The 142,294-nt window shown below is 45.0% G+C and overlaps 10 protein-coding genes and 2 pseudogenes across 15 annotated transcripts in view; 6 read left to right on the top strand and 6 right to left on the bottom strand.

The window, feature by feature from the left end:
* LOC133929575 (cleavage stimulation factor subunit 77) overlaps positions 1-1,008 on the top strand; it is an 11,627-nt gene extending 10,619 nt beyond the window's left edge. Inside the window, exons 20-22 of the mRNA XM_062376384.1 lie at positions 35-145; positions 314-493; positions 573-1,008. Of these exons, the coding sequence (XP_062232368.1) occupies positions 35-145; positions 314-493; positions 573-772 (491 nt within the window). The 3' untranslated portion in view covers positions 773-1,008. The remainder of the gene's footprint in view (positions 1-34; positions 146-313; positions 494-572) is intronic.
* A 33,972-nt stretch (positions 1,009-34,980) lies between these two features.
* Positions 34,981-36,841, top strand: LOC133928211 (large ribosomal subunit protein uL18-like; annotated as a pseudogene).
* Positions 36,842-39,428: 2,587 nt separating this feature from the next.
* LOC133929574 (histone deacetylase HDT2-like) lies at positions 39,429-42,033 on the bottom strand. 2 transcript variants are annotated; one of them, XM_062376381.1, is made up of 10 exons: positions 41,874-42,033; positions 41,285-41,355; positions 40,958-41,175; positions 40,819-40,850; positions 40,685-40,739; positions 40,385-40,568; positions 40,197-40,295; positions 40,029-40,125; positions 39,811-39,943; positions 39,429-39,716 (listed from the first exon to the last, which is right to left on the bottom strand). In XM_062376381.1, exons 1-10 carry the CDS (start codon positions 41,884-41,886, stop codon positions 39,665-39,667), a joined length of 954 nt encoding a protein of 317 aa, XP_062232365.1. In that variant the 5' UTR covers positions 41,887-42,033; the 3' UTR covers positions 39,429-39,664. The 2 variants fall into 2 exon arrangements, with proteins under 2 accessions (XP_062232365.1, XP_062232366.1); XM_062376382.1 differs by having other exon boundaries at positions 40,385-40,572; positions 40,695-40,739.
* Positions 42,034-44,423: 2,390 nt separating this feature from the next.
* LOC133929571 (rho GDP-dissociation inhibitor 1-like) lies at positions 44,424-47,150 on the bottom strand. 2 transcript variants are annotated; one of them, XM_062376380.1, is made up of 7 exons: positions 46,905-47,150; positions 46,692-46,824; positions 46,416-46,607; positions 46,210-46,276; positions 45,681-45,899; positions 44,927-45,051; positions 44,424-44,771 (listed from the first exon to the last, which is right to left on the bottom strand). In XM_062376380.1, exons 3-7 carry the CDS (start codon positions 46,569-46,571, stop codon positions 44,691-44,693), a joined length of 648 nt encoding a protein of 215 aa, XP_062232364.1. In that variant the 5' UTR covers positions 46,572-46,607; positions 46,692-46,824; positions 46,905-47,150; the 3' UTR covers positions 44,424-44,690. The 2 variants fall into 2 exon arrangements, with proteins under 2 accessions (XP_062232364.1, XP_062232363.1); XM_062376379.1 differs by lacking the exon at positions 46,692-46,824.
* A 21,871-nt stretch (positions 47,151-69,021) lies between these two features.
* Positions 69,022-69,901, bottom strand: LOC133929933 (transcription factor MUTE-like). Its single transcript, XM_062376691.1, has 2 exons — positions 69,305-69,901; positions 69,022-69,194 (listed from the first exon to the last, which is right to left on the bottom strand). Exons 1-2 carry the CDS (start codon positions 69,803-69,805, stop codon positions 69,075-69,077), a joined length of 621 nt encoding a protein of 206 aa, XP_062232675.1. The 5' UTR covers positions 69,806-69,901; the 3' UTR covers positions 69,022-69,074.
* Positions 69,902-84,817: 14,916 nt separating this feature from the next.
* LOC133929570 (reticulon-like protein B12) lies at positions 84,818-86,749 on the top strand. 2 transcript variants are annotated; one of them, XM_062376377.1, is made up of 4 exons: positions 84,818-85,077; positions 85,157-85,389; positions 85,857-86,068; positions 86,148-86,749. In XM_062376377.1, exons 1-4 carry the CDS (start codon positions 85,027-85,029, stop codon positions 86,324-86,326), a joined length of 675 nt encoding a protein of 224 aa, XP_062232361.1. In that variant the 5' UTR covers positions 84,818-85,026; the 3' UTR covers positions 86,327-86,749. The 2 variants fall into 2 exon arrangements, with proteins under 2 accessions (XP_062232361.1, XP_062232362.1); XM_062376378.1 differs by having other exon boundaries at positions 84,825-85,077; positions 85,203-85,389.
* Positions 86,750-88,688: 1,939 nt separating this feature from the next.
* Positions 88,689-97,990, bottom strand: LOC133928210 (protein argonaute 4B-like; annotated as a pseudogene).
* Positions 97,991-104,177: 6,187 nt separating this feature from the next.
* On the bottom strand, positions 104,178-105,863 carry LOC133929569 (putative RING-H2 finger protein ATL12). The gene has a single exon (XM_062376376.1). The coding sequence runs from the start codon at positions 105,577-105,579 to the stop codon at positions 104,359-104,361; it is 1,221 nt and encodes a 406-aa protein (XP_062232360.1). The 5' UTR covers positions 105,580-105,863; the 3' UTR covers positions 104,178-104,358.
* Positions 105,864-112,802: 6,939 nt separating this feature from the next.
* On the top strand, positions 112,803-115,481 carry LOC133929568 (uncharacterized). The gene is made up of 4 exons (XM_062376375.1): positions 112,803-112,979; positions 113,361-113,492; positions 113,608-113,678; positions 114,903-115,481. The coding sequence occupies exons 1-4, from the start codon at positions 112,929-112,931 to the stop codon at positions 115,138-115,140; spliced, it is 492 nt and encodes a 163-aa protein (XP_062232359.1). The 5' UTR covers positions 112,803-112,928; the 3' UTR covers positions 115,141-115,481.
* Positions 115,482-118,768: 3,287 nt separating this feature from the next.
* LOC133928209 (aspartic proteinase NANA, chloroplast-like) lies at positions 118,769-120,697 on the bottom strand. The gene is made up of 2 exons (XM_062374439.1): positions 119,772-120,697; positions 118,769-119,654 (listed from the first exon to the last, which is right to left on the bottom strand). Exons 1-2 carry the CDS (start codon positions 120,584-120,586, stop codon positions 118,769-118,771), a joined length of 1,701 nt encoding a protein of 566 aa, XP_062230423.1. The 5' UTR covers positions 120,587-120,697.
* An 838-nt stretch (positions 120,698-121,535) lies between these two features.
* Positions 121,536-126,451, top strand: LOC133929567 (leucine-rich repeat receptor-like serine/threonine-protein kinase BAM3). Of its 2 annotated transcripts, XR_009911628.1 has the most exons (3): positions 121,536-124,395; positions 125,623-126,066; positions 126,156-126,451. XR_009911628.1 is itself a non-coding variant. In XM_062376374.1 (2 exons), the coding sequence occupies exons 1-2, from the start codon at positions 121,689-121,691 to the stop codon at positions 126,006-126,008; spliced, it is 3,093 nt and encodes a 1,030-aa protein (XP_062232358.1). In that variant the 5' UTR covers positions 121,536-121,688; the 3' UTR covers positions 126,009-126,451. The 2 variants fall into 2 exon arrangements, 1 of the variants encoding a protein (XP_062232358.1); XM_062376374.1 differs by having other exon boundaries at positions 125,623-126,451.
* A 4,781-nt stretch (positions 126,452-131,232) lies between these two features.
* On the top strand, positions 131,233-134,420 carry LOC133929565 (uncharacterized). 2 transcript variants are annotated; one of them, XM_062376373.1, is made up of 8 exons: positions 131,233-131,451; positions 132,740-132,873; positions 132,963-133,074; positions 133,142-133,224; positions 133,320-133,383; positions 133,474-133,591; positions 133,792-133,946; positions 134,102-134,420. In XM_062376373.1, exons 2-8 carry the CDS (start codon positions 132,755-132,757, stop codon positions 134,198-134,200), a joined length of 750 nt encoding a protein of 249 aa, XP_062232357.1. In that variant the 5' UTR covers positions 131,233-131,451; positions 132,740-132,754; the 3' UTR covers positions 134,201-134,420. The 2 variants fall into 2 exon arrangements, with proteins under 2 accessions (XP_062232357.1, XP_062232356.1); XM_062376372.1 differs by having other exon boundaries at positions 131,235-131,451; positions 132,725-132,873; positions 134,102-134,419.
* Positions 134,421-142,294: the final 7,874 nt, after the last annotated feature.

The raw sequence follows: 142,294 nt of genomic DNA, 5'->3' as shown, positions 1-142,294 counted from the left end.
TCTCACTCACAAGACAGCATTGTTGATTTGTCAGGCCCAGAGTTTTCAGCCAGTACCAGTGGGTACACCAAGGATGTTGAAGAAACACTCAAAATGCTTTCTTCATCGACAATGTCTTTCATCAAGAATTTGCCTGCTATTGAAGGTACTCACTCCTGTCAACATTATTGCCTAAGCATATGATTGAGGGCCTCCCATTTGCATGACATGAACAGCCAAAGGTTTACCTATGGTCTGTTTTGAGTTGATGATGAAAATGAAAAATACGAGGCGCTGTAATATGGCTGTGAATGTGTCCATTTCGTCTTGTCAGGACCATCGCCAGATATTGATGTGGTGCTTAGCGTGCTGCTGCAGAGCACATTGCCGGTTGCGCAGAATGTTGGGAAAGCAGCTGGCACGAGTGACCTCGGCAAATCAGGACTGAACCAGAATGGATCTGTTCATAGACCTCCAAGAGATGGCCAATCCACGAGAAGGAAGGATATCGAGAGTAATCTCTCTGTCTACCTGCCTCGTTTTCTTGTCTGTGATGAAGTCTGAGGTGCTCAATTAAGTACTATTGAATGCAGGGAAAGGGGGGCAGGAGGAAGAGGATGCGGCAACGGCGCAGAGCCGAGCAGCAGTGCCACGAGACATATTCAGGCTTCGGCAGATTCAGAGGAGCCGTGGCCTGGGTGCTGCTGCTGCTTCGCAGTCTGGGTCATCGGCGTTCTCGTTCTCTGGCGGTGGAAGCGCCTTTTCCGGGGACCAGTCTGCCAGCACAGACTAGGACCACCATTGTTCTTTTTTTTGTTTTGTTGGCTACTAGACTAGGCTAGTATCACTCACTAGTTCATCAGTATTACTGCTGATATGTAAGTACTACCATGTTAATAACATGAATGGGGTTGAAATTATTTAACTGTTCGAGTGAGGCTCCTCCGAAATGGAGCTCTATAATTGTAAGACTAGTACCACAAAGAAAACAAAATAAAAGAATTTTTTGTATGCTGCCAAGCTTGATAATATGTGAAGGCATTGAAGCCTCAAGTTTGTTGTGGTGTTTCTCACAGATTTTCTTTTAACGTTCTTATTTCTGCTCACTGCTGTCCTGTCCTACCGGCGATGATGGATATGTTTGGTTTTCCTACTTACTCTTGCCTAGCACGGTTAGAGTACGAATGCAAAAATGTCACGGAGAAAAATGGCAGCAACACAGGCATATTATCTTAACATGCTTGTGTTATTGCCATTTTTTGCTTGGCTTCATTTTTGCCCACCGGATGGTCTACATCCCCTGCCATGTGAACTGCACTTGTGGCGGCCCATATGGCACACTCAAACCGTATGTGTAATCAAGGCCACATTATCTTAAAAGATGGTGCAAAGTGATAATTCTTAGGCTAAAACTTGGTTCATCGTGCAACCAATACTTAAATCTGATGCAATTACTTCAAAACATGGTTTTCTGTGCGATTCACTCTTTTTTTTTTATATAGGCAATGCACTTTCATGTCAAGAAAATATTGCACTTGTTGGGCATCGAGGTAAGGTAAATATGCCTTGATTAGTGACTGAAGTGATATTGGCCTAGCTCCTTTATTTCTCTTCTTTCAAGAGTAGGTTGGTCGGTCCACTTTCCAATCCCTTTCGAGGTAGAAAACTTATCGGCAATCCATTTCGCTCGGATCACAATCTATCTTGATCCTGATCGTCCACCTGGTGCCCGCTAGGGATCTATTTGGCAGAGCTTCTAAACCAACTCTCGGAGTATAATCAGCGGGAACTCTGTCAAATGACAGCTTGCAGTTTTCAGTTTTCAGAGTGATTATGTGGGAGTGATTGTAGTATGTAGGATACCGATTAGAGAGGGGTGAATAGGTGGTTTTAAAACTAATTTCTAAGCGATAAAAAAATTTACAGAAACAAACTAAAGATCACTAGAGCAATATAAAAATAATTAAGAGCTATGTCAAGATTTGCAATACTAGGGTGATATGCAACAATTTATATTCTAAGAAGATAAATTGTATAAAATAAATTGTTTAAAAGATGACACACAAAATTTATCCTGTGGTATCGGTGATTTGCCGATCACACTAATCCACGTTGAGGTGAGTTCAAACTTCTAACCATTTCTCTATCAAGTATCTAATTCTCACACGAGAAATGCCTCGCACCGAGCAACTTAATCTTAAGCCAGAATAGAATAAGAACTACTCAATATCGATTCCACTAGAGTAACACTTTGCCTCTCCAGCAATGCGTGCTCAAAGCCTCTCACAATCACCGTCGTGGTTCCTTCACAATCTTCTTTGAAGGGCTTAACAACACAACAACCTCTAAGCCATCTAGGATGCGGCAACCTCCAAGAGCATCACTAGTGTCTCAATGCTCACACTCTTCAAAGTTATGCGCTAGATGCTCTCACACTCTTAAAAATACAACCACTAAGCCAAGAGAGAGAGAGAGAGAAAGGAGGAAAGTAACAGCTCAAATGTATTGTAGTGAAGTGCTACAGAGCTCACTTGAACCAGCCAAGCGACTATATACAGGCCACACTAAAAAATGTGACTGTTTCTGTTGATTTGACACCTCTACGGCACTGGCGGTCAGACCGCAGGTCAACTGGCAGTCAGACCACCAGCCATTCAATGGCTATAAAGTCGTGATGATGACTTCTGACATAAGTTAGCAGTCATACAGCCAACCCTCTTGGTCAGACCACAAGCAGAGAATAGAGTGCCAAAACTCTCTGTTCCTAGACAGTCAGACCGCCAGCTAGAGTAGAGGGTCTGAACCCCTCTGTTCCTTGGCAGTTAGACCAGGCTGCACCACGGTCAGACCTTGACTGAGATCCGAACATATCTCAAATATGGTTATACAGCGGCCAGACCAACAAAGCCCTTTAGTCAGACCATGACACTTGAAACTTGAACAGAACAGCCTTTGCTATACATCAGTTAGACCAGCCGTTTCGGCGGTCAGACCGCCACAACTCGGGAACACCCCAAAGACAGTCTTTCTTTGGTTTCTCTCAAACTAAATTTCACACTCTATATGAAATGCAAGTTTGAGTAATTGTGGCACTATAGATGTCTCAAGTAAACGCACATTAACCCCTATTAATAGTACAACACTTATCCTATCAATCTGGTCAATTTTCTTCTCTAATCTTCTTTGACCGGCAAAAGACAATGCCCTACAATTATACCTTTACCTTGAGCCATTTTCATATTTTTCACATATGCTTCTTCTAGCTTCGCAACACCTTTGTGACTAATCTTTTCATAACTCAAATAAACATGTTAGTCTGCAAATTTCTTATTGTCATTAATTACCAAAATACGAATTAAGGGCCTAGATGCTTCAATCCCTCCCCTTTTTGGTAATTGATGACAATAACACTAAGAAGTAATGTGAATTAAGTTTTGAGCCCACTTTTAGCACATGACATAAAGAAGACACGATGGTGAGTTTCCATAGCAAGAATTTCAAGAATATAAAATTAAAGCATATAAATGCCATCAAAAACTCATGTTAAGGTAAACTCCCCTACATATGTGCCCATAAGATTAAAGAGAAGATAAATAACACAAGTTATAGATATTAAAAAAAATTGGCAGAGTTTACCTTGATTTTTTGGATCCGAGGAAAAGGATATTGTCGGTGTATTTAGAACCAGGGGTCCCTAAGTCCCGAGGCCAGACCGGCCGTCCACCACATATCACCACCCTGCAAGATAGGTAGAAACAGAGTGCTCGGGAGAGAGTGCTCGGGGCTGCACGTGGCAGCCCCCGAGGACTCGGTGCCCCGAAGGTCCCGCTGAAGTGCTCGGGAGAGAGTGCTCGGGGCTGCACGTGGCAGCCCCCGAGGACTCGGTGCCCCGAAGGTCCCGCTGAAGTGCTCGGGAGAGAGTGCTCGGGGCTGCACGTGGCAGCCCCCGAGGACTCGGTGCCCCGAAGGTCCCGCTGAAGTGCTCGGGAGAGAGTGCTCGGGGCTGCACGTGGCAGCCCCCGAGGACTCGGTGCCCCGAAGGTCCCGCTGAAGTGCTCGGGAGAGAGTGCTCGGGGCTGCACGTGGCAGCCCCCGAGGACTCGGTGCCCCGAAGGTCCCGCTGAAGTGCTCGGGAGAGAGTGCTCGGGGCTGCACGTGGCAGCCCCCGAGGACTCGGTGCCCCGAAGGTCCCGCTGAAGTGCTCGGGAGAGAGTGCTCGGGGCTGCACGTGGCAGCCCCCGAGGACTCGGTGCCCCGAAGGTCCCGCTGAAGTGCTCGGGAGAGAGTGCTCGGGGCTGCACGTGGCAGCCCCCGAGGACTCGGTGCCCCGAGGGTCCCGCTGAAGTGCTCGGGAGAGAGTGCTCGGGGCTGCACGTGGCAGCCCCCGAGGACTCGGTCCCCCGAAGGTTCGCGCAAGCTCGTTCAAAGACTCGAAGGGCCCCGTCGTCAGGGTGTCATCCAGTCAAGGGCCCGATGCCGCATTTAATAGGCGCGCGTGGCCTGACATTCTGACATCCTGACATTCTCGGCTGCCCACGCCCCAGTGTCAGACCCTGCCATGCAATGGCAGGGGGGCGTGGGTCCATTAAATGCACGGGTCCCGTCCCGTTTTCGCCTGCGCGCCTCGGGATAACGTCGCCAGAATCGAAGCGCTCGGCCTGCCACCCTGCCCTGGCAGGAGAACAAGACAGGGTGGGCGCACCGGGCACCTCTGAGGCTGTCCGGTGGGCCCTTTTCAGAGCACCCCGAAGCTTCCGCAGCGGCTGGTGGTCGAATGCACGCCGCCTTCCTCCACCGCCCCTGTCACTTCGCCAAAATGAAATGATTACGCCTTTCTCCGTGGCACCTGGGCATTCGCGTCCCCTCTTTCCCATTCAGGATATGTCGAGGTCGGCGCATCTATAAAAGGAAAGGATGGAGGACACCGAACCAAAAGAAAAAGAGAAGAAGAGAGTCAGTCGAAGAACAAGAAAACAACAGCCCCCGATCACAAGACGATCAAGAGACCAGCTAGCTAGAACATAAGAGCCTCCAGCTCTTTGTAAACAGCTCTCCTTGGAGAACCAGATATATCCTTGAAGGATCCCCTTCAAGGATAGATATAACACTCATACAGGAGTAGGGTGTTACGCCCCCGCGCGGCCCGAACCTGTTCAAAAACCCGGTGTACCCGCAAGCCAGCGCATTTACTTCCGTTCCCGCTTTTTTCCCGTACAAGCTTTTCTAGGATCATCCCCCCGGCCGAATCTCTAAAGAGGGGTCTCTCGGGATCCCTGCGACAGGAGTTCACTCTCCGACAGCTGGCGCGCCAGGTAGGGGGGAATATCCCTAGATTGTTTGTTTCCCTTTTTTCTCCACAGGAAAAGATGGCCGGTGGGCACCGTCTCCAGCGTTCCGGCTCCACTTCCAGTAACGGAACGCCGCCCCACGACCAAGAGGTTTTTCCCGCCCAAGGGGATCAGGGCGCTGGGCCCATCAGCGCCGCCGCTGCCGGCGTACTCTCCGACCCCCAGCAGATGGTCGGGGCCCCGGCCGCTAGGTCCGCCTTTGGATCACGTCGAGCGCCGCCCCGGCGCAGGCTAGCTTTTAGTGAGGCCAGCCCAGGGAGCGCCTTGCTTGCAGCGCAAGCCCTCCTCAGGCACCCTCCCATTCGGGCCACGCCAAACACTCCGGAAGGCCGGTGGATGCAAGATATCGCCGCTTTGGTCGGCACCGCTCGTCGCCAGGTGCAGGTCGAGAGCCCTCGCGCCACTTTTCAGCGCGGCGCCGCCAGAGTCGGCTCCTCAGCGGGCAACACCCGCACGGGCCGAGGGGCCTCCAGGCGGAGCGCCATCCCCCAGGACGTATCCGAGGCCCGGGACCTCCGTTTGCGTCTCGACGAGCGAAGGGGCCACGAGGATGCCCGGGTCACTCTCGAGCGCCAGCGGGAGACCCGGCAGGGGGTTGGGGCAGAGGACCAAGCTTCCTCTCTCCCGGTCCACGACCACCGGGGATCCCCGGCTCGCCGTTCCTCTCCACCAAGAACCCCCGCTCGTGCTGCGGGGTACGGCACCGGTTGCCGTGCCTTCACCACCGAGCTCCGTCGGGTGAGGTGGCCTTCCAAGTTCCGCCCCGAGCTGCCGGAGAAGTACGACGGGTCCATCGACCCCGTCGAGTTCCTCCAGATCTACACGACGGCCGTCCAAGCGGCCGGAGGCAGCGAAAAGGTGATGGTAAATTATTTTCATGTTGCCTTGAGGGGTTCCGCCCGCTCCTGGCTTATGAACTTACCCCCGGGATCTATCAGCTCCTGGGACGACTTGTGCCACCAATTTGTGGCCAACTTTCAGGGTACGTTCGCACGTCCCGGGCTGGAGTGCGACCTCCACGCCGTCCAACAGCAGGAAGGGGAGACGCTGCGTCGATTCATACAGCGTTTCAGCCAGGTTCGCAACACTATTCCGCGAGTGGCCCCCCATGCTGTTATTGTTGCTTTTCGGCAGGGCGTACGTGATGAGCGGATGCTCGAGAAGCTAGGTACGCACGAGATCGAGACCCCTGCGGAACTTTTCGCACTGGCCGATAAGTGCGCCAAAGCTGCGGAGGCCAGGGCATGGCATGCTCCTCGCCCCGCTTCCGATCGACCAAGTTCTTCCCGCTCTGATAAGCGGGAAAAGAAAAAGAGGAGGAAGCGCGAGGCTGCTCCCGTTGAGCTAGCTCAAACCCCCGCTCACGGGGAGCCGCAAGAGCCCGATCGCCGGCAAGAGCGTCGGCCGGGTGCCGATCGGCGCCCCGTCAAGGCCCCTGCTCGGGCTCCTCTCCGGGCCTCTGCGCCCGTCAGGGCCCCAGCGCCGGCTAGGGCGTCAGCTCCAGCAAGAACCCCGGCCCCTGGCCGGGCTCCTATTCCAGCAAGGGTCCCCGCTCCCACGGGGCCCGAGCCAGGTAAATGGTGTCCCATACACCTGACCAGATGGCACGACCTCACAGAGTGTCGTACGGTCAAGGGACTCGTGGAGCAGCGCCAGAGGGAGCGCGACGAGTCTCGCGGGGGAGGCAATACCGAGGTCATTCCCAACAATGCCGAGCTCGGTTTCCAGGAGCCCGAGCATACGGTTGCCTTCATCGACGGAGGCGCCTACACACCCTGCTCGCGCCGTGGCATCAAGGTCATGCGGCGCGAAGTATGCTCGGCAACCCCGAGCGAGGAGGCCGCAAGACCCCTGAGGTGGTCGGATGCTCCGATCACGTTCAGCATGGCCGACCACCCCGTCAGTACTGCAGCTGTGGGGCGGCTACCTCTGGTCGTATCTCCCACTGTCTGCAATGTCAAAGTCGGCAGAGTGCTGATCGACGATGGTGCCGGCCTCAACCTCCTTTCCAAAGAGGTTTTTGAGAAGCTGCAAGTACCTTCCCGACGCCTAAAGCCGTCGCTCCCCTTCTGTGGAGTAACGCCCGGGCACTCCCTGCCCCTCGGGCAGGTTGAGTTGCCTGTCACGTTCGGGAGCCGGGACAACTTTCGTACGGAGTGCGTCCTCTTCGATGTCGCGGAGCTCCCTCTCCCCTACAACGCCATCCTCGGGCGTCCGGCACTCGCCAAGTTCATGATGGCCGTGCATTATGCATACCTTACGGTTAAGATGCCCGGCCCCGCAGGCTCTATCTCCGTGATCGCTGACTCCGGTGGCGCTGTCTCCTGCGCCGAACAAACCTACATGGCCCTAGTCTCAGCGCAAGCCGAGGCTGATGGCTCTTCAGGGGGCCCGGGACCCTCTTCATCCAGACCCCGACTCGCCGCCGACACGACTGTTCCAACGAAGGAGGTCAAGGTGGGCGAAGACGCTACCCAGGTTGTCCGTATCGGCAGCGACCTGGGCAGCAAATAGGAAAGCGCGCTCGTCGCCTTCCTCCGGGCTAACATAGACGTGTTTGCCTGGCAACCGTCCGTTATGCCCGGGATCCCTAGGGAGGTGATCGAGCATCACTTGGCCGTGCGTCCGGACGCCCGCCCAGTGAAGCAGAAGGTCCGGCGGCAGGCGCCAGAACGCCAGGAGTTTATCCGCGAACAAGTCCGCAAGCTCCTCGACGCCGGATTTATCCGAGAAGTTCTCCACCCCGACTGGCTAGCAAATCCAGTCATCGTCCCGAAGGCCAACGGCAAGCTTCGCATGTGCGTGGACTACACCGACCTTAACAAGGCTTGTCCTAAAGATCCTTTCCCCTTACCTCGCATTGATCAAATCATAGATTCAACTGCGGGATGTGATCTTTTATGCTTCCTAGATGCAAATTCTGGGTATCACCAGATTCGCATGGCCGTAGGGGACGAGGAAAAAACTGCTTTTACTACCCCGGTGGGGACTTATTGCTACATGTCAATGCCTTTCGGCCTGCGCAACGCTGGATCATCCTTCCAGCGCGCCATTCGTATCACACTTAACTCGCAGGTTGGCCGCAACGTCGAGGCTTACATCGACGATCTCGTGGTCAAAACCCGAGACCGCGCCACCCTGCTCGAGGACCTTGCCGAGACTTTCAACAGTCTCCGCTCTACCCGCCTCAGGCTCAACCCGGAGAAATGTGTCTTCGGGGTCCCGGCGGGCAAGCTCCTTGGTTTCTTGGTCTCTGGCCGAGGAATCGAGGTCAATCCGGAGAAGATCCGGGCCATCGAGCAAATGCGACCCCCGGTTCGACTCAAGGAGGTCCAGCGCCTCGCCGGCTGCATGGCCGCCCTCGGGCGCTTCATCTCTAAGCTCGGGGAGCGGGGGCTCCCCCTCTTCAAGCTTCTGAAGAAATCCGGTCGTTTCGACTGGACGCCGGAGGCCGAGCAGGCCTTCCGCGACTTAAAGAAATACCTTACCTCGCCACCCGTTTTGGTGGCTCCTTCTCAAGGTGAGCCCCTGCTGCTTTACGTTTCGGCCACTCCTCAGGTTGTGAGCGTAGTATTGGTGGTGGAGCGAGACGAGTGTTCAGGGCCGGGTGCTGGGTCCCAGCTCCCAGAGGCCCCCGATCACTCACCTGTCCTCGTGGCTCCCCCGGAGCGAGGGGTCGAGCCCGAGCACACTGCTCTTCCTACCCAAGGAATCGAGCTCGAATGCCCGGCCAACCCCGACCATACCGCCGACCCTGGGAGCTGTAGCAGCCCCCCGGGTGGGGCCACCGTCCGGGCCCGCCGGGCACAGCGACCGGTGTACTTCGTCAGCGAGGTCCTCCGGGAAGCCAAGACAAGGTATCCTCAGGCTCAGAAGCTGCTCTATGCCGTGCTCGTCGCCTCCCGGAAGCTGCGCCACTACTTCCAGGCGCACAAAATCTCAGTGGTTACCACTTATCCACTGGGACCCATTCTCCGAAACCGGGAGGGCACCGGGCGCGTTGTCAAATGGGCAGTAGAGCTGGCGGAGTTCGATCTACACTTCGTTAGTCGCCAGGCAATTAAAAGCCAGGCGCTCTCCGACTTCTTGGCAGAGTGGACGCCCATCCCCTGCGTCGACCCAGAAGAGGTTTCTGCCTATCCCGGGCGCGACGCGCCCGGGTACTGGGTCATGCACTTCGACGGCTCCCTCTCGCTGAAAGGCGCAGGGGCCGGAGTGGTTCTCACCTCCCCAACGGGTGAAGAGCTCCGGTACGTCGTACAGTTGCATTTCCGCGCATCCAACAACATGGCGGAGTATGAAGGTCTCATCGCCGGCCTCCGGGCTGCGGTGGGGCTCGGGATTCGTCGCCTCCTGGTCAAGGGGGACTCCCAGCTGGTCGTCAACCAGGTCTCCAAGGAGTACCAGTGCACGGATCCTCAAATGGCGGCGTACGTGGCCGCAGTCAGGAAGCTCGAGAAACGCTTCGATGGCCTCGAATTACGGCATATCCCTCGCCGCGACAACTCTCCGGCCGACGAGCTCTCTCGCCTGGCCTCATCACGTGCGCACGTCCCTGCCGAAGTCTTTGAAGAAAGACTCGCACGGCCTTCCGTCCTGCCTGCCGAACAGGATGAAGGGGAAACCTCGAACTCAATTCAGGGGACCCCGGCGGTGCCCTCAGTGGGAAACCCCGTCAGGGCGCCGCCGTCCGGCGAGTGCGCTGTGCTCACCGAATGTACTCAAGATGCCTCGTGGATGTCTGACATCCGAGGGTACTTGAAAGAAAGGTTCCTACCCGAGGATGAGGCGACTGCCGAAAGGGTTGCTCGGCAGTCCAAACGCTATGCCATAGTAGACGGGGATCTCTACCGACGTAGCGCAGGAGGTGTCCTCCTAAAATGCATCTCTCGGGCAGAAGGCGGCGATCTTCTCGCTGAGATCCACGAGGGCGAGTGCGGTGGCCATTCATCGTTCCGCGCGCTGGTCGGGAAAGCCTTCCGGCAAGGTTTCTACTGGCCCACAGCTCTCCAGGATGCTTCCGAGCTGGTTCGGCGCTGCAGGGCATGCCAGTTCCATGCAAAGCAGATTCACCAGCCAGCTCAGGCTCTCCATACCATTCCCCTGTCATGGCCTTTCGCGGTCTGGGGTTTGGACATTTTGGGTCCATTCCCCCGAGCAGTCGGGGGCTATGCATACCTATATGTCGCTATCGACAAATTCACCAAGTGGCCGGAGGCAGTCCCAGTCATCAAGATAACCAAAAGCACGGCGCTCCAGTTTGTCCGCGGTATCACTAGCCGTTTTGGTGTCCCCAATCGGATCATCACCGACAACGGCACCCAGTTCACTAGTGCCTTGTTCGGGGACTATTGCGAGGATCTTGGCATCAAACTTTGCTTCGCTTCCGTCGCTCATCCTCGGAGTAACGGGCAGGTCGAGCGTGCCAACGCAGAGATACTAAAGGGCCTCAAGACCCGGACCTATGACGTGCTCGCTAAGCACGGGAAGGGATGGGTGGATGAGCTGCCAGCCGTGCTATGGGCCAACCGGACTACGCCAAGCCGCGCTACCGGGGAAACTCCTTTCTTCCTCGTCTACGGCGCCGAGGCGGTCCTCCCCTCCGAGCTTACTCTAGGCTCCCCTCGAGTGCACGCATACTCTGAGGGCGAGCAGGAGCATCAAAGGCGCGACGACGTAGACTACCTGGAAGAGCGCCGGCGGCGTTCTGCTGTCCGGGCGGCTCGGTACCAGCAGAGTCTGCGCCGTTATCATCTGCGTCACGTCCGGGCCCGGTCTCTCGAGGTGGGGGACCTAGTTCTCCGGCGCATCCAGTCGCGCGAAGGAGTGAATAAGTTGTCCCCTGTGTGGGAAGGTCCTTTCACCGTAATTGCAGTCCCCCGGGCAGGTTCTTTCAGGTTGGCGACGGAGGAAGGGCAGCCACTCCCGAATCCGTGGAACATCGAGCATCTTCGACGCTTCTACCCGTAGACGGTCAAGCTCGCGGTTCAGGTTGATAAGGCCGGGGGCTTCTCCCCGCCCGAGCAGTCTGGAGGCTTCGCCCCGTGTGGTAAATCGCTGTCACCCAACCTTGTAAATATCATACATTCAGTATTTTAATAAGCAATCACTATGGCAAATTATTCCTCTGGATCCCCTATGTTTAATCTGTCTGGTGAGGTGCTCGGTTGTGCGAGAAAAAGTTCGCTCTCTCATTTTTTCCCGTTGATAAAAGAATCCCAATCGGTATACATACGAGCAGTCGCCGCTGACTTACGTCCGACATGGTAGGCTGTGGTATTCGGTGTCGTAACGGGCTCCCGGGCACTAACCGAGTTTCGGGGCGCTCTGGGTAATCCCATCACTCGAGCTGCTCGAGTAGGCCGGAGCTCAGGCCCCCGGAGCGGGCTGTTGGTGCTCGGTCTGGCCTGTCATACCCGGGCGCCACCGAACCATAGGACCTCTAGGTTATGCCTCTGTCCACCCTTGTCTGCCGGTTCGGGTATTCGAGAGGTCTCGGGTCGAAAAAACGAGAGCAGTCTATGACAAGTACCGCACTAACAGAGCGCACCAGACAAAGAAATTCTATATTCTCTCTTTCAAGTCACAGGTCGGCAATCACAAGCAGTTCGGCCGCAAGGGCTTCAATGCCCCGGTCTCTGGTCGGCCCCAAGGGTCTTCGGGTGGTCCTACCGCCTAGGCTTGGGTGGTCGAGATCACCCGACCCTAGGAGCCTCGTATGCCTCTGAGCGCTCGGGCGCTCCGTTGAAAGAATCAAGTCCCCGGGCCCCCGAGCTCGGAATCAACCCCTTCTGGATCGGCTGGCCGGAAGGCCGATGGCTGTCCGGTGAGTGGTTATGACCAGACAAGTCTGTTTTCAGTGAATTTATGTTCCCGAGTCCTTCTCGGGGGCTCTTGCGCTTTAATCTGCTCGGTGAGGTGGTCTCCTGGCACGCAAAAACCCTGCCACGTGTCGGCTTTTTTCCAGAACGACAGAGCGGTTCGTAGAAAGGAGTACCGTGCGTGCGGTAACGTCCTGACCGAAGCCCTTCGTGGTGGTCGTGGTGTTCGGTCCGCTCTTAAGGACCCCGAGCACTACCGGGTCCTCAGGTGCCCTGGGTAATCCTATCACTCGAGCTGCTCGAGTAGTCCGGAGCTCAGGCCTTGGGGGCAGGCTGTCAGTGCTCGGTCCGGCCCTTTTCGAGCCCGGGCACCACCGGACCGCGAGGACTCTTGGTCACATTCTCGCTCACACGCGTCTCCCTTCTACCGGCTGAGTGGTCGCAAAGTGAAAAGGTGTCCGCTGGGCACGGCGTGTTCCGGGCAGGGCCGTTCCACCTCCCGAGCAGGGGAGTCTGTGTCTTTGTTTCTTAAACTAGGCAGTACGGACTCGCGAGAGCTTGAAGGCTGGCTGCGCCAACGCCAGCAACCAGAACAACTTCATTTCTCGGGGATGGGAAGGTCGGGAGCGGCCCGACTGAGTACTCCTCGGGACTTCCAGGCGGAGCGCCAGAGGAAACATCAAGCATACAGAGAAATTGGAGTTGCGAGCCCAAGGAAAAGCTGCCATTATATTCGCAAGACATAGACAAAGCATTTTTCTAAGGGTTCACTCCTAATATTCACTCCTGCATCTACAACAAAAGAAAAAAGTCCACGACCACCATGACAGAGGTCAGCCCGGACTCGCGCAGCTCCAAGATGCGCTCCAGCACCGGCTTTAGCCTCGCATCTTCTGGCGGCGGCGCCTCCCACGTCGATCGCCGAGGTTCCGCCGCCTTCTCTGGCAGTTCGAGCCGCTCGTGGGGGTCGATGTCGACGAAGAACCAGTCCCGTCGCCATTCCTCCCATTTGCTGCGCACCACCTGGGGAATATAATGGTCCCCCAGGCCTTCCCGGAGCCGAAGGTTGCAGCACCCCGCGACGTCCGCCGTGGAGTGCCCCCTCTTCTTCCCCACCGGCCGAAGGACGAAGAAGTGGCGAAGCAGCGTCGCCGACGGCATCACCCCCACGAACATTTCGCAGAGATGTGCGAAGACCGCCAACGCCACGACGGAATTGGGGCTTAAGTGCGCCATTTGGATGCCGTACGTCTCCAGCACTTGCAGGAAGAAGGCGGAGAACGGCGGCACTAGCCCCGCCGCCACGAAGGAGGTGAAGAGGATGGTTCGTCCAGGAACGGTCGTCGTCGGCGTCAGAGTCGCCGGCCTCACCACCACAGCACCCTCCTGACCTTCCGGCACCAGCAGCTTCTTGATTTTATCCGCCGCCTCCTCATTCCTCAGGCGTGATTCCGGCAAGATGCTGTCCGGAGTCCTATCCCGGCGTCCTCCTCCAACCCTCGTCATCTCAGCGGAGTGGAAGGCGTTTTTTGGTGGTGAAGAGAGAGAGAAGGAAGAACGCTCCGGTCGCCTGGGAATTTCCTAGGGGCTTCGAAGCGCAAAGGAAGCAGGAGCACGGGTGCGAGAGAGCGTGAAAAAGGGGAACGGACCGATCCATTCCCCCTTTTATATCTCAAAATTCAAAAACTGCCGCCCCGGACGGTTCGCTCGGCGAAACGTCGCCTCGGTCGACGCAACTGTCAGGCGAATCTCCCGCCGATCGCGCGATGTCAGCGGTTGCCAGGCGTATTTTCCTCGATCTGCGCGGCGACCGCGCGGGCCGCCCGTATGATTATCGTGCCCTTCGGAAGTTGAGTGGACACGCGTCCACTCATTTTCCCGTTGGGGCATACTTGATGTCTAAAATCCGCAGGGGCCACCTCTCGAAAGCTTGCCACATGGCGTCCGACCAGCCTTGGCCTCGGTCGCGACGAAGGGCCCATTCGCAGTCTCCGTCCCATCGACTGCCAGCGGGCCCGGGGGCTACTGTCGGTGTATTTAGAACCAGGGGTCCCTAAGTCCCGAGGCCAGACCGGCCGTCCACCACATATCACCACCCTGCAAGATAGGTAGAAACAGAGTGCTCGGGAGAGAGTGCTCGGGGCTGCACGTGGCAGCCCCCGAGGACTCGGTGCCCCGAAGGTCCCGCTGAAGTGCTCGGGAGAGAGTGCTCGGGGCTGCACGTGGCAGCCCCCGAGGACTCGGTGCCCCGAAGGTCCCGCTGAAGTGCTCGGGAGAGAGTGCTCGGGGCTGCACGTGGCAGCCCCCGAGGACTCGGTGCCCCGAAGGTCCCGCTGAAGTGCTCGGGAGAGAGTGCTCGGGGCTGCACGTGGCAGCCCCCGAGGACTCGGTGCCCCGAAGGTCCCGCTGAAGTGCTCGGGAGAGAGTGCTCGGGGCTGCACGTGGCAGCCCCCGAGGACTCGGTGCCCCGAAGGTCCCGCTGAAGTGCTCGGGAGAGAGTGCTCGGGGCTGCACGTGGCAGCCCCCGAGGACTCGGTGCCCCGAAGGTCCCGCTGAAGTGCTCGGGAGAGAGTGCTCGGGGCTGCACGTGGCAGCCCCCGAGGACTCGGTGCCCCGAAGGTCCCGCTGAAGTGCTCGGGAGAGAGTGCTCGGGGCTGCACGTGGCAGCCCCCGAGGACTCGGTGCCCCGAGGGTCCCGCTGAAGTGCTCGGGAGAGAGTGCTCGGGGCTGCACGTGGCAGCCCCCGAGGACTCGGTCCCCCGAAGGTTCGCGCAAGCTCGTTCAAAGACTCGAAGGGCCCCGTCGTCAGGGTGTCATCCAGTCAAGGGCCCGATGCCGCATTTAATAGGCGCGCGTGGCCTGACATTCTGACATCCTGACATTCTCGGCTGCCCACGCCCCAGTGTCAGACCCTGCCATGCAATGGCAGGGGGGCGTGGGTCCATTAAATGCACGGGTCCCGTCCCGTTTTCGCCTGCGCGCCTCGGGATAACGTCGCCAGAATCGAAGCGCTCGGCCTGCCACCCTGCCCTGGCAGGAGAACAAGACAGGGTGGGCGCACCGGGCACCTCTGAGGCTGTCCGGTGGGCCCTTTTCAGAGCACCCCGAAGCTTCCGCAGCGGCTGGTGGTCGAATGCACGCCGCCTTCCTCCACCGCCCCTGTCACTTCGCCAAAATGAAATGATTACGCCTTTCTCCGTGGCACCTGGGCATTCGCGTCCCCTCTTTCCCATTCAGGATATGTCGAGGTCGGCGCATCTATAAAAGGAAAGGATGGAGGACACCGAACCAAAAGAAAAAGAGAAGAAGAGAGTCAGTCGAAGAACAAGAAAACAACAGCCCCCGATCACAAGACGATCAAGAGACCAGCTAGCTAGAACATAAGAGCCTCCAGCTCTTTGTAAACAGCTCTCCTTGGAGAACCAGATATATCCTTGAAGGATCCCCTTCAAGGATAGATATAACACTCATACAGGAGTAGGGTGTTACGCCCCCGCGCGGCCCGAACCTGTTCAAAAACCCGGTGTACCCGCAAGCCAGCGCATTTACTTCCGTTCCCGCTTTTTTCCCGTACAAGCTTTTCTAGGATCATCCCCCCGGCCGAATCTCTAAAGAGGGGTCTCTCGGGATCCCTGCGACAGGAGTTCACTCTCCGACAGATATAATCAATGAGATTTTCAATACAACTATATCATTCAAACCATTTTCCTCAATACATCCAACAAAGTTAGAACATATAGATAAAGAATAATATGGAGATAAGCAAATAAACATAATTCATCATATTATAATACTTAAACATAGTCCATCACATAGTTCTCATGCAACCAAAATAAATAAAGATGCAATATAGTTCATCACATTACATGCAGGATAGAGTCTTATGCATAGAAAAGATAGATTATCTCTCGCAAAAGATGAAAAGACAGATTAATAGATTGTCTCTCGTAAAAGATGAAAAGATAGATTATCTCTCGCTCTCCCTCTTCCTCACTTCTTTCAACTTCTCCCCCTTTGGTACCAAGTACCAAAAAAGATCTAGTCATCTTGAGATGGAGGTGGAGGAGGCCTCGGATAGATACTTTAGAAGTAATTAGAGAATGTGTTGAACTGTTGCTGAAGACTTTGCTGTCCAAGAGACAAAGTATTAAACATTTCATTCAAATCTTAGTTTTGAACATTCAAAGTTGCAATGTCTTCACAAGCAAGAGCTATGGCCTGCTAAGTAGGCTGATAGTAGGTATGCTGAAAGTTTGCCTGGAAAGCATCCAAGCTCTGCTGAATACCCTGCTGAATAGATGTCATATATGGATAAAAAAAAACCAACTGGAGGTGCCACTGAGGAGGAATTGGCTCTAGAGCTGGCTGAGTCTGAGGAGGAACATAATACTAAGGTTCCTCTTCCTGACCTCCCTGAGATGCAGGAATACCCTGACTCCCTTGACCTCTATGAAGAATGCGGGGATTCACTTTGAAAGGTTTGTATCTTATATGTTTTATATCACAAGATGTTTGGCAAAAAAATTTGACTTCAAAAGAATGAGAGACATGATATATGGAGCAAAGTATAGATTCAGAGTTATGCTCACTGTGGTATTATCAATAGCCTCAATATATACTTGATCATATTAATTTTTCTCCTGTTCATGACATGATTGATGATATTCTAATAATGATCCCAAATAGCATCATTGTTTCCACTTTTTGGAGCAAAAGTGGCTCTCACTATTTTATTGATAGTTGCAGGTAGCACATTTAACCCAGTCACTGTCCCAAGGATGACTTTCAAGACAACACCAAAGGCTCATAAAAAGTGCTCCAAACATCCTCTGACAAGCAATCTTCATCATTTATATCAATAGTCATAAACAACATCATAAGGGATTCTCGCAGCACTTGCAAAATCCCTAAAAGAAGCTTCATATTTTCTGGACCCTATCATTCATTCAATTTTCTGAGACTCATGAGAAATCTCAATCGTTATATAGAATTGTCTGATGATAGTTGCATTCCAATCACATTTGAAACTCACAAACTCATGAAGATCTAACTCTTGAAAGATATCAGCTATACCATCCATGCTAAGCTGACTTCTCACATAAGCCCAATCAATCCACTTTTGTTCATAGATTTTCTTATTCAGAAGATGACCATAGAAAACATCTTGTTGAACCATAGTGTAAAAATGTGCTTGAGTAGCATTATTATCTAGAACATACTGATAAATGTTTCTAGCTCTAGTATATTCAGTTGAAGTCTAAAATTTTCTATACCCAAATTAAGCTTGATGATTAATTTCAAGATCCTCATCACTAGTATCTTCCATATTATGATCAACATTACCAACAAAAGGCGAGGTTTTCTCACCAATATCCTGAGAAGGCATCCAATCGAAGTCCTGACGATCATCCTTAGAATTAGATTCCGCTAATCTTTTCTTAGCCTTACCCCAATCGACCACAATCTTTTTCAACCTCCCCCTAAGGACACTTCCACTTCAACTGATCATAAGAGATTTCACAAGGAATTAGATAAAAAAAATGAATGACAAATGATGAAACAACGAAAGAAACAATTTCTGCCACTGCTGGTGGTCAGACCGGCATAGGTTGCGGTTTGACCGCAAGTGCGCAGACAGATCCAAATGGTGGATTATGATGAAAATTGAAGTTTTAACCGATTAAGCTTTAAGAATAACTCAATATAGATGCTAGCAACGTATTTCAACAAGTTTTTTTTTTTATCTCAAATCCATACCTCATGTGATATATCATACCCTTCAAACCATAAGCTTCAAAAGCTTTGAAATCCAAGGTAAAAAGGGAAGGAATCAAGGAAATACCGAGAAGACATGTTGGAGGAGTCTGCGGTTGGACCGGGGATGAAGGATTTGAGTTTTCTTGAGTTGACACTGAGAGCACGTGTTTGTGTGAGAGAAAACAAAAGCTCGTTTTGGTGAGATGGGGACCGAAGGAGAAGATAAATAAAGAAAACGATTCAGCCATATCAGGTGCTGGCGGTTAGACCGCGACTTAGGGCGGTCAGATTGTTGGAGTCCAGAGGCTATAAAACTCTATGTATAGATCTGGCAGTCAGACCGGGCTTTTGGCGGTCGGACTGCTGGAACCAGAAACTTAGAACTTCTTGGAATTTACCTAGGAAGCGAGATATTGAGATAACCTATGATCTTTAGAGATGAGATATGAGATAGAACCATATACAACATAATTCAACCATAAACTTAGATGAAAAAACTTGAATTGAAATATTGCAACAATTTAGCATGTTCAAGAAGTAAATAACCATAAGCAATATGAGCATGCAAAGGATTATATGATAACTAGAACATGTAAATGCACAAACATTATGTTCTCATTGTTTCAAGCAACATTTGAGAAGTCAATGACGTTGAGATCATTTCTCAATTTGCAAAAACGACTCTCATCTAAAGGTTTGGTGAAGATATCCGCCAATTGGTCTTCGGTCCTCACACTATCTACTACTATATTGCATTTGCTTACATGATACCTAAGAAAATGATGGTGAATATCTATATGCTTAGTTCTAGAGTGTTGAACCGGATTTGTGACTATTTTCACAACACTTCCATTGTCACACAAAAGAGACACTATTTTGAACTCAACTTCATAATCAAACAAAGTTTGTCTCATCCATAGCAATTGAGCACAACAACTACCCGCGAAAACATATTTCGCTTCGGCCATAGATAGTGCCATGTAGGAACGAGATTGACGATTAGAGATAGGTGAATAGGCGTCTCAACAAATTTCTTGCGAAATTGGTGGCCTTCTCCTATTTGGATCACTCAACGCATCTCAAAACTCAACCGGAAGCAAAAATAGAGAGGTTTTAATAAGAGAAAATCGAGGTAACATGACTCCACGGATGGTATATGAATCATAGGTCTATTTAAGATCAATTATGTGTCTTAGCACTCGAAAGATCACAACTTGCAAAGAAACAAAAAAGATGAACACTGAGCAACGAAACTCTCCAAGTTGGTTGTCTAGAGGAAAAGAGAATTCAAGACCCCATCACACAAGCGTGTGTATATGAATTTTATGCCTTTAGCAACAAGAACAATAACCTCACAAGGTGCTAAAATTTCAGCCCAAAAACCAAAACGAAAATCAAAACCGAAAACCGAAAAACTTACAAACTTTCAAGGGAACCAATAGAGAAAAACTAGAACGAGTGAAATTCAAGCATATGCAAAAATATAAACTTCATTACTCAAAGAGGTCAGCCCTATTTTAGGTGGATTACAAAGATTTATCTCTCAAAACTCTCACCTATTATATAGGCTTATCACTAATCCTTCTCTCCTTTAAAACCCTAGCTCTAAGCTCTCAAATGGGTGGCACAATGTCACGTCCCAAATTCTTAATCACGCATTTATGCAAAATCATGATTTTTAAGTATTATGCTTAATTTTGTGTAATGGTAATTCGGAGCGCTAATGCACTTCATTAAAAATCATTTGGGTAAGAGAAAGAAAATTGGGGGAGAAAATAATTAAAGTTGCATTGGAAATATCTATTTTCTCTAACATGTGGGCCCCACATGTGGCCCCACCATTCACCCATTCCTCTCTCAAGTGGGCAGCACCCCACCTGCCCTCTCTCTCTCCTCTCCTCACTCCACACGCCCACCCAAGCTGCTGCAGCAGCAGCTCTCCTCCCTCTCTCCCTCTCCCACTCAAGCATTCTCTCTTTTCTTCCAAAATTCGAGCTCAAGTGGAGGATTCAAAGTATGTATGTGGTACCATTGCATTCTATAGCTCATGAGCTACTCATCTATCCAATCCATTTTTGTTTTCATGGAGGAATTGAGTAGTTCTTGAAGTTCTTGGCATTCTTGAGCTTTTTGAGTAAAAATGGAGTTTTATTTGAATCTGAGCTCTAGAGTCGTGTTGGTAGTTGATGAGATAGTTCTATTACCCTTAGACTATCTCTAACATATCCGCTTTAGTCTTGGAAAAGATCGCAACTCGAATAATCCAAAAATCCACTCGAAAATAGCTTTTCTGGGCTGGCTCGGATACTCCAGACTCACCTGGATATTTCAGGTTTAGCAGAAATAGTCTGTAGAATTGTGTTCAAAATTGGTTAGGGTTTAGGGTGTGAGATTGGTTTAGAACCTTTTGGTTAGGGCATATGCACGTTTGTGTGCACATATTTGTAAAATGTGTCAAATCACCCGAGGGAAAAATCGTGAAGAACCCAAGTCTGTATCACTCGGATTATCCGGAAAAACCCGGAGACTCTGGGTAGTTATGTGATCGTGTAGCCGAGAGCTTCGTTCGAAACCTCACTCGGAGTGTGCGGTATATCCCGGATAGTCCGGACCAACCCGGAGGTTCCGAGTCAAATTAGAATAGTGCTAACCGAGAGCCTTCACCGGAGGATGGCCCGGATACTCCGGAACTTGGACATTTCGGATTCACCCGGATACTCCGGGCCAGTCAAATAAAAAGGTAGCAACCGAGCGCCTCTTCCAGAGAGTCACCCGGAGGGTCTGAGCCCGGATACTCCGAACTATTCCGGATACCCTGGATGGCTGTTAATTTCCAGATTTCATTTAGATTGTTTAGTATTGCATTGATTCGCATATCTTATACTTCTAGTATGTTGTTAAGCTTTGTGGCATACCTTTTTACATTTCATTCATACTCATTGCATTGCACACGTTGATCCTTTTTAGAGATCACTGATCCGTCGATCCTGGAGGCCGAGGGTGATCCTGAGGCACCCCACCTGTTTGAGCCAGTGCATCCAGGCAAGCAACTAAGCATATTGATCCCTCTTGTGTAATTGGATAAGTTTAAAATTGATGAAGTATGCTTATGTATGTATGCATATTTAGTGAGTCAGTGTTGGGTACCAATGGGTAGAACCTATGCTGATTGCATTCTTCTACTTTGAATACTTGTGTATTTACATTCCTTGTAGCCTTGAGACGTTGTCAATGTCTAGGTATGAGTTCGACTTATATGCATAACCATGCTTAGGTCATTCGGTAGAAGTCGAACAACGGCGCATCCTGTTGTTCGCGAGCATAAGACCTTCTTACGATTACATACACTTGTTGAGGTTGAGATGGTTGTATGAGTGGTGAGTATGAGACGAGGTGTGGGTGATACTAGGATGGTGTTTTGTCCTGCCCAGATGTGGAGTTCCCCTAGGTAGGCCGGTAGAGAAAAAACAGACACCGTAGACCGCTTTGCACCGGTTAAGCACCAATCGTCGGTGTTGTTGGATTTAGAACTTATCTTACTCACCACATGTCGATCTAATGGTAAGGCGAGCCAAATACCTTCACAGCTGTGGCTTTTTGGGCTTAGACATCGACGGTGTGAGTGGGCAGGCTTGTAGCGGTACTAGTTTGCTTCGGGAGTAGTTCTAATACCGCCGCGCCGAGCGATGCATGATCCAAACGATTAGGGTTGGTTGGGAAAGGTTGTCACTAGTACCTCCTTATGTGCACTTTGGTCGGTGGCAAAAGCCATATGGTCCTCGTGTTGTGTGGATCCAGGAGTATCACCCTGCAAGGTGTATAAACAATTCGAACTACCGCGCTTTCGATCATGAGCATGCTTCTGTCCATCTGCACCGGTCGTAGAGTTTCGAGTATGGTTTGTGGTTCAATATGTGGGAGTTGGTGATGTTGGAACTTGTTACTTATTGATATACATGTTGCTTACAGTTACTGTTATTCAGTTGTTAGTTGTAGGATAGTCTTCATATGTTTTGGTTAAGTTTTAGTCGCTCACACATATATATAGGATGCTTAGTGCTTATATTTTACTTAACCGGTGGTTCATCCTTGCTAATGATCAATGCATAATACTTGAAGTCGAGCTATATATATGCGCTATATATGGTTTAAATCTTGCGAGTACCTTCGTACTCATGCATGCTCTTTGAGGTACTCTGGTTGCTGGAGAAGAGGTTGTTTTTGGCTACTTCGTGCCTACCGATCAGGGTGGCGGGCAAGAGTAGTGCATCCTACTCTGAAGATGGCATTTTGAGACAGTGCCTTAGGGCATGTGGCACCATCCTCTTTTGTGTTCTTAAGTATTTATCTTTCCGCTGCGTAGTTCTTTTGTGGCTAGGAGTTGAGGGGTTCGGTCTCCTCCTAGCTCGCTTTTGTTGTAAATTGTTGAATTCAGTTGCATATTTACTACTTGTAATATAAATATTTATTACTCGCTCTTTATTAAGCTATGTTGTGATATACATGTTGAAAGGCATGTGTTCCGATCCTTGGGCACAAAATATGTGTCGGGACTACCGAGATGATATTCTGGTTAATTATCGAGGATGTGATTATGGATAATGATCCTCCTGGTGATTAATTAGAATATTATTTGGGCGGTTCCTCACACACAAGGGGACTCAAGCTGCTGGTTCAAACTCTCTCATAGCCCTACCCCTCTATTTGTAGGCCTAAGAAACTTGACCCTTAAGTTTTCTAGCTTTTTCCCAAAATACCTCTATCTTATAGTACACTCCTACCTACCACTAATGGTATTTTAGTCCATTTTCTTCTCCATTAATCGGACGGTCGTGGATCCTTCATGACTTAGCTTCACCTTGATGTAAGCTTCACGATGGTGCAACTTACTCCTTCAGTCCTTCCACGGTTTTGAGGCCAAACCGCGAAATCACTTGCACGCTTCTCAAAGCATGATTCGCCGCCTTGCTTACACCTTAAGCAAGTGCTTCGATGTCGACGCGTGTACTCCGTCATGCAATCCTGACCGCCGGCAAGTCTCTCCCACTGCCGATCCCTCGAGCCGCCTGTCACTTGCACCGGCATCCCCTTTGCTTGGCTTTATTAACATGTCGTCTCTATCTGCTTTCCATGCTTTGCTTGACCCCCATGTGTTCAGCTAGAATCACCATTGACTCTGCTCGGCCTCCTTGATCGTCCATCACCAAGCTCCGCTTGGCCCCGGTCATCCCGCCATCGATGACCAAGTTGCATCCATCACATGCACACCAAAAGACAAGCAAACACATATCTCCAACTTTAATTCCAGCTAGTCCATAATCAATATGCTCAAAGGAAATCCCAAATCAATTTAAATCACATCAAAGCTCATACAAAACTGAAGATCATCAAGCCAACTAAATACCAATGTCAATCACTCATCACAAGTAAACTAAGGCATATTTCAACTTGGTTTCTCATGCTACGGAGTTTTGTTTCTTGGAAGATCATAAAACTAGCGATCTACCTAAATTGGCAACTTCCGAATGTGCTCTTTCTATCCACTTACAACCTCTATAATCAAAATCTGAATATCCAATTAGCCCAAACTTAGCACCTTTTGGATACCAAAGTCCTATACTAGGAGAGTATTTCAAATATCTCAAAATACGCTTAATAGCCATCAAACAATATTCTTTAGATGATGCTTGAAACCTTAAACACATATACACATTAAACATGATATCAGGCCTAGATACGGTAAGATAAAAAAAAACTAACTATCATTGATCTATAAAGCTTTAAATCTACCGGTTTACCTCACTCATCAAGATCAAGATGACCATCTATCGCCAAAGGAGTCTTGATAGTCTTCGCCTCTTTCATACCAATTTTTTTAATAGATCATTCAAATATTTTAATTGGCTAATAAAAGTCCCATTTTTGAGTTGCTTTATTTGAAGTCCAAGAAATAAACTCAATTCTCCGATCATAGACATTTCAAATTCACTAGACATATTTTTCAAATTCCTCACAAAATTCTTTGTTAGTAGATTCAAAAATGATATCATCGACATAAATTTGATATACAAAGAAATCATTTGTAATAGATTTAGTGAACAAAGTAGTATCAACTTTCCCAACTTTGAAGCATTTTAAAACAAGAAAATCTCTAAGTCTCTCATACCATGCACGTGGGACTTGTTTAAGGCTATAGAGAGCTTTAAAGAGTTTATATACATGATTTGACTTTTTAGGATCTTTAAAACCAAGAGGTTATTCAACAAAGATAAATTCACTAATTTTACCATTCAAAAGGCATTTTCATATCTATTTGATATAACTTAGAATTATGAGATGAAGCAAAACCAAGTAAGATTCTAATAGCCTTAAGTCTAGCTACAAGAGCAAAAGTTTCACCGAAATCCAAACCTTCGACTTGAGTATATCCTTGTGCAACCAATCTTGTTTTGTTTCTCAAAACAATTCCTTCTTCATCTTGCTTATTATGAAAAACCTATTTTGTGCTAATCACATTATGATCTTTTGGTCTTTCTACCAATTTTCATACATCATTGCGGGTGAAGTTGTTTAACTCTTCATGTATTGCATTCACCTAATCCAAATTATTTAGAGATTCTTCTATATGGTTAGGCTCAATAGAAGATACAAAAAGAATAGTATTCATAAAATGAAGCAATATAAGAATGAGTTTGAACATACTTATCATGGTCACCAACAATTTGATCAATGGGATGATCCTTAGCAATGACATGGTGAACTTTTGGGTGAGCTACCGGTACTTGTGATGGAGTTGATGAAGTGATAGCTTATTGTGATTGATCGTTCATATCTTCCACATTATAAGCTTGAACTTGATCATTTGTAGTGGAAGTAGATATAATAGCCTGAATTGAAGTAGATGGATCATCCTCTTGTTCATCTTCCTCTTTTAGCTTAATGTCATCTATTAACATATTCTTGATAGCACTTTTCAAACTATCATTACCTACATCATCCAAATTTTCTTGCTCTTCTTAAGAGCCATTAGTTTTATCAAATTTAACACCATGTGTTTCTTCAACCAAACTGGAATTTTTTAGACACGATAAGCTTTACTATGAGACTAATAACCAAGTAAGAAACATTCATCATATTTTCTTTAGAATTTTGATAAACCAATACATTTCTTTAGAATATAGTATTTGCATCTAAGTACCTGAAAATATGAGATGTTTGGTTTTCTTCCAATAAAGATCTTATATGGAGTCTTCTTCAACAACCGGTGATAATATAACCTATTTGATGAATAGCATGCGGTATTGATAGCTTCAGCCCAAAAATTATCTGAAATATCATATTTCGAAAGCATTGATCTTGTAATATCAATAAGAGTCTGATTCTTAGTTTCATCTACTCCATTTTGCTCCGGAATGTATTTGGTCGAGAATTCATATTTGATACCCTTTTCTTCACAAAAATCCTCAACCTTTGTGTTCTTGAATTCGGAGCTGTTGTCACCTCTCACTTTCTTGACCTTGAACTCAAATTCATTTTCGACCCTTTTAGCAAAGCTTTTGAAGGTGTTAAATATAATAGTCTTATCATCTAAAAAGAAAACACAAGTATATCTACATAAATAATCAACGATGAGAAGATAATAGCTATTACCTCTAATACTTACATATGTGGTTAGAACGAATAAGTCCATGTGTAATAATTCTAAAGGTCTTGAGGTTGACATAGAGCTTTTGTATGGATGTGAGTTTTCCACTTGATTTCTGGCTTGACAAGCTCTACATAGCTTGTCCTTCTCAAATTTCACATCTTTCAACCCTACAACTAGATCATGATTTAACAGACGATTTAGTTGATTCATACTAACATGACCAAGCCTTCTATGCCAAAACCAACCTTTTGATGACTTTGTATACAAACATATGCTTAGGCTTGCATCATTAGAAGAGAAATTAACTAGATAAAGATTATCATATCTAAAACCTTTGAAAATTACACTATTATCCTTCATTTGGAGAAAAAGTGCATGAAAGACAAGCATCAAGATCACATAATTGAGCAACGGATAACAAATTGAAATTTAGATATTCAACTAGTAAGATATATGAGATAAATAAATCATTTGAGATAGCAATTTTATATAATCCTTTTACCTTTCCTTTGATATTATTTCCAAATGTGATTTTGTCATATTCTGATCCATCATTGCTCGTAGAAGTGAACAACCTTTGATTTCTGGTCACATATTGATTGCATTCAATATCTAGTAGCTAATGTCTTCCACCGGACTTGTAGTTCACCTACAAAACAAAGTTAAACTCTTTAGATACCCAAACTTGTTTGGTTCCTTAGATGTTAGTCACCAAGGCTTTAGGCACTCAAATGGCATTTTTTTTAGCACGAATTATAGCAGTGCCAACAAATCTAGCTTTAACACTATTATTATGATATCTCTTAAGAACATAGCATGAATCAAAAGATGCATATGAACTATCCTTGACAGTTTTGCAATCTTTTTCAACATGGCTAGTTTTCTTGCATTTCATGCAATAACCACTAACTTTCACAAAAGTGATTTTGTGATGAATAAATGCTTTCTTACCCTTCTTGGGAACATACCCAAGGCATTACTTCTTCATGGAGAACTTTTGACTATCCAAAACTTATCTAAGTTTGGATTCTCCAACATAGCATCTTGCAACATTATCGGTTAGTTTTTCAACCCTTTTCTTTTAACATGATATTTTCATCAATAATCAAGAAATCATTGCAAAATATAGCTTTAGGCAAAGTAAGAAAATCAATCATACGAGGTAGATGTACACATAAGAGATGAAGTAGATATATCATCAAGAATATTGCAAGATATGCTCATATCTACTTTGTTTTGTTGGTTTCATGAACAATAAGAGAGTCATGAGCGTCCTTAAGCATCTCATGAGTCCTTAAGCATCTTGTGAGTTTCTTTTAGACTCTCATGAGATGTATTTAGCTCCACATAGGATTCTTGAAGAGAGGTGTGTCTTCTCTTTAATTCCTTAAACTTTGCTCTTTCCTTGCTCATGAAGTTATCAAAACCATCTATTAAATCAACTAGATCATTATATGAATATTCATCTTCATCACATAATACCTTAGAGTCTCCTTTTACCATGAGACAAAAGGTGTGGAGAAGATTTAAGGGTTTAGGGTTTGAGCAATTGTAACATCCTGAGTTAGCATGTTTATTTAGTAGCAAGTTTAGCTCCAAATTAAAACTTTTTAGGGTTTATTAATCTAACTAAGGTTAACAAGATAAGTATGTGGATGTATATGTACATTCATGTACATTAGATGTGCTAAGTTGAATAAGTGTTCCAAATAGCACTAGAGTCAATTCCAAAGTAATCTCTGCATTATGTTGGTTCATATGCTTTGGTTTGAGATTTTTATGGTTCTTTGTGTGGTGGTTTAAAATTGAATATCTCTCAATTTCAAAACCTACTCTTAGATTCTGTTCAGCTCAAATCCAATTCGAATTCAAATTCTTGGATTCACATCATCTTCAAAAGTCTCGAGATCCAAGATCAGATACTCTAAATAAAGTTGATCTAAATTCAAAGTCAAATCCAAATCCAAATACCTCAAATTGAATTTAAACTTAATTCTTATCCCAATTATTTCTTTTCCTCTTCTCGGGCTGAATTCTCCTTCTTCTCACTTTCCCCGCCCACCGAGCCGGCCTGTTCCTTCTCCCTTTTCTCCCTCTTCTCCCGCACTGCTGGCCCATCTCATCCACGCACGCGCCAGCGCTCGGCCCACACCACTGTGCTGCCGGCCCAGCTGCGTGCTCACGCGCGCTCCAGCGCTCGCCCTCTCTGCGCCGTCCACGCATCGCCCATCTGCCCGTGCTCCTTCTTCCCTCTCCTCCTTCTTCCCTTCTAGCGCAACGACGCCTTCGCTGACCGTCGTTTCTCCGGGAAATATCCCGCGCGCACGCCTGACCAGCCTCCGCTTCCTCGCACTCTCTCTTATCTCTCGTACGCGCTCCCTCTCTCCTCCCATGCCCTGCACTTGCGACTTCTGCACCCACGCCCATGCTTGCCCGGCGCAGGCGGCCCATACCCTGGAGAAAAAGGTGGGCGCCGGTCGCCCCCTCGCCGCCGACGTCCCTGTGACGCCAGCATGCGCATCGCCTCTCTCCGCCTCTCCCTTCCCTCTATAAATAGCATGCCCGGTCTCTCTCTCCCCTTCCCCATTTTGACATCCATGCCACCACCACCATCGCCATTACTGTAGACGCGACCTCGCCGTCATCAATCCACCACGTGCTGCTGAGGAGCTTCAGGACCTTGCCGTCATCCTTGTGCCACGGTTCAATTTCTGGAAGCCCGACGGGAGCCCGTCCGAGCCAGTAGCTGAGCGGCGCCGCCACCGCCCCTTCGACAAATCACCGACCGCCACCCCGCCCGTCATTCTTCCTGCGCTTGGTGATCCTCTCGGTTCCCTCTTGCGTCTGCGTAGGTAGCGTGTAGGTGTCCCCGAGGCTCCCTCGTATCTTATCGCCGTGCGCTGGCGTGTGACTGGCTCCGCCGCCATCGCCATTATCGCCGCCAGCATGTTTCTTCTCCATAAGTGCAGCCGGTCGTCGTGTCATGATACCTAGAGGCACTAGGCCTCCTTCCCTTGCAGGTTGGCACCTCCCAGTGAAGGGGAAGTGCTTCCTAATCATTTCGCGCCTCTACGCTCTCCTCCAGCCGTCGTCTGGCAGTACCTCCATCGCTGGCCACCGCCGATGAGCTTCCCTCTGAGTTCGCCGTACCTCATAGTATCTCAGCGTCTGCTCATCGTCGTGAGTCTCTGGCAGGAACGCGCCACCGGTGTGCACTCCGGCGCGGCTCCGCCGCTACTCCTCCCCGTCAGGGCGTTCTTCCCCCTTCATCTCCCCGTACGTCCGCGTGCCTGCGCGCACATGTGACTGGGCCGCTGCCTGTGCGCTTGCGACCCAGCCAAGCCAACATGGCTCGGCCTGGCTGAATGGGCCATGATTCGGCCCAGTAGGCGGCTGGCCAGCCAGGCCGGCCTGGATGCCAAAAGTCGGGAGTCCTTGGGTTGGCCCAACTTCTGTGGCCCACTAAAACACCCAGCCCAAACCCGAGCGGGCCGACATTGTGCAGTCCAAGCCCGATCCAGCCCATACAGGCCCAGACTTGGCCCAATCTGGGCCCATCTTCGCCCAATGGGTTACTGTCCATGTGGGCCCGAGTTACTTTTCATGTGGGTCCCACTCATGAATAGTACCATTTGGTATTTTTCTGATTTAATTTAGATTAAAACTTCCGGGAGCCATAATTTCTCCGTTCTAGCTCCGATTTCTGTGATTCTTTCACTAAAATTCATCTAAAATCAAGATATACTCATCCACCACATTATGATATCCATTAGAACTCATTTGAGTTTTCATTTGGTGTTAATTGGTTCTATCAAACACATGTAATAGTTAATCCTATCAAACACATGACATGTCTTGAATATTATCATCCAGAATACATATCACCCTAGGATTACCTGTCGTTATCTATATTAAAGTCGAACGACGCCATGATATCTAGTATGTTTAGGATTGAATACGTCTCCTCGGAGATGTCGCTTTTAAAACACCTCTCATCGGAGACAAGATTTACTGTTATCAATGACAACTCATATAACATGAATCCTTAATGGTTGTGAATTCCGTGATGGTTGTAAAATCCTTGATGTCATGTGGGATATAGAGGGTGATGTGTAAAAATGGGTGAAAACTGTTTTGGTGCGGGCAGGTAGAGTGGTCCTCCAGGGAGGATGCTCTTAGGGGCTTGAGTTACTTGATGGTATTCATTGCCCATGAAGATGCCTAGCCTGGCCGTTTAAGGACCGAGTCTTGCACCATCATGCTTAGTCACCCCCGTGCAACCATGCGTCCTGTATGGGCAGGACTTGACTTTTCTTTCACTGGATTGAGTTGGGCATCATACCAGGAGGCTGAGAGCAACGAGCAGCTAAGGGTCCATCTGTCCCATTGTTTAGAGGTTTCAGGGACTGGCTTAGGCTTAAAAAGGGATGTTGGCCTTCGTAACATGCAGCTCTGAGACTTGGCATGTCTTGTGGAAAAGCCAGGTAGGAAAGATGTTTGGAGAGTCTCGATATGATTCGCTCCTCTGCTAGCTACGGATGGAGGCTGAGCATATCGCGTGGGTAAAGCTGTACAACTTCTGCAGAGTGTAGATCTATTTGAATAGTTGTGTCTATGGTCATGGACGTGCGAAGGCATGGTCACGCTTGAATAGACTCCGAGTGCGTGAGTCTTGATGAGTGAATGTGTGGACTAGATGTCCATGTGATGAGGTTTCTAGCTCACTCTGCTAAAAGTTGTGTGGTACTAGAGGTACACTAGATGTGATAAAAGGGACTGCAGAGTGAGGTATAGCCCATCCCAGGACCGAGAAACCCCAGATACAGCTCGTTGAGGATTTTTGTGATCATAGTTGATATAATTGGTAATCTGCATAAACTGCTTTACGCTTAAAATCTAAACCGTAAAGCTTATCCTTGAATAAACCCTTTATGCATATATCAACACCTTGAAGTAGTATAGGGCTTGCTGAGTACCTTTCGTACTCACTCTTGATATCATTCAGATGAAGATCCCGATGCCAACTTCGCTGCAGGTGAAGCTGGGGATGGAGAATAGTCTCTGAAGTTACGTTCGCACCCTTGCTGCTTGTGGCTTGGGATTTTACTTCTGTGGTGTGTTTTGATGGCTGCTAGGCCAGGCTTGTAATATTCGGTGTGGTTTGTAAGCCTTTTGTACCCAGAATCTTACTATCTACATACGAAGTTTGACTGCGATACCACAACTATTATACTATGCATATCAGCTACTTAATCCAGGGACTGATACAGGTGGCACAGGAGATCCCGGTAATGGGGGTCTTAGAACAATGTGTCATATTTGTTAGTCAAAGCTCTAAGAAATTTATGAGAGAAATCAGCATTGGAAACATCCATACCAAACCCCTTGAGCTCATTTATTATGTTGTTTAAACGATTGAATATTTCTTCAATACTTCCGTTTGGCAATATAGTAAATTTCTCAAGTTGCACTTTGTAAAAAAAAAACTTTTCATCCTTGGTTGTGCATTCATGAATTTTTTTGAGCCTTTCCCAAATCTCATGAGCGGTCTCAAGTTTGCAAATACGATTAAACTCATTAAGATCTAAAGCACCATAAAGAACATTCATAGCTTAAACATTTGTAAGAGTATTATCCCTATCTTCAACGATAAGATTAGTAGGATCAAGAATTACATAATCCTTATCCACTATATCACATAACTTACCACTCATAGCCTTAAGATAGACGGTAATTCTAACCTTCTAATAGGCATAGTTTGACCCCTCAAAGAACGGAGGCTACCTCACATTGACATGAGCGTAACTAGCCATAATCCTACTCCGGGATGGTTAAATCTGCTATAAAAAGGAGTTCGAGGCTATGATACTACTTGTAGGATCTAGGATACCGACTAGAGGGGGTGAGACTAGTACCACAAAGAAAAGAAAAGAAAAGAATTTTGTATGCTGCTAAGCTTGATAATATGTGAAGGCATTGAAGCCTCAAGTTTCTTGTGGTGTTTCTCATAGATTTTCTTTTAATGTTCTTATTTCTGCTCATTGTTGTCCTGTACTACCGGCGATGATGGATATGTTTGGTTTTCTTGCTTACTCTTGCCTAGCATGGTTAGAGTACAACAAAGCATGTTTGGTTTTTTGCTTGGTTTGAATTTGGGTAAGGTGGGCAATGACTCTCTTGCTTTTAAGAGAGAGCTAAATTAACTCCTCCCCTAGCCAAGTTTGTCTTGCCCAACCTTATCAAGCAAGGTTAGTGGGCAATATAAGGCAAGGGAATCAAGCATGTTTGCTAGTGCATTAGCTTCCTTTTTTCTTTTTCGATGGTTTTGTTTAAGGGGATCAGTTTGTTTTCGATGAGTGAATTGTACAAAACATCATATTTTGGAGCTATATTGTCACATTGCATTAGATTTAAGTATTTGTTGCATCATGCACCAGGTTTTAGTTCAAGGATTGTGCCACCTTTAGATGAAGTAGCCTTGGGCCTACATGTCAGTCACACAAGCGGATTTGAGTGTGCCACATGAGCCACCACAGGTATTGTTGACATGGCAGAGGGATGTGGTCATGTGGACCATTGTCATGCAAAAAAGTCACAGAGAAAAATGGTAGAAACACAGGCATATTATCTCAACATGCTTGTGTTATTACCATCTTTGCTTGGCTTCATTTTTGCTCGCCAGATGGTCTACATCCCCAGCCATGTGAGCTGCACTTGTGGTGGCTCGCATGACACACTCAAACCGCATGTGTGATCAAGGCCACATTATCTTAAAAGATGGTGCAAAGTGATAATTCTTAGGCTAAAACCTGGTAATGCTTAAATATGATGCAATTGCTTCAAAACATGGTTTTCTATACGATTCACTCTTTTATAGGCAATGCACTTTCATGTTAAGAAAATATTGCAATGACTGGAACGGATTTGTTGGGCATCAAGGTAAGGTAAATGGGCCTTGATTAGTGACTGAAGTGATATTGGCTTGGCTCCTTTATTTCTCTTCTTTCAAGAATAGGCTGGCCGGCCCACTTTTCAGTCCCTTTATAGGTAGAGAACTTATCGGCAACCCATTTCGCTCGGATTGCAATCTATCTCGATCCTGACCATCCACTCGGTTCTCGCTAAGGGTCTATTTGGTAGAGCTCCTAAACCAACTCTCGAAGTAGAATCAGTGGAAGCTCTGCCAAATGACAGTTTGCAGTTTTTAGTTTACAAAGTGATTATATGAGAGTGACTGTAGGATCTAGGATAACGACTAGAGGGGGTGAATAGGCGGTTTTAAAACTAATTGCTAAGCGATCAAGAAAACTTGTGAAAACAAACTAAAGATCACTAGAGCAATATGAAAGCAACTAAGTGCTACGTCAATGTTTGTAATCCTAGGTTGACATGCAATAATTTATATTTTAGGAAGATAAATTGCATAAAGTAAACTATTGAGAGGATGACAAACGAAATTTATCTTGTGGCGATGATCTGCCGATCACCCCTAATCCACGTTGAGGTGAATTCAAGTTTCTAACCGCTTCTCTATCAAGCATCTAATTCTCACACGAGAGAGGGCTCATACCGAGCAACTTGATACCTCAATTCCACTAGAATAGAACAAGAACTACTCAATACCTTAATTCCACTAGAATAGCACTTTGCCTCTCCAGCAAGACGTGCTCAAAGCTTCTCACAATCACCGTCGTGGCTCCTTCCAATCTTCTTTCAAGGGATCAACAACGCAACAACCTCCAAGCCGTCTAGGAGGTGGCAGCCTCCATGAGTAACATGTCGATGACGCTTGCTTGAAAGATCACTAGTGCCTCATTGCTCAAACTCTTCAAAGTTATACACTAGATGCTCTCACACTCTAAAAAATACAACCACTAAGCCAAGAGAGAGAGAGGAGAAAGGCAAGAGCTCAAATGTGATATAGTGAAGTGCTAGAGAGCTCCCTTAAACCAGCCAAGCGACTATATAGGCCACACTCCAAAATGTGATCATTTCTGTTAATTTGGCACATCTGCAACACTGGCGGTTAGACCATCAGTTGTTCAACGGCTATAATGTCGTGATGATGACTTCTGGCACAGGCTAGCGGTCAAACCACCAACCCTCTCAGTTAGACCGCGAGCAGGGAATAAAGTATCAAAACTCTTTGTTCCTGGGCGGTCAGATCGACCATGCCCAACGATCAAACCGCCAGCCAGAGCAGAGGGATTGAACCCCTCTGTTCCTTGGCGGTCAAATCGGGCTGCACCACGGTTAGACCTGGACTGAGATCCGAACACATCTCAAACATGATTATACATCGATTAAACTAGCAAAGGCCTTCGGTCAAACCGTGGCACTTGAAACTTGAACAGAACAGCCTTTGCTATACGACAGTCAGATCGATCGTTCCAGCAGTCAGACCGCCACAACTTAGAAACACCCCAAATGTCGTCTTTCTTTGGTTTCGATCAAACTAAATTTCTAACTTTATATGAAATGCAAGTTTGAGCAATTGTGACACTATATATGTCTCAAGTAAACACACATTAACTGCTCTTAATAGTACGACACTTATCCTATCAATCCGGTTAATTTTCTTCTCTAATATCCTTTGATCGGCAAAAGAAAATATCCTAAAATTATACCTTTGCCTTGATCTAGCAATTTTCATATTTTTCACACATGCTTCTTCTAACTTCGCAACACCTTTGTGACTAACTTTTTCATAACTCAAATAAATATATTAGTCCAATTACCAAAACACGAATTAAGGGCCTAGATGCTTCAGTGATTATCTAAAATGAGCTAGATATTGGGAGCTAAAAAATCAGCTTTCTCTAATTCACTTTCCTACATAACCACTTCTTTTATAGAATTTATCCTAGAAAATTACTTTTAGCCACATAATCATTTTCTCTAAAGAATCACTTCTTCCAAAAAATTTGGATAAGAGAAAACCCTACCAAACAGACCCTAGGTTAGACGACTACAGTTTCTTGCTCGCAACAGACAGGAAACAAAACAGTGACGCGCCTCTTCCTCCCGTCGTCGGTGTCGTCTTCTTTGTTTCCTACTCCTTATCGCCATCGTCGTCACACCCAGCAACCACCAACATGGTAACAAATCCACTCCTGCTCCTACCCTAACCGGAATGAACAATCAACCACCCACCCGTTTCATTGTAGGTAGGCAGCTCCTTGCTGTAATGTTGCTGCAACTGGCCATTCCTTCCCTAACCCTTTCTTGACTGCTTGTGTAGTTGTGTTTGCTATACTAATACTCTTTCTTATACTACCACGCTAAAACAACACGCTGTATCTCTGTCTTCGAGTCAGCTGATCCATTACAACCCATTGTTCTTAGTTGGCTTCCTAAGATTCTACTGCAAGACAGCCCATTTTAACCCGATGATAACCTGCTGAGATTTATATGTCTATGCTTCATCATGTCTTGTATCATACTGTACTGTGGTAGCACAGCATCAGTCAAATCTCTGCTTACCTTCCCTCCCTTCTCAACACGGCAGGGGTTTGTCAAGACCCAGAAGACCAATGCCTACTTCAAGCATTTTCAAGTCAAGTTCAAGAGACGCAGGGGTACGACATCCATCTCGCCTTCCATGCACTTCCTCAACTGCTACCTCCGGCAATTCCCTTTCCTTCATCAACTATCTATGTCTTCCTCTGATTTTCTTTCTTTTTTCTTGTGTCTACGTCTCTGCAGATGGCAAGACCGACTACAGAGCTAGGATTAGGCTCATCAACCAAGACAAGAATAATTACAACACCCCCAAGTACCGATTTGTTGTCAGATTTGTATCCTTTACTTTCTCGGCTGCTTCATTGTCTATATATTCTTTGCATCTGTGTAATGCTTATGTATTTAGTTATTTACTCAACGAGACACGACGTTCTGTGTTTGTGTCTGGTGTTGTTTTGTGCGTTGTGTTTGTTCTCTGTTGTGTGCGTTGTAATGTCCGTTAAAACCTTCTTCTTTAATACAAAGACACGCAGTCCTTCTACGTGTTTGAGGGGAAAAAACTCAACGAGACACACATTTGTGTATCTTAACAAGATGCTGTAGACCAACAAGGATATCACCACCCAAATCATGTCGGCAAGCATTGCTGGTGCTGCAGCCTATTCACACGAATTGCCTCGTTATGGACTTGAAGTTGGTCTCACAAACTATGCTGCAGGTAGATACAATCCAATATGAATATTGTTGCCGAGAGCTGTGCACATTCTCATTTCTTTGGAGTGGACCATCTGGATTTAACTGTTCTATTTTGTATATTTAGCGTACTGCACTGGACTTCTTCTGGCTCGCCGTGTTCTGAAGCTCCGTGATTTGGATCAGGACTACGAGGACAATGTTGAGGTTGGCATTTCTCCAACTTTCAGATGAACAGCCTTTTTCTCTTTTGGGTGAGTTTTGTCCAATTTAGAGGCATCTTATGATGGATACTTCTATGTGCAGGCTACTGGTGAGGACTTCTCTGTTGAGCCATCTGATGGCAAGCGGCCGTTTCGTATCTTTGGTGCCCTTAAGGTATTAAAATAGCTTCAGTCGACATGGCATCGTTTTGCTCCTCTAATTTCTAGTATTGTGTTCTGCTGTGCGGCGCTATTATGTATGGCTTGCAAAAATTTTGTATCAGAGTATTGCAACGTGCTGTCCAGCGCTAGATAGGCCAAAGATGCCTTTTTGGTTTTGTAAGGTTCTAGTTTTAGGTCATTGTTCTGCATCTGCCAGCTTGAGAATATTACATGTTGTCTGATGAATTTTATATTATCCAGCGCTGTGCATCCCTTTTGCCTTTCTGAAGGAATTACCCTCTTGTTGAGATTTGTAAAACTGAAAACCAGCAAGCTTTTCCCAAGTCTCAAACCCTTTCTTTATTGCACTATGAATTTCTTCTTTTTTCAAATAAACACAGAATAGTTACTGTCCATGCTAGTTTTTTTTAAGCGCTGTTATCAACATTGTAGTTTGTCTTTGATGCAATTTCGACCTGCCAACAGGGAGCATTGGATGGAGGTCTTGACATTCCGCACAGTGACAAGAGGTTTGCTGGGTTCAAGAAGGATGAGGAGTAACTTGATGCAGCCTGCGCTCTGCCGCCGCGCGCCGCTCGCATGTTGAGCAGATTAGGGCTAGAGAGGGGATCGTCGAGGCTATCGAGCAGAGAAGCACGACTATGCCCCTGTCTTGTGGGGGGAGGGGGGTTCTCTCGTCAGTGGGTTGGGCTAAAAACGTCCAAATGGGTTGTGCCTACTGGGCCGGCCCGAGGCACGGCACTGTAGGCACGGCTCAGGCACGGTACGGCCCGATCACCGACGGGTCGGCCGGTCCGGCACGAGGTCACGGGCCGTGCCTGGGCCGAGCGTGCAGCACGACGGGCCGGCACGGCACGGCCCGGCCGAGTCGGGCCGGCACGGTCCGGTCCGGCACGTATTTTCTATTTTTTATATATATTTTTATTTTTTAGCTATTTTTAAATATTTTTTTATCTATTTTTTATATTTTTATCTATTTTCTATATTTTTTATATTTTTTCATTTTTTTAATATTTTTTTATCTATTTCGGTCCGTCGAGCCGAAATCGTGCCCGGGCCGGCCCGGTACAGCATGATCACCGACGGGCCGTGCCGTGGGCTGAGGGGAAGGCACGCGGGCTGGCACGGCACGGCCCGTTACTGTAGATGGGCCGTTTGGGCCGGGCCGGGCCGAGTCGGGCTCGTGCCGGGCCGGCACGAATGGCCCATTTGGCCATGTTTAGGTTGGGCTCTATAGTTATGAATTTTGGGGGGAACCAGACGTACCTACACTATCATTTGGCTTCGCCTTTGTTGGTCATCAAACTAAGCAGACCCATAGGAGCAACCGAAAATATAATCTGTTTTTTAGTCACAAGAAGTTTTATTGTCACGGTCTTCAATTGTTTCGGTTGTGGTTTTTTTTTATCTCGGAATGATTTTTTTTGGTTACAGAACGAGTTTTTTTACGACCACAGACTGATTTGATAGGATTGGATTGGTTGGTAAAACCATAGTCACATGCAACAAGGTCGAAGGCGCATTCCTCTGCCCTAAGACATCGACCCAATTCGAGGGTCGGAGTCGAACAGAGTCAATATCCCGAATCTAGATAGGACACGCGTCGTTGTTGTTCCCCTCTGCTATGGAACAATATGTAGGTAAGGACGAAGGCTTATCTGATGCAGACGAGAAGACAGTGGAGATGGGGGTGGTAGACAAGCAAAGGGGCAATGGCCCTCCACGACACCGATAACTTTTGCACCGGTGCCCGGGTGTTCACCTGATACCTCATCACAAGGGATCGGTGACGTCTTAAAAGGGGGTGAATTAAGAAACTTAAAATTTATTCGGCTCTAAAATTAGATAAGATAAATCTATATCAATTTCTATTATCACAATAGAGCGCCACCTCTAATCAGATCAATTGCGAACTCTAAAAGAGCACCGAGTGACAGGTCTAGCTCTGCCACTATTGGAGCCAAAGAATGTAGGAAGATAACGTTCAAGGAAAAAGAGATGGATGTGGCAAATTCAAGTACTAGAGGTAATTGGCTTAGCTGGACCGAGACTAAGGATGTGGGGGTTTGTTTTTTACGAAGAAAGGGAGATTGTGGTTATGATCCAGATCCAATGGCTAGGAGGTCATCGAAATTTAGGGAAAAATATCACTTATCAGAGATAGAGAAATCCGGTTTTATAACAGGAATATTGTTGCAATTTATGTATTTTGACACATGAAAGCTCATATATGCCCCTTTATCTTAAATGGGACCAGGAATAATAATAATTATATATATTTAATGGAAATATGGTATATTCCAAGAACAAGTATTCACCGTACACGTGACATTAATTTAATACGGTAAGTTTCACAACCATCATGAGGTAAATAAGAGTTAACTTGATACGGTCGATTTCACAATCGTTATAGGGTAAATAAGACATATGCGAATATTCTATACAATTTATCATATTTTACACGAAGATATTTAAAAGTTATACTATCTGAGAAAGAGGTATGTTCAAAAGAATTTGATTACAAGTCAGACAATCTTAGAACACTAAGAGAACTCATCAAGATACTTAGAATTAGATCTAAATTACAACCCATTGTAATTGCATTTTCCTGAAATTAATAAAGACGAATAAAACATATGACTATTAGATCTAAACTTGCACAAAATCATGTATCCTCTTCTTCGATTCGATATGCATAGTTATGACCAATCGTCAGCAAGAGGTGGTTTAGAATTTAAATATTTATATACACCGGTACATGTACCCAAATAATGCCACAAATATGAAAATACATGTAAAATCTTTGAATAGTGCTATTGGCCGATGATGATTCTTGTAAAAACTTTGAACTTCCGTTTCTCCCAAATTAGTGACATTCCATTCAGGACGTAAATAGTTCTGCAGCTCTTTTCTAGTACTCCCTTTCTACTTATTGGTAGTTCTAGTAGTTTGTACATATCGCAGTGTTGCTAATGTTCAGATTGCGACGTTGTTATGGTTCAACAGTAATAATCAATCAATTTGCTACACAAAACATCACAGAACCTACCCAAATTTCATCAGACCTACATGCAAACATGGGAAGGTAAGGAGTTAACCTCACCACACTAAAAACGAGTTCACAATAAGCCAGGTCAGACAACCAAACACCATCTCTTGGACAACCAGATGCAAAGTAACGAACACATGCGGTGGCAACCAAACAAACCCATCCTTCACTGCAATCCCTCATACAGGCCCGGGCTGTCCTGGCGCAACTCTCAGCCACCAAAACTTAGTAAAGCACCATGCAAATTAAAGCAAGCAGACCAAAATCACAGAAAAGAGCGGCAGATTCAACCAATCCAAATACCAGCTCGACCAACCACTTCACTTGACCCAAATATGAAAGTTTAAACTGTGCCAGCCTTGTTTTGCTGCATACTAGTCTCTGACGCATTACATAACAACCACTAGTCAGCCATTCTTGATAATAAAGGCCTACTGCACGCACAAGTTGCCTTTTTTTCAGACGAAGAAAATGCAGGGTAACGTAAGGGGCAGCCAATGCAGACACCCATCCCAGGTTCATCAATGCTTTGCCTTCGAGTGAGATTGCAGAGCCATCTCACTGTTGAATGTCCTAAACAAACAAGACCACAAATCATTACATTACTTTTCAACAAATAACTAACACGCCGATCAAAGGAAATCTATATTTGCCCATGTCAACTTACTTGTTGCATGATTTGCACGGGATCGACCCACCAGATCTCGAGGACTTTTCCGTTGACTTGTCATTTTTTGTAGGGTTCTTACTTGCCTGCTTTGCTGGGTGTGGAGTCGCCACATGCGTGCCCTTCTTGCCACCTGCTCAACAAAATGCACATTACAAAATCATATCACTACTCCCACAGAAACTCCTAATCTTAGCAGAAGCCACACAACTACGCACCAGTCTTCTGGCCAGACGGTGTGGCAACCTTTGCTTTCTTATCAGAAGCAGGTGTTTTCAAAGAATTTTCAGCAGCTCTCTTCTTGCCTACCTCTGGCTGCACAACATTGCATTGCTATCTGGTAAGAACACATTGAATTGAACGGGGTCAATCCATCAAGCACATACCTTCTTAGGAGTTTCTTCTTCATCCTCATCACTGTCATCCTCCTCATCACTGTCATCCTCCTCGTCATCTTCACTGGAATCATCCTCCTCGCTCGAACCCTAATCACAGGTCAATACAGCACCATCAGCTTGGAACAGTGCTTATAATCTATATCCAGACTAAACCATTCTCCCATCCTTCAACTCACATCGCTGTCGCCTTCCTCAGGACATAATCCATCATCCTCATCAGAATCATCAGTCTCATCCTCATCACTGTCATCGTTATCCTTCTTTTCCTTTTCCACATGCTTTGCAGCAGCATTTGTTTTTGAGGCTGTAGCACCTGCCTTCCCTTGACTTTTCTGCTCCTCCTTTGCTTCAGCTTTGCCTCTTCCTGCATTTGATTTTGAGGTAGATATGCAGTCATCAGTATTATCTCAGCAAGTTGAGAAAGAGAATTGCAAAAGAGATACCCATCATTTGAAAAATATCAACAAAGAGGATACATGCCTGTACCATTTTCCTTGATTACTGGAATGTTCAGCTCTCCCTCCTCTTCATCTGAAATTATATAGACCGGTTAAGTCCTTGTCAGGGTGCCAAAACACAAACATACTACAGGTAGAGTTACATGCATTACCTTCTTCATCTTCTTCTGAATCAAGATCCATTGTGGAACAAGGGAAAAGGCAGGTCAAGGAAACCAATATTCCATAAAAACAAGATAGCATAATGACCGTCACGAGTTAAAGGGGTCTAATAAACATTATAAAGGATATTCATCTCCCTCAGCTGGTTGATGAACCTTGTAACCAGAGAAGAACACACTGGCAGCTTTTGAGGTGTGTGACAATTCAAAATCTTTCTCAAAGACCAAATCAAATTGGATTTGAGGGTGCTTGTCAACTGAGAGGGTTCCAATGGCTAGTTTCCGATCATCAACTTTGACATACATCAGAGCATTGTCACTTGCTTTCTTTAATTCCCCAAGAGCAGCCTACAAAATAGTAATTGCGAGGATCTCAATGACCATAGGAAAGAAGACATAACAACAAGCAACTCCCGAGTGAGAATTCCTGGAGAAGTAGCGAGGGATATGCATAAACCTGAGAAAGGTGCAGGATGTAGTCATCTCCAGGCTCACACCTAACAGTCGTTCCAGGCTTGACTTCAAGACCTGCACAAAACTTAAAACAATCAGCAAAAGGTCCTTCAATTAAAGAGTCTGATGTTGCTTACCAAGAATAGCAAATACGGAGGCCAATATAAGAGTAACACTAAAATTTGCAGAACAATCACTAGTAGACTAATCAGCGTTATGCTTTCAAAGATGATTTGGTGGCTGTGTACTGCATAACTGGTGAGACAAGAAGACTAGAACATGACTGAACAAACGAGAGCTCCAAGCGTCAATACATTGTGTCTATGATTTCACAGTCATTCATGCTACAATTTGAATTTGTCCGCCATGTTAGGTAATGGTACAGGTACAAAAGAATCACCGCACCACAGAAAAGATAGACCCTATCCTATGATACCAGAATAAAAGAATCCGTGGTGAATTGAACTCAGCTCGACATACAAGATGAAAACCCATGGTATCCTATGCCCTAAAATATCGGAGACCCCGGGATCGCATCAAATCGTAGGTCCTAGTTGGTTTTTGCAAGGAAGGAAAAGGGACTGAGAGGTTACCCCAGAATTCCATCGTGTTGGGGCGAGGAGGAGGAGGAGAGGCGGTAACGGCGGCGGCGGCGGAGCAGAGAAGTGACGACAGTCTAGGGTTTAAGCCGCCCGCCGACCGAAGGAAAGGAAATGGATGTAGGAGAGGTGTACTCGGCGAGGCTTTTAAAAGGCGAAGGGTGCGGCGTTGCCGTCCGATCATGGACTCCACACCATCCTAGCCGTTGGCTTTTTTTGAGAGAGAAAGGGAGGACCCTAAATGGGCCAGAAACCCTTGGGCCTTAGATGGACCTCAACCCCTTCCTCCAAAGAAAAGTGAGATAAGGGCTAGCTATTCTTCTTCTGTTAATGAAGGACCGAGAGACTTCCAGGAGCGAGGCCAAGAGAGGCGACTTCGAACGAGCGGCAAATCTGGCCCCTCCCTTGTTGTCTTTGGCTTGCCGGCCACGTGTATGTAAGTAGTTCTTAGGTTAGTAGCTGTTGAATAATAGTGCTCTTGGTCTTCATCTTTTTCTTTCCATCAGGGTTGCGGCGCATGGAGCTTGGTGTTGACCGGTCATTGAGGTGCTGGTCGTCGCCTCCGCTCGGGTGGAGGAGAAGGTCATGGTTGTCTCGGGAGCAGGTGTTTTGGTGTGGGGTGTCGTCTAGTAGCTGCTTCTATGTTTGTTTTGTGCTGCGTATGTGTATGTGTTAGGGATGTGTATGTGTATGTGTTCGGTTTATCAGATCATCGGTGTTTTGCCGATGATGCTAGTGTCTAGTTTAGGCTGCATCTCTGTAAGGAGGTGTGAGCTTCTGATCCGGTTTCGAGTCGTCGGTGAGTTCGATGGTGTCGGGTTTTTTCTAGCCACCAAGGTTGGCCGAAGCATTCATTGGTCTCAATGCATCCGGGTTGCGGGATGTTACTTTTTGTGGCTGTGAAAAAAAATTAATGGTCTTTAATGGCCCTCCTCGCTGGTGCAGATCTCAGCTCCGGTTCTTGTGACCTTGATCGGCGACAATGGATCGAAGATAAAGCTAGGGTGGCGGCATCAGGACATATGCTCTTTTTGTTTTTTTTTTCTTCAGGTTCCTGCTGTGTAATGTGTTCGTGGTTCGTTTGATCTAATGAAAGTCACCCCTCTCTCTCAAAAAAAAGTGAGAAAATGTTGATAGAGAAATTAGGGTAAAAAGAAAAGAAGCTAAACTGCATTTTCCTGACTATTTAGAAAATCCTAAAGTTGCAAGGGCGTGTACAATGAATGATGTAATCTCACCGTCTTATATGTGTAGCCACACCAGCAAAATCCTAATTGGAGGGGGGACAACTTAGGTCGTCTCTTTGATATTTGTAGGTCAACGAGAGAGAATTCAGGAGATAACTACAAGACATCGACGAATTAAGAAACAATTCTATTGTTCTATGGCAAATAAATATCATAAAACTACACCTCTTTTAGATCAACTAACACAAAAACTATACTTTATTGTTTTCATTTCACAACACCACACTTCTTTTGGGTCATATATATTATAGAACTACACTTTTTTTTGTTTATATTGTACAGAACTACATTTTGTATAGTAAATTTAGGCAAAACTACACTTTGAAGATTATGGACCCACATGATATACTCACACTTTCCATGTGGGTCCAAGCTATGCAGTCTAACAAGTGTGGTTTTGTGAAAATTTATTTCCAAAAAAATGTAGCTTTGAAAACAAAAAAGTATAGTTTTTTATAGCTTATACCAAAGAAGTATACTTTTGTAAATAGAAAAAAATAATTTTATGATAGTTTACTTAAAAGAAGTATAGTTTTATGATATTTACTCTTCTATACATACCCTGCCCTACGTAATATGAGCACAAGCGAGTCATAATTATACAATCAATTATGGGCCAGCCTATTTCTTAAACGATCGAGCTACTGACCATAGACCAAGTCTGTTAATGCATTAGCTAATTGATCCCTAAATGTAGACCAGGTCTGTCAATGCATTAGCTAATTAATCCCTAAATGCAATACAATGCATACATACGTCAGTTCAATTCTAATGTACTTTAATTAATTAATATTTGTGGTTGCAGCTGTAGCTTAACAGAAAAATATAAGTATACTGATCGATCATTTCTTCGTTATCGCATAATTAAGAACAAGGAGCCACTACCGTCCATACAAACAATTAAATTAAACATACATGCAAAGATCAATGAGATGAGACGATGCGTTCAGCCTAAAATTGTCACGTGCCATGTAGTAATTGCAAGTTGCAGTTCATAATCATGTAGCAATACAGTTCAATAAATGGTCTACTTAAGTTGACTATATTGACAATTCAACGTTAAGCTACCTATGATACTACAGATATCTCATCTCTGTGTCTGTCAAGTCCAAATGGGCTAGTTGGTTGAATGCAAACAGCTAAATACAATCTAAGAGCTAGCACTAAATTTTATGAACGATAGGACCCACATAAATTTTAAAAAATATGCTCTCTCATCTAAAAGCTAGCACTATCTGTCTAACTATTAAAACTGCCTTAAGCCCATGCAATCAGACATGTTCAATCATTCCGTCAGTTCAGTAAGACACAGCGAATAATAGATAAGTGTATGCTGGAGTCCACAGACTAAAATGTAACATCTCCTCTCCACGGGGATGCCAGCCATTCCACAAGGCAAACACAACAAATTCTGAGCATCAAAGGCCCTTCAGGTCAGATCGCTGCGCCACGATGAGAATCGTACATACAAAACGCATCACCCGATAGCGCACATCCATACCATCTCATTATCTACCACCTAAACCATGTTACCCACATAGTATCACCCTTTTTTCTCTGGATTTTAGGCTGAGGCTGGCCAATCCTTCCTAATCTCAAAGCAGTAGTTCATGTCCAGGTAGACTTTCCCATCGTCATCCACAAACTGGAAACAAAAATTCAAACAAATGCATTACAGCACTGAGCTGCACACTTGAAGGTTCTCATCATCATGGTAACTTTGTACAAATATCGCTTCAAAAAGTAATTTGTACAAGCATATGCCTGCTTGTGTGACTTTTTCTTTGAGCATTGCCTTACCTTCAACTTTGCAGAGTATGAACCCCTCGCAAAGATGCCGCTTGGGGTGGTATCTTCTTCAGCCTCGTATGTGTAAGACTCCTGCTGAGGACTGAAGGTCCCCAGCATCACCTTCTGATTTTCCACTGCAAAAAGGTACAGGGAGTCAACCATCTAGGGAGGTCGCAAAATTGGCTAGCAAATACCATGCCTGGTGGTACTACATGATTAAGATTTTGATATCAATGAAATGGGTCATTGCACAATTAATTGAACCCCATGACCTACACACTCAACGTACTTCATAAACCATGCAGCTACACAACATAAAATTGCCTTAAATTACTTGAATCAATTTAAATCATAAGTAACTAGTCTTTTATAAGAGCTTGAGTTGACAACACATCTGTGAAGTTCGAGGGAAAAAAGTCTTTGACGCAACAGAGTAGCAGGGATACATGACTTCATGGTTCAGAGAAGTGCCGATAAACATTATATTTCATAGCACAAAAGGGAAACAGTAATTACAATTACATGGGGAAAAAATCAATCATATATAGTGCAACATTCATGGACCAAAGAGTTAGCAGTGCCATGGTTTTATTTAAATGAGCACTAGAGCGAAAAGCAGATGCAATTAACACAAGGACCGCATAAAACTAGTCAAAATTCATGCCACCATCCTATTCTCATTAAGTGCAGATCATTAAGTGCAGATCAGTGCGTAACAAACAAAGAGGATAAACAGCTATACATATGTTTGATTATAAATTACCTCTTACTCCAGTCTTCCAGACAGTGTGTGTATATCTGAGACCAGACACAATGTTGTTGGAGACGGTGAAGGAGAAACGGAAGCTGTAGGTGCTCCCATCCTTGAGTGCGAATGCATACCCCTTGTCATCTGGCACAAGTGGGATCGGCAGAACCAGATCCGCTCGCTCCGGAGTTAGGATGGTCAAGTTAAATATGGTCACCTCTGGTTCTGCAGTCTCTGCAATATAAAGGGACAATCAGTCCAAGCATCTGGAAACCTTTGTTTGATTACACTTTCCAGGACATGTTCCGGTTAATCTATTTATCTGCATTGAAATTCTAACCCAATAAATCTTGTTTCTTAAGAAGGAAGTTAAATGACAGCTAATTTGTGCTCTAGCGTGCCCGAAAGTGAAAGAAAGAAACTGTGAGGCTATAGTGAACAAAACTCAGATGGTGCCAATGATACACCATTTCCTCTTTGTATAGTGAATTTTGTTTCTGACATTCAAACACAGGTAGGAGCATTAGCGAGATATTATATGTACCTCCAAGCTTAGTGGTATCAACATCTCCAAGGAGCTGCTCCTTCCACCTCCTTAAGCTGTCATCGTCCTAGGCAAATAAATTGCATTCAAGGGGTAAAGAAGTGATAAAATAACAGTAATCGTGCCATAGATGGTGGCCTAATCTACATATTGATGGTGCCACATCATCGCATGAATATAACGGGATCAGGTGTAATCTGTGTTACCTTGTCGAGCTCAAGGTGGTCCTTGAGGGGAACCTGAGGACCAAGCACCATCGTGCGCTTCCTATCATCGTCATCATAGTTGTCCTCCACATCATTGGCGTCCATGTCATCGTTGCTGATGCTTACCGATGCTTCCGTATTCTCCTCCTTATCCATGCTCCTCCTTGTCCTGTTGTTCTTGGCTTCTTTGCTCTGGGACAATTAAGATTGCGGATGACGACGATGAATCGAGCAAGAACATAGTCCCTCCTAACATTATAGGTAAGCATATAATACAAGCTAGCTTAAATGCAGGTTGCTGCGCAGGAGAGGCAAGGAGGGGCGGATCTAACACCCCGGCGAGCTCTGGCGACAGCCAGAGGTAGCCGGCGGCGGAGCAACAACCACCCCTCCCCCTCCGGTGGCAGATCTACGACCCCGAGCGAAGCAACGGCGAGTGAGAAAACCATACAATCAGAGGAAGGAGAAGGGGAGCGCTGACATACATACCGTTGCGATGTGTCACGAACCCCACTCAATTGGCAAAGGAATCACTCGACTGCTCAACACCAAATCACTCCAACCGAAGTTATACAGAGAGTTTGAGGTCCAAATACAATAACAGAGATACAATCAGAGGAAGGAGAAGCTCTACGGGACTGGGAAGAAGAGGGCAGCAGAGAGAAGGGGATTTGGGAATGGAGAGAGAGCTCAGAGGGAGGACAGGAGCCAGAGGTAGGAGGAGATGTCGTTCGGGGGGGGGGGGGGGGCTGTTTGGTAAGTTGCCGTGGTTTGCCACTGCTAAGGTTAGATATACCAGTTAAAGTTGCGAGTGTCTAACTTTAAAAGGTAAATTGTTTAGTTGACTGTTATGTATAATTTTAGTTATGATAAATAGAATGAGACTAGTGTTTGAATTGTTGTTATAAATCCTGCTATAAGTTTGGTAAATATATATAGCAAGTATTTGGTTCACAACTAAATATAAATATAACCACCTTCTTCCTCTCTAAAATGATAAGGTTACCACTCCAATATCATTTACGTGACAGTTATACATTACAAGTGACACAAATAATATTACAAATACACTTAACATTACATAATCCATACAATTACAGAAGAGTGGCTAGTCACCACACACACTAGTGCTATATTCAAAGTGACAACATTTGCACCATAAGCATAAATGCAAATTTTGTTCTCCATACTAAACTGCACATGCCTTACTGTTACAGCTTGCCTAAAATTTCAATTTGCATTTGCAGCTATTTGTTCCAGTTGAGCTTGGGTAAAATGCTGAGGGCCCATTTCATTAGGATTACAAGCTGGACCATCTGATCAAGAATGAAGATATTCATGCTTTACTATTCTTTAGACACTTGCAACCAACCGATCTCCTGGCGTTAATTCATTTCGACTCACTATTGTCATCTTCCTCTCCATGTATGAGCTTCAAATTTGACTTTCTTTGCGGTGACTAAGAGATCTTTCTGACATCATTTTTTTTTCTTTCCCTTATAGCTTTACCCAGCATGTGTTTTATAGTATATATGAAACATAATATATATACACACACACATACAATGTGAATTGCTAGTCTTCTCCTCACACTACATTGGATCTTATATTTTCTTGGAATATACTAGAGATAGTTTTGTCGTGGCAATATGTAATCATCTAGTAGATAAATATTTGAAGGAAAATTTATATGTACATGATATTTGTAAGATGGTATGGCAAGGACTCTCATGGAAGAAAAATAAGGTACAACTAGGAACTTAACAAGTGGCAAGCATCTCATAGCCTCTTCCAATAGAAAACATTTCCTAAGTTTTATATGCCTATAAGAAGGAAGGTGGTGAAGGTTACATGGGGTGGAAGAGAGCGTGAAGATTGCGATCTTTAGTTTGTATATATATAGCTAGTGCATTAGCACTTATTCAGTCATAAATATTTGATGTTTCAGAAAATATCCAGTTAAACATTGAAAATGTTTATATGAGAAATATAGAAATTATATGTGTAGAATTTATTATTATTTTTTAATAATTTATGTATATAATCTAAGAAATTATAAGATTATGAAAGTATTTTTTTTAAGACGGACTATGTAATATCTAAACGTCATGTATTTTTGACTAAAGAGAATATCATAGACCAACTCCTTTGTCATAGGTTAATCTTAGTCCTAGATCTGCCACTGCCAACGAGCGACCTAAGTTGAGTTGCAGTGGGGCTTGACTGCTTGAGGGAGGGGAGACTGGGATGGGAGGAGGCGTAGATAGATAGGGCTGGTGAAGCGTCAATCTGGCGAATTGAAGGAGCGCCCCCGCCTCACGTGCCAAATCAAAGCAAACCCCTACCCTACTCCCCTTGCGAAGCAGAGGAGAGGAGGTTGAAGATAGGGAGGCCGAGTGAGCGAGGAGGAGCCCCCGATTGGTTGAAGTAGAAAGGAGCTATGGGTTAATGGGCTGAGGCGGACATAACCATATTCATGGGAGGGATCCTTAGTCATACGATTCAATTTAAATATTCCCACCACAACATTTCACTACTATAAAAAAGCACATATTAGACGGCTTATTGATGTGTCAGATTTATGTAGAAATTACTTTAGGTTTTAGAGTTCATCATAGCTCAATTTGTGCAATTTTCTCTTTAATTATATGTGTTTATTGCACAAATGTTATTGGTTGAGTAAATCGCTGGAAATATGGAGTCTCTCCATTTGATGCAATTTGGAGGGGTCTGATACAGTCACTTATAGTGATCGTATCACCTTCCAGAAGCACTGTCTCGTCTAACCTATCATCTTCTATAAAATGGATGCGCCGTAATTTAAAATAGTTAGGCCCCTAATTTTAGGTTTTGGTAATTAATGACAGCATGGATTTTTGGACTAACATGTTTGATTGAGAAATGTGAGGAGTTAGTCCCGAAAATAATCAAAGAGCTAGAAGATGCATGTATGATGGCATATAAAGATGACTAGCTCAAAGTAACATGGATCATTTTATCATAAGCCCCTGGTGATGTGTCCTGTGGGTGGATATCATGGCGATGCTCGGCGGATACAGGACCCCAATATGCCCTCTCCACCACTCGTGATGGTCTGATGGTCGGATGAGAAGCAAATCATGTAGGTAAAGTGTACAAACTCTACATATTATAAATCTATCTGGATAGCCATGTCCACCGTCAAGGTCTCAAGGACACGCTATGGTTTGTTGTCAATGATTAGTTTTATGGTGTGAGTTCTTGATGTGTGGGTGGGCTATGTGCCCCTATTTTTGGAATATGCTAGCGTGGAGCCGTTGAACTGGTCTCATGTTAACCAGCTTAAAATTGGGTACTGATGGGGTGGATTATATCTCCCTTAGGGACAACAACCAAAATTAATGATTAAACTTGACTTTTATTCAATTGCTTTTAAATTGTGGGCTACACCTAAATCCACTACATTTAAAATTAGCTTTCTACTCAAAACTAAATGTATATGGCCTTGTCCTCGATTTTTACCCTTAAGCATCTATCAAACCTTGTGAGTAGTATTAGTGTTTGTTGCATACCTTCCATACTCAAATGTGCTTGTTGAATTCAGATAAAGAGGCCAGAGCACAAGGATGATGATGAAGTCTAGAAGGTTAAGGCTACGTACACACCCAAGTTGCTTGTGACACTAGGCTTAATGTGTTTTTGCTGTCAAGATCTCCTTTGATTGTTGTCGGCTGTGGATGTGTAAAGAATCCTAAGCCACAATATCGATCTATGGCTTTGATCAGGAAATATACTATGTTTAAAGTATAACTGATATTATTCTATTGTAATATGTGTTTATTAGCCATTGATCTAGAAACTGATACAAGAGGTATAGAGAAAACCAAAATTAAGGTCCAACACAATGGTGGCTAAGCGGTTCGACGAACTTGAGTAATAGAAGGCCCAGGCCAACATGAGCCCCTAGTCCAATCTAGGATGAGGTCTCCGTCGATGAGGAGGATGAAACATAGGGGGCGCATTGTAGAGGATGGGAGGACCGTGAGAATCTATCTATGTCAACAACCACATCAGAGACTAGGTTATTGGAAGAGGAGGTAGGGAGACTTGTCTCTAACACCACAGCTCTCGGTGCATTCCGTCGTCTAGGAACACGCCATGCAGCTCTTCTGTGAATGGCAGTAAGGGCAACATACACCTTTTGCATTTGATTCGGTGAATCAAGTTGGTTTGGTGCAGCTAAAATTGCATGTATTTGGATGTGGTATTCTGCACGTCTTGATTGATGCTTGCATCTTGTCAATTGATTCAGTTGATAGTTGAGAGAACTGACAGTAAATCATGAAATTACTTCTACATAGATAAGATATGCTTGGCAATGCATACAAGAAATTGAAGTAACAGGGTGTTTGATAGGGCTCTAGATCCAGGATCCACAATAGATCTAGATGAAGCCCTACCAAACAGGGTGACTTCATGATTTTGTAGAGAAACCTGATGCATGGATCTCCCCACTTCCCTATGCAATTCTATGGAGCAGTCAAAATGTTGCTCCAAATATGGATCTACCCCCATAAAAACCAACCAACCCACGGAGTCGAGGATTGCCATCGATCCATTGATGGATCTGCTCCACTATGGATCTATGGATATATGGAGAAAATATGTAGCTAAAGCCTTGTCAAAGAACCTCTAATTGTATTTGGTTTTATTGTAGCCCTAAGGTGGCTTCCTGATCTTAGTTTTTTTTCTTAGTTTTTGATGTCCAAATGTTGTTTTTTAAATAGTGTCTCAAATGGTTCTAGACTAAAATTGTCAGGGATACTTGTTACCTCAAATGGTTTCTTACTCGTCTAAGATAACCAGCTGTTATCACTAACCAACAATCTCCGACTACATGGAAACCACTTGAGATGAGGGTTTCTAAGCTATCTGAGAAGAGCCTTTGTATAGTAGTGTATGCATTTGTTTCACGCAACACTAATTCATTGTCAAGTGAAGCATACCATCCAATGCAAAGCGAGAAAGTCCCACCACAACAAATGCCTTTGTTTCTCACAATATTGCTTCATGTTGTAGGGATGCCTCCTATCAGATGATCTGCAACAAAACATTTCAATGGTTGCAACAAATATGAAGAACTAATGAAACAAACACAAATGCCTATTACAACAAATAAAAATTCTATTGCAACAACAGAAAAATAGCATTTTTTGCAACAAACAAAACTAACTGATGAAACAAACAATATAACCTCAAGCAGCAAATAAAAAGATCTTGTGGAAACATCTAGAACAACGTCTACGAACATATGCAAACCTTCTAATATATTGCAACAAACAAAACTACCTGATGAAACAAATAAAAAATGATATATTGAAACATTTATTAAACATATGCAGCGATATACAAAAACATCTTTAAACTCCGAGGTATGCAACACGCAAAAACACCTGCCACAACAAATTTGCTCGTGGAAAGTGCCCACCACAACAATTGGTAGTTTGTTTACACTCTAAGGCCTGCACCATGCGAAAACACCAACCACAACATCGTTCGATATTTGTCTCGTGTAGGACGTCCTATGGGATCATTCCTGTTTTTTATTCTCCTTATTGTGAGAGCACGTACTTGACTGTTATGTTAGCTAGCTCTTCGGTCTTATTGGTAGAGTGTCAGCCTAATTTACAATGTAATGATGGCGATGATTTCAGCTTAATTTTAATGTCAGTTCGAAACGATGCATCGATCCATCATACATATGCATGAGAAACAAATTCAGAAATGGAGTATCGACTGCCAGCAAAAACACAGTGGCAAAATAGATTGATTGGTTACATTCATGTCTGAATAAGAATGATAGGAAACTAAAGGGCTTAATGCAATAGCATCATAGCCTAATCAACATGAACACCAAAACAAATTGCGGAATTAAGAGGACTAACCCATGCGTGTTGATGTTATCGTGTGTCACACCCAGTTTTAACGGACAAAACCAAGTACGACTTATATGTGCCTAAGAAGTTCAACACGCATAAGGACATCACAAGTGAAGTAACAAAAGCAATACTTTTAACTTACAACCATTTAACTCTTACATTAAAGACTTCACATAAACAACCTATTAGCTAAGCAACAGCAACTAAACAATGGCAGTGGAATAGAAGCATTGGCGACCGAGCAACTCCACATGCACCGACTGAAAGACACGCTCCTAGTACATCAGGTCGTCATCTTAAAAGTCTTCAAAGTCTTCCACTAAGTAATATATGTATTGTGGGAGATAGCAAGGGTGAGCACATGGAGTACTCAACAAGTGTGCAAAAGATAATGATATGTAGGCTTACAATAAGAATAGGTTAACACATGGTATATTTGTGTAAATACGAGTAAAGAAAATAGTAATGTAATTCAAAAGTATTAAACAGTTATTAAGCGAATGTAATCAAACAACCCAACAACTAGACATTATCCGAGACTAACTACCTTACAAACCATAACCATCCAACCATCACCTATCTCACCAACCTATAGCTAAACCATTACCATGATCAACTAATCATGTGAGGATCCAAGTCTCCCATAACCGTGAGTATGGCTGTTATAACAGTTTTACACTCTGCAGAGGTTGTCCAACTTTTAGCCACGAGTCGTGATACCAATGTTGTCGTGTTTGCAAGACACTTAACACACGTCAGTCGTGTGCCGCTAGGAGAACCACTACAAAGTATGGCCCATCAATTAGGTCATGCTACTCCAATGAATGCCAGCCGTGTGTCTAATTGATATGCTACCCATATCGGGCTCGTGTTTGGTACAGTATTTCTTGGGTTGTCGCACCACGAACTGGTACTTATATGTGACATTTAGGCAAAGACTATTCAACAGAAAAATAACCAACAAAACCAAACACCTTATCTTGGAACGTATCCATAAGCCCACCACATGAACCACCATTATCAAACCAACTCCTTGCCTAAGTTGTAGAGTTTCATGTTATTAAAACAAGTTCATCATCACCATTGCATATGTCCACTAAACATGTATATGACACTTCCCCAATATCCCAAAAGCATAGCTAAGCAATTCCACCCAAGAGACTCATGTCAACTACCACTTAGGCTTCAAGAAATGTAAAGGAAGAACTAGGCAAACCCTAACATAGGTGACTACCCATCAAGTTGACAGACGTTGTATGTAAGTTGTAAAATAAAACATTTAAAACATATGTTCAAGATGATCAAGGACACTTGTCTTCTCCTTGCTGCTGCTCAGTGTACTCTAGCTCATGGTCTTGACATTCCTCAAACTGATCCAGGACATTGTTGTCTAAACACACAATTACTGGTAAAGCATACAAACAAAACAGACTAAGAACAGTACACAAAATAAAAGAACAGCAAAACAAAACCTATATGTAAAGATAGAGCTCGGAAAAATGAATCTAACAACGCAAGAATCGCTTAAAATAGAGCTACAACGAAAAAGTTATGAGGCTTTTACTAAAAATGGGCTTTTTTTGTAAAACTACATTAATTATTAGGATTATCGGAATTATTTTTATATTGAAAAACCTTGATTTATTGCATGGCTGCTGACTGGCTTACATGTGGGAAAAACGGCTGATGTGGCACTGAGGTGGCTGGTGACGAGGCAAGGGGCACTGACTAGGATAAGTGATGACACGTGGCAAGATCTGGTTGGCTACTGAAGGGGTATGTAAATGATCTAATCTAGGCGGTCGATTTTAGATCTGACGGCTTGGGAGAGGTCGAGCGACCGGGGAGAGAGGGCACAGTAGCGCCAAGGGAGAAGGCGGCGACGCTATCACTGGAGAGACACCAAAACCTCATCGCCGATGTTAGATCTCAACGGTGAGTGGTGACAAATGAATAGGGGAGCAAGGGAAGTCCGATTTGAGGTTTACTGAAAGCTATGCTACACTGGAGGTGCGTCGGCGATGATGAAGGTGGTGAAGCACTCGGGAACTCGACGGGAAGAGGTCTTCGATGGCCGGGGAACCAAGGCGAAGGAGGGAGAAGTTTCGGTGATCGTGGGTGGCTCTTATGGTGGGCTCGGCCGAAGTTAGAGGGCACCGGAGCAATGCGGCGGCGAGCTTCACTGAGGCGGTGGCGACTATGGTGATGACGAGATCGATCTCGGTGAGATGCGTTGGAACTCGACAGATTGGCTTGAGGAAAAGATCGAGGGCTTGGCTATGAATATATAGGTGGGCTCAGGAAGGTTCGGGGCAGTCTAGGACTCTTTGGCAGCGGTGAGATTTCGAATCGGACTCAGCTGGCGGTGACATCCTCCAACTCAAAGACGAGGAACCTAACGGGCGAGGCCCATCTGACAACGGCTTAGGGTGAAAACGGAAATAGGCGGGGCGTGTTCTGGCGCTGCCAGCGCAAAGAGCGGTCGGGTGAGTGTGTAACATCCTGAGTTAAGCACGCTAATTGATTACAGATTTCACTCCAAATTAAAAAATTTTAAGATTAATTAAGTTATCTAAGATTAAGAAAACAGGTATGTGGATGTGTATATACCATTATATACATACCCTCATATTTGTGAGTTGTGCATTAGTTGAGTTTTGTGGTTCTTTGTGTGGAGATTTGAAATTAAATGTCTCTCAATTTTCAAATCTAATCTCAGATTCTATTCAGCTCAAAATTCCTTAAATTCAAAGTCTCTCCCAAGGATCTTTACCCAAATCCAAATCAAACTTCAAATATTCCAAATAGAGTTGATCTGAATCCCAAGTCAAAATTCAAATCCAAATTCAAAATTTTCCATTTTGAATTATTTCCTAAAATCCCTCTCTCTTTTCTTTTTTTCTTTTCCTTTTTCTCCTTCTCTTTTTTTCCTGGCCCAATTCCCCCCCCCCTCTCTTTCTCGGCCCACCAGCCGGCCGGTCTCATTTTCCTTCCCCCCTCCTCACGCGCGCGGGCTGTCGCAGCCTTGTGTGGCCCAGCTTCAACATGCACGGCCCATTCTCGCGCGCACTGGCCTGCCACCCGCATTCGCCCATGCGTGATCCGTGCCGTACATGTGTCATGCATTGGCGCTCGCTCGCGCCTTCTCCTTCCCCTCTCCTCCAGCGCGATGCCGCGCCGCGTTGTCGCGCGCCACCGCGACGGCTGCCTCATCGAGTTAGCCACGACACTCCTTCACTTCTCACGCTCTCTCCTCTCTCCTCTCTCTCTCTCTCTCTCTGCTACTGCCCATGCTCTGCGCCATATCGTGCGACTTTCGCGCCCACACCCACGCTTGGCCAGCGCAGAGCACGTCCATGCCCAGGAAACAAGGTGGGCGCCGGCAGCCATCTCGCCACCTACGTCACGTGACGCCAACGGGTCGCACCACCTCTCTCCATCTCCGCCTTCCTCTATAAATAGCACGCCCAAGTTCATATCCTTCCCCTTTTCCCATTTCTCCGCCACCTCACCCCTCTTCTCCGCCCCTGCTCCGTCGTCGTCGGCTCGCCGTCAACTTTCCGCCGGGGAGCACCAGGGAGCCGTCACTTTCACCGTGCCACCGTCAGTTTGCTGGAAGCCGGACGAGGGCCGTCCGCGCACGAAGCCGAGCCAATGTCGTCGCTGTTGAAGCTTCCCCCACCGCTGGTCTTCCCGTTCCTTCTACCTAGGAGCTGGTGAGCCTACCAGATCCCCCTCGCGTTCACATAAATAGCGTATAGGCATCCCCGTAGCTTGTTCTTGCGTGTAGCCGCATGCCACCGTAGCCCTTGCCTCCGCCGCCGTTAAATTCTCGTCGTCGGCGTTGTTATCCTGTGATGTGGCCGGCTGTCATGGCATGTTACCAAGAGGCACCAGGCCTCTTTTCCTTGCAGATTGGCACCTCCCCGTGCAGGGGAGGTGCTGTCCAATTCTCTCGTGCCATTGCACTCTCCTCCAGCCACCGTCTGGGAGTGCTCTCGCCGTCGGCTGCCGTCAACGAGCCCCTCTCTGAATCCCACCGGCCCAAGCCCATTCAACCCATCCAAGCCCATTCGGCCCAAGCCTGTACTATTCATGTGGGTCCCACCAATCACTGTTCATGTGGGGGCTAGGATACTGTTCAGTGGGTCCCACCTGTGGGCCTCACCTATAAACAATGTCATTTCATAATTTTCTGATTTAATTTCTGATTAAATCTTCCGGGAGCCATAACTTCTTCGTTCTAGCTCCAATTTCAGTGATTCTTTCGTCGAAATTCATCTAAAAGATCTATGCATCTGTCACGTTATGATATCCATTAGGACTCATGTTAATTGATTCTTCTTTAGTATCGTTGTTATTGATCATAGTCGCGAATGCAGGGCAACCAGAGTTCTGCGGGTGCTGCACAGGAAGCATCAGGAGCGAGGAGGATCCCGATTACAATAAAGACTTTGAAGAAAATTCCGGAAAAGGAAAGTCCTATCTCCTTATCATATTGGACCTATGTTTTCAAATAATATACCTGACCAACTAAAACCAGATTTATTATCGTATGTGCTATGTATTACGCTTTTACAAACTACTTGTAATAGTTAATCCTATCAAACACATGTCATGTCTTTGAATATTATCATCCACAATACATGTCACCCTAGGATTATCTGTCATTAACTATATTAACGTCAGACGATGCCATGATATCTAGCATGCTTAGGATTGAATACGTTTCCTCGGAGACGTCGCTTTTAAAAACACCTCTCCTCGGAGATAAGATTGTCGTTATCAATAATAACTCATATACTATGAATCCTTGATAGTTGTAAATTCCGTGATGGTTGTGAAATCCTTGATGTCATGTGGAATATGGAGGGTGGTGTATAAAGGTGTGTGGAAATTGATTTGGCGGGGGTGAGCAGGGTAGTCCTCTGAAAGTTGAAAGCTATCTCATATGTTGGGGGCTTGAGGTGATACTAATTGCCAACACAGGAGATGCTTGCCCCAGTCGTTTAAGGATCAAGTCAATGGCCTCAACATGCCTAGTCACCTCGTGCAACCATACGTCCTGTATGGGAGAGACTTGACTTTTCCTTATACCGGACTGGGTTGGGCATCATACCAGGAGGCTGAGAGCAACGAGCAGCCAAGAGTCCATCTGTCCCGCTGTTTGGAGGTTTTAGGGACCGGCTTAGGCTTAAAAAGGGATGCTGGCCTTCAAAACATACATATTTGAGACTTGGCGTGTCTCATGGAAAATCCCAACATGAATGGTGTTGGAAGAGTCTCGGTATGATTCGCTCCCCCGCTTGCAATGGTTGGAGGCTGAGCATATCGTGTGGGTAAAGCTGTACAACCTCTGTAGAGTGTAAAACTATTCGAATAGCCATATCCACAATCATGGACATGCGAAGCATGACCCCATTTGACTAGACTCAGGGTGCGTGTGTCTTGATGAGTGAGTGTGGACTAGATGTCCGTGTGATCTGGTTCCTGGCTCGATCCGTCAGAAGCTGTGTGGTACTAGAGGTACACCATATGTGATAAAAGGGACTGCAGAGTGAGGTGTAGCCCCTACCAGGACCAAGACACCCCAGATACAGCTTGTTACTGGATTACAAACTATTTGAACTGTTTTAAAGTCATTAGATGACAATACCACTGATCACCTGCATAAAACAGCTTTACACAAAGAAAAACTAAAACCATATAGCCTTGCCCTTGAAATACCCCTTTATGCATCTATCAACACTTTGAAGTAGTATAGGGCTTGTTGAGTACCTTTCGTACTCACTCTTGCTATCATTCAGATGAAGAAGCCGATGCCGACTTCGCCGGAGGTGAAGCCGGGAATGAAGAGTAGTCTCTAAAAGTCACGTTCGAACCCTCACTGCTTGTGGCTTAGGCTTTTGTTCCGTTGTGTATTTTGATGGCCGCTGGGCCAAGCTTGTAAATTGCAATCCGAGTTGTAACTCTTTGAATCCTGAACCTCTGTATGATTTATCAAAGTTTGACTGTGATACTACGACCGTTATACTGTACGTATCAGCTACGTAATATAGGGCTTGATATTGGAGGCACAGGAGATCCCGGTAGCCTGGGGTCTTACAGAGTGGCTGGCGGCCCGCGCTGGAAGAGAGCGGGAGGGAGAGCGGGAGAAGCGGGCCGGCGCGGGTTGGTCCAGGGAGAGAGGAGAGAGGGAAGGGCAGCCCAGGAAAGATTTTCTTTTATCTTTTTTATTTCTATTTCTTTTGAAATTCAAATCAAAGCAACACAAATTTAAGTCTAATCCAACCAAACAAATCCAAATAAAACTGAATAAACCCTAATTGCCTATTTCCAGCATGAATGCATTCAAACAAAATATAACCTATGGCAATTTTGGTTTTAATTTTATAAAATAGATTGTATCTTATTCTATTTGTTTAGACCATAATATACTAGGAAATTTTTTAAGAAATTAATAAATTTGAAAATCAAGGTGTTACATTGTGCCAGTCAATGTGCTTGGGGAAGAGCTGCGACATGTTTTGGCCTTGACCTTCTAGCCGTTGTCATGCTTGTACCTGATCGGTGGGTTTCTGTTTGGGTCACCTTTGTTGCTTTTTTTTGTTTCATCTTTTTATCATTAGGAGTCATGACCCATCTTTATAGCACGGGCGGCTAGGGACCAAGCCAATGGAACGGAGTGGTGGCACTTCTAATCATGAGCGCGTAAGTGGGCGAGAACCCCTATTTTCTCGGTCAAAACTGTTAGCCCGAGATCACCGTACCCACACTCTCCCACTTGATCAAAAGGCTAACAACATAAGCTCCATACTCGATATAACATCATACTAAGATACAATGTTACAGCAATTGATAATGACACCACTAAAGCATGACATCTATAGTGTATTACTCTATCTCAATAGGATATACACTTATACTTATTTGGGAGATGACTTATACACTTATGGTCCTTTATGCAGCTTGTTTTCATTTATCATTATGTGCACCATTGAAAGGGAAAACAAACTTTATAGTTCCAGAATTAAAGTTTAAGATCTCAATTATCCCAGTGCTATAGGCTTCAATTATTCTTGTGCCGGCAATATTTTGAGACAAGCCTTTAGTGAAGGAATCAGTAAGCTTGAACATGATATCTAATTCTTATTGGCTGAACATCATAATGTAAACTTAATTTATTTAAAACATAATCTTAATACTTATGTATTGAACATCAATTATTTGATTCTGGATTCCATCTTTCACAACATGATATTGAAGTGATTGGCAACATCATTTGACTTGTTGTTACTCGAAGAGAAAGTTGCACTCTTGCATAATAAGTTGCGGGATAAATTCTTAAGCCAAAAGAATTTCTTGTTCTTAAACCCAACAGTCTGATGTGATTTTTTGTTATCCAAATAGCCTTACAACATGCCACAACTTAACTTGCATCATTAATGATGCCTTAAGAGATTGATTAGAGCCATTCCACAATATGGCTTCTCTTGCAAGGGAGAAGATTTGACTTAATGTGGATTTCTTAATATCAACACACATTGCATAATCGGTGTCTAAATAATCGCAATTTTATGGTTATCAAACTTCTTATATGTGAACATGTAATCATTAACACCCTGCGTATGACACATAGTTGTCTTTAGTAGTTTTCCAGTGGTTCAATCTTGAATCTATATCTGCCAAGTATCCCGGTTATAAATGCTAAGTAAGGGCACATACAAACTTCGGTATACATAATGCTCATCACAGCGGTAGCATAAGGAAAACTTTATTGCACTTAAAAATTGGAGTTATATACCAAGCTCCCTCAATCTTGGACCTATCTTGGTAAATCTTAATACTCAAAACATAAGAAGCATCACCAAGATAATCCTAAACTATCCAAGAAAAGAAATCTTTGAATTTAAGCATTAACATCCCTATTAATGATTCTCAGCAAGATATTAACAGTTAAGATTTTAATTTACTTCTGCTGGTCTTAATGTAATCTTAAGGTCAAAACTTAAGGTATCTCTACGTGAAGGTCATATTATTCATAAACTCCAGAGTTCAATTGGAGACGAGGAATTATTAATCTCTTAGACAATCAGTATTTGAACATAATTTTCCTTGCCTTAGAGCTCCCATTAAAGGGAACATTCTTTAAAAACTTTAAAATTTAACTCAGTGGTATGGATCTAGATACCAACTGACTAGTAAGTCACTTGATCAACTCAGTGGTATGGATCTAGAAAAAGACAATAATACCCCTTTAGCTACGATGGAAACTTGTAAGTATCTTAATCTAATAAATCTTAATTACGTTATTGCGACCCCAAGAATGTAAATATCTTAAAATCGATATATTTCAAGAACATAAGATGTTGACACTAATTTGCTGGATACTGACTAATTTGCTGGTTGTCTTTAATTTTCCATCCATAAAATCAACTTACTCCCGCTGTAGTGAACATGCTCTTAGGGAGATTGTAGCGGAACTCCATTACGGCATGTATGTGATTTTGGTGATTAATGACAGTATAGTTAATGGGACTAACATGTTTGTCAAATATATGCTTTAGTATGTCTCATGGATGCAACAAAAGAGAAGTCACTGAAGCCGGGACAAAGAGAGAAATGAATTGGATTTGTCTTAGGATTTTTGACATGATCAAATGGGATGGATTTCCATACAACCACGTAGAGCACTTCACAAGCTTTCCAAAGAGTCCAAGATCATTAAAATCAGACTTCAGAGCCGAAAGTTATGCCCGAATACGAATCGCTTATCGGCTGAAAATTGTATACGCCGGACCTTCCAACGTTCACAATTAAAATGCTTCGGTGTTCACAAAAATAAACACGTCGGATGTTTCGGCATTCACAAAATGAACACACCAGACTATTTTGAGTAGAGAGGTTGCAGATGGCTCGATTGGCATCGTATGCATTCCGGCGTTCAAAGAGGACATTACCCCGGACCTTCCGGTGTCCACAAAAAAAGGTGGAGTTCCAATGGCTAGTTTTTAGGGAGCACATGCCGGATGATCCGGCACTTGTAATGTTGCACACGTCGGATCATCCGGTGAGTACAACAAAATGTGACTATTAGAGCAACGGCTAGTCTGCGAGCTTGAGGCTATAAATACCCCCTCCACTCGATCATTTGATGAAGTCTATGTGTGCTGGAGTCTAGGAGAGCACTTGAACACTTGAGAAGACATCCAAGCCATAGAAGTGCTTAAAGTAATCATCCAAGGTAATTAAGCACAATATTAGAGAGTGATAAGTGCTTATAGGCCTAGAGAGAGTTGTAGCTAGGTGTTGCGGCATTAAGAGGGGATCAAGAAGTGATCCTAGCTTGTACCAAGAGGTACGCAAGCGCCTTGGAGTCTTGGTGACTCGCTAGCAACTTGAGCCGGAGTTGCTCAAGCTTGTTGACCCTATGACTTGGTATGGAGCAATGGCAAGGCACATGTACGGGGACGTAGAGACCCTTGCCTTGGTGGCTCAAGCTCCGAAGTGATCATGGTGGTAAGAGATCGGAAGAAAGGCTAGAAGTGAGATTTTGCCTTGGTGGCTCAAGAGCTGTGACTAGGTGCTGATCAGAAGCATATTCTTGGTGGAGCTACAACGTGGATTAGGGTGGCATTCATGCTATCGATACCACGAGATAAAAATCCCTTGTGCTGAGTTTGCTCTTTCTACTGTATTTATACTTTCGTATTTACATACTTGCAATTTACCTTTGCGTATTTACCTTTCTAGAGTAGTTTGCTAGGATTGGTTATAGTTTGCAAATCTCTTTGTTCGGTAGAGTAGACACACTAGATAAATTTAGAGCACATTTAGATAAAAATTTATATAGGTTTATCTTGTAAAGTTTTTGGAGCTAATTAGTTTAGTTTAGTTTTTTAAGTGTCCTAATTCACTCCTCTCTTAGAATGTCACCGATCCCTTCAATTGGTATCAGGTTGGGGCACATACCTTTCACAAGGACACACCATTCTAGTGGCATTTTGAGACCACGTATCATTTTGATCAGCTAGGCTTCACCGCCTAGTGGGTTGTGACGTCTAGAGTTGAGATGGATATCGGTAGTGCTTCACACTTTGACGGCACAAACTTCCCCCGTTGGAAAATTCTAATGCAGTGTTATTTGCAAGCCAAAGGTTTAGATGTTTGGAGAGTCACCGAGGAGGGGATGAGAGCTTGAGTCACAAACAAAGAAAGATAACTCGCATGGTGAAGAGTATCTTTTTATCATCTCAGTATCCTTTTATCATCTCTTTGTGTTGATGCATTTAATCATGTTTATTCTCTCACCAATGCATATGATATTTGGAGCAATCTCATTGAAATACATGAAAGCACAAAGGATGTGCGCAATGAGAAATAACATGTGCTAGACTCTAAACTTAATAATATCAAACAATTTGCCCATGAAAATGCTAATAACATGTACTCACGTTTGAATACTCTTATCAATAAGATCAATGGGTTAGGTTTTACGCCAATTAAAGATGATTAAGTAGTGAGAAGAATATTTCAAGCTCTTCTTCCGAAGTATAAGTTGATAGTCTCCATCATCTACGACAACAACGACATTAAGAGGATGACTTCCAAGTCAAGTGCTCAGCAAGATCACCATCCATTAAATGACCATAAATATAGGGGTGGAAGCTTCTTTCTCATCCGACGCCGAACCGTGCTCTCACAAGAAAGCAAGCATCATGCCCACACATGAAGACGAAGATAAGAAGACAAGAGTAAGAGTCAAGCTCAAGCTAAGATGATGAAAATGAGAAAAGCACCTCGAGCGATGAAGAGATGCATCTCGAAGTAGCCAAGCTCATCTCTCAAGTGGAGAAGAACATCCAGAAGATCAATGCCAAGATTGATCATCCAATCTTCATAAAAGACTTGGTCAAAACAATTGATCATATCAATAAAGAGAAGAAGAATAAGAGACAAGGAGTAGAGCTAAAGCATTTGCAAGCACAGGAAGATAGGTGAGTGAAGATGAAGATTCAAGCTCAAGTGACGAAAACTTCACCACCCACTCCTCCAAGAGATGCTCTTCCTCAAGGTCATCGTCGCGCAAGTGCCTCATGGCCAAAAGTTTGGAAAGCAATGTAAGTGATAATGAATCCGATGAGAATTATCACTCCCACAAAGAACTTATTGATTTGATCAATGAGAAACAAAGGGCCTTAAAGAAACAATCTAAAGAACTTAAGAAATTCAATGCTCTCAATGATATTTATGCTACCTTTGTTTCCAATTATGAACAACTATTGAGCAAATTTGAATTTCTAAATAAGGAGTATGAAGAGCTTAAAGCAAAATTTGAGTGCATTGAATCTCAACCTAAAGTCCCTTTGAAGCAATCTACCACTCTATTTAATTTCAATCCTAAGGTAGATACTTGCACTTCTTGTAATGATTTAATTGATATATCATGCTCACCCCTTTGCAATGAGATATGTGTTTAGAATATTTTTGTATAACCATCTAATGACTTCATTGCAAAAGAGAATGATGAGATCAAGCAAGAAGTGGATAGGCTCAATAAGAACTTAGCAAGATTAAAGGGCAAAGAACATGTCCAACCTCCTTAATATAACCGTGCTACCATGGTGAACAAGCTTGCGAAGGGGTTCACCGTGACATGTTTCAAATGACATCAAGAAAGCCACAAGTCCTTCCAATACAAGCAAGTCAAAAAGTAGACCAAAAAGAAAAGGAAGGCAATGCACCCCTCCAGCAAGATCTCCGATCTCTACACTAAGCCCAACTACAAGATCAAGGCCAAGAGCAACCACTAGAAGCTCAAGAAAAATAATAATGGAAAGGTAGTTGCACACAAAGTTAGGAGAAAGGATTGGGTATGGAACCAATTCATTTGAGTACCCAAAGAAGTCATCACCAATATGAAGGGGCCCCAATCGATTTGGGTTACAAAGAAGATTTGAAGCCTATGGATCGACTAGGGGGAATTGAAGATTTGGTTTACAAGATGAAGTGAAGATTCAAGTAAGCAAGCCAAATGTACAAGTTTGGGCGCTTTGATGAAGATCATGATCATCATATACCCAACATCTCTCATTCAAAGGCAAATGATGTAAAGGTAGCTAGATTTATGTTCATGCATTTTATTTTTTATATAGCTCATTTGTCTTATCTAGGATTGCATATGCATATTTCAATTTATTGCAATGCCAAGTATAAGTTTCCATATGGTAGGTGGTTTAAGTTTCTCCCTAATCAATGAGCAACCTACATGGTTTATTAGTGATAGACTTTTTCATGGTATTTTCCTACAAGTAATATTTCTTTATGTGCCATGAGTCGAATATATAGGATAAATTCCATATTATCATCAATGACAAGTGCATGTCTCTCACAAGTATTCGAAACTTGTATGCACTCATTTAGGGGGAGTATATCCTATGGGTTGTGATTGAGACTAACATGTGTTGCAAGTGATATATTTTGCAGTATCATGGAGTAATCTACAAGTCCCCAGAGGTATGCAATGCTTATTGGATTCAATTGATATCATTGTCAATTTATTCATATATTTAAGCTACATCTATGCATAATATGATGTAAACTTCTCATCTCTACATTTTATCTAGTTGTGCATATGCTTTGTTCTCATCATATGTATGCACGCATATAGGAAGGGTTTAGATCATATTATGTGAGTTTCATTAATTATGATCTATGTTGTTTTACTTCAATTGGTATCTACATAACCATTTGGATTTCTGCAAGTGATATCATTTTTATTGGATCATGGTTTATGAAACTCTGTGGAGAACTGTCTAAATAATATTCTAATTAATCACTAGGAGGATCATTATTCATAATCACAACCCCGATGATTAACCATAATATCATCACGGTAGTCCCGGCACATATTTTGTGTCCAAGGATCGGAACACATACCTTCCAACATATATATCGCAACATAGCTTCATAAAGAGCGAGTAATAAACATTTATATTACAAGTATTAAGCATGCAAATGATTTCAACAATTTACAACAAAAGTGAGCTAGGATGAGACAAAACCTCTCAACTCCTAACCACAAAAGAACTATGCAGCAGAAAGTTAAATATTATGAACAACAAAAGAGAACGGCGCCATATGTCCTTAGGCACCGTCTCAACACGCCACCTTCAGAGTAGGATGTACTACTCTTGCCTGCCATCCAGATCAGCAAGCACAAAGTAGCCAAAAACAGCCTCTTCCTCGGCAACAGCAATACCTGCAACTACTTAAGGGCAGCACCTTGAGTACGAAAGTACTCGCAAGACTTACATAATATGAATATATAATATTTCGACTCCAAGGATTATACATTGAGCTGTTAATAAGGACAGGTCATAAGGTTAACTAAAACATATGCGGTAAGTAATCTAGACATATATGTGTGAGCACCTATACTTAACCAAATATAACATTCTACCCTACAATAACCAACTGAACATAAATGAAACTGTAACATAAATGTAACATAAGTGCTTAAACATATAAGTAAACTGAACCAACTCATCAATCACCATAATCATAGAAAATTATTGACGGCATAAACATATGCAGAGAAAAATTAAACATAATACTTAACTAATTATTCCCATCTTAGCTTATCTCTTAAATGCACTTAAACATTATTTGTGGTCAAGCTGAGAAACGTCCAAAAACCAGCCTTAAACCCAAAATTAGGCCTTTTAATTATGCATGGCTTAAGAACAAATATTATTTTATTAGTGGGTGATCATCTTACAATTCATGGATATAAATGACTTTAGTCAGACCATGGACTATTAAAATTGATTACATTAATGCTCAAAAGTAGTTCTAGTCCCAAATAAAAAAATTTATTGGTTCTATTTTAATTTGAGACAGACTTAATTATCATAGGCCAAACATTCATTTAACATTAACCGACATTAATTAATTTTGTTGATTCATTAATCATCATAAAATAGTCACAATATTTTAGGTAATTTAAACATTATTTGGAAACAGTGCAAAAGAGCGCCAAAATTAAAACAATTGAGTTGTTTAGTTTAGTCTAAACGTGTCACTTGGCCATACCAACTTACACCATGCGCGTAGCTCCGCCTGTTGCAATCTGCGGCCGACCCAGCTGAGTCCTAGCCGACTCAAAAACAATCGTGAGCCAGTGAACGCACAACACACTAGCCATCAGATCTGAATCAATATCTCATCACTACATAAAAAAAAGTTATTAGTGACGAGTGATAACTAATATTAGTAACGGATCTCGTACCTATCACTCTTATCACGTTATTAATAATAAGTCATTAGTGACAGGTCGTAATCGTGACCTGTCACTATTGACTGAACATTAGTGATGGGTTGTAATCTTGACCCGTCACTAATGACCGATGAATATTTTTCGTATTTTTTGAACACAAAAAAGTCAAAAAAATATTTTTTTTTTCACCCGAGCTATCCCAACGCAGGCCCATCTCATATGCCTCATAGGTCACGTTTTTTCATATTGTTTTCAAGTTTGCGTTCCATAGGATTTGAACTCGCGACCTCATCCTCACGTGTGTAGCCACCTTACCACATCTGCCATCACGTAGTTGTGATAGAAATAAGATATTTTATCATTTTAACATTCTTTGCCGAAGGTCATTAGTGACACGTCATAACCATGACCCATCACTAATGACTATTTTTGTCAAATTTCATCGAGGGTTATAATTTGATAGGTGATCTAGAGTGCATTAGGTAAAATAGGCATAACTTTTGTATACGGACTCCGATTTCGACAGATTTTTTACTCTACGGACATCTAAAAAAAGTTACATCCATTTCTCCCCGACTTTGTCTGGTTCGGAGAATTTTTTTTGGCCAGAAACGGCTTGGATGATTGAGTTCTCGCCGCCGAAAATTTTTTGCACCGTTTTCGAAACGCGTGTTCGTGTTCATAGCCGCCACACCTTACATCAAACTTGAGAAAAAATATACAATGGTTGCTATTCTAGTGCTGCTGAGGTGAGAAAAATAAGAGAAAGATAAAATAAAAATAAAAAATATTTGTGAATACCGTCATTAGTGAATGAAGTTGGTCATTAGTGACGAATAAAAAGTTGACCCGTCACTAATGACTAGAATAAGATGACCCTTCACTAATGAGTGGATCATTAGTGACGGGTCAAGTTGTAACCCACCACTAATGACTGGCCTAAGATGACTCGTCGCTGATGAGCTTATCATTAGTGACGGGTCACAACTTAACTCGTCACTAATGACCGGCCTAGGACGACCCGTCATTGATGACCTAGTCATTAGTGAAGGGTCACAACTTGACCCGTCACTAATGAGTGACGAGTATATATCTGGTCCCGATCAGAAGGGACAAGTGACGCGTTTTATTGGACCCGTCACTAATAAGATTAGTGACACATGTTGAGCATCTGTCACTAATGTAGTGTCTTCTTTGCTGGTTTCTTACATAGTGCACATCACTTCCGTGTGGAACAAAACAACAACGACCTCATGACCTAACCCTAATCCTCATTCTCCACTCGGCCGCCCAACATTTTCCCATGAGAGAGAGCGACTGCGGTGAGAGCAGGAGCAGAGCAGTGAGCAGCAGAGCGGCACTACAGCAGGCTCTCTCGTTGGAGCATGCGTGCGACCGAAGTTAGCGTAGCTCCGTCGAGCGGATTTGCGGTGGCGCCCGTGTAGGCGGCAGCGCACGCATGGTGTAAGGGGGGCTTGCTATGGTGCACACGCTGAAGGAGAAGCTCGCAGTGATGGCGCCGAAAAGGCATGCTAGGAGACTCACGTGTGGCCAAGCCGTGGAGAAGAACCCACATGAGGAATGGAGCATGATGACTCTAACGGCCTCAACTGCGACGAGAAGTGCATAAAACCGTAAGTGATCCACCAAAACTCTACATTAGGGTTTCATAATTTGGGGAATTTTGGATCTAGGGTATAGGAGATTGGGGATTTTTCTTAAGGTTTCTGAAAATCGCCCAATCCCCTCCTTCTAAATGCTAATACCACTAGCCCGATACTAGAGATCCTTAGGCATGAACATAATCATGAAATTGCGATGTGATTAACCGAGGCTAATTCGAAACTTAACCAAGCTTAGGGTTCATGGACTAGGCTATACGGTTATGATGCCAAATGATAGGAAACCGGAGGGCTTAATGCAATAGCATCGTAGCCTAATCAATATGAACACCTAAACTAATTGCAGAATTAAGAGGACTAACCCATGCATGTTGATGTCGTCGTGCCAGTCAAGGGGCTTAGGGAAGAGCTGTGATATGGTTCGGCCTTGACCTTCTAGCCACTGCTGTGCTTGCACCCAATCAGTGGGTTTTGGTTTGGGTCACCTTCATTGCTTTGGTTTTTTTTTTCCATCTTTTTATCGTTAGGAGTCGTGACCAAACTTTATAGCACGGATAGACAGGGACTAAGCCAACGGAATGTAGTGGTGGCACTTCCGATCATGCGCGCGTAAGTGGGAGTGAAACCCTGTTTCTCGGTCAAAATTGTTAGCGCGAGATCACCATACCAACAAAGAATACTGACTTGTTGACTATATATATAGCTAGACAGAAGCAGGGTACTGATCATTTCACGATCCAGTAACATATATCATAACATGACACAGATATATAGAACTGCATGCGTATATATGATTGGTCCGGCCGCCCGATGGATCATATCGGAGTACTTGTTGTGATAACTATATCGCCATGGCCGAGTACATGAGATTATCCTGGTCCAGCTCCTGATGGCAGCAGACGAAGGTCTGCTGAACCTCGTAGGCAAGATCCTCAACACTGAGCTGGCACTCGAGCCCAATCTGCAACGTAATTCATTCATGAAATTAATTAGTACGTACGTACAAGAGATCGGTTGGAATGCTAATAGCTAAGAGGAAATTAGCTAGCGATCGATTGGTAGTCGACGTGCCTTGAGGACGAATGAGTAGAGGACGGTGTCTTCCATGGTGCTGATGTTGAGGTGGAGCATCTCCAGGTGGAGGGTCTCGAGGACGGCGATCATCCTGACGGCCTGCCCAGGAATGCGCCTGGACAGCGTGCGAAGCAGGACGTTGGAGCCGGAGATCCTGGCTTCCACGTCGGCCACGGGTGAGTTGCAGGAGGCGGCGAGCTCCTTGACCTTGATGATGGCGGTGGCTGGGGAGACGTCGGATCCGCTGCCGCTGCCGGCGGTGAGGAGGGAGCGCGGGCTGGGCGTGGGGCTGGGGCTGAAGCTGTGGCTGCGCCGCTTCTTCTTGGCCTCTAGGGACTCGAGCACCTGCTGCAGCTCCTTGATGAACTCAATGGCGCCGCCGATGATGGAAGCTTGGTCGCCCCGCTTGATGTACAAGGCGGGCGTGAGGGAGCGCAGCACCTTGAGGTGGTCGTTCATCTGCCGCCGCCGGTTGCGCTCCACCGCGATGTGCGACATGCTTTCTTTCTTCTTTTATGTGTGTGTGGGGCGATCGACGAGACGAGTACGTACCTTGGCCAAATCCGTACGTATAAGTAAGCGCCACCTGTTAGCTCCTCGATCGATCGGTATGATGTACAGCTGCATATAGCTAGATATATACATATATAGAGAGAGAGAAGAGAGAGAGAGATTTAGAGGGAGAGAAAGAGAGAGAGAGAGAGAGAGAGAGAGAGAGAGAGAGAGAGAGAGAGAGAGAGAGAGAGAGAGAGAGAGAGAGAGAGAGATGTGCTAGCTGTGCGTACGTGCATGGAAGACTCGACGCGGGTTACTAGCTACTTCGTCCCCTGGCCTCATCTGCATGACTGCACGTACGTGTGGCCCAGGTGGGGTCCCATGCATGCATACGGCCTATACCTGCACTAGTGTCGTATGTGTGATCGTCTTACTCCTACGGTATTAGCTAGAGAGGAGAGAGAGAGATTCATTCTCATTCATTCGTCTCCATCCATCATCCATGCATGGAGATGTAGTTGCTGTATTAACGGCGAGTGTATATATATATATATATATATATATTGTTGCGCTGCACGGCAATGCATGCATGTCCCCATGGTGATCGTGACCGTGCAATTTCAATTGCATGATGGAGTTGCTACTCCCTCCCAACCCAGCGCACGCGGCACGGGAGAGGGACTGAGAGATCCATTGGAATTTACACAAATAAAACAAATTAAACCCTAGCTAGCTGCATGCATGTCCCCATCTGCATGAGCGCAATGAATTGAAGCAGCATCTCCAGATTAAATTAATTCGGCCGCGCTCATTTACTCGCAACAGGCCGCAATACGTGCCTAGCATTTACTGTGTGCATGCCAAGGTTAATTACTGTAGGAGACAGTGATAAATTACATTTACAGCATCATGAGAGGTCCCATACGATACGGGGTGACCTTCAGTTACCAAAAAAAATATATCGGCCCATATAGGGCCCAATAGAGGAATAGTGCGCCTTTCTTTCATTTCTTTCTTTTTTTCTAATCCCATGAAGGCTAAGGTAAATGCTAAATTATTCTATCTGTGTTAGCCCTCGGACTAGAGACAGTTGAAAGGATTCCGAGATAAATTAATCTGTGATCCTAGGTTTGCAGAAATTGGTTGCTACACTGGATTTATATTACCCCGTCATAGTCATCGTTCTCAATGGTTTAAATCATGATTCTCCACGAAGCTAGGCTACATCACGGTTATATGAATAATATTAACTTTTTATATTTTTCTATATTGTGTAAATACTCTCTTCATTCATAAATATATATCGTTTTAGAAAAGGTTTGATCAAACATTAAACTTTGATTAACATTGGCTTTCAAAATATTTAGTTTGAAAACCTTAAAATTATAATTATTGATTTGTCTTGCCAAATGTTTTTATTATATCACAAACTTAATAGATTTTATAAGTATATTCTGATAGAAAATAGTAATTAAAGCTATGCAGTGAAGACCATATCTTATCCAAAACGATATATATTTATGATCAGAAGGAATGCCATAACCAACCGTCGACCACATTAAACATGTGTAGAAAACCATAAAACGTAACCAAATAGTCTAATCGATGCTTGTTCCGATCCATAACAAATCGATAATAAGTTGATAACACTTGATTCTTGAAATTATTGTTGACATGGAATCCATAGATTCACTGAGAAGCAGTAGTAAGCATGAGTAGCATACACATATACACTACTAGCCATAATCCTGGCTACATCAGGTCAGGAGATGATAAGGTTAAGAAGCAAGATAGATGTATCGTACTACACCATCAGCAATATGGGTGTGTTTAGTTCTTCAGATGAGGTTGTATAATATAAGTAGGTTAAAGGGAGTTATATTTATTAAAAAATAATTTTTGGTTGGTTGTATTTGTTTGGACAAGCTGATATGAGTTTATATTTGATTTGACTAAATCTGAGGTTATACGAGCGGATACAAGAGTTGAGATTACGATTGGTTACTCACATAAAGATGATTCTATAACACTGACAAGTAGACTCTCCTACATAAGCGAATACAGAGTCTGCATCTATCAGACTAGGATAAGATCGTAAATTTACACCCATCAAGCCAGACTGCAACAACAAATACAGACAACTAAACGGATTTTTTTTTTCAGAATTCTACATATCCACTGGATCAAGTTAGGAGAGATACGAGAAAACAAACACACCCTATATAAATCAAAAAATAATGTAAGAGAAGTCTGCCAGTTCCTAAATCAAAGTCCCTAGCTACCTCCAGTTTGAACCGAATGGGTCCAGAGTGTTGTTACCATCAATATTACAAAACAGGTGAACAATATTAGTTTCAAAACCTTATTAATATCGATGTTGGACCCTGCACTAAATACTCGACACTGATAATCCACGATTATAACTGCCGAGTATGGAACCGGCACTGAAAATCACTATCACTGCTGGTTCATGGATCAAACCGGCACTGATAGTACACATATCAGTGCCGGTTGGTAAAATAAATCGGCACTGATATATGTACTATCCCATCATTTTTAAAATGTGGCGGTTGCTGTCAATTCTGTGACATTTTTAAATTTTGGCGGTTGCCGATAATAGTATACGGTATATTTATGTACACGCATGTATAAATTTAATTTCCGAGATGTCGAGTTTTATCGCAACATATATACACAAGCACATATAAATTTTATTTCTAAAACATCAAGTGTCGTCACAGTATATAAATGTCATCAACGTTGCGATTGTATCGTGGTGCATTGCAAACACGACATGCTTCCAAGACTGCATCCTCGCCGCGAAACAACATGCAGTCATTTCCACATGCACGTATTTTCTCTACTTCCAATCCCAACGGGCACACAACCTGCTTGGCATGGTATGTATTTTCGGACAACACGTTCCCCCTTGGAAACAATTCCCTCAAGAATTCTAACAATTCATTCAAGCCATTATCGGTCCAACCATTGTTAGACTTCATTTGCATCAGTGCCAGCACCACATGCAACTTGCTATACTTATCTTTACAGTTCGGATAAACTGGTGTTTTACAGTCCTCTATCATGTGCTGCAACTTTTGATGTTGTCTTTCACTGATGAAGTCCCCTCTCCATTGCGCAACATTTGCTCTAAACCGTCTTCATTGTTGCCAACAAAAGTGTCCCCTCCATCATTCTCGACAAAAGTATATTCAAATGTCGACATATCAAAGTATTCGTTAGATGTCATATCGTTGCTTATGTCTTCTTCGACTATTGGTTGCCCTTTACACCCAACATCTTCAAGTTAACCGTGCTCAGTCCAACGGATATAACCAGCCTTGAAACCCCTGCGAACAAGTGTGCACGGATCTGCTATGTTTGAAAACTGCTTCTCGTTCTTGCAGTCGATACATTGACAACATATATAGTGATTGGCACGCTTCCTTTTTGTCTTCTTGTACACTGCGGTAGCCCTCAGAAAATCTTCAAAGCCAACAAAGAACTCTGACCCTCGATCCTTGTACATCCATGACCGGTCCATCTGCAAATCATTATAATTAAACACATTCAACTTATAATCATTAAACATTTGAAAATCTAGAACAAATTTATTGAATTACCTCACATCTTGATTGGTCCCTATTTGAGAACTCATCTCCTTCCGGTACTTGGGCCGAGTCAGGGACCCGCCTTCCAAAGACTGCCGTGTCCGATTGCGACCTATGAGTGGGCGTGCCATCCCTATAACACAGTATTCTATCAATTGTGTTCAATTGACTATGTTGATTAATGAACAGAGAAAATTCACTGGATTATTATTTAAATTCAAGACTTTAAAAATATACGCAAACCACTTACTAAACAATTGAAGCTAGATTTTAGGGGCATTTGCAAATACCCCTGATTTTTATTCTTTGCAAGGATACCACTCGAATGACAAATCTAGTGAATTTTTTTTTACAATTTTTTAATGGCAATAACAGTTCTAGTAGTGACAAATTTGCAATTATCCATAGATTTTAATGTACGCACCCACATCTATTTACATGTGACTATTAATCTACTCCTTAAATCATCTACAATGAGAAAATATCGATCTTTCTATAATTTATATCATAATGGAGATCTTGCTAATTCCAAAATTCAACACCAAATAACAACCATCTAAATTCAAATCTAGAGCAATATAGCAACTAAATCCAACCAAGAATAAAATGTAGATCATCTCTATACATCTAACAATGACAAAGTTGCAAACTTTTTCTAAATTAGATCTCAATTGCATCTCTAAATCCAATATCGTAGAACAAGCACCAAGCATCAACCCTAAAGTAATCTACCAAGTAAATCTATCTAGAAAAGAAATATAGAACATCATATTAACCTTAGAGCACTTGACTCCTCCAAATCTTGATTCCTTCAACTGTAGAGATGGCAAAAATGGTGAACGACGCTGTTCTGGTGGGCTTGCGGCGGCTCTAGTCGCGCTTGGGGGGAGAAGACGGGTTTTATACTGTAGGACCATATCAGTGTCGGTTGGTATATGGAACCGGCACTGATAGACACTATCAATGCAGGTTCGTGGTTGGAACCGGTACTGATGTATCAGTGTCCGTTCTTAACTCCTTAGTGGTTGTTCACGCGCGAAAGTTTAAGAACCAATACTGATACAGCAACATTATCGGTTACTATTGAACCAGCACTAATGGACCGGCACATATGTGGTGTTTTGTAGTAGTGTATAGAAAAAGTTGCGTTATTTTCACTGCTGATTTAGAAATAACTAACAATGATAAAGTATCTTATCGGTTCATATAAAAAAGCGATAGTAATAGCACATTCGGCAAAATTGGCAATGATAATCAGATACCAATGTTGGTTCTAGTCATGAACTAACAGTGATAATAAAATACAATAGATTTTCAGATTTATAACTTTTTCATAAGGAGCGAGATGGAGACAACTGAAAATTATAGGTCTCGATGAGATCTTTGTAGTTGATAATTTTTTATTTGAAACCATATTGTCGGTGTATTCGGAACCAGGGGTCCCTAAGTCCCGAGACCAGGCCGTCCATCCGCCACATGTCACCACCCTGCAAGATAAGAAGAAGCTAAGTCCCGGGAGAAGGTGCTCGGGGCCGCCGCCTCTGGTCCCCGAGCACCCCAGTTCCCCGATGATCCGTAGAGCCCAAATATCGGGAAGGAAGTGCTCGGGAGAGAGTGCTCAGGGCTGCACGTGGCAGCCCCCGAGGACTCGGTTCCCCGAAGGTCTCACCCAAGTGCTCGGGAGAGAGTGCTCGGGGCTGCACGTGGCAGCCCCCGAGGACTCGGTTCCCCGAAGGTCTCACCCAAGTGCTCGGGAGAGAGTGCTCGGGGCTGCACGTGGCAGCCCCCGAGGACTCCGTTCCCCGAAAGGTCTCACCGAAGTGCTCGGGAGAGAGTGCTCGGGGCTGCACGTGGCAGCCCCCGAGGACTCGGTTCCCCGAAGGTCCCACCGAAGTGCTCGGGAGAGAGTGCTCGGGGCTGCACGTGGCAGCCCCTGAGGACTCGGTTCCCCGAAGGTCCCACCGAAGTCCTCGGGAGAGAGTGCTCGGGGCTGCGCGTGGCGGCCCCCGAGGACCCAGTTCCCCGAAGGTCTCACCGAAGTCCTCGGGAGAGAGTGCTCGGGGCTGCGCGTGGCGGCCCCCGAGGACCCAGTTCCCCGAAGGTTTGCGCAAGATCATTCGACGACCCGAAGGGTCCCATCGTCGGGGTGTCAGCCAGTCAAAGGCCCAATGCCACATTTAATAGGCACGCGCGGCCTGACATCCTGATATCCTGACATTCTCACCTGCCCACGCCCCAGTGTCAGACCCTGCCATGCACTGGCAGGGGGGCGTGGGTCCATTAAATGCACGGGTCCCGTCCCGTTTCATCCGGGTGCCTCGGGATAACGTTGCCAGAATCGAAGCGCTCCGCCTGCCACCCTGCCCTGGCAGAAGAACAAGACAGGGTGGGCGCACCGGGCACCTCTGAGGCTGCCCGGTGGGCCCCCTTTATGGCGCCCGAGGGCTTCCACAATGGCGGGTGGTCGGATGCGCGCCGCATTTCTCCACCTCCCCTGTCACTTCGCCAAGACGAAATGATTACGCCTTTCTCCGTGGCACCTTGGCATTCGCATCCCCTCTTTCCCATTTCAGGATATGTTGAGGTCGGCGCGCCTATAAAAGGAAAGGATGGAGAACACGTAAAAAGGGACCGGAAGTGTGTGAAGAAGAGGACGCAGACGCTCGAACCAGCTCAAGCAAAACTAGAACACGAGAGCCTCAAGCTCTCTGTAAGTGGCTCTCTCTTTTGTAACCAGTTACATCCTTGAAGAAATCCCTTCAAGGATAGATATAGCACTCACACAGGAGTAGGGTGTTACGCCTCCGTGCGGCCCGAACCTGTCTAAACCCCGGTGCACCTATTTTTCTCGCATTAGGGCGATCATCTCCCACCAGCCATTGCATTTGTTTCCGTTCCCGCTTATTTCCCAAACAAGCTTATCCAGGATCATCCCCCCGGCCGAATCTCTAAAAAGGGGTCTCTCGGGATCCCTGCGACAGGAGTTCACCCTCCGACACATATAAATACCTAAATAATCATCTAAAAATTTATGCAGGAAAAGTTAAAAAAAAACATGCACAGACCCACAAAGTAATTTGCTAGATCTTGTGTAACTCTAGTAGGCAGGATTGAAAAAGCCACACACAGAGCCACACATTTGAAAATTGTGACTTGAAAGATTTTTGTCGTGAGTTTGATAACTTAGATTGATAAAGTGTCTGCGTAGTATTGACTTTCAGATGTAGCACCATATTGCAAAAAAAAAAAAACCAGGCAAATTGGAGAATATAAATTTTTGACCAAAAATTTCAAAGGTTATGTCGATGATCTTCTGAGCCTTTTGGGGGTCAAGAAAGGTACCAATGTAAAGATAGGTATTTTTTTCAGATGCAACTCCTCGTTAGCTTCGAAAGTAGAGGTGAAATGTCAAAATCGAACTCTGTATGCAAAAGGTATGGCTGTTTTATCGAATAGTGCACGGATTGGTATTCAAAAAAATTATAATTTTTTCATACCAACTTGGATAGAGACAAACTTTATATAAAAATTATAGCTCTCGACGAGATGTACAACTTTATAGTTAACAATATTTTTATTTGAAGCAATCTAGATGCTCAAATAATCAAAAGAATAATTACTTTGTAGCCATTAGGTAAAACTATAAGGTGAGATGGTAAGGAAACTTCACGTGAGAGGTGAGGTCACAAATTCGACTCCTACAAACTACTCAAGTGTGTAATTTGCTATATTCAATGAATCGGCTCCCACGGAAGCTACAGGGGTTCGTTCATCGAGTGTAATCTTTTTTCCTCTAAAAATATCGAATTTGAGATCGACTATCATTGTTGGTTTATATCCAAAACTGGAAGTGGTGCCATTTCTAAACCGGCAGTGATAACTTCTTTTACAGTAGTGTAAAATGAGCAATGGTGGATGCATAAGGTACATGGATACTGGTGCATCTAGGACAAACAAGTAAGTTTTCTCTCTTCTTCCTCCTCATCTTCCTCCTCTTTTTCTCTTCTTCTTCCTTTTTTATATAAAAAAATTGAAGGGGCGCCAGAAGTAGGGTTTGAGCCCCCTCCCCCGGTGGATATGAAAATATAGTGATCAAACCAAAATTTAGCCATACGTGTGTAAATCAATTATTTGAAATGTTTCACCCACTGCAGCTGCTAACACGGCTACACGCTAATAGTCTGTTAGTAGCATTCGTAGCTATGTTAGCGAAATTTTCCAGTTTGGCTTAGTGTTTAATGCAAGGTGTCACACCCGTAAATTTTGATAAAATTCCAAGTCTCTCCCTCTCTAATTTAATTTGTGTAGATAATAATTAAAATATTTTTCATTAGAATAAATAGTAACCTAGTTAGGGTAATTAATAATTTAATACATGTTAATTAGGTAAAAATGCCAGATAATCATAAATTAGGGAAAATGACACACATGCACTCTTAGACTTATCGGAAACCCTAATAGCCACCTCACAACTAGTAAATCAATAGAATTTCCTTAATCTAGTATAATTAAAATAATAACTTGATCTGGTTCTCAACGAATAACCGCACCTAGTACCCTTAATAGTGTAAAGTAATCACTTAGATCCTATACTCCAGATTAACATAGCAGCAGATAGCGGTATAATCTATCTCTCTAGAATAACTAGGTTCGCCTCTGTCGGAGGGTGAACTCCTCAAGCGAGGATCTGGAGGGACTCCCTTTGAGATTCGGCCGGGAGGATGATTCTAAATCCGCTTCGTATGTGAAATAAATGGGAGTAAATGAGATGCAGGTGAAATGGAACGATCGGATGCAGGAAGTAGTAAATGCTCAGGGGATTTTTAGACAGGTTTGGGCCGCACTGAGCGTAACACCCTACTCCTGTGTGTATGCTATAAATGCTCTGAGAATGTCTCTCTGAGTATCTGCTGGGTTACAAGAATATTTGTCTAGTTTAGAGCTTCGTGCTCCTTGTTCTTCGATTGATCTAAGCTTCTGTCTTATGTTCTTCGAGACTTGTCCTCAGCTGAACTCGAACTCCAACTTCCTTGTCTTTCTCCGGGGAGCCCGCCCCGCCTATATACCTGTCGGGGTGGTAGCGTGCCCAATAAGGATGGCGCGAGTTCCAAGGTGCCATAAATGTAAAGCAACCATTATGGGCTGCTGCACGAGGTGACAGGGAGGGTTGACAACATGCCCCCGCCCGACCTTGTTCGTCATCATGCCATTTTTCAACGGGCGCCACAGGGAGGGCCCACCGGGCAGCCACCGAGCAGCCCTGCGTGCCCACCCGGTCAGAGCTGGCCTGACACAGCAGGGCGGCAGGCGGGGCGCCTCGAGCTCTGCGACGTTATCCCGAGGCGCACCAGATGACACACGATGGGACCCGTGCATTAAATGTCCCCACGCCTCCCTGCCAGGCCGTGGAAGGGACTGACAGCAAGCATGGGGGGAGCAGTTGAAAGTGACAGGCCACACGCCCTCTTAAATGCAGCATCAGGCCTCTCACCAGTTGACACCTTACTGCTGGGCCTCTGTGGGAACCACCGGTGAAGGACTTCTCAGGCCCTCGGGGAACCGAGTGCTCAGGAGCCACTGTTCGCAGCCCTGAGCACTCTCTCCCGGAACTGACTGTTTGGGTCCTCGGGGAACCGAGTGCTCGGGGGGCCACTTTTCATGGCCCCGAGCACTCTCTCCCGAAACTAGCTAATCGGGTCCTTGGGGAACCGAGTGCTCGGGGGCCACTGTTCGCGGCCCCGGGCACTCTCTCCCGAAACTTGGCTTTTCTTATCATCGAGGAACTTGGGTGCTCGGGGGCCACCGTTCGCAGCCCCGAGCACCCTCTTCCTGGCACTTGGTCTTCTCGGGTCATCGAGGAAATCGGGTACTCGGGGACCACTATTCGTGGCCCCGAGCACCCTTTCCCGGAACTTGGTCTTCTCGCACCTCGGGGAGATAACCCCCGAGAGAGGGCGCCACGTGGCACTCTGCTGTTCTGGCCTCGGGACTCAGGGACCTCCGGTTCCTGTGTCACCGACAGCCTCACTTAGGGTCTATCCTTTACTTAGAATATGTTAGATTATTGATTAAGCGTTTATCAATGTTTGTTTGCATTAGAGGAAGGGACATTCGAGAAAAATCTGGAGGATCTAAACTATGAAGAGGGAGCGAAAGAGGACTACTATGAAGGCAAGTCTTATACCTTGACCACATTATACCGATGTTTCAAACACAACTAAGTAGAGCCAAGCTTAAACTATATAAATATGCATGCTTAGTTTATTAATTTTAATTTAAAATACTGAATTAGGATTGCTTACTAGCATGCTTAGAATTTCTCTACTCAAACAAAAAAAAAATCATGATAACTACTTGTATTAATCATATCTTTCCAAAAAGTGTGAAATGTCATGTGCTTGGTATGTGTATGGGATAAGAAAGGTGTTAATGAAGCCTCAAAATTGATTTGAAGGGGTGAGTAAGGTACCCGCGATGGTGAGAATTATCTTAGGAGCAAAGTTGTAACATCCTGAGTTTTAGCATATTAATTAATAGCAAAATTAAGTGCAAGTTTAAATTTTTTTATACTAGTATATAAATTCATATATATTAATTGGTTAAGTATTCCAAAATGCACCAAATATATTTTAAAGTAATCCCTGCCTTAAGTTGATTCATACACAATTGGTTTATGGATTTTATTCTTCCTTGAATGGAGATTTGAATTGTACGTCTCTCACTTCAAATCTTTTCAAAGTTTCTATTCAGCCCAAATTCAAATTGAATTCAAATTCTTCCTCAAGAATCAAGATCTTAGTCCAAACCACAATTCAAATATGTTTATTTGAATTGATATGAATCCAAGGTCAAATCCAAATTCAAATATTTTAATTTCAATTTAAACCTAAATTCCTATTCTCTTTTTCTTTTTTCTCTCTTCTCGGGCCAAGTTTTTTCCTTTCTCTTCGCGTGGCCCACAGCATCCGGCCCAGCCCTCCTTTCCGTGCCCCCTCCTTCCCTGTGCTGGGCCGCGATCGCGCAATCGGCCCATTCAGCCTGCACGCCCTCGCGCTGGACAGCCTGCCCGCACGCCGCGATGCCGCGCCGTGCCACGCTGTTCGCCACCGCAACAGCGTCGACCACCTCCGGAAAATATCACCGCGACCACTCCCATACTGCTGCGCTCTTCCGCGCTCTCTCTCTCTCTCCCTCTCTCTCTCTCTCTCTCTCTCTCTCTCTCTCTCCCCTATAGCCCGAGGGCCTGGCACCGCGCGACTTTCGTGCCCCGCCAGCACGTGGACGGCATAGAGTGTCCACGGCACGGGAAATATGGTGGGCGCCGCTTCGCCACCTAACCGTCGCGCTGTGCCAACATCCCAACGTCACACGCGCACCACCCCCTGTGCTCCCTCTCCTGCTATAAATAGCGCAGCCCCAACCTCTCTTCTCCCCCTTTCCCCCCTATTCCGCCATCGCCACCGCCATTGCACGCTACCGCAGCTCGCCGCCGATCCACCTACCACGTCCTACCGAGGAGCTTCAGGACCTTGCCGTTGTCCTTCTACCACTGTCCAATCGCTGGAAGCCCGACGGGAGCCCGCCCGAGCCAGTAGCCAAGCAGCGCCGCCACCGCGCTTGGTGAGCCTCCCAGTTCCCCTCCCATCCGAGAAGATAGCGTGTAGGTGTCCCCAGGGCTCCCTCTTAGCTTATCGTCACGTGCTGCCGTGTGGCTGTCTCCGCTGCTATGCTTGCGCTCGCCGTCGGCGTGTTATTGCTATGTAGTGTGGCCCGACCATCGCACCATGATGCCTAGAGGCACTAGGCCTCTTTTCCTTGCAGGTTGGAACCTCCCAGTGTAGGGGAGCTGCTACCCAATTGTCTCGCATCGCTTCGCTCTCCTCCAACCGTCGTCTCGTAGTACTTCCGTCGTCGGCCACCATCGACGAGCTCCCCTCTGAATCCATCGTGCCACGTAGTATCCCGGCGTCTGCTCATTGTCGTGAATCCTTGGCCAGAACACGTCACCAGCTCCGCCGCTATTCCTCGCCGCCGAGCCGTTTTCCCCCTTGGCGGCCCTGCACGTCCGCGTGCCCACGCGCACACGTAACCAGGCCACCGTCCATGCGCCAGGCAGCCCAGCCAAGTTGGCTGTGGCTCGGCCCAGTGGCCGGCTGGCCTGCCAGGCCGGTCCGGCTACCAAAGGCCTTGAGTCCGTAGGCGCGCCCAGCTCCTGTAGCCCGCTAAACCACCCAGCCTGATACTGTGTAGCCTGATGTTGTGCAACCCGATACTATGCATCCCAAGCCTGGCCTAGCCCATCCAGGATCGTACCCGACCCAACATGGGCCCATATTACTGTTCATGTGGGTCCCACTCATAAATAATGCCTTTTTGTATTTTTCCAATTTAATTTAGATTAAATCTTCCAGGAGCCATAACTTTTCCGTTCTGGCTCCGATTTCGGTGATTCTTTCACCAAAATTAATCTAAAATTGAGATCTACTCATTCGTCACATTGTGATAGCCATTAGGACTTATTTGGTTTTCATTTGATATTAATTGATTCTTCTCTAGTATCGCCATTATTGATCGTAGTCGCAATTACAGAGCAACCAGAGTTCTACGAGTGATGCGCAGGAAGCATCAGGGACGAGGAGGATCCTGACTACAACCAAGACTCTAAAGAGAACAAAGGATAAGACAAGTCCTATTTCCTTGATCATATTGAACCTATGTTTCCAACTAATCTACATGATCAACTAAAATCGGACTTATTATCGCATGTCCTATGTATTACGCTTTTACAAACTACTTGTAATAGTTAATCCTATCAAACACATGGCATATCTTGAATACTATCATCCAGGATACATATCACCCTATGATTACTTGTCGTTAACTATATTAACATCGGATGACGTCGTGATATCTAGCATGCTTAGGACTGAATACGTCTCCTCGGAGACATCACTTTTAAAACACCTCACCTCGGAGATAAGATTTAATGTTATCAATGATAACTCATATACCATGAATCCTTGCTGGTTGTGAATTTCTTGATAGTTATGAAATCCTTGATGTCGTGTGGGATATAGAGGGTGATGTGTAAAAATGGGTGAAAATTATTTTTGTCCGGGTAGGTAGAGTGGTCCTCCGAGGAGGATGCTCTTGGGAGCTTGAGTTACCTGATGGTATTTATTGCCAATGAAGATGCCTAGCTCGGCCACTTAAGGACCGAGTCTTGCGTCATCATGCTTAGCCACCCCCGTGCAACCATGCGTCTTATATGGGCAGGACTTTAACTTTCTTTCACCGGACTGAGTTGGGCATCATACTAGGAGGCTGGGGAGCAGTGAGAAGCTAAGGGTCCATCTGACCCTCTATTGAATATTTCGAGAGACGGCATAGCCAATCTAGTATTCTCAACATGGTCTAGTACTTGGGGTGTCTCGTAGAAAAGCCCAACAGGAAAGGTGTTTGGAGGGTCTCGGTATGATTTGCTCCTCCGCCTGCAACAGAAGGAGGCTGAGCATATCGTATGGGTAAAGTTATACAACCTCTATAAAGTGTAAATATATTTGAATAACCGTGTCAACAGTCATGGACATGCGAAGGCATGGTCACGCTTGAGTAGACTCCGGGCGTGTGCATCTTAATGAGTGAGTGTGTGGACTAAACATTCGTGTGATGAGGTTCCTGGATCAATCCGTCAGAAGTTGTGTGGTACTAGAGGTATGCCAGATGTGGTAATAGGGACTGCAGAGTGAGGTGTAGCCCCTCCTAGGACTGAAAACCCCTAGATAAAGCTTGTTACCTGGTTTTAAACCATTTGAAGCGGCTTTAAAATCAATAATAAATGATACAATTGAGTACCTGCATAAACCGCTTTGCACTTAAAATTAAACCGTAAAGTCTTATCCTTGAATTACCCATTTATGCATGTATCAACACCTTGAAGTAGTATAGGGCTTACTGAGTACCTTCCGTACTCACTCTTGCTGTCATTCAGATGAAAAAGAAGACGCTGCCAATGCCAGAGGCGAAGGCGAGGATGAAGAGTAGTCGCAGAAGTCACATTCGCACCCTAGCTGCTTGTGGCTTGGGTCTTTGCTTTCCGTTGTGCTTTTGTTGGCCGTTCGGCTAGATTTGTATTATTATTGTTGGGTTGTAGCCTTTTGTATTCTGTAACCTTAATACTTATGTATGAAGTTTGACTGTGATACTACAACTGTTATACTGTGCGTATCAGCTACTGAATCCAGGGACTGATATAGGAGACACATGAGATCTTGGGATCGAGGGTCTTACAAAAGTTCACCTGTGTAGTGTTCTTACTAGTAGATACTTACCTCGGTCGTATAAAGATCAGTTCATTGTGACATCCTACCTACTGTTTAATCGTACAATCATATGTCATGTATGTGGCAGGACTTGACACAACCGCTTCGGCTTAGCTTGATACCCACTCGTAGATTGATAGTGGCAATGGGAGTTATGAGAAGACTCGAATATTCTATGTGATGTCTCGTGTTCCGGCCTAGGAGATTCTAAGTGAGTCATGTTTGCATGGGCCCCTAGTTATGTGTCCCGTGTGTGCATATTGTGGCGAGGTTGGGAGAGTGCGGTGTCTCGTTATGTTAGCTCCGCCAATTGCTAAAGTTGGATTCTATGCATATTTTGTGGGTAAAGGTGCAACATCTACAAAGTGTTAACCTATATGGATACATGGTTAAGAACATGCTATGGTTTAGTCACAATGATTAACACTATAGTGTGAGTACTCCTTGATGCGTGTGTATTGTATGTATGTGTTTTGGAAGAGAATGATGGCTGCTTTGAGTTGGTGATGATTGAATGTCCACCAATTATTAAAACTTGGGAATTAGCCGGATGAATGTATCTCCCTCAAGACCAACAACCCCACAATCTCGACTTAACTGTGGTTTCCTCAAACTACTTTGAATTAGTCTTTGCAAACTAAACCCTTGCACCAAAAGCTATATGTGGCCAAATCCTAAAAAAACTGCATAGCTATATCCTTGTTCTACCATTTATATATCTACTTATCTTTTTTTAAGTATAATTTGCTGAGTACCTTATGTATTTACCATTGTTTATTTGGATTCAGATAAAGATCTAGAGAACGACTATGTCAAGGGTGGAGATAACGAATGAGATAGTTAGGTTTCGTCTGCACTCAAGCTACTTGTAAGACTTGGGTTTTGCTGTTGCATTCGCCGTTTTGTAAACTCTATTTACCAAGCATTTGTTGTATTGAATTGATATTATATTATAAGTATTGCACTTTAATCGATTTAGTTTATGAATCTATTGAAAATGTGCATGTCAGCTACCCGGTAGAAGCCTGAAAGAGGAGTGGGCATGAGACACTAAGCGGCCGTGGATGATTGGATCATCGATCATCATTGTGCCTGCTTGCCTGTTGCTGGCGGAGAGTTGGACGGACCCACGCCACGTCGATTCCAGTTGCTTTGGTTGGTTGGTTTTCCTGTTCCTTGTCTTCTTTCCCCCTTTCCCCTCCAAATCTAATAGCCATTCGATCCAACCGATTCCTCATCGCTGCTGCTGCCGCCACCCCTTAATTAGCTCGCTCATTCATGGACCGTCGTCATGATCAAATCGTCGCCGGCGTCAGTAGCACATCTCTCGTCGGAGAATTCGGTACGATCCTGCCTGTCTGTCTCAACGCCCTACTTTACTGATGAATTCGGAGCAGGAATGAATGAATAATCCTCAACAGATTCATTGGTCTGTATATTGGCATCCATTATTCCATTTCCATGCAGTTTGGGACGTGGTGCTGTGGCGGCGGGGCCGGGCCGACGTCAGCGCCTGCCTGCTGGCGGCCACCGTCTCCTCCTGGCTGCTCTTCTTCGGCTTCGGCTACACGCTGCTGTCCCTCGCCTCCAGCGTGCTCCTCCTCCTCCTCACCGTACTCTTCCTCTGGGCCAAGGCCGCACGCCTCCTCAACAGGTAACAACTTTCCATTCCATTGGTGGATTGGACTTCATTCCCACCCCCAAGTTTTACATATACTGGCAACAACAGATGAATGACAGAAACCTGTAGGAGTACTACTGTACTGTACTGTACTGTATTGTACTGTTCAGCAATATGTAATCTTCCAGTTTCCCTGCTGGTAAACTTGATCAATACATGACACACTTCATTTCATGGATCAGTAACACACCCAAATGCTGATCCAAGTTCTGCTGCTGCTACCAATACTGGACTAGTACCAAATTACAGTGATAGACAGGCTAACAACTGACGAGGCCATATTGCTCTCTCCTTGTTTGGAACCTGCCAATCCGAAACAGATCATGTGTGACAAATGGGGATGCTTATTCGTTTTCATTTCTTCGCTCACAAGATTAGTTTAACGTAACATTTCTAACCATGATATGATGATGATGGTTGTGCAAACATATGAGGTGCAGGCCGGAGCCACCTATTCCGGAGATGTTTGTTTCACAGCAGGTTGTTGATGAAGTGGCAGCACTGCTGCATTCTGGTCTCAACACGGTCTTCTCCGCCTTCCATCATATAGCCCTCGGGAGGGACTCGGTTCTTTTTTACCAAGTCTTCCTTTGCTTATGGATCATTTCTATTGTTGGCAGTCTTACTGATTTCACTACTTTCTGTTACACAAGTAAGTTGATCTCTCATTTTCGTCTAAATTTAGCTGTGCAATTTGTGATTCATTATAACCGAGTTTTCACAATATACAGGTATTGTCGTTGTTCTGACCATCCCAGTACTGTACCAGAAATACGAAAAATGCATTGACAGATACATGAGGTTTGCCTACATGAACCTGCAGATGTACGAGATGGTGTACGAGAGACTTTCCATGAAATGCTTCATCGTTGTGAGGGATTGGGTCATGGAGGTATTGAAGGATCCATGACCTGGTTGGTTCTATCTATAAGAATTTGATTTGAATCGGGCAGTGATTGGGTTTTTGTTCTCTTTTGTTGAGCATAGCAAACAGCGAACAGGGAGGGTAGACCCTAGAATCTGAACATATAGTGGTTTTTTGGTTGGTGCTGATGTTTGTTGGATTGTTTATTTGGAATGGTGTGCTGGCGGCTTGTTTTATTTGAACTGATCTGATCTGTTAACAGTTGAGTGTGATGCAAGTGGCTGCAGCAATGCACAGTGCAGTACCTCGGTTGGGAGGCAGCGTTTTGGATTGGATGTAGAGAAAATAAAGGAAATCAAGAAATGTTAGATCAAATTGATGTTCCTTGAGATGCATGTAACACGATTGATTTTGTACAGAAAGACAAAATTCGGTGTAAACATTTTGGCTATCTCCCCGATTCTAGAACCTGTCTGTCTCCTTCGCCGTTCTTACTGTGCAGCATGCAAAGGTTTCGTTTCCTTTAGACTCCACTCGCTGCCGAGTTACATGCATCATTGATTACCTGTGTCTTTCATCAACCCTAAAAAATAGTGTTTGCAAGGCAAGATGACAGCAAAGGACATGGCTCAAACCGGCTCTTTACGTTCAAAAACCGTGACTAAAGATGTATCAGTGTCGGTTCTTAATCTCTCGAGCATGAAAAATGAGTGAGCCGCTAAGAACCGATATTGAAAAGTACCATTAGTACCGGTTCGTGGTTGGAACCGGCACTGATGTATCTGTTCATATCAATACCAGTTTCAGCTACGAACCGGCACTAATAGTTATTTTTCAGTGCTAGTTCATACCACAACCGGCACAGATATGAACAGGTACGAAATTGCTCTTCAATAGCGTTATGGCTCCGTCCGCGTCGTCCGCTTCTTATCTCCGACTCTGACTATTCACATACGCTGGCTCCTTATCTCTTCGGCTCTACTCTCTCTCTCTCTCTCTCTCTTGAATCAATCCCCTCCGGCCTACTCTCTGCCAGAGCACCACATACTCAGGCTATGGGATAAGGGAGTAGGGGCGCTGACTTGCAGCCACACATGAGAGAGGGTGGAGCGCAATAGGAAGAGGGGCGAGGGCACCAGAGGGGCAACGCAAGCAAGCCGGAGGAGCAAGTACTGGGGCAGCACGACGCGGATCGAGCCGCTCCGGACTGACTATTGGGAGGCAGCACAACGTTGTGTGGATGTTCTTGAATGCTTGCGTGTGGGTATGTCTTTTTGCTGGTGTGCTGGAGGCTTGATTGTGTATATGTGCATGCAAAATACTGCTTATGAACTGGAGTTGGATAATGGATGGATTTGGTTTTGCTATGTATGCGTGTTCTTCTGTGTCCGTGCTTGGTCTTTGGGAGAAATGGGCTACGACGCTTGTTAAGTGAGGGATGGGGAAGAGGGCTTAGCCAGAGGAGCGGGCGTGGCTGTGCTTGTTTAGTAATTGGATTAATCGGAAGTGATTGTATTTTCTGTGTTTGGCTAAAAGCATGCAAATTGCACACTTGCGTACGAGAGATTTCTTGGGGTTTGCTCTTTGATTTGGGGAGTGGGCTGTGATGCTGTGGTATATGCGATTTGGGGATTGGGCTTTGATTGCTCTTGATTTGGGTTTGCTTGGGTTTGCAGGTGGATGGAGCAGCAGCTAATGGGAGCGGCTCAAGCAAGCGAAGGAGGTTGATGGAGGAGCAGGTGTGGCAGTGGAGCACGCCGGCAGTACCGACAGCCGAACCAGCTTGAAATCGATTTTGAGCTGGCTCGTTTCAAATTTTTTTAGCTCCAGGTGCATCTATCACTGTCGGTTTGTGGTACGAACCGAGCAGTGATAGTGAGTTCCTATACCGGTTCCATAACAGGTACTGATACTAGGCGAGTATCAGTGACGAGTAAAAAGTGCCGGTTAAAAAACGGGCACTGGAGCCGTTTTTCAACTGACACTCTTATGCCTTTTTACAGTAGTGGTTCTAAATATATCACTCCAATTAACTCTTTTACATGAAGTGATAACGAAAATACAAAAGAGCTTACAGTCAGGTGGATTAGGCTATAAGTAAATTTTAAAGACGGGATGTTACAAGAGGTATATCAACACATAATCCATAAGCTTAACTTCAACCAAGATTAGACCCTACAGTAACAGGGCTGCAACGCTATCAACATCAGGCAGAGAGAACGCGTTCCATGATGTTATGTTTTACTGCGACAAAAGAACTGATTCTGTAAATCTGCACAAGTTTCAAGTTGCTACATACACACATATGGTGTGCAACAGACAGACAGTACTATATAGTATATAGATATACCGACACAGTTCAAAGGTCCTCCATCCAGAACCAGAACGCTCGGCTCAGCTCAGCACATCAACAGAAGAACATGGAACTCCTGACTTTCTTGTGCCGGCGAGGCAGCTCCGGCACAGGAGTGCTGCCCGCAGAACAGACGTATGGCCTCTTGGCTCGACGATGCGTCTGATACCTCCTCAAACTTGAGAAGGTGCCGACCTGGGCAGCAGCAAGACGTGCGTGCAAATTGGAGCGACTGCCCCCGTAATATTTGCTGGAAACAATGGTAAGTTTAGCCAGAACGGTGCTAAAAGCGACATACCTACTGATATGGCTGTTGTGCTCCTCTGATACCTGAAGCAACAATTTAGAATGAACATAACTAACCAACTGTGAAATGTTGCACAATTTCCTACGTACACATAAGAGAGTGAATGAACAAGCTCCTGCATGTCTTCAGCAAAGAAAACTATCTCATCGTGCAGAACACGATAATGTGTTGGCCTTGTTGTTCCCTGATCCAAACAACGATCATATAGCAATTAGCTCTGTAAAAATGCACGGCAAGGCAAGCAGAAACCACCACGATATTTAGCATCAAGACTCAAGATAATTTAGGAAACAGACAACTTGGCAACTTGCAACCATCCCAGCACATGCACACATGTACAAGTCAAAATTCCTTGGATGGCACACTTTATTGACCACAACAGTACCTACAGAATGACACTAACATTTAATTGTACTATGATCTCACATGACACCACCAATTCACATAAAAATGTCTGCCTTTGCCCGCTGCAAATGGTAGAAAACTCTGTAAATAGATTAGAAATAAAGGTTACCTGGAGAAACATTATCTGGAGATCCAGTCAAGAAAAACTTAATATAATGATTCTTCTAAGGAACAAGGAGTGTGAACTTGTGTGACCACTTCTCATCGAGAAACTTGCATTCCTGCATTGATCAAAAGGCTATGAAATAATGATGTGCAGTGAGAAATAATTACTTAGGGGTGAGTACAGGAGTTGGATGTGTACTAAGCAAATGTGGAAGGACTAATCGAATAAATGCACTACCTCAATGATCTGATCAAGGTCGATGTTTATGACCTGGGTAACTGGCTTTCACTAACCCCGTCCCTAAAACCAGCAAATAGTTACACCATAGAGCCCATAAGTGACCTATGAGTACACATACTTAGTACCACCTTGCTAGTTGAGTAAAAGTGAAACCAACCTATAAGAGCACTTGAGTTCATACCACCAACCTCATGTTAACATTTTTACGTGAAACGAGGACAAAAATGTAAGCAGGTTAGTAAAGTGTGTGATTTGCCCCGTGTATGTAGGCCTAAACCAATTAGACTCTAGCCTATTACAAATGGTATTAGAGCCTACCCTCGCAGTTACTCAGGCACGTGCGGGCGGTTACTCGGGCACGTGCGGGCCAGGGGCGCAGGCATATGGTGCATGGCATGTGTGAGCCTTGAGTGGTCACACGACATAGTATATGTATCGGTACTGATGCATGGACATGTGCTAAGAGGGAACGTTTCTAGTCATTTACCTAAGTGTGAGTATGTTGGTGACGAGGACGTCGGGTCCTTTGAGGGGGAGAGTAACATCCGGCCCAATTTGGATAGAGCCTATAAGTGGCTCATGAGTGTATGAGTACACATATTTAGTACCACCTTCCTAGTTGAGTAAGAGTGAAACTAGCTTATAAGGCCACTAGAGTCCATGCCACCAACTTCGGTTAACCCTTTTACACGAATCGAGAACGAAAAAGTAAGCGGGTTCAGTGGAGTATGTGGTTTGCTCGGTGTGCGGGTAGGCTAAACTTGTTTGGACTCTGAACTGTTACATGCCACTATTCAGAGTGGAACTGTATAAGTAAAAGTATATTGTCTTACTATAGCAATCAAAGGTCTATCAGACTATCCAGAATAAATTAATTGTATGCTATCGGTAAACACCTCAATTCACGATTTGCTATCGATAAAGTTCATTTTCACTATGTACTACTGACAATTCAAAACTACTCCTCTATGCTATTACCGTGATGTTATCGTAATTTAGTATGTCAGACATTCTAAAAATGACCATATCTCGAACCAAATAATAAAGAATTTAATAATATTATTTTATACAGATAGTTAAAAAATAATATGCAATTTGACAAATTTCAAAAATAATACCCAATCGCGCTACGGTACAGCGAAATATAATTTTTGCGGCACCGAGATATGAGAATAATATTTTTCATGCACTGTAGCGTGAAAATGTATAATTTATAATGGCGTGGTGCTGTAGTAGCAGCGCGACTGTACGACGAAAATATAACACTGTGGTCCTATAGCACGAAAATTACAAACTAAAAATAATGTCACGGTCCCACGTGTGCAATAAATTTTTTTTGACTTATCCTATATGTTGATTATCATTTTTAGTTGCGCTTGACTTCGAAAATAAAATAGGCCTAGGATTGAAATTAATAGGTTGGAGAAATACAACTCGGTGCTGTGAAAATAATACCCAATCACGCTACGGACGCTGGTTATCATTTTCTGTAGCTTACTGCAAGCCATTTTTGTGCTACAGTATATGAAAATATTTAATGCCCATGCTACAGGACTGCAAAAATCAGTCTCAATGATCTAAAAATAGGGGTACAATGAACTTTTCATATAGACAAACAGAGTAAAAATGAACGTCATGCAACCGCGTTGGTATAAAGTGAATAATCTAGCATTTCAGTGGTATGGAGTGAAATCAAACTTTGTCAATAACAAATAATAAAACTAAGACAATCTCGATAGCATACAGTCAATTGCCCTAACTATCGAGGTTGGCCATGTGAAATATCCATACCCAAGATGATGGTAGGTACTTTTGACACAAGAGGTATTGCAGGGGATGCTTCAATTTGCAGCAATGAGTTCATCCCACCAAGCTGATTAACAACCAGGGGAAGGAGCACAATCATGAGCATGCATTAGTGAATAATACAGTGCAAAAGAAAACAGATGATGCCAAAAACTTTAAGCATTTATCTTCACCAGCACATTAAGTAGGTATGGATCATTGACTCTTGTTGGAGCTTGACATTGTGTGATACCAAATTCAGCAAGGCACTTCCTCTTCCAAGGACCTGGTTGATATAAAAAAGTATTATCCTGCAAAGGTAAGATACTTATATGGAAGGATAACAATGACAACCAAATATGAACAAACCATAAAGTTCACATTTTTTCCTCTCAGGCATAAGGCAAGAGGAACTTGGGAGCTTCAGGAAGTTTCGATTTTATCTGCTAAAACATACCGTCCACTCTTCTAGACACAGGCGCGGGTCTCATAGAGGGGCTCTCTTCAAACACACCAAAAGGTTGATCCATTTGCTGCAAAAAAGAAGCAAAGTGAGAAACAAAAATTCAAAATGTTTGACAAACTGAAACATACAATCCCCTTTGCAGATGCATTCCTCATCAGGTCATGGATAAGATTCCGAACATCACTGCATGCAGAGAAATTAACAGCCACCCACTTATCCACAGAACAGGCTTGAATTAGCTTCTGAAAGAGGGGAAAGGAATTGGCAAAATCATCAGAAATATCCTTCATAGTTATGCTGACGATACAAAAAGAAGCATGCTGACCTTATTGGTGAAATACCACCGCCCATTTCGTGGGAAGATATCTTCACCATTGCACGTATAAGATTTACTTAGATGCTGATACAATGACATTTAGCATGTGAAAGATTCCTAAGTTCACAGAATTGTCACCAACGTTCAGGGCTTGCAGGACCCTTCCTTCAACTTGAGTAAAATTTGGAGTGATTGAAATACCACAGGCCCTCAACATGAGGTAAGAATCATAGTTACTAGGTTACAGTGCTTAGCGTTTAGGGTAAACATAAACTGTCCATTAATACACTCATAAAGATCAATCCCAGGCAATTATGTATGGTTGTAACACGCTAAAATCAAGGATAACAATTCACATCGTTAAGGACTGTCATCCTTTCTTGAGGCTTCTGTCTCGACTTCTCAACAAGGGAGGACCTTTGTAGCGTAGACAAAGCTTTGGTGTATCTTTGCAGTGGAACCAGAGAGCAGAGCTACAACACAACAGGGCTTGAGATGGTTGATAATTTCGGTAAACGAAGAGATTTAAGGATGTACATTAGCAAAATCGAAACAATCCTCTACTGGGAAATATGTTGGAGACTTTGGCTTCCCCACATTTATACAGGGAAGATCACCAGAATACCGCAGTTCGATTCCTTTGTTCTTCACAAAGTAGTCATAAACAGTTATTTCAACAGCATCACAGTCTCCGTTGCTACCATTCCTCTACTTCAGTGAAAACCTAGTTGCACATGTTGATCAGAAAGTAATTAATAAATGACAGTAAGATTCACAGAGCAAAACTGAATTATAAGACAAGCTCAAAACACAATAATACCTCTATCAAATATTAGCTTAAAGCATTGATATCAGAAAGCAATTAGTAACAGCAAAATTTGCTGGGAAAAAAAGTTCTGAAACAAGCTTAAAATACTAGGATACCTTTCTTTCAAACATTAAGCAAAGCACTGATAAAAATGAATAGAACAATAAGAAAATATGCTCTCACGTATGTTCGTTGCAATTCATGTCACTCAGACCAACAATCTTGAATTTTGAATTTGCAGGAGTGGTTTTCATCCTCAAGTTCCTGAGAGCGCGCTTAGCCTATATTGAGTAGGATACATCCAAAATAGAATTACCAAAATCAATATGGTTGGGTCATCTTTCATGCTGTTTCATCCAAAGATGCAACTTACCTTTTGCCAGTCAATTCTGCCAAGGTGATCAACTTTCTGGTTAGAAAGAGGAAAATCAATAACAGGACCAGGCTTCACAATCATTGTTGTAGAAACATCTACAATTTTTAAAAAACAAGTTGACATGAGCATGAAAGATCAAATGTAAGTATTACAGAATAGACAATGCAGCTACACAGTACTAGCGTAGGACGAATACATACCCGTGTTCAGGGAAAGTCCACTCTGTGTGCCACGGAAGCTTGAATGAAATCCATGACAAGCCCATCACACTACCACCCAAGCCAACAAAATTAGAAGGGTTGTAGTAAAAAAAATGACTGGCGGACTAAAAGGCAGCCCCTACATAGTGAGAAAAAATAGTTGTAGTCATGATGAATGGTGTATCCAAACCTAGCGACAGAAGATACTTTTTTTTTTTTGAAAGATCCGAAACGGCTTATATTAATTAAGAAGGAGAAGTTAGGCAGCATGTAAGACACATACTGCAAAGCACATGGGAAAACACACTCAAGCAAAACAGCCGACATTCACGAGGCTGATGCAGGACAACTGAGATGATAAGAGGATTACTCGCTAAGCAATAGCAACTAGAGGCCAAAAACAGAAACAGAACAGAAGCTAAGGCCATCTCCAGCAGCTACCTCAAATTTTCATCCTCAAAAATACTATTACAGCACCCTCTATCACTATTACAGCATCCCTTATTTTTTCATCTCCAGCAGCTACCCCATTTTCTACCTTCCATTCCTCTCCTCCTTCCCTCAGACCCACGCACATACACTGAGCACAGTGATACGGGAGCCCTTCTTCCGGCTGCAAAAATGCCGACGCTGGCTTGGATTTGCCGATCGGCTGCATCGCTGTTGACCGGAAGCCGACGCTGCTGGAGGCGAGCACCGAGCGGCAAATGCATACTGTAGCGCTTGATTTCATCGGCACAGTATTTTTAGAATACGGAAAGAGACGCTGCTGGACCTGGCCTAAGATGCTAAGAGGATGTAAGGCTTCGGTGTCGACCATTGCTGGCAGTATGAATTGCAGATCTTTTGCACCTACCAGTACCACTAATGGGCCTCATCCTGCAAATCAGACACAACACAGCTTAAGGATTTTCCTTGCTTGTTGAAAACTCGATTGTTTCGCTCCTTCCAGACAGTCCAAAGGACTAGAGTGCAAAGCGAGCGGAGACCCTTTGCTGCTTGTCCTGATGAACATTGTGAGGGATTTGTACCATTCTATACCGCAGGACCTAGCTGTGCTCATTGGCCAAAGACCCGGTGCTATGTTGGGTTGCTGCAGCCAATAGGCAATCGTGGTCCAAATCTCTTGCGTAAAAGTGCATTCCATAAACAAGTGATCCACTGTCTCAAGGTTGCACAAACACAACTGACAGAAGTAGCAGTTCGGCCATCCATGTCATTGTAACCGATCGGCAGTCCAAATACGTCTTTGGAGGAGAAGCCAAAGGACAAAACTTACATCATGGGGGAGCTCAGGGCCGTCATACCATGATGTTACCGCACCTTCGAACTGGAGGAGATAAGCTGATTGGACAGAGTATTCCCCTGAAGGAGTATGCATCTAGGTGATTGTGTCCATAGTAGTACCACTCGTATCCAGGTGCACTAGATGAGTAAGAGACCAAAGGTCAACGTAATCAGCTAGAAAAGGCGGGGTAAGATTGTGGTCTAGATCTTGAATCCATCTGTCATAGTGAGGGCATCAGAAACTACGCGATTTTTGCGCTTGCTGTGATGATACAGGGAGGGGAACAAGGACGCCAGCGCTACACCCTTCAGCCAACTGGACAGCCAGAAGGAAGCCTTGTTTCCATCGCCAAGCTGAACCGAAGTGGCAACATCAAAGAGAACAACATCAGTCGAACTGACCGGTAGATGCATACCTAGCCAAGGACATTCCTATTGCATCCACTCGAACCAAAGCCATCGGAGACAAAGCGCGCGGCCAAAAGAATCCAGATTCATGATTCCCAGGCCACCGTATTTGGTGGGACGGCATACACAAGTCCAATTCAATTTACACTTGCCCCTATGAGCTGTTGGTAACCCGCCCATAGGAAACATCGCCGTGCCTTGTCCAAATCCTTAACAAATTGCTTGAACGGCTGAAGAACCGTTAGGAGGTAGGTAGGGAGTGAACTTAGGACAGTGCGTACAAGCTCTCGCCTTCCGATAGGTGAAAGAAGTCTCCCTTTCTAGCCCACCAAGAACACCTTGACCCGGTCTTTGATCAACTGTAACTGGGCAAGGCAAAGCCGGCCGAGGGAGAGTGGCATGCCCAGGTAGGTAATCGGAAAGGGAGCCCGAAGACCAGGGAAGTTTTCGAGTGCTGCCTCCATGTCCAGACCTTGATAGCGGATAGTGGACACAACGCTCTTAGCGAGGTTGATATGTAGGCCCGTAGCTCCTCCAAAATGGCGCATAATTTCCATCATCATGTCAATGTCATGCTCGTTTGGGTTCGTGAAGACAATTGCGTCATCGGCATAAAGAGATACTCGAAGTCTAGTATGATGACCCCAAAGTGGGGTGAGGGCTTGTGCTTCTGTAGCCAGCTCAAAGAGACGTTGTAGGATGTCAATGGAGAGAATAAACAAGTAGGGGGATAGGGGTCCCCTTGCTTCGGCCCACGTGCATGAAAGATCTCAGGGCCGGGGATGCCATTGAGTAGGACAGAGGAAGACGACGATGAGAGAAGGGCAACTTACCAATTTCTCCATCGTGCGCTAAAACCACTATTCTACATGAGCTCGAACAAGTATTCCCAAAACACCGAGTCAAAAGCTTTTGATATGTCAAACTTGAAAAGGCATGCTGGGGTGCAGCTTTGATTGTAGGCTCGCGGCATATTGCGCACATATAAGAAATTATCTTGGATACACCTGCGCTTTATGAAGGCACATTGCAAGTAGGGAATCAGGTGGTCAATGTGTGTTGAGAAACGAAGAGCCAGCACATTGGATACCAATTTTGCAAAGGAATGGATGAGGCTTATTGGCCTATAGTCTTTCATCTAAATCGCCACTTCTGTCTTTGGAATCAGATTGATGGTGGCTTTGTTGATCCACGGTAGAGTAGAAGTATGGAGGCTGTACAAGCTATCAAAAGCATTGAGCACCTCTTGTTTAATGATTGTCCAACAATGCTTCAAGAAGGACCTAGTGAATCCATCCGGGCCTGGCGCTTTCTCTACCGGTAGTTGCGCAATGGTTGTCGCAATTTCTGTCTCAGAGAAGGGTTTGTCCAGTTGAGTCGTAGCTACGTCGTCAAGCTTGGATAGGCTGAGTTGCATCTAGTCGAAGGAGAACTGGCACGTCTCTCTAGTGCTCAAAATGCCATTGAAGTAATGGTGTAGCCCAGCCTCTTTATCTTCATGAGCGCAGACACAGCTTACATCACTCTTGGTGAGGGCCGGGATGTAGTTTCACCGGTAGCACGCGTTTGCTCGCAAGTGGAAGAAACGTGTGCAAGCATCACCAGCTTTCAACCAAGTTAATCGCGAGCATTGGCAGCATCTGGCTCATTGTACTGCGGCGAGCCCAAGGATGTGTAGCTTGAGGTCTTTCCGCAACTTGCGCTCACCATCTAAGAGCACCCTCTCCTCTTGTGCCATATCTAGGCATAGAATCACCTCTTGGGCAATATGCATTTGTTGTTTGCACACCCAAATAGCGATTTGCTCCATTATCGGAGGGCCATTGTTGTTGCTTGCATCTTTGTCCGCAACACCACCATCGCCGGACCCTGAGCTAGCTTGTCCCATGCCTCCTTGACCATTTCTATGAAGCATGGTACCTTGACCCAAAATTCCTCAAACTTGAAAGTGGCAAGTCTCGATGGGATCTTTTGCTCAGCAAGGAGTAGAGGGCAGTGATCAGAGACCGAAGAGGAGAGGTCCTGCAAGGAGTGCGATGGGAAGAGAAGATCCCAATCCTCATTGCAAAAGATACGATCCAAATGCACCATGGTAAGGCTCTCACGCTTGTTGGACCAGGTGAATTTTCGGTTTTGAAGCGCGATTTCCAAGAGCTCCGCCGTGTCCAAGGATGCCTGGAATTTCCCTATGAGACGCCTGTTCAAATTGAGTTAGTTTTTTATCTTTAGCTTCATATATTAGGTTAAAATCACCCGCAATCATCCATGGTGTGGCAGCCGGAGGCTTGAGGGACTACATTTTGTCCAAAAACTCTTGTTTTCCAGAGTCCTCCGAAGGACCGTAAACAGTCGTAAGCTGGAAGGGAGCATTTGATGCTTGTAAAGCAATTGCTGCCATGATTGAGAACTTTCTGATCGAGGGGCTCGACGCTGTCACTAGGACACTATCCCAAGCTAGTAATATCCCACTGCAAGTACCATTTGTAGGGATATATAAGAAGTCCAACAATCTATTGCCAAGGAAATCATGGGCCATAAGATGATCAAATTTTGCCAACTTGGTTTCCTGCAGTGCCACAACTTGGCCAAATGCTGCCTCAGTATGATAGCAACGACTTCAGAGTTTCCTGACGCTCCTGTTGCTGCGGACATCACTCAATTTGTGTGTGACGCCCGTAATCTCGCCCGTCACCTCGTGCAGCCCGACCCAACCCACTCCTCCCTCTCATTCGCCGACAGGCTGGGCCCACCTGTCATCCCCGTCCCTCTGCTCCGCTCGCGCCGCGCGCAACCGCCACCCACGCCGCCCAATTTCGCCACCCCGTCTCCGTGCACGCGCCCACGATCCTGCAACCACCCTGCTCTCTCCCGCACCTATTTAGCCACCCCTAACCCCCTCCCCCTCGCTCTTCCATTCACACCCAGCATCGCCGCCCTCACCTTTGTCTAGCGCTGTCGGTGAATCAGGAACCGGGGGTCCCCGAATCCCGAGGCCAGGTCAGCAATCCGCCACGTGGCGCCATTCCGCGGGGTCTCCTCCGCGAGGTAAAAAAGATTAAGTCCCGGGAGAGGGCGCTCAGGGCTGCAGTCAGTGGTCCCCGAATACCCAAGTTCCCCGATGATCTGCGAAGTCTAAGTGCCGGGAAGAAAGTGCTCGGGGAGGTATACGGTGACCCCCGAGCACCTGAGTCCCCCGACGAACAGGAAAGCTAAGTACCGGGAGAAGTGTGCCCGGGGCCGCGAGCGGTGGCCCTCTGGGCACCCAAGTATCCCGAGGACCCACTGAAGGAAGTTCCGGGAGAGAGTGCTCGGGGCTGCATGCAGCGGCCCCCGAGGATCCGTACAAACGTGCCCGAGAGAGAGTGCTCGGGAAGGTGAACAGTAACCTCCGAGCACTCGGTTCCCCGAGGACCAAAAAAGGGCATTCTCGGGAGAGAGTGCTCGGGGAGGTGAACAGTGACCCCCGAGCACTCGGTTTCCCGACGACCCAGGAAGCCCCCTGACAGTGGCCCCCACAGGAGCCCACTGATGAGGTGTCAGCCAGTCAAAGGCCCGAGGCCGCATTTAAGAGCGCGCGTCGCCTATCACCTTCAACTGCTCCCGCCACGCTCGGTGTCAGTTCCTGCCACATTTTGGCAGAAGGGTGTGCGGACATTAAATGCACGGGTCCCATCTCGTGCCATCCGGCACGCCTCAGGATAACATCGTGAGGGCTGAGGCGTTCCGTCTGCCGCGCTGCTGTGGCAAGAGAACAAGACAGGACGGGCACGCCAGGCCGCTCTGCGGCTGCCCGATGGGCCCTCTCCACGGCGCCTGTTGCCAGTGCATTTATGGTGATGGATGACCGGGCGTGTGGCGCATTTTCCACCTTAGGTCACTTCGCACAGAGGCTATGATGACGCCCTTTTCATTTATGGTGCTTTGGAACTCGTGTCCTCCCCTTCGGGGCACGCTACTGCCGTCGGGTATTTAAAGCAGCCGGTAGCACGGACAAAGACAGACTCAATCTCGGAACAATCTCTGAACAAGCTCGACAAGTTAGACAATCTCTCGGAAGTAGGAAAATCCCAGAGGAAGTAAGTAGAGAAGAGAAGAGAAGAGAAGCCCAAGAGCACCCAAAGCCAACAGATACACTCAAACCGAAGAACAAGGAGCCCCAGGCTCTAGGATATATAAACATTCTTGTAACCAGAAACATCCTTGAGGGACATTCTTAAGGCATTTATAGTATCCATACAGGAGTAGGGTGTTACGCCTCCGTGCGGCTCGAACCTGTCTAAACCCCAGTGCATTTACTTCATTCAGCACTAGATCATTCCACCCCGCCTGCCATCGCATTTATACCCATTTATTTCTCTGGCAAACATATTCAGGATCATCCCCCCGGCCGAATTTCTAAAAAGGGGTCCCTCAGGATCCCTGCGACAGGAGTTAACCCTCCGACAAGCGCCATTGCCAGTCGCAGAGTTTCGCTGAGCATTGTCCGCCGCAGCCGAGCCATCTCCGGTGCTCCTAAGGTCATCTTTGGCTTTGCAGGAATGCGAGGAGTCTCCTCCACTGCCCCTCGACGATGTTCCATCGCCGCACGACCCTTCCCACCGAGCTCCAGGTGAGCACCGTCGTCAGACTTTTCTGTTGCGCCCTGAAGCCCGCTGATTGCCTCTTCGGCATCGCAGGACCACGAGGGAGCTTCGCCGACCTTCAATTTCGTCTCTTCGCCAAAGGGACCATCATCTCGTCGAGCTTCGACCTCGTCGCCGCTTCTCTCTGTTGCTAGCCACCCCCGAGCCACCTCCGGCCACCGTGAAGCCTTCGGTAAGGACCCTCATAGCCTCCTATTTCGATTACGCCATTTCTCATCACGGTTGGTAGCCCGTAGCGCTTGATTGTGCGTCGCCGGCGATGCTACAGCCATGCCCGCGGCAACGCCACCGTCTCTCTGTCGCCACCGGTCGCCAATCCTCCCCCTAAATACCATCGGTCATCCGATCGTAGGTGCACGGTCGAGATTAGAAGCCCGGATACCCTTTCGCGTTTTAAATCTCAGCCGTCCGATCTAGATCATGCGCCCAAGATTTAAATAACCAAATCCCAATCAACCTTGGCACGTCAGTGCCACATGTCACAGCCACATCGTCAGCCCTATCCTACGTGGCAAGCCACGTCAGTGCACCTAAGCCCATCAGCCGCCTCGTAAGCCAGTGACATCAGCATGACACAATAATTAGGTTTTTCAATTCAAAAATAAATCCTTAAATCTCTGAAATGAGGTAATTTTACATTTAGACCCCCTAACTTTTCTGTTTTAAAAAATACCCTTTTCAGCCCTTGTAATTTTACCTTTAGCCCCTTATAGTTTGATTTAATTGCATATAAGTCCCTAATATTTCTACAATTTAGCCCCTGTTCTTTTTCAGAATGGCCCCAAAGCTTCAAACCCTTATAACTTTTCCATTATAACTCCATTTTAGGCGATTCTTGCGCTCACGCAATCGTAGTAGCGAGTACTATCTGTTAGTATCCTTTTATAGCACTTTTCTTCTGTTTAGTGTACTGTTCTTAGATTTTTGTGCTTTCTTATTTCCGGTGTGCTCGATTGTAACAGGAGACGAGCAATATGTGAGCTTGCAGGACCAGATCTTTGAAGAGTTTGAGCAACCCGCTGCTGAAAGCAAGTGTCCTTGATCACATTGATTCAATTATAGGAAAGTGTGTCTTTTACTTTCTAATTGCATGCTTTTGTCAATATGAATCCTGTGTTGAGGGTTTATTAGTACTTTCCATGATTATCCTTGTCGTCGGTGTTGTAGTTTGGTGTCGAGGGTAGAAATGCTTAGTTGTGTTGTTAAGTCGGGTAGGATAAATGTTAATTTGATTAATGGTCTATGCAATATGAACCAGTTTGGGTAATCTTTTGTAGCAACATGGAACATATGGATCTAGGCAGGTTGGTTTAGTTGGTATGGCTGTTGTGTACGTATTGGGCGATATGCAAGTATCTGCTTTAGATCTTAAGGACTGGTTCATGGACATATAACCCGGTATAACAGCGCAATCACAAGGCTTATATGGTACAGCCTGGCCGATTAATTGGATGTCCTCCTTATTCTGTACGCACCAGTGAACGATTGAGTGGCACAAGAGGGGGCTATGTAGTGGATGGAATCCCTATTAGTGGTGAAACCTTAGTGGGTGTTTACGGATTTGGAGGCACCTTGTAAAGGCCTTGTAGTGATCTCTTGGTGCACACCTCGAAAGTGTGTAAGGTACCGACGGGTACCGGTAAAAGAGTTGATCATGACTCGTGGGTAAAGTGTGCAGACTCAGCAGAGTATAAAACTGATCGATCAGCCGTGCTCACGGTCAAGAGTGGGCTTGAACTTCTTCATGATTAATGGGGATTTTTTATGATGGTTTTGGGTGGTTGGATGGTGGTATCCCGATGAGTTGGTAGCCGGATATAGGATATCTGGTGAGTCTGGTAGTCAGATGAAATCTGATGAGTTATCTCTTTATTGTTGGTGTCGTCACACATAGTAAATAGGATTGCTAAGTCATTTTTGAGTCCTAGATTAGGATGGTATAGATACAGTAAACTTAAGTCAATTATTTCTTACCTTAAGCCTTCATATCATATTTTTCTATACTTGCTGAGTACTCTATATACTCACGTTTATCTTCTCCTAGCCTCTTGATGTTGCTCAGAAGATGAGAACTTGAAGGACATCCCTGCCATTGGAGCTGAGCTCTAGGCGAATGAGGCTTTCGACCTAAAAATCATGTTCTAGGCTGATATTTCTCTGGATAACGCTTGTGGATGGATGGAAGACCCGCTACCGCTGAAAATTATCTTAGTGTTTTTTAAGACATACAGATCCTTTTGTAATAAATCTTATCGTTATGTAATAACACAGTTATATTCCCGTATATATGAAATTTGATCATGACATATATATATATGAAATATATCTTATTTGTTTTTTTAAACCGGGTGTGATATTGTGAGGACATACAGAGTGTGGCCGATGAGACCAGAGCCGCGACCACCGACTTGGACAGGATGGAGGTTGATCAGGCCGAACCCTTGGTTGGTGGCAAAATCTGACGGTGAAAATTGAGCACCTGGTGCCAAAGGCCCCTCCGGCTCTCAGAACCCGAGTGCCATCCAGGTATATTAAACAATTGGTGTGGTGATTTTAACATCGTGTTCTTGTGGATTTTTCACTTATTTTGGATTTGTCTACAGCTCGAGGAGATGATCACCTCGATGCGAAATCTCTTTTCAACCCTCCAAGCACTGCAGCTTCCTTCCTTGGAGTGGAGGCCCGCCTTCTTGCGGAGAAATCCCAACTCGAGGCAAACCCGCCTCAAGGCTGAAGGAGGCAGGAAAATCAGCCCGGGAGGACGTGAGGATCATCCAAAGGCTGTCGGAAGTTGAGCGATCGGGCAACAGACTTACGGTCTCAGGAAGTTGTTGAACATCCGCACCTTGAGCACCTTAAACAGACCAATCATACAATCGGATGCTTTCTCATATACATTGAAGATAGGTAAACAGAACAAAATCCAGCAAGCATAGTTGGCCAACACCGAAAGGCATCCTTTTTCAGCAACCATAGATGACAACAATATAATTTGACTATTATGATCCAGCAAGCATAGATGACAAGCATAGACGGATGCATCAACACAGCAGGAGAATTTGTGAACCGATCAGTGAAGACGAGTACAGTTACTAGCACGAACAATACCGACTCTCTCTACATCATGGTCCGATTCTACAAACCAAACAGAGCCTTAGTTTGGACCGAAACAAAATATTGGCACATGCTATATATGTAGACATTTTTCACAAGATAAATGAAACTGCTGTTGAGAGAGTTGATTTTTTGGCAACTTCCTTGTAGCAGTAATTATATTCCAGCAAGAATCATTGGCTATTTGCGGTAAGCTAAATAGCATGCAACCAAGTTGAGAGAAAAATAAGCAAACTTTTGACTAAATGATCTAAGCCGGAAATGGACAAGTCAAAATCGTCATACTCTTGGCGTTGACATGCATGCATCAATCTGGTCGTCGCTGGGTAATGCACGCTAGCTCTCAGCTGGCTAACATTGAAGGGAACCGTACCATACATACATTCCATTGTCTGTCCTGCATACACACACACACACACACACCTTGGTTAGGAAAAATCATCAAATTTGAACTCTAATACTAGTTAAGCTAGTTGTTAAACAAGTTGGCCTGCCTAATGTAGCAAATAGTCTTCACTTAGGACGATACAGTAATCTCTGCCCTGAACTGAACCAGTAAAACTACTTATACTAACGAAGAGACCAAATGGAATCAATAGTTGGAGTACCATTAATTTGCAATTTCTTTCTGTGTGCTAGCAGCCAAGCACATATGGTCAACTGATTATGAATTAGGATCATGTACAGACGGAGAGAGAGAACACATGTTGTTAGCATTGCGTTTGCATGTTGGACTTGATAATGCACGTCTCCTGCGTCAGCTCGGTTCCACTTGGGAACGAACGAATAATACTGCAGTGCATTATATTCACCGCATTTGGCCTCCCTCGATCGATCACTTGCTCCAGAATGACATCACCGAGATGCGCACGTCAGTGGCTGACAATAAATAAATAATTGATACTTATACATATATTTTTAATGGAAATATAGTATATCCCGGAACAAGTATCTATAATATACATGTCCCTTGACTATGCTGATATTCCAAAACAATCCATTCTATTCTATTAGAAAATCAGCTTAGATTAGAAAGAAATCTTACGGGTATTAGGATGTTATACAATCTGTAAGTAAATCTCTTCGTCTCTAATAGCAGTAATAGTAACTATATAAAAGTTCAAAACACAATAATAAGTATATGGGAAAAACAAGGTGCGGTACATGTGGACGACACAACGACGACGCATATCCAAATAGACGATATATTATAATTCATTTTCACTTTTCTTTTCTAGTGTTCGTTTACACCTACTGACTCCATCAGACATGCGCCGCCACGACGTGGACAGGTCCTTCCTCCTCCCCCTTGGCGCGTCCGGCGAACCACCGCGCCGTCCGCCGTGCGATCGGCAGCCACCGCCGATCGCCTTCCTCCGTCAGCCGCTCCCTCCTCCTCGGCAGGCTCACGATCTCCGACACGGACCGCACACCGGACGATATCATCCTTGCCGCAGACGCAGACACCGCGTCAACTGCCGCCGAGTTGCTGCACCCGCCGCCTCTGCCGTCCCCCATGTGCTGCTTGCTCCCCAGCAGTCGCTTCCTCTCCGTCTCCTCTCTGATCGTCGTCGCCGCGACATCATCCACCTCCTCCTCCGCTGCTGCTGATATCTTGTTGGCTTCGTTGTACTCCGGGGAGTAGGACGGGAAGAAGCGCCCGCTGGACATGGAGCGGAGCATTTCGGTGTCGAGCGCGATGAGATCGGCGGAGTTGAGCTCGCTCCACCGGCTCTTGAACACCACGGACGACACGATGATGCGGTGCTTGTGCCTGTCCAACTCCGACGACACCATGTGCGGCGGTTGCTCCTCCTCCTCCTCCTTGCAGTCGGTGCCTGCAAGAAACCTCGAGGACGGCACGCGCTCGACGAAGATGTCGAGAAGGTCGCGGCCGCTCCCCACGGTGTCGTCGGAGCCACCGAATACGATGCGGGCGCTGGCGGCGTACTTGAGGCCGAGCGTGGCGTCGTCGGCGTCGACCCTCGTTCGGCAGAGTGGGCAGCTGGCGTTGGACTCGAGCCATCGGTCGACGCAGTCAAGGTGGAAGGCGTGGCGGCAGCGCGGGAGGAGGCGGAGGAGGTCGGCGTCGTCGAAGCGGGCCAGGCACACGGAGCACTCCATCCCCTGGCGCGCCCCGCGCAGCGTGGCGAAGCGGAAGAAGGGGAGCGACTCGATCACCGGCTTGGGGACGCCGGCCTGATTTGTCGCTGTGTCATTGCTTATTCCGGGCACGCTAGTCGGGAGAGAGGCGGGCAGCGGCGAGGAGGAGGGGTGGCAGAACTTGGCGTACATGAGGAGGAGGAAGGTGAGGGAGAAGATCATGGTGAAGATGCCGAGCACGATGACCACGCTCGGCCGGAACGAGACCTTGATGCCGACGCCCGGTGGGTTCTCCGGAGCAGCCTCTGTGGTGGCCGGCTGCGCTGCCGCGGCGCACGCCACCGCGGAGACGAGAGCTGCGAGGAGAGCGAGGCGCGCCATGGACTCTTTTAGTTTTGCCTTTCGGGTCTATGCGTATGCGTTGCTCAGCGTCGGGGTGGGGGTGGGGACGGAGGGAGGAGCTGACCGCCGGCCGGAGAGAGCTGCCATGGACAGGGAGGCTGCTACTGAATGAGCTGAGCTAGCAGAGGAGACAAGAGAAAGGGCGCCGCGACCTGTTTTCCATTCTTCCTTGCTAGTAGAGTATTTGGTTGTGTGCTGTTGTTAGCTTCCTGGTGATTTCATTCCCTTGAGCCCAGCCTGCCCGCCTCCCCAGGTTACATCCTCCAGCTCTGAATTCTCAACCACACAAGCCGAAATTTCTACTAGCCCATCGCACACATGATTTTATTTAACAGAACCATTTATTTGCCTTATCCAGATTTATACTCGATGGTTCTTAAAAAATTATAAGACATCAGAAAAATCAACGGACACGTCATTTTCACCTACTGCGACTTTGCAAAATACTTTTTTTCACAGCCTGAGAATTTAGCCATTTGTTCACATAACTACTGCAGGTGCTTTATCAACAGCAGCTCTATTATAAGGATTTCTCGAGTTTATCATTCCTAGCTTAAAAATTTTTAATTTGAAACTTTAAATAGATTAAGGTCTTTAGTTTACACATCTTATTTTTATTTTAAATTAAAAATATATATTTAAATTATTTTATTTTATTTATAAACTCTAAATCTTGTATGTATCTCGAAACTGAAACTATACTAAATAATATTCTCTTAGAGTTGGAGCACATGCAACAAGAAGTTTGATTCTGACAGCGAAAATTGTTGCCCAGGCCTAAAACCAACAGCTGATTGGGCCTGTGATGGGCTAGGTCAGGCTCAGGCTTGAGCTAGACCGTCTGGTATTTTTATATTTGGGCTGGGTCCAGAACCAATAATGATCAGGTCTCGAGTTTTTTTTATTTTTTTATTTTTTATCATTAATATTTAAATAAATAGACATTCAATAGTAATATTTGTATAAATAGATGTTTACCGTCATCTGCAGCTCTTTCAGAAGACGGTAAGAATATCACGGTAACAGCGCCACCCCTTACCACCCTCTCAGAGAGCGGATAAGGCCCACCTCCATACCCGCCGGCCGTACTGCCCCTTACCCACCCCTCCACTATCCTCACTGTATAAAAAAGCTAAAAATCGAACAAAATAGTCATTTAAATTTAGAAAAAAAGAAATAGAGGGGAGGAGAGGAGAGGAAGAGCGTGACAAAGTTCTACTATTTTTTACCTGTGGATTTTAGATCTGGTTTTCGATAGTTTTCTATATTTATGTTTTTATTAGTAATTAAAGTATCACTAGATCTAGGTTTAGCGACATAACAATAGTTATATTATATGAGACTAGGATTTAGAAAGGTAGGATATACTATCTTTTGTAGTATATTATAAAGATCAATTTTAATATGGTAGGATAGCCATCAGATATATAATAGTATTTAGAGTACATAGTTTCGATTATATAGATTTTACAAAATAATGATATAAGTAATAATTATAGATAATTAGAAACTTTATTAAATAGACGGATAGTCAATTTGTTTAAATTGGTTAGTTTGTTTAGGAGTAATGATTGTGGTGAACTAAATGTATTATTAGGTGGTCATCGGTGTCAGTAATTTTGTTGTAGTTTCGATAACTAGAAGTATAATTTTCTCGTATTAACATTGACATATTTTTGGATGTTTCCAGAGATGTCTGATAAATTATATTTTCAGATATATAATGGTGAAGGTCAAATTAGTTATGGCTCTAGTGGTGTAGATCTTTCTGAATTTCAGCACGTCATCAAGGGCCTTAGTAGAGCCAATGAGGGAATCATAGTGGCCATGTTGGCTGATGCGCTATTTTCAACTGGATCTCCAGCAACATGAGCTTAAACTGAGAGCTGTGCTAAACCGTGTTACTTAGAGGTACTTTGAGGAGCTCACCCTGATTAATGTGACATCTACTTGGAGGTAATACATAGATATATCATGTGAATATGATCTCCCTCTTGTGCTGCTAGCTGAGTCATACGAGAAGGATCCAACAGAGATAAACGTTGCGGAAGCAGTAGCAGTAACAAGTCAGGTAGTGGTGGATGAAGTAGACCCGACAACTGTGAGAGACAAGCAAGATGTTGGGAATATGCGGGAGATGCAACCGAGGGGTGTAGCCGCTGAGGGGAGCACATCCCTAGCATAATTGAAGATATGGAGAGGAAGGATCAAGAGCTGGAGAAAGCCACTGCCGATGAGAATTCATCAAATGAGGAGTGAAATGCTCATGTTCCTGCAGAGTGGATAAATCAGGAATTTTCAAAGCTAGTGATGAGTGAGGGTCATCAGACACCTTGGAAATATCATGAAAACGAGGTGTCTCGAGGTGCTATATACCCTAATAAGGAGGTTGTTATTGATATAGTGAAATTCTTGTTGATGACCCTTTGGAGGTAGTTTAAGGTTGTGAAGTCGAGCAAAAAGGAGTACGACAGTAAGTGTTTGGTGCCTGATTGTTCGTGGCGGGTGCACGTATTCAAGGGGAAGTCGGTTAACTACTAAGAGTGCTCAATAGTTAGGGAGCATAACTGTCACATTGAGGAAATAGAGCTCTCACCAAAACCTGTCATCTGCTTTTATTACCAATGTTATATACAGAGAGATTGTAGATAACCTAAAGTATGAGACACGATTAATAATCCGTGCTATTGAAGGAAGATTGCAGGACACAATAAACTACACCAAGGCATGAAGAGCGAAACAGAAGGCTATTAAGATGAGATTTGGGACATACAAAGATTTATATAATAACTTATCACGTCAACTAGCCACAATATGTGCGAAAAACCCGAAAAGTTACTTTGACATCAAGCATTATCCCTCGACTGATGTGAAGTATAGAGTGAAGCGAGTATTACAACGTGCTTTTTTTGGGGCCACACCAAACTACGATGTTGTCACGCTGTCCCAGTTGCCCATTGCTCCACTACCGACACAACCGATCCAAGAGGAGGCCTCGACACCTGTGATCGCTACTAGGCCTACAAGGCAAGTTGGTCCACTAGACGCCCTGACCTACTCTAGGGATCACGTTAGGGCGAACCAACAGCAGCGGCTACGGGACCATGATGGTGAGAACGGCCAGCGACAATGGGGGAGACAATAGTAGGATTTTTTTTTTTTGCTATTGTAACTTACATATTTGTTTCATGATGCATCTTTAATTTGCGAACTAGTCTTATATATTTGGACGTGTCTATTTTCTATGTACTATTTACCATGTCATTATTTCATTTCTTAATCCCACGTGACCGCATGCTAGTTGTATTTTTTCAACAGGTTGATCCATTCCTCGTCTTTGATGTTGAAGTTTGGGGCTAGCTTTAGACCAAACGATGAAATAACAACACCTCCATCTTGACTCAGGATTTAGACACGCCAATGCTTGTGGTAGTATCCTCTTATGATTTATGTGGTAGCACGAGCTAATGTTGTAGCACGAGCACCTTGGGGATTGGCATATACTGGGATTGTATCATCAGTACCTCTGGGACTAACATTAATTACAGCTCTAGCATCAAACATGTGATTGTATGAACTATTCAACACACAAGGATTGCTTTTTTTAGGATGAATACTTAAAGCAGACTTTTACTTTGGATTAAGATCGAAGCGATAGATGTTACTGTTACACCCATGCAAATTCTATTCTCCAAGCAAAAGAGCATCCAAAATCATGCAGTCAAGGATGAATTATTTTTAATTTATTTGTTAGTTTTTTTATTAATCTTTGTTACACATTAATTATGATATTTAATACTTGTTTAATATTGTTAAATAATTGGGGAATTGTGCTTTGGTGCAGAGCCATAACGTTGCAGTGAATGATCAATAAATATATGGCGGGATCTTTGAGTACAGGCTTTCCATAGATACCTACAATGATCCATATAGCACTTAATGCCTCCTTACAGGTTATGTGTGAAGGGAAGGATGATCCCTTTTAAGGAGAACAACATAATCCAAGCAGTGACCAAATTACATACAAGAACCTTCTATTCTACATTAACCGCTCTGCTACAATATGTAGCCACCGAGTACCTTAGGGCTCTCTTTTACGAGCAGTCTCAAATATATCTCAGGATGTGCGAACTGACCGACCATCCTTCCGTGCTAGGTTTCTTTAGGAGGTAAACAGCAATAGTGATATTACCTGACCAGTATACATCCCACATTTAGGTTCATCATTTTCTATTTGGTCATACTACTTATCTTTTTTCTATTGATTCGAATGATCATCTTTTGAGTTATGTGTTCCCGAAAGACGCACAGTTGATTAACAAAGAAATCACAAACTTTTTGGTGATTTATATGCTCTTCGATGGGGGTGTGATGCCCAATTCGCGTAGAAGACAATGACGTTCAGCGAACCTAAGGGGTACATGGGTGCTCTCTACTACTCACCCATAAATTGATGAGGATGATGATGATGATAATTTCACACCCCTAATGCCTCGACGTTCTAGCAGCAATACAGGAGAAGATTGAAGGAATATTGCAAGAGGATGTTTACACACCATATCGAGATGTCGTACAACCGACAAGAAAATAGGACGTGCTACTACCATACGTCAAGATGACGACGACAACGATATCATACCAAAACGACCTCTCCCTCTTAGGCCTCCATCTCTAGAGGACATTGATGACTCTAAAAATGATAGTGGATTTATTGGTACCCATTCTTATAACTTCGCATCATCACCTTGGAGACGATAACTATCTTACCCACTGGCACAACTGGCATTATTCCGCTAATTTATGTCACCACTTTCCTCCACCATCTTGAGATGATCTAGGTATTTAACATCTATCCACTAAGAACTATGCAAATATCAGCCACGACTATTTTTTTATATATTTCTATTTCATTAGTTCAGTTCGATGGGTATATGGTTCCTATCTTATATTAACGTACTATGTTATAAATTATTTATGAACTTTACGTCTACTCAATGTGATGATACGTTTATTATATTAACGTACTATCCAAGCACAATTATATCTAATATATGAAAAATATTACTTAGAAAGCTATTTATACACGTAGTGACTATACGATAGAGCTTTAAGTATAAAATGACAACACCTCTGCCGTAAGTCTGGCTTTAGACACTAAGTGACCACATGACTCAACTTTAGCCAATATATATGTCCTTACGCAGGTTGTAGACATGAAGTGACCACACGATATAGCTTTAATCATAAATTAAATGACAACACCTCTATCCTAACACAGGGATCTCTGTCTAACATCAATGCCACAACTTTTCCTTCTTTCATTGGGAATCCTATGCTTCAGCCTCCAGCCAAGCCCATATACTCAGTCCATGCACCAGCCCCAGTCACCATAAATAACCCCACTCTCATTCATGAATAGACCACTCCTTCCTCAGCTCTCTCTCAATTGTGATGTCTTCCTCGGCTCCACCAAGCCCACCCAAGAAACATTAGAGGATTTTCATTCCCTAGGGGGTCAAACCGCCAATGTGATTATGTGGTGACCTTTGTAGACTTCACAAGTCCCACGACATCTCATACACCTATAATCTACGTTTTTCATGTGTGTCAACTACCAATATGACAAGCCTCAACATGAACCATATGAGTACTCACCGGTATAACGATATAGATCACACATGTGACACTTTCTATATGATTTCATGCATTGTTTTACTAATCCCATATCTTATTTTATTTGTTCAGTCTACTCCACATATCTGTGACTTCGTAGAATAGCTCGACATGGAGCAAAATAAATACCAAAAGCGGTGGGTCGATATGAGCATGCGATGGATGAGAGAAGCGTACGAACGCTGGGAGTACGAGCAACAGCAGGAGAAACTATGACTAAAGCAGCAGCAGGAGGAGCGCATAAGGAAGGCAGCGGAGGAGCTCACCGCGGCTCAAGCACGAGAAAGTAGAGAGGGTAAGGAAGCAGGAGAGGGTATGTTGCGCTAAAGCGGGTGACCCCGATGCCCTAAAAAAGAACAAATATTCTAGGTATACTCGCTAGAAAGTATTTACTGTAATCCGACATATTTTTACTCACTAAGACATGTTAGGATTAGCAGCGACACATTATTAGGTTAGTCTTTAGATGTATCGTACATGTCAACATTTGTTGTCATCATGTCTTTATGGTTAGGATCCATTCACGCAGCAACGATAAACCCTATGTCCCATCGTAATATTTGTTAGTGTATGTAACTTCCGTACCGGGTATTATGCTAATAGTGCTTCATAACTACAATGGTTAAAAAAATTAATTTTTTATCCTCCTAACATTACGTTACTAAAAAATTACTCATACAATTCTACATCAAATAAATAAACAAATATTGACATATTTACATCGATCCAAATTTTTTAAAAAGTAAGTACTCTGTGATACCATTTTGACCACTTTTTACACAAGTAACATTTTTCACCGAATGAATGTGCACTATTTTTCAAATTGACGTATACAAAAATTAAATTAAAAAATTTAAATTTTCAAGCGATGAGGCTAACCGCCCTCTGAGATGATAGTAATGGCTAACCACCCTCTTCGAGGATGGTATGGCTGATAGGTCCGGGGTGGGCCCTAAACGCCCCATGAGAAGACTATAAAGGATGACGCTACTATCCTCACATTCTTAGCACCTCTAAAATAGCTGTGCGGTAAGCACCTATTTATACAAATATTACCATCAGAGCTTTATTTATTAAATATTAATGATAAAAAATTAAAAAACTCGTCAGGCCTCATCTGCTCAGAGGGTTTAGCTGCAGATGGTGAGCGATCTCCTCGGATAAGCAAAGTATGGTGACGAATACACCGGGAGAACCTTTCAAGGACAAGGTGTGATTTTTGTATTTTTCAGAGCTGTATTTGTAAGGAGTGTAATGTAATTTATATATATATATATACACACACATATGAAATACAACCTGCTTTCTAAAAAATAGACGGATCGGAGCACGCCTTGTTCTTGCGTTGTTTTTTATCAGAGGTCTGTCAGTCAGTTAGGCTATCTTTAATAGTTGTTGATAGATACTATCTTTTAATTAAAAGAATATTTAAAAAAAATTATATAGCTTCTGTCGTTATAACTTACAAATACTAGCTTTTATATTTTATTAAAAATAGATAATAGCTATCTCAAGCATATTAGAGATGTACGGAGGGGCGGAGGCTCCGCTGTGATTGATGTGAGTGAGGTCACGCATCCTTCTTCTCTTGGTTCCTCTTCTCCTCCCTCCCTTTCCCTGTGTGTGAGCTCAGCTGGGATCTCTGCGCTCCGGCCATGTCGTCGCTGCCCAAAGGCAAGTCCGCCATCGGATCCGTTAAATTCGAGGTACATCCCCTGCCTGTCCAGAATCGAATCGAATCGATCAGCTCGTTTTAATTCAAATCAAATCGATATGCTATGCTAGAGAAAGAAACAGGCGCAAAGCTCGCTGGTCATGCAGCAGCTGCTGCGGTCGTGCAGATAGAGCCAGCCAGGTCATGCTGGATTTCCTTTTATCGATCTGACATCTCCTCCTCCTCCTGATATGGCAATTCGCTCAGTCAGACTGGATTCACTTCATTCCAGTCCATCTAGTGTGAAGTAGAAGCTAGGGGGTACAAGATCTGATCTGAGTTGCCGCCAATATTTATATACGTACTCTCACCACGCTCAATACCAGCTCGATTGCCTTCTCCATCACCTTCTCTTCTGGATGTATTGTCACAGGCCAAAGGGAAATCCTCAGCAGCAGGCTCCTCCTCCTCGTCCAGGGCCACCAAGCGAATAACCACCACCAGAGGGAAGGCCGAGAAGAAGGTCTACTCCCTGCCCGGCCAGAAGTTCGATCCTCCAGAGGAGGTGCTCCCCTCTCTTCCCTTCTCTCCTCTTCTCTTCTCCCCACATCACTAACTGTTCGACCTATCAGTGACAGTGTATCTCATGGTTTTCATGTACGATATTTGTTGTGCCGCAGAGAGAGCCTCTCAGGATATTCTACGATTCATTGTCCAAGCAGATTCCCTCCAGTGAGATGGCTGAATTCTGGTACTACCACCTGCTCTCCTTTCCATTTCCTCTCAAACTTGATTAATGCAGTGCATCCTATCAACTTAACACCCACTGCATGCCTGTATATATAGCAATGACCACCTGTTCAGTTCTCTTCTGTTCAGCTGCTAAAGCGAATAAACAAAATAAGACTCTTGTTTTGATTTCTTAGTGGAAATGCAGTGCTCCTGCCAAATGTTCAAAAAAGGTAGGAAAAAAAATCTACTTGTTATGCTGTTATCTTATTTCAAACCGCTAAATCTTGTTGCTTATCTTCTTAATTATTATTATGCTGCAAAACACAGAGGACATGGTAAGATATTATGCCTTTCAGATCTCAAACTAGGACCCAGAAAATTAAGGCCTCCGATAGTATAGGTTGAGTGCCAACAGCTGTCCATTAGGAATTAAAAAAAATATTTACAACACAGGTCGGAAATAAATCAAAATTGCCGGAACTAACTCTGACTCTCATGTTAAAATTAAAACACAAGTTCAGGTACGATGCTAATTAAGGAAGGAAAAAAAAATAGTGGTAACAAAAGGTGCTTGTAAATTGCAGTGCAACTACAAGAGGGCTGATATATTAGTACAGATCACGTGGTACATGGCCTAAGTAATTAAGTTCAAAACCAGTCTACCTTGTTTAGACTAACTCGAATATAGTTGTCATTTGAAGAGCAGCGTAAATGAGGTGAACAAAAGGTTGAAGACAAGTTACTTTGTGAACAACAGGTGCAAGGAAATTAGGAAAGTAACTAGTTCATAGTGCTTACGATAGAATGGCTTCAAAGAGGGAAAAAATACCACTATAACAGCATAGCTAGGAGGTGTAACATCTTACCCTCTTTGCTTGTCCAAATGGCAAGATTTTTAGTTTTGCTTCACAATAACAGCATATGAAATTACAATCACTGGTTAATGTTAGTCATTGTGTGTTTCTTCTCTCTTCCCCTCTTCCCCTTCATCCAAAAGAGAGGGCAAAAGATCCTCCATTTCTATTTAGTAGCGACTGCATATGCATTCGTATGTTCCTGCTATCCACGAAACAAAGTAACGAGACTGTTTTTCAACATAAGATCGAATTTAGCATGCTCGGAAAGCAGTTTTTAATCATGATAACATCTTTAAGAGTTGCATTAATTGCAGATACTAGATTATCTTGCGAAGCACTTTGTTGTACCATTGTTTTAATCACCTCACAAGCAAAAACTATAACAGGTTAATGGAGCATGGTTTGTTATCTCCAGAGAGAGCAAAGAAAGCATATGAAAGAAAGCAAAAGCGGCAACAGCAAGTACGAATGGGTACCCCAATTAAGTCTACTGTAAGAAAAGATAAACCTGAAAGTTCAAAGAAACCAATTACATCTAGTATGGATTCAAAGGCAAAGAAAAGAGTTGATTACAGTAATGACGATGATGACTTTATTGTAAAAATGAAGAGGCCCAAGGGATGACATACAAGATGGGTCTGCTTACCTTTTAGATACGAGAATGAGGTTACTGATGCCTTCATTCCTACAAGAAACAATGCTCAAGAAATTCGCCTGCACAATCCATGATGATGATGATGATTAGAACCATGAGCTGATGATATTTTGTATTTATCGTCTACTTTTATCTATCGAAAAAAATAGACATTCTTTAGGATGGTCAAATAAATGTCGATTTGGCAGCATACTGTATGTGTTTTAGGAGCATGCACTTTTCTGAAGCTCAAAACAAATCAGATAGGTTTGTATTCAGCAACTGTACTTGTGTCATGAATAGATAAGGTTGGAAAGTTTATATTCTTGCATTGGAAACGTCTAGCCAGTACTCCTTTCGGTCACAAATACTTGACCTTTTGAATAATATCGGTCAAAATTTTGAAATATTGATTATCAATAACTCTAAAATATTTAGTTTTAAAACATAAAAAATCATGTGTAAATATGTTTTGAAAAATACTTTCATAATCTTACAAATTTATTGAATTTAAATCGGAGGGAGTACTATATGTGCCACAGTCGTCTAGAAATGTATTTGCGTACAACAAACACTGAATAGCACATATCCTTGGATATAAGTTTCACTTACTGACGTAACACTATAATAGAACTGCTCATCTGTACGGGTTATCAGTGCCGGTTAGATTAGAATTGGCACTGATGTGATTATCACTACCGGTTTGTAAAGAAATTAATTTTAGTATTGGTTTTGAAAAACAGCTCATACATACTGATAAGTTATTATCAGTGATGTTTCATACTAAAAATCGGTACTAATACTATCAGTGTCGGTTTTTAATTTGAATCGGTATTACTGAGAGAGGTGGATCCAAAAATTTTATTAAATCACTTTTTAGTTCATCTCATCCGCGGATCGACTCTCTCCACCATATCTCTCTACACGTTCGATCCCAACCCTCTCTCCCTCACCTCTCTCTCACCACTTATCTCTTCCCACACCACCTTCCTCTTCCTCCTCCCTCACAAGTCTCCTCCTCCTATCCCACCAACCTCTCTCTCTCTCATTGCTCCTCCTAGCCTCCCCCATCGACTAGTAATTGCGCCTCTTGCGGTATCCAGCAGATTCGATCATAAATCTCGCTAGGGTCAGAGAACCACGGTGAGTGGTGGGATCCACGATGGTGAGTGGTGCGGATCTACGATGGTGAGCGGCGGGATCCACGGAGATACTTCGTGCCCCGCGGTTTTTGTGACGACGGCGGCCTTCGTGCCCGACGTTTTTTGTGGCGGCAGCGACCTTCATGCCCCACGGTTTCTTTGTGTTGGACAGAGCAAGGCTCCACCGACAAGCCGAGTGGTCGCAACAACGGTGGCAGATGAGTCAGTTTAATCGAGTTGGCTTGTTTACTTTTCTTTTTCTCTCGAAAACTACTTTCAGTGTCGGTTGTATAACTGATAGTAATTGAAGGTGACTTTTAATGCTGACCAATCACTATCGGTTGAAAAATAGTATTAAAAGGCATTTTTGAGCTGGCACTAAAGAGCCTTTATATTGTAGTATAAGGGGGATAGAATCGTATATAGAAAGCTTTATATAGTCTGTAGACATGCAGGCTCCTTAAAAAGCTCTAGTGTTGTGAATAAGCCTGCAAATCATTGAATCCATTATATTATTATTTGAGTAGAAAAATAGCCATCATATTTGTTTTTAAGTCACGAAATTACTAGTTAATAAAAAAAGAAAAAGATCTAGACCCCTTAATCAGATACAATTAATAAATAGTTAAATTCGGAAACAAAAGGGTCAGTATCAAATACGATTAATAAATATCTAAATTTGGAATTAAAAATTATGAAAGATTTGTTGTTCGATTTCCATATGTTTTGTGAAGCAAAATATATAAATAAAATAAAATAATTAATAATTAAAATTAGGGTTACAATATAAAAATGAAGGATCCATCTCAAATATAGTCTTATAAAAAATTCAAATTATTATAAAAATTAAATACATAAATAAAGAGTCTAGGTAAAATATAATTAATCAATAGCTAAATTTCATAATAAAAACTAATGAAAATTTTTAAAATTCTTACTAAGATAACAGATTAAGAAGTGTCAAGCACGCAATAGGCAAGACACAAGACGCAGGCAAGATAAAACTATTCTGATCTTTGTTGGGTTATCTGCAGCCCATATATGATTTTGACAGTTGATCAAAACGTATATGAATTGAACCGATATTGTATACGATTCTGGTACAAATTTGAAGTATAAATAATTTTCTTTTTCATTAATATAATTTTTAGTTCTCCTATTAATTTTATATATTTTGTAAATAAATGACACTAACCTCATGCAAAACTAAGTAGACTAATTTTTAATTAAAATTATCATGACAAAATATTACAGCAAGACTAACAGTACCATTAACATGAGTCAATTCAAGAGCACCATATAATATATGAAGTGAGCCAATTCAAGAGCACCATATAATATATAACAGCAAGAGATGAGTAAAGGACATACATATATAATCGCTTAATGACAAGAAGATGCCAGGTTAATTGAAAAAAAGAAAAGAATTTAGACAACTAATTGTGATGCTATCTAACAGTCTAGATTAAATCAAATAGTCCATATCAATTATGACTAATAAATAGCTAAATTTGGAATTAAAAATTATAAAAAATAGTAGTTCAATTTCCGTACGGTTTCGGAAGAAAAATATCTAAATAAAGAGTCCAAATAAAATAAAGTAAATAATAAATGAAATTAGGGTTAGAATAGAAAAGAAGAATTCATATCAAATATAATCTTAGAAAAATCAAATTATTATAAAAATCAAATACATAAATAAAGAGTCTAAAATATAATTAATTAAAAGCTATTGTCACAAAATATTATAGCAAGATTAGCCACGCTATTAATACGAGTCACTTTGCGAGTTGATGAAGGAAAGAAGGGACAATTCAACTTTCATTGTCAAAGACTCAAAATTATATATGCTCATGACCACGATTCCAGAGGGTCCGTAATGTCGAATACTACATGACCACGGAGCAGCAGTATGACGTTCTTTGAACCTCAAGCTTCAAAGCTATGCAAATGTCCACCGGACAACTTTCATTGTGGAAGCTTCAGGTAGCTGCATGAACATCAGAGGTGTGGGTCTGCTCTAGGAGTAGGACTGATGAATCGATTGAATCTTGCACGCGCACGCTGCTGACACGATAATGAAATAAGGCAGCACTGCACGAGAATTTGTGGAGGGCAGAGGCTGTACGCGACCGTTCTGTGAAGACGATCGAACGATCTTGTCTTTTTTTGTTTTTGTTTAATGCTGACTCTTCATGAAATACTATAGCAAAAGGGAACTATATACGACTATACAAGAGCTGTATTTTGCCTCCTGTATCATACATGTATATGTATAGTTAGAACATACATCTCCAGACCAGACCAGAGCAGACCAAAGGAAAAAAGAGGGAGGGATACATATCCATCATTTTCTTTTGCAGGCATCAGCTAGCAAACACAGGCAGGCTTTTGCAAAATTCGTTAGTAGAGAAAATGCAAGCAAGCATGTGTTGTGAAGAAATTGAAATGCAAACAGAAGCGAGTTTTTTGGATTTCAGGCCGGATGATGGTTTGGGGAGCTGCTGTTGTTTGGATTCAGGTGATGGTTGATGCACTTGTCCTTCCTGAACCTCAGCTTCTCATCCATGTGGTCGAACTCCCAGATGTGCTCCTGCATGAGGACGTTGCCGAAGATCCCGGGGCCGCTCGGCAGCTTCCGGAACGCCAGGCACGCCACCCCAGGCACCACCTCCGGCATCACGACGCTCTTGGCGTCCGGCTCCAGCCTCGCACCGCCCTCCAGCTCCACCGTGAACTTGGGTATCGTCACGTTGTGCGCCGGGTCCACCCCATCGCCGGTGAAGGTCCAGTTGTAGCAGAACTCGAAGCCAGCTATGTTGGTCACCCGCTGCAGGTGACCCAGGTGGCTGTCCAGGGCCGTCGTCACCGCCGCGTACGCCGACGGCACGAGGCCGGTCACCGACGTGCCCGTGTCCAGGACCATGCCGGCTCCGACGATGGCCTGGTCCCACACCTCGGGCGGGATGTCCAGGAGCTCGCCGCCTAACGTGATGCCGGTCACGCGGGCGCCGTAGGCGACCATGTCCGGGTTGTAGTTCAGCGTGGTCTCCATGGTGTCTTGGGCCTTGACGGCCGGGTTGCTGCCGAAGGTGAGGTAGCTGGAGGCGTTGCGGCCGCTGTGGGTGCTGAGGAGGCAGAATGAGAAGCGGGCGCCGAAGCGCTTGGCGGCGTGGATGCCGAAGGAGACGTCGCTGTTACCCAGCGAGAGCACGCCGTCGTGGGAGTCGACGCTGTCGCCGGCCTCAAAGGTGGAGCACCCCAGGATGAGGCCCGGCAGCTTGGCCATCCGCCCGCCGGACAGCGCCACCGTCGCCTTCTCCTGCCCGTAGATGCCGCTCGTCGTCGTGCCGTCCTGCACCCTGCATGCCCGTAGGAATGCAGCAGCAGCAGTCCAATAATAAGGTGCATTCCCGTTGCGGCGGCCATGGATGCACGACGAGTACGTCAGAGTCAGTATATACTATAGAGCCTCTTACACTTGGCGGTAGCTGCACGAGGCAGTCTGGTTGGGGCTCTCGCACGTATTGTAGGGCAGCACCGCGCACGCCTGCTGCGAGCAGCGAAACCTGCGCCACGACGACGACATCGCCGGCCGGTACCAGTTCTTGATCACCTTCACCGGCGCGCCCTCCCCGTCCACCGACAGCGTGTTGGCCGTCGGCGACTGCTGCACGTGGGGCCGGCCGTAGTGCTTCCCGTTGCGGCGGCGTAGGCGGCAGTTGATCCACGTCAGGTCGGTGGCGGTGTCCAGCACCAGGTTGTAGGGCAGCGCCGGCGTGCCGAAGCGCACCGACACGATATACATGCCGACGTGCGCGATGTTGATGGCGCTCCGCATCGGCAGTTCGAACATGGAGGCGTCGGACATGACCTCCGGCAACTTGGACGACTCACGCGCCTGCCTCCTGCTGCCGCTGCCGACCATCATGGTGATCCGGCGGTGGCGGAGCAGGTCCTTGGCCTCCATGGCGCGGTAGTGCTCGTGCCGCTCCTCCGCGGAATGGGGCACGACTGGCGGGGAGACCGGGAGGTGGCAGAAGCTGCCGGGCTCGAATTCGACTCCGTCGTCGATCTCGGCGGACGCCACCAGGTGCAGCTGCAGGCAGAGGAGACCATGGAGGGAGAGAAGGAGGAAGACGGAGGCCACCGAGCGGGCCTGCATGATGGTGGCCGAGCTAGATTGCGCAGCAGAGGCCCTGAATAGAATAGAATTTGCTATGCGAATTGATGTGCCATTGCTGCGTGAGTGCATGGTTAATTTGCTTGCTTTGCTTCGACGGACGGACGCCATTGTTTCCTTTGCTTGCTCGATCTAATTTTGTGGCCATGAGCACTTTGAGGGGCATCTCTCCCGGAATGGAATTATGTCTCTATTTGCGCATGTCATTGCTGTGTCCTCTCCTCCCGCCGCTGCGCACAAATCTCATCGCACATCGGATGGTAGGCCAGCACGCCGGCAGCAATTGAGAAAGAAACCGGTCAAGGGATGAACACTGCCATCGTCAGAGCAGGGCATCGGTCTTGGTCGTCACAAGAGCAAGTTGCATCATTCATTCAGTCTTTCCTTCTTGTTTGCTCTCCTTGAAGGAGACAGAAGGTACCATTGCATACATACCACAGCATCATGCATGCGTCTCCATCTTGTTGTACTCCTCCAGCTATCACGTTGTAATTCCATGAGATTGCACTCGATGATCGAGTCGTGAGTTGTATTAAAATGAAATGAAATTCCACTCCTGACCAGTCCAGTTGTGTCTTGTACAGCGAAAGATGATACCCTAGCCGGCCGACGGCGACCAGTCATGAGATCACATTATTGTCTGCACGTAGTTGTAGGCATACACTGAGTGAGTGAGTGAGTGCAAGACGACAGACAGCATGCAAGAGAAGAGAGAATGACACGCCGGTCGGTCGGTCGACATGCACAAGCAAGCTAAGAGAATGCATGCCACGCGACAAGCTGCATGTCTTGGCTATGGAGCGGAGTACTGTAGCCGTGCATGGCTGCCTCTTCTCTTCTGAGTGGAAGTCTCCATCAAATCCAGAACCATTCTCATTCTTCCTCTGCAGCTGCGTCTCTTCTTCCCGCGCCGTTTCTCTTTATAAACACTCATTGCCCAGAGCTTTTGCTTTTGCTTTTGCTTTCGCTTTTGCTTTTTTCTCTTCCTTGCCTTGGCAGTGTAGCTTCAAAAGAAGAGAAAGCCATGGATCGCGACTCCGTCAGACCAGAGCAAAGCAATAGAGCAGCAGAGCTACTACTACCGCTCCTCCTGCTAGCTTACTACTAGTACCGCCTCGGCTCCATCATCCACCCCAACGGTCCAGGCACGGCAAGGGACGACGACCACGATTCCTCTTGATTCCATCCCTTCCCATCCCGTCCCGTCGCGGCCATGGATCTCCTCTCATTTCGCCATGTGCTGCTGCACATTACTATCATCTCATCACTGCTCCTCTGCTTCCACTCTCCATCCTCTTGCCTCGCCATTGCAACCGCAAGTGGAACTGATCATGGTGATGCTCACCGGGGCCGCCCTTCTCTCACAAGGCAGGCTTCCATCTTGCTCTCCGTAAAGGACGCCTTCTCTTCACCGGTTCCGCCGCCGCTGCACAGCTGGAGCCTCGCCAGCTACCCCTCGCTCTGCTCCTCCTGGGCTGGCGTCGCCTGCGCCCCCGACAACCGCACCGTCGTCTCCCTCGACATCTCCACCTACAACGTCTCCGGGGCTCTCTCGCCGGCCATCGGCGACCTCGTTCACCTCCAGTTCCTCTCCGTGGCAGCCAACTCCCTGGCCGGCGAACTGCCGCCCACCATCGCCACCCTCCGCAACGTGCGCCACCTCAACCTCTCCAACAACCAGTTCAACGGCAGCTTGGCCGCCCTCAACTTCTCCGCGATGGCCAGCCTCCAGGTGCTCGATCTCTACGACAACGACCTCACCGGCCCGCTCCCGGATGCCTTGGCGGGCCTCCCTGACCTCCGCCACCTCGACCTCGGCGGCAACTTCTTCTCCGGCAACATCCCGCCCAGCTTCGGCCGCTTCGCATCCATCGAGTTCCTCTCCGTCGCCGGCAACAGCCTCGGCGGGGCCATCCCGCCTGAGCTCGGCAACCTCACCACGCTGCGCCAGCTCTTCCTCGGCTACTTCAACCAGTTCGACGGAGGCATCCCTGCGGAGCTCGGCAGGCTCACCAACCTCATCCACCTCGACCTCGCCAGCTGTGGCCTGCAGGGGCCGATCCCCTCGTCGCTCGGCGGCCTCACCAGGCTGGACACGCTGTACCTCCAGACCAACCAGCTCAACGGCACCCTCCCGCCGTCACTCGGCAACCTCACCGGCCTCAGGTTCCTCGACGTCTCAAACAATGCGCTCACGGGGGAGATCCCTCCCGAGCTCGCCGCGCTCAGGGACCTCAAGCTGTTCAACATGTTCATCAACCGCTTCCGCGGTGGCATCCCAGACTTCGTCGCCGAGCTCGAGTCCCTGCAGGTCCTCAAGCTGTGGCAAAACAACTTCACCGGGGCCATCCCCGCGGCGCTCGGGCGCGTCGCGCCCCTCAGGGAGGTGGACATGTCCACGAACCGGCTGACAGGGGAGGTGCCGCGCTGGCTGTGCGCGCGTGGCGAGCTGGAGATCCTCATCCTCCTCGACAACTTCCTGTTCGGGCCGGTGCCGGAGGGGCTCGGCGCGTGCCCGACTCTGACGCGGGTGCGCCTCGGGCAGAACTACCTCAGCGGGCCGCTCCCGCGCGGCTTCCTCTACCTGCCGGCGCTCACCACAGTGGAGCTGCAGAGTAACTACCTCACGGGCCGCTTGGAGGAGGACGAGGTCAGCGTCCCCGCGAAGCTGTCGTTGCTCAACCTGTCGAGCAACCGGTTCAAGGGATCTCTCCCCGCGTCCATCGGCAACTTCTCCTCGCTGCAGACGCTCCTCCTCAGCGGGAACCAGTTCGACGGCGAGATTCCGCCGCAGGTCGGGCGGCTGAAGCGGCTGCTCAAACTGGACCTGAGCGGCAACAACCTCACCGGCGCGGTGCCCGGCGAAGTCGGCGAGTGCACGTCGCTGACGTACCTGGACCTGAGCGCCAACCAGCTCTCCGGCGCTATACCCGTGCGGCTGGTGCAGATCAAGATACTCAACTACCTGAACGTGTCGTGGAACATGCTCAACGGCAGCATCCCGCGTGAGCTCGGCGGCATGAAGAGCCTGACCGCCGCCGACTTCTCACACAACGACTTGTCCGGGCGCGTGCCGGAGAACGGGCAGTTCGCCTACTTCAACGCGTCGTCGTTCGCCGGCAACCCGCGGCTGCTGTTGAACAGCAATAGTAGTCCGACGCCCGGGGCGCAGCTCTGGCCGGACGGCGGCGGCGTGATGGATGGGGGGAAGAAGCAAGCCGTCGGCGGGAGGCTGAAGCTGCTGGCTGCGCTGGGTCTTCTGGCGTGCTCCGTGGTGTTCGCGGTTGCGGCGGTGGCGACGACGCGTTCGGCGATGCTGCGGCGGCGGCTGTCGGCGTCTAGCCGGTGGCGGATGACAGCGTTCCAGAAGGTGTCGTTCGGGTGCGAGGACGTGGTGCGGTGCGTGAAGGAGAACTGCGTGGTGGGGCGCGGCGGGGCCGGGGTGGTGTACCGCGGGACGATGCCTGGCGGGGAGTGCGTGGCGGTGAAGCGGATCGTGGCGGTGGGGGACGGTGGGTTTCAGGCGGAGGTGGAGACGCTGGGGCGGATCCGGCACCGGCACATCGTGCGGCTGCTGGCCTTCTGCTCGAGCGCGGAGGCGAAGCTGCTGGTGTACGAGTACATGGTGAACGGGAGCCTGGGGGAGATGCTGCATGGTGGTGGCGGGAAAGGGCAGCAGGAGATGCTGACGTGGTCGATGAGGCTGCGCGTGGCGACGGAGGCGGCCAAGGGGCTGTGCTACCTGCACCACGACTGCTCGCCGGCGATCCTGCACCGCGACGTCAAGTCCAACAACATCCTGCTGGACGCGCGTTTGGAGGCCCACGTCGCCGACTTCGGGCTTGCCAAGTTCCTCCGCGGCAACGGCGCATCCGAGTGCATGTCCGCCATCGCCGGCTCCTACGGCTACATCGCACCAGGTAATCAATCCTCGCTCCTATAGTGTTATTTAATTCCAATGAAATGAAATTGCTTTTAGTTCCATCAATACTTGATGCATCTAGGAGTATACGTTTTGCCACGTGAATCGGGAATCAACCAAACCAATTCCATGATGCACGAATGTCGTTCCTATCTCATGACGCATCTTCCTAGTCACAGCACTAGTCGATCTACGTGCATGCATGTCCATCATCATGTGTGCATGTTCAGAGCTACTCAGCAGGCTGCAGATCGAGAGGGGTGGTTGGTATTGCGCCTGACAAAAGAAACTGCCACCATGCATGCTCAGGTTGTGACGCGATGGTCATACTCTCTCTATCTCTCTCTCTCTCCGCATGAAAAGAAGAGAATACTGAGTAACTGATGACAGAGAAAGAGAGAGATAGAGGGAGATGGATATACAGTGAGTGACTCGGTGAGCAAGCATCGAACGGAACAACACAGGAAGGACACTAGACTAGAGGCAGGCAGGCAGGCAGCAGCTGCTGCTGCTGCTAAAGCAGAGGAGGGCATACCCTCTGATGATGACTTGACTCCTCAAAGGAAGAGCTTGCATTGCATGCCCCACCAACACAACAGCTAGGAGTAGTATCTTTATCTACTACTGAAACTGAAAGACACCATCACACCACTTCCTTTTTTTCTAAAACTAATGCTGAAAGCAATCCAGTAATCCACACCTTTGAGAGCCGATCTGCTGAATCACTTTGTTGATCAAATAAATACATTATTACTCCTAGATGGTGGTTACTGAAACTACTAGAAGAAAGCCAGCCAGATCGATCAAAAGGTCTCAGCCAGCAGATATAGGGCCGGGGGTCCTCCGATCCTGTTCGATGCTTTGCTATGCACTACTGACTGACATACCTTTCGGCTTTAGTTGTTTTGTTTTGAATTAAATTCTGAAAAGAATGCACATGCATGGAAAGATGGAACAACGTAACTGATCACTCAAAAGAATGGCAAGGCTCTCTCTTTACCTGGCCCTTCTTTCTCATCTTTACCTTTACCATGCATCGATTCCTTTAATCTGTGCAGCAAACTAAAGTCTCTTTGCATTGTGATCCTTAATTTATTGGATCTTTTTCACTCAACAGGCACAATTAAACTGTGCGTGCATATTTTGGATTTGCAAAAGCTACGCACTTAATTTGCTCCAAATTAAGGCAGTTCGTTTCTGAATTAACGGATGGTATGCATTGCAGAGTACGCGTACACGCTGAAGGTGGACGAGAAGAGCGATGTGTACAGCTTCGGAGTGGTTCTGCTCGAGTTGATAACGGGGCAGAGGCCGGTGGGGGAGCACCTCGGCGAGGACGGGGTGGACCTGGTGCAGTGGACGCGCGCCCGGAGCTCGAGCAAGGAGGAAGGGGTGCTCGGGGTGTTGGACCCGCGGCTGGGCGGCGACGTGCCGGTGGGGGAGGCGGCACAGGTGCTGTTCGTGGCCATGCTGTGCGTGCAGGAGCTCAGCGTGGAGCGCCCCACCATGCGCGAGGTCGTCCAGATGCTCCAGCAGGCCAAGCACCACCATCCAGTCCTAGCAGCTGCGGAGGACGACGACGACGACGACGCCGGCATGCATGCTCAATAGCGACCCATCGACCGAGCTGTCGGACTGACGCATGCACGCACGCCCCTCGAGGCTCGAGGTTAATATATACTCCTACGTACATGGATCAACTTGGCACCGACCTACTACTGAATACTGATCGATCACGGCAATCATCCATGCTCGCAGTCGCAGCCTACACAGAGCAGGCTCTGTATGACTCGTTCGTACGCATGCAGAGCACGGGCCACCTAGCTGCTCCTGCCAGTCGTGGTCGTCTCTGCCTAGCTAGCTTGTCTGCAATGCAAAGGACTGCAGGGGTACGTCGCGTCGTGTCTCGGTGCTGGAGGCGGTGTAGATTGATTGTTCCTTTCGTCTCCATCGGTGCGTTTCGTCGTCGGGCGTACCCTGCCAATGATACGCATGCAGTGTGTTCTTGTGTCTCTTTGCTTCCCTGCATATATATGCTCTTATGGAGTGTTTGGATGGCTGGATTTACCGTATCCACGCTCACGAGATGCAAGTTCCTCTGTTTGGTTGCTGGGCCTGGCTAACCGCGTGCAAAAAAGCGCACTGCATTTGATTTTTCAAATTGTATGCTTATGCAGGTAACTAAAAAACTTCTCTATTCAGTCAGTTACATACATACAGACAACCAAACCAAACAATATGATGTTACATGCACATAGGCTGATTCACTGATATTATGAGCCAAGCTAGGAGCATGCGGATAAGCAAATATACCTTTAATTGCTCCATATGTATCATGCAGGTGGCCTGCATTCCAACTAATCTCTCGACTCATCTGCTGCACTAGTTATGTTTGCTATTCTGTCCGGCAACACCCCATCATCATCGATCCTTGCATTGTCATGTTTTTTTTTTACCCAACTACAAAGATGATTCATGCTCGCACACATCACCACACACGCATACTACTCATATGTATTCTATCACACGTTGAAAACACTCGTGTGTAGATCATTCATTAGCATCAAAATTTAAATTCTATTTGACGAAGTCATACTCTCAAGTCTCCATGACCCCACCTAAGATGGTTACTGCATCATGGTGTAAATCAACCTACTTGATTGAAACAGAAGAAGAAGAAAAGACCACCGTACCACTTATGTTCAAGAGAAAACCAACTGTTTGTTGGCCATTGCAAGGATCGCAAAAGATTAGTTAGCGTTGTTCGTCCTAAGAAATTGATCAAGGGCATTTACAATAATTGATTTTTGAGGCGGCTTAGCATACGTTCTCTACAGTGAGTTGTATTCTCAATCCACCGTAAAAAACCAAACAAAAAAAGAAACAGAAGGTAAAGTTAATATCAAAATGCGAACTACAGCCAGCGAACAGAAGCTAGCGGTGGCAAAAGAAAGTAAGTTAGGCGTAGCTGATTAATCTATCCATCATCTTAATATTTGAGAGTTAAAAAGAGACACCACATTCGTCCTTAAAGTCATAAAATTAATATGTTAATTAAAAAAAAGAATCTATACCATTAGTTGTTATGAACATCTAACACTCTAGATTAAACCAAAGAGTCAATATCAAATACGATTAATAAATGGCTCATTTCGAATTTAAAAAAAAATAGAAAATTAGTAGTTCGATTTTCATACGGTTTGGGAAGCAATATATCTAAATAAAGAGTCCAAAGCAATATATATAAATAAAGAGTCCAAATATAATAAAATAAATAATAATTAAAATTGAAAATATAATAGAAAAAAAGAAGGATCCATATCAAATATAGTTTTAGAAAAAAAATTAAATACCTAAATAAGAGTCCATATAAAATACAATTGATTAAAGGTTATCATGATAAAATATTATAACAAGGCTAGCAATGCTATTAGCGTCGACCACTTTGTTGGTTACCGTGAAGAACATGGTCTGCCAAAATACATAACGGAAATGGAAACCCGACTCGGTAATGACCTCATCATCTTTTGATGCAATCAATATCCTCTGACTTCACCCCTTAAAGTCACGGCATGACCTCACCCTCGGATCCCACCATCCGTTCACCTACCCTCCATCCTACGACTGCAAATTACACATGGGCGTGCTTGGTTGTTGTTGAATATCTAACTACAGGGTATATACGTATAAGAAGTATACCATATATGGATGGAGTATGCCGTATACATACTTAACAACTTCGGATATTATGGAATCGAAACTGCGGTACCTGATACGTCCAAAATTAAGAAGGTATATACTAGGAATGCCTCGATTGCTTACCCAGCTCGAGAAAACTAGTATCCAGGATAGATCTATCTACTAGGACGACAAAAAAAAACTCGCTATCGACTACAGCTGGATAGGAGACAGTACATTACCCCTATATAAGGAGGGGACTCAGGCCCCCTGGGGGAGACTCTTTTTTCTCGGCTATTGGAGGAAGGCATCAGGACCTTAACACAAGAGGAACTCGATAACTTTAGCCTAAATTAGACTAGATCCGATCTATTCCTTATAATATGTTAGTCACATTGTCTATACTAGAGTGAATACATACACATAATCATCGATATAGGACGTAGAATATTACCTCAATCAAAGACCTAAATCTGTATACATCACGTGTGCCTCGTTTCATGTTCTATCTTTGATCCATGAAGATAACTCGTTATTTCTAGACACATTCTCAGAAACAAATCCCAATCATCTGGCTCATCACCCTTGGCCTAGCGAAGAATGGCAAGCTTTCCTTGGCTGTTTTAGTTCTCTTGCCTCCTCGTTCCTCCTCCTTGTATCTTCTTCTTCAGGTTTCAAGATGATTCATGGAAGAGCTCGACTCGGTGGGGGGAAGATCGATTCGGGCTGCGACAGCCTCGATTTGGATAGTGGTGAACTTGATTCAGATGATGGAGAGCTCGATTCGGATGATGGTGGGCTCGATTTGGATAGCAAAGAGCTTGATTGAGGTGAGGGAGAAGGGAGATTTAGCATGGGAGATGGTTGATTCGGTGGAGGGGAAGAACATTCAGCGGGGAAGAAGTTCGAAATATCGATTTGAGTGACTACATGTTTATCTTGAGAAGTTACGTGTGTCAAATATGCTTGGTTAGTGTGCGTCCAGTAGTCAGTAGATGGCCCTATTCACAAGCATTCCGGCGTAAAGCCAGTACTTGTCGTCCTCTAGCTGTGGTGTTACGATCACGACACATAGTAGAATCAACCACTCCCTGGTGTCTAAAGACAAGACGGCTCCGCGAGCTCACAGCTCATCGTGGTAGGCACAGATGATGTGGAATGACTAGGGTTCCTCGTCGGAAAAGAGAACGGCGCTGCAAGCGCTCGGACGTCCTATCCGGGTGCTAACTCCGGACGTTCGCTTGCCATTCGATTTTCTCGTCTACTAACTTATTTTGAAGATGAAATCTCCCACTACACAATTTTGAAGATGAAATCTCCCACCGCAACAACCAATCCTTGTTTCTTACAACATCCCACCGCACCTACGTCGACGAGGACCAACTCGGCCTCCCAAACTTCAAGCTTTATACCTACGTCAAGGAGGACCAACTCTGCTGCTCGACGCCAAGTTGCAGTGTGTCTGTGCGTGCTCTGGGATGCTGAGTACCTCGCCGCCTCCAGCCTTGCAACGACCAAGTCCGCCAAGATACTCCGCGAGCTCTGTGTAGCATGATGTGGAGGGTCAATGGCTGGAGAGTTGCAAGGATGTGACGCGGCCCCCGTCTGCGACGAGGAAGAAGACAAGCATATCCAGCGATAGAGCGATTGGTCCATACCATACTCATAATCTGTCAATGTCTGCAACAAAGCTAAAACTAAATCTCAAGAAAAGAAAAAAAACAAGCCTCCCTACTAACAAAATTACTTCAAATTAGCAAAATTCTCAAATCATATGTTGCAACCTAAAAATACTAATAAATATCTTGCTGCAACAAACCACTCAAGGAACAGTTGCAACAAACCAAATCCACTTCTGCAACATCTAAAAAAAGCTATTGCAACATGAAGAGAACATATTCATCTCAATCTCAATGAAACATATGGAATTGACTTCTGCAACATAAAAAAAGCCGTTGCAACTATTTAACTCATAGTTGGAATATTCAAATAAAGCTATTGCAACATCAAGAAAGAAGCATGCAACAAATTATCTTACTTATTGCAACAATCATAATCAATGTATGAACAATCAAAATTCTGCATACTAGAGTGAAACAAATCAGCTATTGCAACGTCATAAATCACATACCGCAACATAAAAAATACCTATTGCAACAAAACCCTAGTCCATGGATGTCCTCTGCTAGTCTCGACTCTCCAATGAAGTGTGCTAAAGGTCATTGGTTCTCCTGCAACCTCGACGACATACCCTGCAATGCTTGTCATGCTCCTTGGCCACATCTAACCAAATCTTGTGAAGGAGAGAGAGGGGGGGGGGGGATGGGATGAACCTATTGCAAAAGTTGATACTCACTGGAGCGCTAGCTCCTATGATGTGAGGGTGATGCCGTTGGGAGAGGGAGAGGGTGGAAAAAATAAGAGTAAGCTCTAGTTGTTGTCGATGAGCCATGATGGGAAGTGCTCCACTGGTCGTGATTGTTCGTTGAATGGAGTCGGGATGAACCCTCCGACAAGCTCCCTAACGATAACGTCGTGCTCTTTGTAGTTGAGACCCACCACACCGTTGGCTCTTGCTATGGAGACCACACAGTAGGGCGCTAGCTTGCCTCGTCGCGCTACTGTGGGCTAGCTTCCCACACCGCGCGCCAACATCAAGGCTTGCATGGTGAAAGATTTGCTCCTCTGCGAGGATCGATAGGGAGGGGATTGATAATTGTTGTTTGTCTCTCTGTTTTTAAGAGAAAGTAGGTTTAGAAAGACAGAGACACACGTTGACAGGAAAACAGCTTAGATATGGATGAAAATGGCACACTTAATGTCCTATCGAAAACATTCACCGGAAGTCTATATAGTAGCATTATCATATGAATGTGTAGCTAAGGTAAGTGGGTGAAGTAGCCGATAGAGTCGTCGGAGATCTTGTCGATAAGCAGTGGTGGATCCAGAACCAAAATGACCGGGTGTCCCATACATGTGACTATGCATGTTCGATCCATCCGGATGTCATATTTATTTAGACAAGAGATGTCATATGGGCCTCATGTATATAATAGATCTTAAAAAACGAAAACTATCCGATGCCCTGTGTACCCCCTACCTACGTGTGGGTCCGCCCCTGTCGATAAGAACGGCGGGATCGGAGGTGCTGTGACTTCAAGAGTGAAGTCAGAGGATTGATCCCTCTTGTGAACGCACACGCAGGCAGGCTGTAGAGGATCAAAACCGCCATCGCCTCCGCCTTGGCCTGCCTTTGACCTTCAGCAACCCAAGCGGCCACCTTTCCCTTCCCAACCGCCGACTCGCCGCCGCCCGCCCGTCCCTCCATCTTCTCAAAGAAAGTGAGTCAATTGAAGAGGCCCGCGCCGCGCCCCAGGTTTGTTCCGTTGCAAGATTCTCCTCGATTTCTAGCTACTTGCAATTTCTCCTTGCTGCTATTGCTTCTATCGATCCATGATCTCGGCCCATCGCCGACCGCTCCTATCCGTAGCTCGGATCTTTGGCTTCCCAGAGCCAGAGAGTACTGGAGTGGACTAGAGGGTTACTGTAGTGTGTGTATCCCCAACCTCTTTCTGTCGCAAGCACCAATTTTGCCTCTGATGCGGATTGCTGCGGCCGCAGTTGCCATGTCAATTTCGCCTATAGCTGTATAAATATTATTTTTGTACCACTAGTGACCGTGGGAGATAGCTAGCTATAAACGCTACGCCTAATTCAGTAACCCCTGCTACTCGCCTACTCCAGTGTTTTACTGTCTGTCTATGTCTCTGGGAGGATGTGCTCCTAGATTTGACCGAGAATCACCCAAGCTGTTGATTATAGCATGAGCTTGTTTATGCACATACTGGCCTCCACGGAAAATTATACTGCCTCGATCGTTAGTCTTATCATCAAGGCATATTGCAAGATGCATATTGAGTACAGAAAGGAGCTCATTTTCTCTGACAAGTAAAAGGAAGGAATTCTTGGAGATGTAAACCTTAACTCTTGGTTCCCCACAATGATTGGCCAAGTAGTTAACAAGGTCCTCTATGCCTCACTTAATGAGCGAAATAATTAATTACATAATTAGCCAAAATAAAAGGCCCTCTTTTCTTTTCTTTTCTTTGCTTTAAAGAAAAAAGGAGTATTATTATTCTTCCAGTCTTGACACATTTCAGAAACAACTTTATTCTTTAGCCAAGGTGCATCTTCTTGTTATCAAAATCTACAAATTTCTGATCTCAACTTTTGTTGTTATCAAGTGCTTTCTTTGCTAGCGTACACATATTATTTGATACCCATGCGGCCATGCGTATGTCGAATTCTGGTGACAAGTGTAGGTACAGTTTTCCAGATTTGCGTATGTCGAATTCTGGTGACAAGTGTAGGTACAGTTTTCCAGATTACTTTAGCATGGTTAAGCTCGCGTAATTTTTAAAATCAATACCGGCACTTGGAGCTGTATCTTACAATGAACAATGTTCTTTTGTTGGCAGCTAATATTTGGACTCCCATTTGAGTCGTGAATAAGATTTTTAGTTCCTTCTTGATGTATAATGTTTTCCCCCAAACAAAAATGTATGATTGATAAGTAGCCTAATGGAAGTTACTTCAGCACACACGCTTATCTGATAACTCTGTAACATTGTTTGCATTGTTGTAAACAGACTATGCTCTTCTAGCAATTGCATATTTGGATGGATGATGTTTATGGAAGAATAGAGTTCTTCCCCCAACACTTTGTACCATCGAAAGAATCCATGGAGACTCCTGATGGTTTATCCACAAGTAAGAATAACCTGGATACTTCACCAAGGTGATACTTGTGGCGAAGGGAATTCTGTAGCTCAACTTATTTTCCACTTTCATGGGTGCAATAACATGTTGTTCTTGTCATCTAAACAGTTCACAAAGACATTCTTTAACTCCAAAACGAGTTAAGGGAGCTGCATCTCTTCTGCATTTGCTGTCAATTCCTCGCATTAGGTGGTCCACAAGCAATGAGGACGATGATAAGGTTACTAGGTCATCTAGTCTTGTATCTTGCTTCTGTCTGTAACATTAACATTTTCCATTGGTAGCAGATCGAATTAACCAGAGCTGAAGTAGAGTCGTTGCGAGCCGAAATTGCTGATGCTGACGAAAGGGAATCCCACTTAAAAGCTCGGTAGGATATAATGGCATAATGTTCACACTGAATATTAGGGTTATTCCCATCTTATATGCGGTGTGTTTATGTTTCACCATATGTTGGTGTTCCAGGTTGGAAAACATTGATGAAGTTTTGAGATACGCTCGTCTTTCTGGATATCTCTACATTAGAAGTGTATGGAACTAAACCTGTGCACTCTCCTTTTGTTTCATTCTTGTTTGGAAGTGTTCAAGACTGGTGAGTATGAACTGTTGGTGCATATAGAGATGGACTCAACTCCCTGGAGAACCACCCATCTTAGATGATGCTGATGTGGATGATTGGCTTCCACGCTTTGTTGTTCTACAGGGACAGTGCGTATACTATTATCTGAAATGTACAGGTAAAGCCTTCATTTTTGGAAGTACGTTTTGATGTCCATCCATTGATAGATGATCACGCATGGTTTGTTGGTCAATAAATGTCATGTTTCTCTTGGTGTGCTGTGTACGCTCAGGTTGATTACTGCTTCCTTTGGTTGGAATTTGGATGTGGACTTGAATCTTAGCCGTTACTGAACTTGTAACGTTTTTCTTTTTTCAGATTTGAGTCCGCAAGAATCTACATTGCTATGTGATATTGTTGAAGTAGGACAGCTTCCGAATTTTGTGCCAGAAGATGAGAAGACAAGATACGCGTTTTACCTATTGACCCGCCAAGGCTTGAAGTTTGAATGCTCCAGTACGTCTGAAATACAGGTAAGGTCTCTTGTGTAGTTGTTTCTCGTGATTGGAATAGGTATTCTACTAGTATGATTGAGTTGTTCTGTTGTGCTCCTGAAATGATTGTATGGAAATCATGCGTTGCCATTGGGACTGATTGGTAGACACTGATGAATTTTGTCATGTTTCAGGTTGATTCATGGGTAAGAGCACTAAGAAGTGATAGCAAATTGTGGGATGGTGCTGTCGAGGATAAAAACAAGAGTAGCCAAGAAGATGAGTCATGGTAATGGTACATATATGTGTTTAATTCCCATGTTTGTTAGATGTATGCACAGTACGGTACAGGAATTGGTTGGTGCTGCTACAAGGAAATTTGTTTTCTCCTTGAGAGTTTGTTGATGCTTTAGTTGCACTAGAAGCAACTGAAATGTGTATACAAATACAATAGTACATACATGTAAAGCAGCAGCAGTAACACAAGATGCATGACATGTATAGATTTCCTCATTCTTTGATCGATGCCTCGTCTAGTATAGTAGCAGTGAAGATGCCTAATTTATCTACTAATAAAAAGGAAGAAAACCCAGCAGGTACGGTGGTAATGAAGATGGGCTGGTGATCGGACGGTCAGACCTGGTGCTGGTGGGTACATGTTATGTCCTCATCCTTCCTTATTTATCTGTGCTGGTGATCGGCCCTAATTTGGGTTGCTCCTTGCCGGAACAGTGTCTTTGCCTAAGATAAGTAGGGTGAGTGTCTTTACCTAAGATAATTAGGGTGAGTATATAGGAAATTACGAAACTAAATACGGGATGGATATCGGTTGGGTAACATGAATATCGTTTTTTTCCTCCTAGAGAAAGCTATAATAAAATGATGGTCGGTCAGTTCGCACACTTTGAGATACATTTGACATTGTTCCTGCAAGAGGGTTCTAAGGTCCTCGGTGGTTATATGTTGAAACGAAGCGGTTAACGAAGAACAGAAAGATCTTGCATACAATTATGGCTTGTATTATGTTGCTCTCCTTAAAGGAATCATCTTTCTCTTCATGCACAACCTAAAATGAGACATTAAATGCTATATAGATTATTGTATGTGTCTATGAAAAGACTTAAAATCCTGTCATAGATTTATTGATCCTTCACTGTAACGTTATGGCTCTATACTAAAGCACGGATCCTTGATTATTTAAGAAACATTAAACAAGTATTACACATCATAATTATTTGATAAATATTACATAAATTAAAAATATAGTGAGTAAAACATTATAGGAATAACTACGATAATAAAGTCAATAATACATGTGTCATTATAACAAGTACAAGTGCACCGAATAATTGTACTAGCGACTCAACGACGATGACGCTGCCTGCAATCCCCAGGAGTGTACGCATCTGGTGGGTGCATGGCCCTCATTCCATCGTCCTGTGCTGGTCCCTACCTCGTGTTCCATTTCTCTTCGTCATCATCGTCCTGCCCTGTGAGACCCCCACCGAACGTGCATCCCGCCCCGCAAACTCTGCCCTGCATGTACCATTAAGAAGGATCCTCATGCGGCAATGTGGATGCCCCTATAACATGCTCCGACGGAATTCGATGTGCCGAAGGCTCGCCTTGCTGGTATCACTGTGAACCCCTAGGTGCATCAGAATATTGGGAGTATTGTGCGCTGAGGAACTCGATGAAGCTGGCGGCCTGCATTACAGCAGCCTAGTCAAAATCATGCGTGTTGCTCCAGTCAGGCATCTATTGTGTGCAGTCAACGACATTCTCGTAATGAGTCGATGCTATAGGCGGAGGTGTCAGCGTAGCTTTAGGAGGTTGTGTCCACTGCAGGGCCTGTGAACCCAGTGTACACTGCTCGAGTGCAGGAGCCTGCGTACACTCCTCGTGATGCTCCGAAGCAGAAGGTGTCTCTCGCGACTGTGCCCAAACGGGTTCGTCACGGGCAATGGATGAGTGCCTGCTATGGGAGGCACGAGACGGGTCCATAGCTTGTAGGTCATACCCCCTCCAACGCAGGGCATAACCACCTAAACCACGTATAGCGGACATGAAGCGGGACCCTCTCGTCCTCATGTAGTCCCAAAGAGGGTTCTGATCCCTCCGCTTTGATGACCCACTTGCTACCCCACAAGCTTGCTTCGTCTACATATGCATCTCGTATGCCTCTTCGGTCTGTATAAGATGAGGACTATGTTAGTAATACAGAGGTTTAACCAATAAAAATCGTTATAAGTACCGCAATAATTACCACAATATGAAGAAGGTGGGCATGATCCTTGGGGAAGGGTCTGGAGCCCGGCTCCACAAGTCCGCTGAGTAAGGTGGCGTGCGCGAACAGTACCACAAAAGGTACTCCTAATACATGGCGTCATCGTATTGTCCAGCAGGAACGACGACATTCATCGCAACTGACTTCGTCCACCTCTGTAGGTGCTCGGCATTCACAGATGCCCAGTCCCATATGCCTCTGCCCCCCTGTGTGCTCCTCCTGTACGTGAACAGAATAGTTATAATTTATTAACATGGATCACCAAAGGTACTAATGCTATCTACAATAACACGCTTACTTATGCACCCGACTAGCGTTTCATGGGGGAGGTACCGACACCACCTGTCGGTACCCAAACTGCCTCTGCACATGCTCAAAAGAATATGCTTCCATGTTGTTCATGTACAACAAGAAGCATTTGGTCATCCATAAGTCTGAGTCACGCCAACAATATGATGCGATGAGCCATTCAGTCGTAATTTTGGCCGCTCGTATCATACACTATGGATCCACTCCACGAGATCGGCATTAAGAACGTCCAAATCACTGATCACCCGGGAGTAGCTATCATGGTCTTGTTGCTGACTCCATCTCACCCTGGCATGCATCCACCAATACCCCATCGTAGACCTCATGTCATCTGCAATATCATCAAAGATGGGAACTAGATAGTAACTCATTGAGCACCCAAGGCTAACAAACCGGGAGGTACTACCAGCTCCATAGCTGTAAGAGGTATAGGTAGTATGACCCAAAACTCAAAACGAGCCTTGCGACGAGACGCGGACATTCCTCATGCTGCGGTTCCCTCCTATAATTGATCATCTTTTCTTTGATCGCTGGGTTGCATCACACAATCCTCTATACGTGGCAGCCAGTACAGCAGGTCCTCAACTGTAAGATGTCGGCTCATAAGGATGTGACGCGAGCTGACTCGCTAACCATACAATATAGGGGGCGACATTACCGCCTGCCATGTTGCAGAACATGATGCTTCTCAATAGGACGTACAGTACATCTCATAGTTCTGTAAAACTATAGCTTTGTCTGCATCCAGGTGGGTATGGACCGAACTGTGACAGCTTATGAATCCAGGATATGGAGAGGCCAACATCCTTCTTATCATATTGCATACAAAATCTACAAGATACAGATGGTCAATGAAGCTTGAATAGCATTATAATATTTGAAGTGCATTATATAACAAATAATTACCTGCCCTCAACGTAACCCTTCTACTGCTCCTTTGCTAGTCGTGAAACTATTAACGGGACGCCCCTGATTAGCAGCTCAGTCGGTGTGGCCACGTCCTTCAATGTTATGGCCATCTCGCCAAAAGGAAAGTAAAATGTATGCGTCTCAGGACGCCACCGGTCGACAAGACTTGAGAGCAGTGGCTCCTCAATTGACGGAAGAGGTGTCCTACCACCACCCATCATGAGAGCTTCAGCCATTATGAGAGTGAAAGGTAGTAGTCCTGCCTGTGCGAGTGGCTGGTGTAATAGAGGGTCTAACTTCTTAATCGTGTGGACACTCCGGGCTCGCGACAGAAGCAACATCAAAAGGTATCCAATACATGTACTGAGTTAGTAGCAAATTATCATGATAATTAAAAATCATATATAATCATGGTACCTATTGCCCTGTGAAAATCATCCGTCCCTTATGGTTCTCATTGTACCGCTGCTGAAGAAGCTCGGGAAGACCACCATGAGCCATGACAATGATTTTAAGCTACATGGCTCAATAAGTAGGTGAATAACAAATTAGAATATATTACAAGCTTCATGGTTCAATAAGTATGTGAACAACAGATTAGAATATATTACTAGCTTCATGGTTCAACAAATAGGTGAATAACAAGCTTCATGGTTCAATAAAAAAACATCGTATGTGATGTCATTACCAAACGATATATTACAAAATAAGTAGTACAACTAATAGGTGAATAACAATTTAGAATACAAACTATGACTGCGAATAACTTCAAACAACAAACTAAAATGCAACAACTCTAATACACTACAATTCAATAGTGGCCTGATAGTTTATCAGGTCGCCTCCTGTCATGGCCAGGTTGTTCGTAAAGTTTGCACTTGCATATGCTGTCAATAGCATATGCTTCGTCCATGTCACCTTCTAGTCTCATGGCTCTAGGCCTTCTAAGATTTGTACGTCATGCTAAGGGATAAGGTACCCACTTAGGCCCATCGATCGCTTTGTAGCTACTTCCAATGTTGAAGGACCGTATCTTTGGAAGCCATGTGCTCCTCAATGGATCAATCATGAAGTACGGTGCTACGTCTTGTGATCCATTTTTGCTACCCATGTCCCTGCAAGCGGCTAAGACATGCGAACACGGGATATGATGCAGTTTTGGCTTATTGCATGTGCACTTCACCTCGTGAGACCCAAGTTGACATTGTTGCACGGTATCCCATACGCTATACCTTGAAGCATACCTACGACAGCACATGACCTTGAATTCATTGTTGGCCAGGTCGTAGATCCTCGTCCAATGAAAATGTGCCTTGTTCCTTCTTCTAGATATGATTTCCTCCACCTTAGGTGTAAATCGCATGCTTCAATTCATAGCAGCATTACCACGGTCTCAAAAGTAGTCCGTCATTCTATAGAATGTGAGCTCAATGATGGCACACAACGGGAGGCCCCGTACTCCCTTTAGGAACATTGTTGAACACCTCTGCTATGTTCGTTGCCATGATGGTGTGCATAATATGGGATACAATAATTTTAGAATGCCTATTTGCATAAGAAAGAGTACAATATGATCATTTTAATTCTATGTGCTAACCTAGCACTGTGAGTGTCTTGGATTAGGGCACAACTCTCCACCGGCTCCCAGCCTATCCATTAGCTAAACGTAGCATATGAACGACTAACGACTAGGGGCAACACGACCTAGGATGCTCCATTTTTATTATAGTCTTCAGCTTTCTTGATCTTCACGTAGTCTTCTCCAATTGAGCAACATTTATTATCGAAAATAGCAAGTGTGAGTACATATCTTACTCCGTAAGTGTGAGAAAGTATGACATGATGGTTTAAGACAAGAAATACTTGACTCAGGCTTACTGCATCTATGTCATCCTATCCTAGAACTCAAAAAGATTTAGCAGTCCTGTTTACTATGTGTGACACCAAGACTTTACAAGACACAGCTCATCAGATTCCATCCGACTACCAAAACTCACCAAGTATTCCATATCCGGCTACCAAGTCACCGGGTTATCACTACTCGACTACCAGAACCAACCATCTAAGATCCTCACTAATCATAAAGAAGTTCAAGCCTGCTCTTGACCGTGAGTACGGCTGATATATCAATTTTACACTCTGTAGAGGTTGCATATTTTACCAATGAGTTGTGATTTCCGTATTACTTCACACTTTCAGGGTGCAAAGCCGGGGTCTCACTACAAGGCCTTTACAAAACACCTCTAAATTTATATATCCACTAAGGTTTCACTGCTAACTAAGATTATATCCACTGCAGAGGCCCCCTCGAATGCCACTCAACAGCCATGATGCGTACAGAATAAGAAGGACATCTAATTAATTAGTCAAATCGTACTCATATAAGCCTTGTGGTTGCGCTGTTGTCCCGGGTTATAGGCTTCACAAACTGGTCCTTAAGATCTAAAGTAGGTACTCGCATATCACCCAATGCGCACACAGTAGCCATACCAACCAAACCAACCCGTCTAGATCCCTATGATCCATGTTACTACAAAAGATTAGTCAAACAAGTTCATGTTGCATAGACCATTAAACATATTAAAATTTAAACTACCTGACTTGACAGCACAAATAAGCATTTCTACTTTTAACACCCAAACTACAACACATGTGACAAGGATAATATAGGAAGTACTAGTAAACTGTAAACATGGGATTCATATTGACAGCATGCAAGTAGGAATATAAGACACACTTTCCTACAATAGGGTCAATGTGATCAAGGGAACTTGCCTCTGAAGTTCTACTCAGTGTTATCAAAATCTTGATCTTGAAGTCCATCGAACTATTCTGGAACATTATCAACTAATCGCGAGAACTATCGACAAACAACACAAAAAAACACTAAGAACAACGTACTAAAAATCAGCAAGGCGCTATAAAAAGCCTACTAACAGAAAGTCCTCGCTACTACGATCGTGTAAACACAAGAATCGTCTAATACAGAGCTCGTATGAAAAAGTTACAAAGGTTTGAAGTTATAGGGGTCTTTCTGTAAAAAGGCAGGGGCTAGTTGGTAAAAATAGAAAAGTCTAAGGGCTTATTTGTAAATTTTTGGGACTTATATGTAAATAAATAAAATTATTGGGGGCTAAATGCAAAAAAGGTAGTTGACAAGGGCCTTTTTTCAAAAATTGAAAAGTATACGGACCTAAATGCTAAATTATCTAATTAAAAGAATTAATAGATTAAGTTTTAATTAGAAAACCCAATCTATTGCGTCAGCACGCTCACTGGGCTCAGGCGGCTGACGTGGATTACCACGTCGGACAAAACACTGGCGTGGCGTGGATCTTAAAGCTGACTGGGATTATGGTGACACATGGTGACTTCCTATTGGCTCGTGAAGGGGTATCTCACCTTTTAATCTCAGCCGTTGATCTACGATCGAACGATGGAAGGCGGGCTTCCTCGACTCTGGTGTGAGGGTGACGGTGATGAGGTCCGGACAGCGGTGTGGCTCAGGAGGTCCCCGCAGTTGAGCTCCGGTGGCCGGTCTTCGACGGCGAGTGACGAAACATGGAGAGGAGACAACGATGAACCCGTTTGAAGCACAATAACACTTCAGGGTGGCTCGAGGAGGATCGGCGACAGCGAGGCTCAATGGTGGGGTCCGACAGCCTGTGGAGCTCGAGCGTGGTGGCGAAACTTGACGCAGGTTGGTCGAGGACGTCAACGTGCTGACGACGAACACGGGTATGCACTAGAACAATGTTTTTTGGAAGGCTAGAATGGCTTGACGATGGCGAGGGGATGCGGTGGAGCTTCGACAGTGGCGCGAGAGCTCTCGGGTGGAAGAAAACCTACGGGATTTAGGGGCTTGGGCACGGTGGAGCAAGATGAAGCTCGGTCGGGGGTTTAATTAGGGTTTTATAGTCGTGGGGAGGAGCGGTTGCAAAGATGGGGTCGTGGCAGCAGTTTCGAGGGAAGTGGGGGTAGAAGGCGGGAGATTAGGAATGACGACAGGACCCAATGACAGAGAGAGAGAGAGAGCAGAGCAGAGAGAGAAAATGGGTGTCACATCCCCGCTGTCCTCCTTGCCGCCGGTATGTAGGTTTCCTTCCTTCCTTCCCTCCCTATGCAAATATGCAATGTGATCCACGTATGCGCCCGCTGTTGTAGGCCTCGGCTATTAGAATAAAAAAATGATTTTGATGTGCGTACAGAGGGTCGGACCGCTGCACTCGCCACGCTCACCAACCTCATAAGGAAGACACTCCCCATCGCCTACTCCTACCACAAGACTGACGGATTGCACCATGCCAATGGGTGGGGATGGCTCCCCAACATCGCTGCTATCCCCGCAGCCGATTCGTACTACCCCTTCTCTCTTCTCTGATCCGATGGGTTGGTTATATTTGTCTGTCTCACTCCCCACCCCTTCCCTTGAAATGAAACCATGTTGCAATGCAATTCATGCATTTCTCACTCGCTGACAATTTCCAAATGATTAATTGATGATGTCCTCTCTAGACAACATCACGATGGCAGATGAAGATTATATGATCAAGGCGATGAGGTGGGCTACTACTCGTAATCTGGATTCTCCAGCGAGAGCTACAATGGCGACAGACTTGACCAAGTCACCACGCTCAGCTGTTACCTCTCAGGAATCTATTTTAGGTACACCACAATCTATTTCCATATTTTCTATTGCTTCTTTACCTCAGGAGAAATTTACTTCTATTTTGGGTAAATTAGGTGTTTCTTTGGGTAGTTGTAGTAGTGAAATAAGTCTATCTATCAATGCCTTGAAACATGTAGAAGTAGACAAAATGAAGGTTGCTACTAATTCCAAAGCATCAATTTAAGTGCCAAATTACGGTTTCTCAAAAGATTT

Source organism: Phragmites australis, chromosome 9, assembly GCF_958298935.1.
Source record: "Phragmites australis chromosome 9, lpPhrAust1.1, whole genome shotgun sequence".
NCBI lineage: Eukaryota > Viridiplantae > Streptophyta > Magnoliopsida > Poales > Poaceae > Phragmites > Phragmites australis.
Note: the sequence above shows the minus strand (reverse complement) of the source record. Positions and strands in the feature narration are given on the sequence as shown.

Excerpts from the sequence above, each read along its gene's own strand:
- LOC133929574 (XM_062376381.1), bottom strand. Across the intron at positions 40,296-40,384 it reads CTGAGGAAGGCGACAGCGAT|GGTTCGAGCGAGGAGGATGA; the intron begins GTGAGTTGAAGG and ends ACCTGTGATTAG. Across the intron at positions 39,717-39,810 it reads CCGTGCAAATCATGCAACAA|GACATTCAACAGTGAGATGG; the intron begins GTAAGTTGACAT and ends TTGTTTGTTTAG.
- LOC133929571 (XM_062376380.1), bottom strand. The coding sequence starts at position 46,571 with ATGGATAAGGAGGAGAATACGGAAGCATCGGTAAGCATCAGCAACGAT. Across the intron at positions 45,900-46,209 it reads TGATACCACTAAGCTTGGAG|AGACTGCAGAACCAGAGGTG; the intron begins GTACATATAATA and ends TTTATATTGCAG. Across the intron at positions 45,052-45,680 it reads CTGGAAGACTGGAGTAAGAG|TGGAAAATCAGAAGGTGATG; the intron begins GTAATTTATAAT and ends ACCTTTTTGCAG.
- LOC133929933 (XM_062376691.1), bottom strand. The coding sequence starts at position 69,805 with ATGTCGCACATCGCGGTGGAGCGCAACCGGCGGCGGCAGATGAACGAC. Across the intron at positions 69,195-69,304 it reads TCTACTCATTCGTCCTCAAG|ATTGGGCTCGAGTGCCAGCT; the intron begins GCACGTCGACTA and ends ATTACGTTGCAG.
- LOC133929570 (XM_062376377.1), top strand. The coding sequence starts at position 85,027 with ATGATCAAATCGTCGCCGGCGTCAGTAGCACATCTCTCGTCGGAGAAT. Across the intron at positions 85,078-85,156 it reads ATCTCTCGTCGGAGAATTCG|ATTCATTGGTCTGTATATTG; the intron begins GTACGATCCTGC and ends AATCCTCAACAG. Across the intron at positions 85,390-85,856 it reads GCCGCACGCCTCCTCAACAG|GCCGGAGCCACCTATTCCGG; the intron begins GTAACAACTTTC and ends TATGAGGTGCAG.
- LOC133929569 (XM_062376376.1), bottom strand. The coding sequence starts at position 105,579 with ATGGCGCGCCTCGCTCTCCTCGCAGCTCTCGTCTCCGCGGTGGCGTGC.
- LOC133929568 (XM_062376375.1), top strand. The coding sequence starts at position 112,929 with ATGTCGTCGCTGCCCAAAGGCAAGTCCGCCATCGGATCCGTTAAATTC. Across the intron at positions 112,980-113,360 it reads TCGGATCCGTTAAATTCGAG|GCCAAAGGGAAATCCTCAGC; the intron begins GTACATCCCCTG and ends GTATTGTCACAG. Across the intron at positions 113,493-113,607 it reads AGTTCGATCCTCCAGAGGAG|AGAGAGCCTCTCAGGATATT; the intron begins GTGCTCCCCTCT and ends GTTGTGCCGCAG.
- LOC133928209 (XM_062374439.1), bottom strand. The coding sequence starts at position 120,586 with ATGGCGTCCGTCCGTCGAAGCAAAGCAAGCAAATTAACCATGCACTCA. Across the intron at positions 119,655-119,771 it reads TCGTGCAGCTACCGCCAAGT|GGTGCAGGACGGCACGACGA; the intron begins GTAAGAGGCTCT and ends ACGGGCATGCAG.
- LOC133929567 (XM_062376374.1), top strand. The coding sequence starts at position 121,689 with ATGGATCTCCTCTCATTTCGCCATGTGCTGCTGCACATTACTATCATC. Across the intron at positions 124,396-125,622 it reads CTACGGCTACATCGCACCAG|AGTACGCGTACACGCTGAAG; the intron begins GTAATCAATCCT and ends TATGCATTGCAG.
- LOC133929565 (XM_062376373.1), top strand. The coding sequence starts at position 132,755 with ATGGATGATGTTTATGGAAGAATAGAGTTCTTCCCCCAACACTTTGTA. Across the intron at positions 133,075-133,141 it reads GCAATGAGGACGATGATAAG|ATCGAATTAACCAGAGCTGA; the intron begins GTTACTAGGTCA and ends CATTGGTAGCAG. Across the intron at positions 133,592-133,791 it reads CTATTATCTGAAATGTACAG|ATTTGAGTCCGCAAGAATCT; the intron begins GTAAAGCCTTCA and ends TTCTTTTTTCAG.